This window comes from Cupressus sempervirens, chromosome 11, assembly GCF_028749045.1.
Source record: "Cupressus sempervirens isolate cs-2001-9-10 chromosome 11, ASM2874904v1, whole genome shotgun sequence".
Lineage (NCBI taxonomy): Eukaryota > Viridiplantae > Streptophyta > Pinopsida > Cupressales > Cupressaceae > Cupressus > Cupressus sempervirens.
This window is the reverse complement of record NC_143128.1, coordinates 690,034,505-690,178,683: the sequence shown is the minus strand read 5'-3', so window position 1 is coordinate 690,178,683 and position 144,179 is coordinate 690,034,505.

Here is a 144,179-nt window from a genome sequence, read left to right as displayed (position 1 = left end):
AATGAAGAATGTTGCCTGATTCTATAGCTATAAACAAGATAATAGTGAAATATAGATTTCTTTTTCCTAGGATGGATGATATAATGTATAGTTTGAGTGGAGAAAAGTATTTTACAAAAATAATTTTAAAAGTGGCTATCATTAGATTATAATTAGAGAAGAAGATGAATGGAAAATGACTTTTAAGACTAATGAAGGTTTGTACAAGTGGTTGGTTATGCCTTTTGGTTTAATTACACACTTAGTACTTTTATGAGGTCGTGAACAAAGTTCTAGAAAATTCTTGGGTAAGTTTATAATTATATATCTTGATTAGATGCTAATATTTAGTGAAATTAAAAAAAGATAATCTTGAGCATATTAGATAAGTATTGTAGAAATTGAAAGAAGAGATTTTTTTGATTAACCAAAAGAAATGTTCATTCATGAAGAAAGATATTATATATCTTTTTTTTTTTCATTTCATCTAATGGTTTGAAGATGGATCCTAAAAAGGTGAAATTTATTCTTGATTTGCCTATATCTGAGAATGTTGGAGAGGTAAGTACATTTCATGGATTGGCAAGTTTTTATAGGAAGTTTATTAGAAATTTTAGTTTTATTTGTAATGTTATGACTGAGACTATGAGAGGAAATAAAAAAGAATGCAAATGGACACATGGAGCACAAAAGAGTTTTGAAACATTGAAATAAAAGATTGTAGAATTACCTACTCTTTCTTTATCTAATTTTAGTAAGGTTTTTCAAGTTGAATGTGATGCTAGTGAAAGTGAATTTTAAGTTGTTTTGAGTTAAGAAGAAAGACTAGTAGCTTTCTTTATTGAGAAGTCGAATGATGCTAAGAGAAAATATTAAGTTTATGGTAAAAAATTCTATGCTATTTTTCAAGCCTTGAAGAAATGGAGACAATGTTTGATGCCTAAACATTTTGTGTTGTATACTAACCATAAAGGTTTACAATATTTGTGAAGTCAGAATTGTTGACATTTAGGTTAATTTTTCTATTAGTGACTCAACACTTAGTTAAATGGTTGTATTTCTACCAAGCTCTACAGTTGCTACCAAACTTATCATTCATCCTGTAGTGTTAACCAAGTATTTCAATTGCTCTTGAGCCAAGTAATTAAAATGTAGTGTTTACCGAGCACCTGAGTAAGTTTACATTGTTTTCCAAGCCATACAGTGTTTACCAAGCTTCAAAGACTATGTACAATGCAAACTCAGTGTAGCAGAGGCTACCGAGCTATTTAGTGGAAGTGATGAAGACTCTAGTATTAACTAAGCTCTATAGTGTTAACCAAGCTCTATAGTGTCTACCGAGCTCGCAATGTTAACAATGCGAATCTAGTGTTGACTGAGTCATGTAGTGTCAACTGAGTGATTTGATAGCTATTGAGTTTCTTAGTATTCACCAAGTCACACAATCCTAACCATGTTTGAGCTACTTGGAAGTGATCAATATGGACTGAGCTTCAAGCTCAACCGAGTGCCAAAGTTTTTTGAGCGTTGACAATGCTTGCCATGTATTAGAATATCACCAAGTTTGTCTTTAGAACCCAATTTATAGTAGTTGGGATGACTTTGTGAATTATCATGAAATTGGTATTGTAGCCAACTATAGTATGTTGTTACTTGGAATGGTATATATGTAATGCATTGTATCATATCCAAATATGTAATTGAAGAAGATTATAAAGTGCATGAGTGTGAATTAAAGAAGGCTAAAAGAAGTATAAGGGACAACATAGATTTATCTATCACAATCAAGTGATTTTTATAATACAAGGAATCTCATTCAACAAATTAGAGTTATAGATAAGAGATCAACCACTAATTCATCCTAATAGGTGCATTAGTCAAATCCTTTAACAAGGTAGACTTAACAGTCTCTTACTAAATCTCCTAATCAAGTGCATACTTTTTTGTATGTTTGGACCTCACAGTCTTTATTGCTCCTAATAGGGAAGATAACTAGAAGTGGTTAATTGTAAGTCTTAACATGTTAACTTTGTTTTGCAATACTAAAGCTTGTGGGTATCATCCTCACCCTAGTTTTTCTTTTTATTTGGAAGGTGTCTAGGTCACCATACCTTGTGTCAAAGTGTTATGAATGTTTTTTTGCTTTCATTCTTTCATGCATGCAATTAGATCAGAATATTATATGAAGAACTAATTGGTGAAGTAAGTGTAATGTCCCAGTAGGGTATTGGCATCGATGCACTCCATCATGTTCACAATCTTGTTTGAGGAGGAGGATGAAATTTCTAAACTTTTGGTAGAAGACTTATGTTATGTTTGGACAAAAGAGAGGAATTTGTCACCTATGACATGTACATGGTTAAAGAGCCTGATTGATAGGCCTAAGGATCATACCTTCCCTATGACAGGTAGAAACTTGTATGAGGAGGTTAATAGACATTCAGATTCGAAACAGGGAGACATTAGCACATCTTTAGGTGATGGTTTATCTGCTTCATCTTCATAGGCATAAGGGGTTACAGATGTTGTGTAGGTTGAGCTAGTTGCATTAGAAGGTGATATCACAGGCACACTAGATTGTGTGATTGACACAGACAGTGATTCCAGTATAGTTGGGCTGGATGAAGTTACAATAGTTGAGGATACTGTCATGTTTGAGGATAGGATAGTTGATCAAAAAGTGAGCATTCAGGACTTTGCAAAAAATGAGTATTATGCACAGTTGGATGCTTCTTCACATGAGATAGAGGCTAGTAGCTCTTTGCTTGGTTTGGCAAGCTAGCTGAAGACAAGGGACAAGGATATTGTCATAGCTTTATCTCATCATGATAGGATGCATGGATTGATTGAGAATCACATTTGGATGATTCAACTGTAGGAGAGATAGAAAGGAGTCACAATAGGTTCTTCTTGTGATGACTTACAATAGATCAAGGAAGGCATGGAGGCAATGAAGGTAAGTTACATACACCTACTTTCAGATCGTGATCATCTCCTTAATCTTGTTGGGATCTAATTGGATGCATTGAAGAAGAAGGAAGAGGAGGTTGATGTATTTTCTCATGAGCTGGAGGATACTCAAAATTCCTTGGTGTGTACTCAGTTGGCTCTCCAAGATTTTGAGAGACATGTGGATGAGCTTTGTCTCTAGGTGAGTTCAGTTCAAGAGTTAGCACATATAGCAGGGACTCAGTTTTCTTTTATAGTTGGGTCACATGTTGATGACGATATGAGTATGTTTAGCATTCACACTCCAGATTCAGAGATTGTAGACAGGTGCATGAAGTCAGTTGGTATTGCTCACATTACTCAGATGAGAAGTTTACTTGAATTGCCAGTTGGTTTCTGTTCATGGATTAGATGTTGGGATCCTTATCTTAGTACTTGGGATCATTTTGACCGAAGATATCTATCATTCTTTGGTAGTAGTTTTTGTTGCACCATCATGGACTTGATTAGTAGTTTACCAGGTGTAGTTCTTATCCATGCCAACATCTTGTTTGATGCTAGAATTAGTTTTTACACACTTGTGTTGGGCATTGTTCATGTATCTAGTCGACCATTCTTGTTGGAATGAGTTTCTGATCTCTCAGATATGACAGAGTTTACAGAAGAGTCCTTGGATCTAATAATTATAGATAACACCTAGGGGGATGTTGTGGACGATTTTGAGGACTTAGTCTCCTTAGCAATTTCTTCTGATATGAAGGTTTTTGATGTTGATGCTTTAGTCAATCCGTTTGATGATACAAGTTCAGTAGTTGGTCTGCAAAATTTGGATGGCAGTATTACAGATGATAGCTATCCTGAGGTTACTCCTTTGGATAGTGTACTAGGGGTAGAGTATAGGAGTTCAACTAGTTAGCACAATCATGTGTCTAGTTAGTTGAGAGTTAGTGAGCAAGACATTGCTATCACTTGCGAGCATTTCAATGCTGCTCATCAGTTGTTAGTAGTTTACAGATGGGGTTCTCCTACTAGTGATGAGTAGGGAGGTAGTTATCTTTCCTTGATAGAGATCCACTCTTTATGGGAGGCTATCCGAATTCTGAGATAGAATTATATGCAGTTGGTAGCCGATAGAGATTATCTTATGCAGTGGGGTAGTACAATAGATGATACATTATTGGTCAAGGAAGATAAGGTAAGTGAGCTTACTCAATAGCTCGAGGTAACTTTTGAGTTTCTTGAGAGTACACAGATGGCTTTCGAGGAGTCATAGTTTCATCTAGCTAAGGTGACCATGGAGTTAGAATGACTTTAGTCTTTACCAAATTCTGTACAGTCACAAACTGTGGTGTTTAGTGATCTAAGGATGTCCATGGTCGAGGTTGATAGAGGCAGTGGAGATGAGGATATATTTATCCATGACACTAGTATTGGCATATTTGGTTCGTTTCCATTAGAGGCAGGTTTAGTTGAGTTGGGTACTGCAGCTGAGCATTGTGGTATGTTTGACTTGGAGGGCACAAAGACTAGTGATGTTGTTGTTGATTCTGCACCCTTGGCTATATCATCCTCTGACTTAGCTAATGATCAGTCACAGTTGGTCGTATCATGTCTGCAGGATGAGTCTTTGACTGGGATTAGTTCTTTTGACTAGCATTTTACTGCAGGATATGTTCATCAGTTTGCTTTTGATCCATGTGTTGAGGAGTTGATGGAAGATAGGTTTGGTTTGGGCTCTCATTTTTGCTATCTACCATGTAATGACTATTCACCATCAGCAGTGCATGGGTGTTATGGTTATGAGACAATGGCCGGTGATCTGCACAGTTGTGTTAATTGCAGTAGATGTACAGTGTGTGGATTCTCTATATTTGGTACAGTTTCATGTGGGAGTGGTCACCATTGTAGCAGAGTTGGAGTGTGCATTCCGCATAACATGGTGGGTTTTGTGGATGGTGTTTATTATGTTGATAGTTTGGGTGATCTACTCTATTTGGGGTTTGATATTTTGAGAGTTTGTGCCTTGTGGGTTCCTGACTATGGTGGTAGTGGATTTGGAGTTTAGTTGCATAGTGATTCATGATTCATTCATGGATTTCTCTTGGTTATATTTTAGAGGTTATTGCAGGAGCCTATGTTGATTGACAACAATATAGTTCATGACTACATTTGGGATCTAGGTGGAGCGACTGGTTTGTTGTTTGGCCATTGCTTGGGGACAAGCAATTTTAGAAAGGGCAGACTGTAATGTTCCCATTTTGGTTGACATCATTTTGTGTGCTAGATCAGTCTATCATAGACTCTTGTAGACTGGTGGTTGTGATGAGAGAGTCATTTTGGTGTTTATTTGAGGATTGGATGGCTTATTATGCTCTTGGAGATATTATTTTATCATTACTTTTTATTCGCAGCCTACATGTTATAATTTTAAGTTGAGATTGTACTTTTTATTTTTTTTAAATTGTTTATTATAAAAGTGCATTATAATGGGATTATATAAGGATGCTTCTAGAAGTTCTTAGTAACTTCTTAGGAAAGTGAATAAATAGAGGGTTTGGTCTCTCATTTGGACATCCTTGACTTGATGTTTTTACTCCATTTTCTCTATGAGCATTTGTGGGGCTTGATAGTCTACAAATATTCAACATAATCCTTGAGAATGATACCTCTCAAGAGATAGCATAACTGAGGGGGTGGAAGATCCTCTGAAGGGTTGCACTTTGGAGATAGTATCCAACTATCTCAAGCTGAGCATAATTTGTGGCCAAGGGCCATCATCTGGCGGGTTTCATCTCAAGGAGTTAGTTGCATATTTCAAAGTATTTAATTTGTTTTAGCTAACTAGAGTTTGGTTGTTTGTTATACTCAGGAAATTATTAGTTTTTTGGTGAAGGAAGGGCATCTAAGGAGGGTTGAAATTTGCAAGAGAGGAAAGGTGATTTCATTTTGCATTCCTACATCATTTTAGAGGCATTTACTAGCAGGGTTTATAGCAGCAACTGAAATTCAAATTCATAGGCAAACCCATTTATTTCAGTTGGAAACTCCATCCTAGGGCAATGTTTCCACTTGTTGATGGTTTGGCTGACTCCCTAAACCCTAAGCACTCCTAATTGGGTGATTTTCATCAGCAAATAAGGGCTGGAAAAAAAATAAAAATTAATCGCAGTTAGTTGGGTTTGATCAGATCCAGTCTGGGTTAATTTTTGGCAGTCCTTCATGGAGTTAAAAAGTTAAGCAATACTGGTGTCAAGTAGTGTCAAGTGTCTATAAAATTCTATTAAAAATTGTAAAACAAATTGCAGTCCTGGTACTACATTTTTTAGGCTTCCTAGCAGTCTAAAGAATTCATAAAAAAATTGCATAGGGAAATTGCAATGGTCCCAGGGTTATGGTGACTAAGTCCAGGCTTGTTTCGTCACTTCTAGGCAGTGATAAAAAATAGTGATTGGAGCATCCATGTATAGGCTTGCATGACAGTTAGTACTTTCTCAACATTTGGGCAACATCAATATTTCCCAGTTAGTTGTAGTACATTTGGGCATCATTTTATCAACAAGTTGTTAGATCTATTGCACAATAATTGCCTACATCCAAAAATTTACTTCCAGCAGTAGTATTCAGTTACATGCCCAATTTTTGACAAAATTTCTTAGTTCAGCGTTAGAGGGTTTTAGTGGCCTATTGGTAAGGGTCACTATAGTAAGATAAAATTTTGTTAGGTCTTGATTCACCCCTTCCCTTTTAGTAACCTTTCCTACCTTATATTTCCAATAATTGATATTAGAGCATTTGGTTCTCACATTAGAAGTTTAATAGCTTGAGATAAGATCAAAGGCAATTGAAGTATATAGGCTACATAAGACTATTGAGAATGAAAAGTTAGATCTAGAATTGGCCATTGGACAACTAAAAAAAGAAAAGGAGCAACTCTCTCAATCATTGAAAAGAAGGAAAGATCTCGCAATAAAAATGGATGACAATCTCTACATTGAAAGAACAATTGAAGATTTATGCCCAGAGATAAATTTAGATAAAGCTGATGTAACAATCAAAGACCTATTAGAAAATAATTCCAATCTTCAAGAAGAAGTTAGAAACCTAAAAAGAGAGTAAGAAATCCAATCAGTTAGACTATGTGAAGTCATGGAAGAAAAGGACAAAGCCAAATAAGTAATAGAAGAAAAGGAAAATGAGATTCAACAACTATCCCTTCAGCAAGAATACTTTATTGATCAACTCAATGATGCAAATCAAAAGCTTATCAATCTAAGGAAAAAAAATGAAAGATTTCAGAATAATCTCAACAATGAAAATCAAACCAATGAAAGAATGATGAAATTTCAGGAAAGCATGAATCAATTGAATGAGAAAAATCAGTATAGACACAAAGGAAAGGCTGGATTAGGATATGTAGAAGAAGGTGAATTATCTCAACATGGAGCTCAAAAGACTAAAAGGCCTACTTGAAATCATTGAGGTAAGATAGGTAATACATCAAAAAAAATGTTAAAGTAATGGTAAAGTAAAATTCAATGGAAAGTGTTACAGTTGCAACAAGCATGGTCATAGAGAAAGTGAATGCACAAAGAAACCTACGTTTTAAGGAAAATGTCACAATTGAAAGAACCAAGAACACAAATCTTCAGAGTGCAAAACCAAGAAGTGGAACCCAATAGAACAAATTGTGAAAACAATATTTAGATGGGAATACAACACATGGTGTAGATGTCACTAGTATGGTGAGTTTGGGCACATTGGAGTACACTGTGTGAAACATCACAAGAGGAAAAGAGATACTACAAAGAGATGTTTTATTTGTATAGAACTTGGACATCTTGCCAAGAACTATATGAACATAGGTAGAATTGAAGTTGAAAACAAAGCCAAAAATGACAATATTATTAAACAAATGAAGCAACAATGGGTACCAAAATCTCCATAGAATACAAGCCAAAGTTCTAAAGTTATTGACACCTAAGTCAATAAGTTGGGTGGCTCAATCATTTCAACTCAGTTCCCTATGGAGATAACTGGAACTATGGTACAAAAGAAGTCATCTAACATCAGTTCTAGCCATCAAGAAGAAAGATCCATATTAGAATTCAAGATGTACAAGGATCACTAAGTAATGATGGAAATTCAAGACCTTATCGAGCTAGGTCAGGTCACAAGACCTTACCGAGTGAGGTCAAGATACACTAGAACATTGGATGCAGATACCGAGTGATGGTGAATCTACCCAACTGTGAGTGTGTCCCAAGCATTAAAGACTAAACTGAGTGGAGGGTAGGATGTCACCGAGAAAGTATGAAGTAAAAAGCATTAATGGAAATCAAAATTAAGAAATTCATTAAAAAGAAGAAATTAATTACATCATTTCACTGAAAATTTTTAGAGCACAGAGTGAAGAGTGAATTCAGATCCCTTGAGCAATTTGAATATTTTTTTGTTGAAGATTTCTCCCATTTTTAGAAACCTTATCAAGAATGGTATCATCAAGTAGCAAAATCAAGAAAGGTTTTGAAATGTTGGTACGTGGAGTTGACTGCAAGGCACCTACTTTCAAGTTGAGTCCAATGATTGTAGATTCACTTGACCTAGCTAGTGCACAGTCTCAAATTATGCCCAAGGTATTACTTGTCCATAGTATCTATTTATTTTACCACTATTCTATTTAGGAACTTAGTACTCTAGAAATGAATGAGGTGTTTAATGAATTATGTGTGGATGGTGTATTAAAGCTTGAACATCAACATTTGGAAACTAAAAGTTTGACACATATTTCACATATGCCAAGGAACTTTCAATTCAAATGGATTAGACTTATCCTAAACCATGTTTATAATGGGAAAATATTGTTGGAACAACCCAGTTAGATTACAAAGAAAATGATTCATAGACTCACTAGACTACCAATGCTAAACAAAACAAAGACAACCAAAAAATTAGGTCGACCAAAACTAACCAAGCAGACTCTTTTCATGTGCAATGGAAGAGGCATGAAGCTTAATGACATGATATACATGGAGCTAAAGTTTAACATAAATGTGATTGATCACAAAATTTACAACTCTAGTTAGTTGAACAACATGTCATGTGAAGCTATTGATCTTAAATGCAAGGTAATAAAGAATAATCTATCCTTCAACCTTGTTGAGTTGTTGTTGAACCAATTCAATAAGAACATGGAGAGAATCAAAGTGTCAAAGAAAAAACCATGTAAGTTTGGTTCCCTTTTGACATGTCTATTCTTCTTTTTTCAAATTTTTTTCCCTTCCAAAGGTGTTTTAGTATGGAGGAAGGATGTTCTAATTTTATATCAAATCAATGAATTCATAGCAGAAATGGGTGAGAATTTTGACAGCATCATGGATAATTATTTTGAAACATTCAAAAAAAAGATGAAAAATAGGTTTAGGATACCCAGGAAGCTTGTGGAAGACTATTAGCAAGATATTTATTTCATGGTTGACGATGATAAAGTATACTTTTAGGTAGTCAGACCTAGAGTCACATGGGTTAAGCCTCTAGACTATGAGGTTAACATTGATGACACTAAGGATATTATAGAAGCTATGATGAATGAGTTTGTGGATCCCAAAACCACCTATTTTGAAACATATGATGAAGCAAAGGCAAGAATTGAGCTTGAGATCAAGCTACCTCAAGTAGTGAACAAAGGAAGGAAGAAGATATAAAAATTAATGAAAAACACAAAGCAAGCTAGTTCTACTCTCATGCTAATAGCAGGCAAAGAAGATGATGTAGAAGATGATGATGAAGAGGATGAGGTAGAGGAATCTAAATTTGAGAAGGAAGGGCTTCCCAAGAAGAAGGGGAAGGTCATTGTAACTAGACTTGCCAAATCCTCCCCTATTGTATTTACAAGATGGGTAGCCAAATCCAAAAGAAAGTCGAAGTTAGGTGAAGATGTAGCCGAATAGATTATCTTTCAAAGATCTTCGCCTACACTCGAAGAAAGATTGAAGTGGATGGAAGAAGGAAATGGCATGACATGTTTTAAGTTTCTCAAGTATGAGACAAGGAATGAAGAAGAGAAAAGGCAAATTGAGGATACTCTTGTAACTAAATTGGGTAAATGGAAGTACTCACCAGATGAGTTTTGACAACAAATTCCAAATGAACTTATGAAGATAATAAAACCTAGATGGGAAAATGCAAAGAATGCTATCATGGACATATTTGAATAAACTTTGAAACACTGAGAAGTGAAAGAATCCTTGAAGCAAAATGAGAAGAAGTTCACTCTCAAGTTAAATACATGTATGCTATTTCTCAAGGATATTGAATCTATGGTGAAGACAACTACTACTACATGGAAAAACATCTATCAACTACACAAACATAGTGACTTTGTTGTACATGCTGATGACAAGGATGGTGATGATGAGGATGTAGAAGAAGTAGAAATAAAAGATGATGAGATAGATCATGTCAATCTTGATGATAAGGAAGAAGAATATGAAGTTATTGGAGGAAGCCTTCTAGAGATACAAAGCATTGAGGAAATAGATGCAAACAAAATTGTAGCAATAGTCATGGCTTCATTTCCTCACTCTTTGAGTACAACCTTAGTGTAGTGAGGCTCAGAGAAAGCTTCTACTAAGTTGGTTGTGGATACCATTGCTACACCAAGCACCCAACCAAGCTCTAGATCTATTTTGTCAAGTGTTACATTGACTGAAGTTCCCAACACTTCATCTATCAAGCAAAAAGTTCCTCCATCATTAGGATTGACCAAGTAACAACAAGGTATTCCTATTTTTAGTTCCATTTCTACATTTATTGCTATTCCATCTATTTTTACAATTGTTTCTATTCCAAGTGTATCCATAGCTAGTGCAATAACAGTTGAGAATCAGTCTCAACCAAGCACTAAAGTTCTAGATAAGGGTAAACACATTATTTCTACCATTCTAAAGGCCAAGGGTAAAGAAGAAGTAGAAGACATTGATTTGGATGAGGACATAGTTATTCCAAATTGGCATATCTCTACCCTCACCCCTGATCAAATGGATATCCTAGGGGAACTATTGAAGAAAAGAGCTAAGCAAATGAATCTTAGAGAAGAGAAAAAGAAGAAAAATCAACCCCTTGAGGACATAAAGAGAATATTTGTTGATGCTCTAAGTATTGAGGTTGACAGTACATAACCTATTCTTGATCATGTAACTAAAATTGTCCACAAATTCAATGAAGGTCTAAATAGATAGGACAAATTGCTGCAAAGAGCTAAAAGGAAATTTGAGAATAGAGTGTTGGAGCAAGTTGCAATAGATCAAGTAGAGTTATCTACTACTCTTATTTCAATGGAAACATTTGCAAGTAATGTTGTTTTGTTATTTGTCAAATTGAGTGACACATCTATCTTCACAAAGGAGATCAAGGATAAATTGTCCAAGATAGATGAAGATATGAAGGCAAGTGCACACTAGCTATTACTTGACCCAAGTTATAGTTTTGCACACTTCACAAAGATCAAATATCTAACAAATCTGCAAGCAAAATTTTTGAAGGAAGAAGCTAGAGTTAGGTCCACACTTGTAGAAATTCAAGGCATGATTCTTCCAAATATGGATGAATTTCAAAAACATATTGCACATGCGAAGACACTCATCCATGATAACAACTTCTCCATAGTTAATCACATGGTGGAATTATCAGCAAAAGTTTAGATTGCCTCACATGCAAGTAAGGTATTGCAAGAGATTTGAGACAAGACTATGGTACTAATTTTGAAGGTACATTTTAATTTCTTATCACATTTTGTATTAGCATATAGATATTATACACCTTTGGCATTTATGTCAAAAGGGGGAGGATATATCAGATATTGTCTTATTGTATAAAAGGGGAGAAGATATTGACAAAGGGAGAAAAGATTACTATACTCTAGTTGTATGTGTATAGGAGAGATATAAGTATGGGGGAGTAGTATATTAATATGCAAATGCATGTATAGATAAGCAAAAAATATCTTTACAAAAGTAATTTTGAAAAATCAAAAAAATAGAGTATGTTACTAAGTTACAGTAGTAGGAAGTCAAAATCGAGTTGAAAATTTAGAATGATGATAAAGGAAGTTTGTGACTTATAGTTTTGAATGGTCAAATTTTTGGTTTGATAAGTGTTTTTGTCACTAATGCAAAAGGGGGAGATTGTTGACATTTAGGTCAATTTGTCTATTAGTGACTCAACACTTAGTCAAATGGTTGTGTTGCTACCGAGCTTATCATTCATCTTGCAATGTTAACCAACTATCTCAGTTGCTCCTAATCCAAGTAGTTAGAATGCACTATCTACTAAGCATCTAAGTTAGTTTATAATTTTTTCCAAGCCACACAAAGGTTACCAAGCTTCAAAGACTATGTGCAATACAAAATGAGTGTAGCAGAGGCTACCAAGCTATTTAGTGGAAGTGATGAAGACTCTAGTATTAACTAAGCTCTATAGAGTTAACCAAACTCTATAGTGTCTACCAAGCTTGCAGTGTTAATAATGTGAATCTAGTGTTGACTGAGTCATGTAGTGTCAGCTGAGTGATTCAACAACTACCAAGTTTCTCAGTATTCATCGAGTCACACAATGTTGATCGAGTTTGAGCTACTTGGAAGTGATCAATATGGATTGAGCCTCAATTTTAATTGAGTGCCAAAGTTTTACAAGTGTGATAGTGTTTTCCATGTATCAGAACATCATCAAGTTTGAATTTAGAACCCAAGTTATAATAGTTGGGTCGACTTTGTGAATTATGATGAAATTGGTATTGTAGCTAACTCTAGTAAGTTGTTATTTGGATTGGTATATATTTAATGCATTGTATCATATCTAAATATGTAATTGAAGATTATAAAGTGCATGAGTGTGAATTGAAGAAGGCTACATGAATATAAGGGATAACAATGATTTATCTATCATAGTGAGGTGATCATTGTAATAAAAGGAATCTCATTCAACAAATTAGAGTTGTAGATCAGAGATTAGCCACTGACTCATCCTAACAAGTGGATTAGTAAAATCCTTGAATAGGGTAGACTTAATAGTCTCTTGCTAAATCTCCTAACTAAGTGCGAACTTCATTGTATGTTTGTAAATCCTTTAACAAGGTGGACCTCATAGTACTTATTTCTCCTAACATGGAAGATCACCAGAAGTGGTTAATTGTAAGCCTTAATAGGTTAACTCTATATTGTAGTACTAAAGCTTGTGGGTATCATCCCCACCCTAGTTTTACTTTCTATTTGAAAGGTTTCTGGGTCACCATATCTTGTGTGAAAGTGTTACGAATGTTTTTTTGCTTTCATTCTTTCATGCATACAATTAGATTAGAATATTATATGAAAGATTAATTGGTGAAGTAAGATAAAGTTTTATTGGTTGAGTTTTTGCCGAGCATGACAATGTTTTGCCATGTATCAGAACATCATCGAGTTTGTCTTTAGAACTCAAGTTACAATAGTTGGGTTGATGATGCAGGAGCATCTTGGGTTTTCTTTCAATCCTACATGTGTGGAGGGATTTTGGTTAATTTTTATGGAGCTTGGTAGATACTCATATTTGACATACATTGGGAACTCAGCATGGTCTATGGAGCTCGACATGGTCCTAAAACTCAGCATGGTCTATAGAGCTCAGCATGGTCTTGGAGCTTGGCATGGTCTATGGAGCTCAGCATGGTCTTGGAGCTCAACGTGGTCTATAGAACTTGGCATGGTCTTTGGAGGTCAGCATGGTCTTGGAGCTCAGCATGGTCTTGGTTGCTTGGCATGGTCTTTGGTTATTCGACATGATCTGTGGAGCTGGACATTGCTTAGGAATTTGATTCCTATTGCAGGCCATGTAAATAATTTTCCACAATGAGTTAGAGGATGAAAATTTCAAGGATTGAAGAGGGCCTAGATTTCTACCTATGGTTTGAAGTGCGAGTTTTAACTCCATCAGAGCTAGGAGATATTGTGATTTTACTTAGACATTGATTTTAAGCACTTAATTGTTGTTGTTGGTTGACTTGTGGCATTTAATTTATGTATTTGTATTTAATTTGTGTTCTAGGAAAACTTATGGCTTAGATTGGTATAAGTAGGGGTTATGGGAAATTCTTTAGTCATTATTGATCCATCGTGGAGAAGAGGAGTTTGAAGAGAAAATTTAGAGAAGAGCTAGTAGCTGCGGCTTGGAAAACAAGGAGATTGCTTGGTAGGATTGTGAGCACAAGTTGAGATCTTCCTTGAGGGTTTCTACTAGAGTGTGGATTTGGACTAGCTAAGGTTTGGATTGGATCTTGAGGGATCTTGTAGAACTATTACTTGCTTTGTATTTGGCCATAATTGAGAAAGCCTTACAACCCAACACATTGCATATAATCAGTTATATTTAATGAATATATAATTGTAATTTGGTATGAGATCTTGCATTATTGTTTCTTGTTGTTGTGTTTTCGCTACATGATTGTATAGTTGGGGGCTAGGACATCTCCTTTAGGGATACTCCTACCTTGCACTACATCAGGTGGTATTAGAGTGAAGGTTGTTCCTAAGTGTGTAGACAGATCACCGAAGCTAAGGTAGTTTGGAGCAGGACTTGGGTTGATGAAGGTTGATCTTGTAGTTGATTGATCTTTTGGTTAGTGGATTTGTTGCTTAGGGTTTGCTAAAATTTTGGAAGATGCCTCCAAAAAGATTGGACCCTAGGGCAATTGCTAATCTTACTGATGCTATAGAAGAAAAAAATTTCATAGAAGGTTAAAGTAGATTTTAGATCTAAGATGGAGGATGTTAGAGCAGAGTTCAAATCTCAGACATCATCAATTAAGAGTGACATGATTGCTGAAATTGTGAGTGGTTTAGGTGGTGTACCTAGGCATGTGGGTACTGAAGGTAGTTATGAGGAAGTTGCTGAAGATGTTGAAGTTGCTGGATCTAGAGGTGAGGATAGATCTAATCATGTGGAGGGACCTATTGGAATTAGGACTGGTTAGTTTGCTTGACCTAGATCTCAGTTGAAGCTAAAGCATAAGAAGGAAGTTTCTAATTTTTATGGAACTTTGAATCCTAAAGACCTAATTGATTAGATTGGTGAATTGGAAGAATACTTTGAGCTTGAGGATATTGAGGATCCACTCAGAGTAAGGTTGGCACAAACTAAGCTGTAGGGACATGCTGCTCTTTGGTGGAAAGAATGAAAAAGAGATAGAGAAAAGGAAGGTGAAATGAAGATAACTAGATGGAGGTTGATGGTGACTAAGTTGAAGGATAAGTTCATTTTTTCTAGATTATGAACTTGAGTTGTTTAAGAAGTTGTAGAATCTGAAGCAAAAGGATATGACTATGAAAGATTATACAGAGGAATTCTAGAAGTTGACTATTTGGTCTGGGCATCAAGAATTGTTAAAAGAGAAGGTAGCTCAGTATGTTAATGGTTTGAGATTCAATATTCAAGATGAAGTTGGTATGCTAAATATTTCTTTAGTTGAGGATGCTTATTAGTATGATTTGAGAGCAGAGGAGAAGCTAAAGAGGAAGACTCAAGGTAGTTCCTGTGGGAAGGAAAAATAGGATAGTTATTCATAAGCTAATCCAAAAGTAGAAGGTGAACCAAAACCTATTGAACAGAGAATAAGGATAGGTGGAGGGTGGTTCAGAGGTAATTATTTCTAGTGTGGTCAAGAGGGGCATAGATCTTTTGAATGTCTGATTGGTAGGACAACTACTATTGTGAATGAGGTCGAAGTCCAGAATAGTCATCTTGAGCAAGAATAAAGTTTGTTGGCTCGGTGAGTATTGGTTGGTGAGAAGACATTGGATTCTTTTCAGAGGACTAGTTTGTTCAAAACTCATTGTAAGTTTGGTGGTAAAGTCTACAAAGTGATTGTGGATGGTGGTAGTACTGATAACCTTGTTGTTGAAGAGATGGTTTAGAAACTTGGTTTGAAGAGAATGAGACATCCTTATCCTTATAGGATTGGTTGGTTGCAAGGTGAGCATGCTTTGGAAGTGAGGGAGAAATGCCTTTTGGAAGTGAGGGAGAAATGCCTTGTTGATTTCTAGATTGGGCAATATAAGGATCAAGTGTTGTGTGATATTGTGGATATGAACTATTGACATGTGTTGCTTGGTAGACCTTGGCAGTATGATTGCAAGGCTATGCATGATTGTGTTAGTAATGTGTTTACTATTGAGAAAGGTGGTAGGAAGTTTTCCCTAATACATTTTCAAAATGAAGAGCTCGGTAGGAGGAACTTGAGTATTAGTAGCTAAGTTGAGTTGGTAGATTCTAAGAAGGTTGGAGATTAGTATGGAAATCAGACCTACGGAACACTTGTGGTGGATGTGAAGAAGAAAAAGAAAACCATGGGAAAGAGAGTGCAAGTTGAAGACTTGGAGGACATGTATGTAAAGAACCAATTTTGGAGTTATGTATTGAATCCCAGAAGATGTTCTTCTAGTTACTAGAACATATTTTTGAACTTGGGTTGTCCAACGCAGAAGCATCTTGGGTTCGCTTGCAATCTTGCATGTGTGGAAGGATTTTGGTTAATTGTTGTGAAGCTTGGTAGGTACTAGTGCTCAACATACACTGGGAACTTGGCATGGTCTATGGAGGTCGGCATGGTGTTGGAACTCAATATGGTCTATGGAGCTCAACATGGTCTTGGAGCTTTGCATGGTCTATGAAGCTCGACATGGTCTTGGAGCTTGGAATGGTCTATGGAGCTTGGCATGGTCTTGGAGCTTGGCATGGTCTTTAGGGGTTGACATGGTATTAGAGCTCGACATGGTCTTGGTTGGCCAACATGGTCTTTGGTTGCTCAGCATGATCTATGGAGCTCGACATTGCTTAGGAATTTAGTGCCTGTTGCAAGCTATGTAAGTAATTTTCCACAATGAGTTTGAGGAAAAAAAATTCAGGGATTGAAGAGGGCCTAGATTTCTACCTATGGTTTGAAGTGCGAGTTCTAACTCATTAAAGCTAGGAGATATCATGATTTTACTCAGACATCAATTTTGGGCACTTAATTGTTGTTGTTAGCTAACTTGTGGCATTTAATTTATGTATTTGTCATTATTGATCCATTAGGGAGAAGAGGAGGAGCTTGATGAGTGAATTTGGAGAAGAGCTAGTAGTTGTGGCTTGGAAAACAAGGAGATTGCTTTGGGGGCTTGCGAGCACAAGTTGAGATCTTCCTTGAGGATTTCTACCAGAGTGTGGATCTAGAATAGTTAGGGTTTGAATAGGATCTTGAGGGATCTTGTAGAACTATTACTTGCTTTATATTTGGTCATAACCAAGAAGGCCTTAGAGTTTGACACATTACATGCAATTAGTTATATTTAATGAATATATAATTGTAATTTGGTATCAGATCTTGCAATATTGTTTCTTATTGTTGTGTTTCTATTGAATGATTGTATAGCTGGGGGCTAGGACATCTCCTTTGGGGATACTCCTACCTTGTACTATGTCAGTTGACTTTTTGAATTATGATGAAATTGGTATTATAGCTAACTCTAGTATGTTGTTATTTGGATTGGTATATATGTAATGCATTGTATCATATCCAAACATGTAATTGAAGAAGATTATGAAGTGCATGAGTGTGAATTAAAGAAGGCTACAATTAGTATAAGGGACAATAATGATTTATCTATCATAGTTAGGTGATCATTGTAATACAAGGAATCTCATTCAAAAAATTAGAGTTGTAGATCAGAGATTAGCCACTGATTCATCTTAGCAAGTGCATTAGTCAAATCCTTGAACATGGTAGACTTAATAGTCTCTTGCTAAATCTCCTAACTGAGTGCATACTTCATTGTATGTTTGTGAATCCTTTCACAAGGTGGACCTCATAGTCCTTATTAATCCTAATTGGGAAAATCACCAGAAGTAGTTAATTATAAGCCTTAATAGGTCAACTTTATATTGTAGTACTAAAGCTTGTGGGTATCATCCCCACCCCAATTTTACTTCTATTCAGAAGGTTTTTGGGTCACCATATCTTATGTCAAAGTGTTATGAATTTTTTTTTTCTTTCATTCTTTCATGCATGCAATTAGATCAGAATATTATGTGAAGAACTAATTGGTGAAGTAAGATAAAATTTTATTAGGTCTTGATTCACCCCTTCCCTTTTAGTAACCTTTCCTACCTTATATTTCCAACAAGAATAAGTTTAATCAAAGACACATGAAATGGGTTGAGTTTTTGCATAACTTTTATTTTTCAATAAAACATAAGAGTGGATAGTCAATCAAGGTTGTTGGTGTATTGAGAAGAACAAGGAATTCAGTGATAGAAATGAAAGTTGAGGTTCTTATTTTAATGATTTGAAGTATTTTTATTAAATTGATCTTGATTTTGTAGAACCTTGGAAAGCTTGTAAAGATCAGATGATATGAGATAAGTGGACTGATTATTTCATTTAGTAAAGTATGTTGTTTAAGGGAACTCAATTGTATGTACCTAGAAGACCTATGAGAGATAACATCATAAAGGAAAATCTTAGTGATAGACTTGGAAATTTTACGATCGATAAGAAAGTGAAGTTTATTTTGGATAAGTAATTTTGGCTACAAATTTATAAGGATGCACAAAAGATGGTAAGAAGTTGTAGAATTTGTCAAACAAAAAAAAGAATTAGTCATAATTCGGGATTGTATTCACCATTACTTGTACCTAATAAGTCATGGGAATATATTTTGTTCTTGGTTTTCCTAGAACTCAAAGAGGTAATGACTCTATTTGGGTAGCAATTAATAGATTTTCAAAGATGACTCATTTCATACCTTGTGAGAAGACATTTGATGTGGTACATGTAGATGAATTATTCTTCAAGGAAGTGGTTCGATTGCATGGTTTTACTCATACTATTATTTTAGATAGAGATGCTAAGTTTACTAGTTATTTCTAGAGGACACTTGGGAAGAAGGTGAATACTAAGTTGAAGTTTAGTTTTATATTTTATCCATAAAGAAATGGACAAACTCAGGTTGTGAACAAAAGTTTGGGTAACTTTTTGAGATGTTTGGTTGGTTATAAGATTGCTAATTGTGATTTGATTTTGCCACAAGCAAACTTTGCATATAATAATTCTGTGAATAGAAGCACTAAGAAGACACATTTTGAAATTGTTTGTGGAATGAATCCTAGGGGAACTATTGAGTTTAGGAATATGAACCTTGAGAAAAAAAAGTGTTGAAGCTAAGTATTTTTCATTTTTCATGAAGAATTTGCATGAGGAAACGAAAATAAATTTGGAAGACAATAATCTAGAATACAAATAAAGAGATCATAAAAGGAAGATACATCAATATTTTGAAGTTGGTGATGATGTTATGATTCATTTGAAGAATAATATATTTCCAGTTGGTACCTACAGTAAGCTAAAAATGAAGAAGTTTGGTCCTTGTAAGACTCTAAGGAAGTTTGATAATGGAAATGCTTTTGAAGTTGAATTACTAGAGGGCATGGATATTTCACCTATATTCAACATTGTAGATATTTTTGGATATTTTGAATAATATGATGAACTAAAGAACACCATGGATTATCCTAAGCAGAAGACATCTAACATTGAAAGGGTTTTGAATAGCATAATAGTAAGAGGACTAGAGGAAAAGATTACATGGAATACCTAGTTCAGTGGAAAGACAAGCTAGTTAAAGATAGTTCATGGATACACAAGATGAGTTGGATCTCAATGATTCAAGTCAAAATAAAAGTCATGCCCAATGTGGATATTGGTTCTTTATTAATCACAGGTGTTTGATGCATGAGCATCTTGGTAGTTTGAGCAATCTTGTATCAACCAAAAAATATTTCTCAATTTTTGTACTAGTCTATTATTCATAAAGTAGTTATTTCTACTTTTGGTTTCTTGTTGCATGTAGTTGATGTTGGTATATGTAAGTTTTATTGTCTATTAGTGCCAAACACTTAGTCATATATAAGATAGAGTTAGTCAATCATTGATACAATTGATTTACTCTATATAGGCCGAGTCATGTAAAGACTTATAAATAATCATGTATAAGCTAAGCTTTATAGGAGATGAGAAAGTCCTTGGTCATTGAGTACTTCCATACAAGCTAAGTTCAATGAATGCTGAGAAGACACTGTGCATACATTCTGCATCATACAGAATGAGTTTAGTTAGTTAAGGCTGTGCAATATTAGGCATAATACATTAGAGATAGTATGTGTCGAGTAACACAGAGTGAACATAAATGTCATATATGGTACAAACTTGGAGGTAAACCATTTTGAGCCAACATATAAATCACATTTAATGATTTTAGAGTTTGTTACAAAGGTTGTTACACATTTGACATGGATCACCAATCCTTATGGGGGATGAACAACTAATTAGTTGAAGAGGCAAAAAGGGAAACATCTAGATCATTGATATTATTATAGAAGACTCTACAAATATCTTTAAATAGGCAGATCTAAACCCTATTTTCATATACAGAGTAAGATATCATAGATGATTGTGCAAAGGATGCAAAGGAGTTAAGTTTTGGAGGCTAAAAGATAAATTTGTACAGAAAATAGAGTTAGCAACTCAATGAAGTAGTGAAAGAAAAAATAAAGATATATTAGATAAGAGATCAAATCAGAGATTATAAGGAGGAGATCCATAATCAACAATTTTTAAGTGCAAACCAAAGGATCAAGTATCAAATATGTTTTGATAGATTGAATCAAAAAAAAATCTCTTAATAGAGTGGGTTTAATAGACCTTTGTAAATCTCTTAACCGAGTCCTTACTTCAATGTAAGTGTAAAATATTTTAATCAAGGTAAAACCTAATAGTCTTGTAAATATTTTAATAGAGAAGACCCCTCACAAGGTATATCATCAGAAGTGATCAAGTTTGTAGTCCTAATAGGCTAACTTTGTTACAATAGTGAAAATTTGTGGGTGTCATCCCCACCTCAGTTTTACCTTCACCTTGGAGAGTTTATAGGTTACCAAAATATTTTTTTTAATGTGTTTACATTTCATGGATGTGATACTTAGCTAGATTTATTTCAACATTTGATATTTCAAGTTATGATATGCATAAACTAGATATGAGATGTGGTGAATACAGTCAAATTGTTGAAGGATAAATGTTTTATAGATCCTGATTCACCCCTTCTTAGCATCTTGGTTTCCCAATTAAATTCCAACAATTGGTATCATAGCATAGTTCTCTTGAAAGAAGTCTAACAACTTAAGAGTTCAAATCTTGGAGATGAAGGCTTACAAATTGGGAAAGATTATTGGCAATCAAAATGACTAACATCCAACTCATACTACCTAAACTTGAAGTAGCAAGAGAGGAACTGAGAAAATCCATAAGAAAGAGAAACTATATGGCTCTTCAACAAAATAACACACTTTATAAAGAAGTTTATACTTAAGGACCACTTAATGATGAAATTCTAGTGAAAGTGATACAATCATTATAGATCTATTGGAGAAGAACAATATTTTGAATGAAGAAGTTAGAGGATTGAAAAGAGATCATGAAATCCAGTCAGTAAGGCTATGTGAAGTGACCGAACAAAAGAAGCAAGCTAAAGAAGACAAATTTGTGGCTGAGAAAGACAAAATACAAATGGCTATCATATTTGAAGAAAGGTCAATTTGAGGTACAAAATATTCCAAATACTTAACTAGTCACGATGAATCAACTAATAATTGAAAATTAGGAACTGGATAGAAAAGACATAGAGATAGTAAATATGAGATCAGTGAGTGACCTTATGAGGAATGAGTTAAGATTTGAGAAAGAAAATTGTGGAAAGGATGAACAAGACCAGTGAAACAATAAGATACTTTGAAGAACTGATAAGATCACTTAGGTCATCTAGTAACACCTCTAGACTAGGATATATAAAGCAACACTCATCTATTGAAAAAGGAGAATCATCTAAGAGTGGTGAGCTAAGGAATGAAAAATCAAAAGGAAAACCTATGTGCTATCATTTTGGTAAACTTGAACATACTAAAAACATTTACAAAGGCAAGAATGGTATGCAAAACCCTAAACCTAAGTTTTCTGGTTTAAATTTTTATTGTAAGAAGAAAGGGTGCAAGAAGAAAGAGCACCAAGCACATGCATGTTGATCAAGAAAGAACAATACATCTACTAAATTTAAGGGATATTGTTACAATTGTCAAAAGTTTGGGCATAAAGCATATGAACGTAGATCATAGCCAAAAACTAATTGGACAACCAAGAGGCATGGAAATGCACCTAAGAAAGTTTGTTTTAATTGTCTTAAGGTTGGACATGTGAGAAAGAATTGCAGGATCTGAGCACCAGTACCGAACAATGAAAACATCAAGGATAAAGGAAAAGTAGAAGTTGAACAAATAAAGAAGAAGATGAATCAAACCTGGAAGTTGAAAGTAGTGGAACAATTGAAGTTAATATCACCTAATTCCATGAAGAAGGTGACCACACCACCTCAAAATAACCAAGAAAGGAATGTAAGGAACTGTACATATTTAATGACTTATATTACATCAGTTCCTAACATAAATGTGCAAAAGTTCATATCTACATGAGAACATATTTATGAAAAAGATAGTTCAACATAATCATTTACAATTTGGGTGTTGAGCATCAATAAAACTATCCATAACAAGTATTACAATATGGACCAAGTGCCCCTAATGACCAAACTGATGTATAAGTTGAGTTAGATGGTATTGATTATGCTATACAAAGAAGAACAATTTTAATATTTTACACTCCACCCAATAGAGGACAGAATAGTTATGGAGACCCTAACTTGAATAAATGGAGATATATATCAAGAATTTGAAGACATTTTACACACCTTGCATTTATATTTCAAGATTAGAGAGTGATTTGAGAAACTTGCAAAAAAGTTTTAAGGTGATTGAAAGTAGATCAGAAGTGGAAGTGTGATTGAGTGTTGATTTCTAGTTATGTTGAGTTGTCTAGGAAGAAATTTTTCAAAACCCTAACATGTGAAAATGACATCTTCATCATCATCATTGGCAAAGAATCAAGGAGAGGTAAGAAATGTTCAATTGGTGAAGAGTTACAATTATTCTCCTCCTAAGTATCATGCTATTCCTAAAATTTCTATGAAAGGAGATTTAATGGGTGCATTATCATCAATACCACCTAAGTACATTATGATTCATGATGTACAGAGTTTTTGCAAGAGTAAAATTGGTGAAGTTGGTGACTATGAAATTTGTGTGACATATAAAAATTGTGTGATGAAGGAGTACTTATTAGGATTAACCACATATAGAAATAATAATTACATGTAAATAGAGCCAATATGAGAAAATAATAGATCACACGGAAGAGAACACAAAACACAAAATTTTAACATGGTTCACCCAATCCTTAGGCTACATGCACCAATGAAAAGTCCAATATTATTATTATCTAGTGATTACAATTTAAAATACCTTCTAACTCAATATCATCACAAGAAGCTATAATATCATCATACATTATGAAATGCCTAACCCTAAGCCATTTTATACAATCTTTTTTCACTTACAAAATTAGGGCTAGAATAAGTTGTCCAATAGAAAAATAGTAGCTAACACCCTTTATAATAGTAGGGTCATTTTTGGCTTTGGGGGTGCTACCTCTAAAACCCTTGTGGGGGTGTTACCCCTTGACCCCACCATGTAATTTGATAGGGAGTACACCTAGGGCACTACCCCAAGACCCTGCAAGGAGTGCTACCCTTTGACCCTATCTTAGGGGTGCTACCCTCAAACCTCAATAGTAATAATCTAAGGGGAAACCACATCAAATAAATCTCTAAGTTTGATTAGGCTCCATATAACAATAATCTCCCACTTATAAACTAATCAGACTCCACAACAATAACCTCCCACCTCGAGACCAATCATAGCACTGTTAAACCTATAGCTCCCACTAGAATATCAACCCACCCTGGACTCTATTGTTCTTTTATTCTATCTAGCCTAGAAGACCAACCAAATTTGAAGAGGAGTTCAACTTCTCCCTTGTTACCGCCTTGGTAAACATATTTTTTAGAATATCATTTGTATGTATCTTCTCTATCATTAACTCTCCATCATCCAAAACTAATTGAATGAAGTGGTACCACAACTCTATGTGTTTTTTCTTTGAATGTAGATTAGAATTATTGGAAAGATAAATGACACTTTGGCTATCTATAGACAAATAATTATCCCTCTATGGGTGTCCTAGTTCTTCCACGAAGAACTAGCCATATTGTCTCCTTGGCTACCTCTGTAGCAACAACATACTCTGCCTCTATAGCAGATAAAGCATTAACCTTCTACAACTGAGAAATATAACTCATTGTTGTCCCACCAATACTAAATACATAACCTGTAGTACTCCACCTAGTATCAATATCTCTTGCCAAATATGAGTCAACATAGCCCTATAAATCAATAGTAGAGCCCCCAAAATGTAAACACTTAATGGATGTTCCTCTCAAATATCTATGAATGCATTTGATTGCATTCCAATGCTCAATCCTTGGATGACTCATATACTCACTAACAACTCCCACTGCATGTGCAATATATGGCCTAGTACATACCATAACATACATTAAGCTTCATATAGCTAAAGCATAAGGTACCTTAGAAATCATATCCTCCTCTTCTTGTGACTTTGGACACACCTCCTTAGTCAATTTCAAATGACTAGGTAAAGGTGTGCTGACATCTTTGGAATTCTCCATAGAGAAATGTTGCAACACTTTCTCAATATAAGTAACCTGAGACAATGTTAATTTTTTGTTCTTTCTATCTCTGCAAATCTTCATACCAAGGATTTGTTTTGCTTCTCCCAAATCCTTCATAGAAAATGAATGTGCTAACTATTGTTTTAATGCCTTAATGTGATCCATGTTAAACTTAACTACAAGCATATTGATATCAACATATAAACATAAAATAATGTAGCTATCATCATCCAACCTCTTAAAATAAACACAATGATCTGAATGATACCTACTATATCCATGCTCATGCATAAAACTGTCAAGTTTTAGATACCATTTTCAAGGTCCTTACATCAAGCCATATAAAATTTTCTACAATTTGTACACTAAGCTCTCCTTACCTTTGACAATAAATCCCTTTGATTGTGTCATATATATCTCTTCACCCAAATCACCATGAAGAAATGATGTTTTGACATCAAGTTGCTCCAAATGCAAATCTTTAGTAGCCACACTACTTAAAACAATATGAATAGAAGTCATTTTAACAACATGAGAAAATATCTCATCAAAATCAATGCCCTTTTTTTGTGCAAATCCTTTTACCACTGACCTAACTTTAAATCTTTCCTTACCTCCATCCTCTTCTTTCAACCTATAAAGCCCTTTTTCTTGTAGGCAACTTGCATAAATCTTAAGTCTTATTTTTTAGCAAAGAGTCCATTTCTTCCTTCATTACAGACTCCCACTAAATCTTTGTATCCACCTATATAGCTTAATCATAACATTTGGACTCATTAGCATTAGTACGTAAAATAGAATACAAAGAAGGAGAAAATATTTCTAGAGATCTACTTAGCTTTGTTGACCATCTAACATTCACTGGGGTGTGTGGTATTTGTTTTTGTAGTTGTTCTAGAGCATGAGGAACTTCTAAAACATAATCTTTCGGAGCATCATCCCACAATACATAATCATTTTCTTTCTTCCCATGTTTCTACAATAGATCTTTGTACAACACTTTCTCATTGAATATGACATCCCTACTTCTTACAATTTTATGAATTTCAAAATCCCAAAGCCTATAACCAAATTCATCAATGTCATAGCCAACAAATATATATTTCTTTAACTTAGCTTCTAGCTTGGTTCTATTTTCAAAATCTATATGCGTGAATGCTTCACAACTGAATGTTTTGAGAGGGACCGGTCCATGCGTCCTCTAGAATAACACAACCCAAAGGAGTAGATGGACATCTATTAATAAAATATACATAAGTATTGATAGCCTCTACCCACATGTTTAAAGATAGTCCATCATGCAACCTCATGCTCTTTACTCCATTGTTGTCCTATTCATGCGTTCAACCACATTTTAGCTCTTTACCAATCTCATTCTCATTCACACATTTCTATTTCTTAAAAGTTACAAATATGTTAGATTTCTATATAAGAAAATAAACCTATACTATTCTAGCTGCATTATCAATGAATGTAACATAATAATGAGAGCCACCAAGGGAAGATACCTAAGCTAGTTCCCATACATCTGTATGCACAAGCTCTAATTTCTCATTTTTCTTTTCCTTCTCACTCTTCACAAAACTAACTCTTTTTTTATCTTCCATATACACAACTTTCATAGAAATCCACGTTGACACATTTTAGACCTGGTAAAACTTTCTTTGAATGAATTAATTTCATACCTTTCTCACTCATGTGCCCAAGTTTGTAGTGTCATAGCGTTGTATCAGAATCTACAATAACTATTTCTTCTCCCTATTTAATTGCAACTACTATTCTTGAATATTAATTTTTCTATGAAATAATTAAAGTAGAAGGAATAGTATGACCTATACAAGGATTACAGTGCATACTTTCAAACTTGTTGCTACTACAAGAGAACCTTTTGAAACCTTCTAAATTTTTATCATTAAAAGTAACCACACAACCCTCATCAGTGTGTTTCCCTGCTGAAATTAAATTCCTACTCAGCCTTGGAACATGTCTTATCTCATGTAGTAGCTAATGATTCCCATTCTGCAACTTAATCTTAACTTTTCCCTTTCCAGTAATCTGATAGGGTTCATTATCCCCCAAATAAACAAGCCCAACATCCCCTTGGACATGATTGATAAAATAACCTCTATGAGGTGTAGCATGAAATGAAGCCCCAAAATCTAAAATCCAAGAATCAACAACATTTTCTAAACAAAGAAGCAAAGCATCCTTTTCAAATTCGATACTTACCACATTTTCCTCCTTGATCCTTTCTGGTTTATCTCCTTAATTTTTCTTTTGAGTCCAACAATCTTTCTTATTATGAAGTAGTTTTCCATAGTACCAATAATCTCTTGGTCCTCTAGATTAAGACCTCTTCCTCTTTGATTTTCCTCTTGATTTCTCACAATTTTTAGAATTTTTTCCTCTCTCAATCATTCTACCTTTGATTTGTGCATTCAAATTACTTCTTTATGTAGATCCACCTGAGGTTTTCCTATGAGTTTCCTCACTTAGAATAACACCAATCACATCATCAAATTTTAGGGTGTTAGATTCAAAAATAAAATTACTCACAACCATTACCAAGTCATTCTAGCTTTCCAACAAAGAACACAAAATCAAGAGAGCCTTAATTTCTTCATCAAAATTGACATTCAAAAAAGATAACTAACTAGTAACAGTATTAAACTCATTTAAATGATACGCAAAAGATCCACATTCTGCCATCTTCATATTAAATAAATGCTTCATGGAAAATATTTTATTTGAAGTGGTGGAATTTTCATACAATTTTACTAGGGACTACATCAACTCTTTCATCATCTTTTCTTGTGTAAGTTAAATGTTGTTGATGGTGCTAGGAATAATCAAATTCTTCCAAGTGCCTTTCTATCTAAAATCTTCCATTCCTCTTCTGTCATAGTTCCCTGTTTCTTGGTTTTTTCTTCCAATGGCTTTCATAAATTCTTTTGATAAAGATAGTCCTCCATTTTTATTTTCCATAACTGAAAGTTCTACACATTAAACTTCTCAACCTTCAACTTACCATCTTCTAGCATCATTCCCATTCAACCATGAGACCTTCCTATAGAGGATAGATTAAAAAACAATGACAATCTACCTAAAAAAATATAAGCAAAAAATGATGACAGTATGACTCTAATACCACTTGTTAGGATTAACCACAAACATAAATAACAGTTACATGCAAATATAACCAATATTAGACAATAATAGATTGTATAGAAGAGAACACAAGACACAGATTTACACAGGTCACCTAATCCTTGTGCTACATCCACCAACATCAAGTCCAATATTATTATTATCCATTGATTACAATATGCAATGCCTTACAACTCAATACCACCACAAGAAGCTACAATATCATCATACATTATGAAGCACCTAACCCTAAGCTATTTTATACAAGCTTTTGTCACTTATAAAACTAGGGCTAGAAGAAGTTGTCCAATAAAAAAATAGTAGCCAACACCCTTTGCAGTAGTAGGGTCATTTTTGGCTTCAAGGGCACTACCTCCAAACCCCTTTTCAAAATAATCTAAGGGAAAACCACATTGAATAAATCTCCAAGTGTGATTAGGCTCCACATCACATCGGTACTAAAGGATGAATTCAAGATTATTGAGAGAAAAGGGTTAACTCATGCACTAGATTTTCCAAGAAATTTCAAACTTGAATGGATTAAGGCTATGTTGAGTTGAATTCATGACATGGAGTTATGGCTAGAGAATGGACCAATTTAGATCACAAAGAATATGATGCACGTTGTTACTAGTTACCCAATATTTGACAAGAAGAAGACAATGCATTGCCAAAGAAAATAAGGTGTCAAGGAAAATACCAAATCTAAATGGAGTGTCTATTTCAATAATTAATGATCCATTGGTCAAGTTTGTAGTGAGAGAAATATCTTATAAATTTTATCAGTCAAGCTCACTGAATAGTGTGTTGTGTATAGTAGTTGATCAGGCATAAAAGATTGTGGTGAAAGATCATGAATATGATCTTGTCGAATTACAACAGTTGCAACTAGCGAAGAGCCCAGTATCAATTAGGAAATCAAAGAATTCAATGTGTAAGTTTGGATCATTAATTATGTGTATTTTATTTTACAGTCATAATTATTTTCTAGTTATTAGGAATTTTGTATGGGAAAAACACAAACATGCTACAAGGTAGGTTAGTGAGTATTGAACACATTTGGGAGAAAATTTTGACAATCTTCTAGATGGATATTTTGAAGAATTCTAACGGAAGATGAGAAAAAGACTAAGGATACCAACATCATTAGTTGAGAATATTATAAGGATGCATTTTTTCTAGTTGATACTAATAACACGTTTGTAAAGGCAGTTAAGATGAGGATAGCATGGATTAAACCTTTTGGCCATTAAATTGAGATTTATGATGTGAGTGAAGCAATTACTACGCTACTCAATGAAGTTGTTGAAGAAGGATATTGTTGAAAACATATTGATACAAGTATGATAAATATGTTTTAATCATTATTTTGTCACTAATGTCAAACTTGCTTTTTGCTAGGAAGACAATTGCTTATATGATTTAACTACTATCACTTGTTTGTTTAATGAAGAGAATTTGATCAAAAGATGTAACAAAAGCACCTAGAGGAAAGGTTGAGTTATGATATAAAAAGGAGTACAAAAATCAGCTAAGATAGTGATATCATAGTGCAATGATAATCTACTTAAGGTTGCAAAGGCTGGTTACATTAAGAAAGTTTAGAAGAACAAGTTAAACAAAGTTTGTCTACCAAGCTTGACTGAATGGATAGTAGGTGTTGAGAAAAGTTACTATGAGTTGAGCATAAAATTAGTTGGATCCAAGTAAAAGTTCATTTAAGTGCATGCCGAGCAAAACAATGGATGTTGAGTAAAGTTTAGTTGATGCCAAGAACCAATAAACTTTAGTTCGTGTCGAGTGATTTTTTAGAGGATGTTGAGTAGCATAGTATGTGCTAAGCATAAAAAACAAATTAATGCTAACTGCCAACATTATTAGAAAGATCATGAATTCGATGGATTTGAGTTGATAAGTTTTTTTCCTTGGATTATGTGAACTAGGTGGAAGATAAGGTTGATGAGTTGGTGGCACAAAATTCATGGTAAACCATTTTGAGGTGAATTTAAAGAGGATTAAAGGAGAAGTTTCTAGAAGTGATATAGAAAGAGGGTAGATTCATTGAATCCTACCTAATTTGTCCTAACCCTAACTTAGATGATGGAGAATGAATAAAAAAAGATCTTAATTCTCTATTTATAGGGATGGCTAGTCATAAGCAAGGGTTGTCATGTGTGAGAACCTAAGGAAGACAAGGAGTCGAGGGTATTACTTCATCAACTGAACTAAGTGAAGAGTCTACATTGGAATTTTAAGGAAGAAGGCTTAAGGGTATGAATTCTTGAAGGGTGAACAAGCTATCAAAGTGAAATATGTGAAAGTCAAGTAGAATGGAGGAATGAAACTGAGATCTATAATCTGCAAATGGAGTTGTAAGTTGTTATCATATCAAATCCCTAATGTTACTCTCTAATAATTGTAACATTTTAGGATAAATCTTTTGGATTAAGGTTGACTTAGCAGTCATTTGTAAATCCTTTAACTGGGTGAAATTCCAAGTGAATGGTCTAAAATCCACTAACAAGGGTCACTCCTAATGGGGTGATTGAAATCCTTTAATAGGGTTACATTTAATAGTGTGTATTATAACTTTTAACAGAGTTGGTCTTTCATAGGGCATCACTTTAAAAGAGAAGCATGTTACTGGTGGTCTTTCCCAAATTGGGTTTCCATGTAAATCATTGTATCAAATGTGTTGTTGAATTTGTTATGTTTCATATTTACATTTCTACAAATTGATTTGATAGTAACCTACAAGTTTTAAGTTAATGCATAATCTTATGGATGAATGCATGATGATAAATATTTTATGGGTTCACTAAGTTGTGAAAAGTTTTATTTATACATCTAGACCTTGGATAATTGATTCACCCTACCACCCCCTAGTTATTCTAAAGATTTCTAACAATTGGTATTAAAGCAATCTTCTTAAGAGGACTAGTTTGAAGGTACTAGAAGCAAAAAGATCAATATGTCAAAAAGAGATGACCCAAGCTTAATATAGATAACTTTTTTGCATGGAAAAGTTTGAGGAAGCTACACCTTGTAGTACTTTGAGATCATGCACAAACTACCATTACTACTGGGCATGTTGATCCTACTAGAGCCCTAACTATCGAGGATATGAAAAAGAAGAAAGAACACAATCAGGCAATGTTGGAGATTTCCTTTTTTCTAAGCTATGCTGAATTTGATGATATCAAAGGTCTTGATAGTGTAAAGAAAATGTGGGATGCCTTAAACACCATCTATGGAGGAGACAAGAATGTTCTAAGAGCCAAAGCTAAAAGTATTAGAGGTAAGTTTGATGATATGAGAATGCAAGAATGTGTAAATGTTGCTCAATATTGTTCAAGGATAAAATATTTTCTTAATGAAATAAGAGGAGCTACTAGTAGAATAGATGATGATACTATACTAAGCAAATTTTTAAGAACACTATTACCTATATATGCTATTAGAGTTTCTACAATACAAGAACTAAGATGTATACCAGGGAATACTCTTTCACTTGAAGGTCTAGTAGGTAGACTCACTTCTTTTGAGCTATCTAACTTTGATAATTACAGAACCTAAAATTATTGAATCTACTTTCAAAGAGAAGCTATCATTGAAGGAACCTAATGAGAAGAAGAAGAAGAAAAAGACAAAGTATGTGTCCAGTGATAGTGACACAATGAAGAGGATGTAGAACAACTTGAAGCACTATTGGCAAGGAGATTTCACAGAGGTAAAGGAAATTTTAAAGGTAAAGTACCTATCATTTGTTTCAATTGCAATGAGGTTGGTCATATTGCTACTAGATGCCTAGAGAAGAAGAACTATAGAGGTTGTGATAAGTACAAAAGTAGAAGAGACAAAGATAAGGATTACAAAGACAAAGGCAAGAAGTCTTGCTACATTGCTGAAGAGGAAACAAAAGATGAATATGATGAACATGATGAAAAAGTGGTGTATGTTGCAATGAAGGATGAATCTAATGAAGATGAGGCAACTACACTTGTTTCTTGTGTGAACAAGAGTGGTAGATGCATTGTTGACAGTGGATGTTCACATCATATGACTGGAGATAAAAGTAAGTTCATTACCTTGAATTGTAATGATGGAAATAGTATAAGATTTGGTAATGATGCACCATGTTTGATAAAAGGAAAAGGTTCTATCAAACTTACAAAAATTATTTTATGTGACAATGCTTACTATATTGAAGGAATTAACTATAATTTGTTGAGTGTGTCACAATTGAATAATTCAGGATGTAAGGTTGAGTTTGAAAACAAGATTGCTAAGATATATGATACTAATGGAAAACTAATTGGAAAGGGTGATCAAACTAGGAATAATCTATTCTATCTTGATATAGAGGATGTTTCTTACTTAATTGTAAAATCTGATGATGTGTGGCTATGGAACAAAAGGTTATGTCATGTTAATTTTGATAACTTGGTCAGTATCATTAACATGAGAAAAGTTAGAGGTTTGCCTAAATTGAAGAAGCCTAATAATATAATGTGCAAACAATGTCAGTTAGGCAAACTGACAAAGTTAGGTTTTAAGAGCAATACTCATACCTCTAAAGGAATACTAGAGATTGTTCATACTAACTTGTGTGGACCAATTGAAGTGCAAAGCTACAAAGGAGATAAGTATATTATGCTGCTTGTTAATGATTACTCTAGAATGATGACAGTTATGTTTCTAAAATAGAAATCTGATGCTTTCCAAATGTTTAAGTGGTACTTAGAAAGAGTTGAGAAGGAAACAAGTAAAAGTATAAAATATTTGAGATCTAACAGAGGAGGAGAATTTATATTAAAAGAGTATGAAATGTTCTGTAATGATAGAGGAATCAAAAGACAAACATCTACTCCTAGAACCCCTCCACAAAATAGAATTACTGAAAGCAGGAATAGGTCTATAATGGACTGTGCTAGGACACTCATGATAGAGAAAAATGTTGCCTTGAAATATTAGAGAGAAGCTGTAAGTACAAATGTCTATAACTTGAACTGTGTACAAGTCAAGAAAGGTACTCATTCAACACCTTTTGAACTATGGTATGGATACTCACATAATGTAAAATATTTTAGGTATTTGGAAGCAAATCTTTTATTCTCAAAGATTCTAGGAATGGTAAACTAGATGCAAAAAGTGAAGAAGGTATATTCTTAGGCTATTCCACAAGAAGTAAAGCTTATAAGTGTTTAAATACTAACACTAACAAAGTTGTGGAAAATGTGAAATTTGATGAATATATAGAAGTGCATCAGACTTAACCTATGAAAGAACTAGAAGAATTCAAATCATTTTTATACTTTTATGAAGGTATGCCTACTAAAGAAGATGTTGTAGACCAATCCACAAACCAACAACAAGTTTCAGTGATTGCCAAGTCACATAATATGAATGTTGAGTTGCATTTAGGAACCAAGCCACATTTAGATGCCGAGTTATAGAATGAAGTTGAGGCACATTCTGATTCAAAAATTAGTGTACATGAGAGAGATACTAAAATATCTAATAGAGATGTACATAGTGAATTTGAAGTAGATAGACTAAATGAAGAAACCAGAGATGAACTAAGATTGTCCAAATATGTCAAGAGACATCATCTTGCTACACAAATCATTAGAGATAAAGATGCTAGACCAATAGAAAGAAACAATTTGAGAAATGATACATGCTTGCTAAGCATAAAAGAGCCTAAATTAGTAAAAGATGCCTTAGAAGATATGGAGTGGAGTAAAGCCATGGAAGAAGAGATTGAAGAAATTAACAAAAATAAGACATGGATTCTAATTCCTAGACTAGAAGACAAAAATGTGATTGGTACTAAGTGATTATTTAGAAATAAGCTAGATGAAAATGGCGAAGTCACAAGGAACAAGATAAGATTATTCTGCAAAGGATATGCACAAGAAGAATGAATTGACTATGGAGAAACATTTGCTCCTATTGCTAGATTGGAAGGAGTGAGAACTCTACTTGCTTATTTTGCATACAAAGGTTTCAAAGTTTACCAAATGGATGTTAAATCTGTATTTATAAATGGTACATTAGAGGAAGAAATTTAGATAGAATAGCCAAAATGATTTTTTAATGTTAACAATAAGAACATGGTATGTAGATTACACAAAGCCTTATATGGTTTCAAACAAAAACCAAGAGCATGGTATGAGAGACTTAATAATTATCTTGTGAAGATTGGATTTGAAAGGACTTATGATATCATCAATCTATACATGAAGATAGAAAAAGGTAAAGGTATTTTATTATCTAAAATTTTTGTTGATGATATCATATTTGGAGGTCAAGATGCTTTATGTAAGGCTTTTGTAAATGAAATGAAGCAAGAATTTGAGATGTCTATGTTTGGAGAGATCAAGTTCTTTGTGGGTTTGCAAGTACATTAGATGAAATATAGTATATACATAACTCAGTTAAAGTATGTCAAGGAGATACTAATTTTTTTTAGAATGGATGATTCCAAACCAATAAGTAACCTATGGTGATAGGACATAAATTTTCAAAGAATGATGATTTAGTTGAGGTGAATCAAACATTGTATAGGTCTATGATTAGCAAATTACAATACATAGTACATAGCATACCTAATATTGCATTATCTATAGGGATAGTTGCAAGATTCTCTACTAATCCCAGGGAGAATCATTTGATGGTTGTAAAGAGAATAATGGGATATCTAAAAGGAGCAGAGGAATATGGTCTATACTACAAGAAAAATGAGAAATTTGAATTAAAAAACTATACTGATGATGATTGGGCTAGAAGCATTGATAAAAAAAAGAGTACCAGTGGAGGAGAATTTTTCTGAGGCAAGAGGCTAGTTACATGGACTAGAAAAGTTGCACTTCACAATCTACTACTAAAGTTAAATATGTTGTTGTTGCTATAAATTGTACAAACATAGTATGGATCAAACAACTACTCAAAGGTATGAAGGAAGAGATCACATAAATAGTGACACTTTATTATGATAATACAAGTGCTATAAATATATCAAAGAATCCTATGATGCACACAAAGACTAAGCACATTGCAATCAAGTATCATTACTTCAGAGAATTAGTTCAAGATAAAGAGGTGAAGATGGAATATGTTAACACAAAAGAGAAAATTGTTGATATCTTCACAAAAGCATTTCCTAAGTATTCTCATGAGTATCTAAGAGGTAAACTAGGGGTGATACCCCTATCAAAGGCTATCTAAGTAACAAAAGGAGTGCCCTGCATCAAACAAGTTGATTGCCATATGTTACAACTTGATGCAATGAATCTTACTTTAGGAGTTTCCTAAAGCAATCAAAGAGCCGAAATTACAAATTAGTCACAAGAAAGGTGACTAAAGAGAAACTAATGAAATTAATGTCTACATATTAAGATGACAAGTCTTTGGAATTATTGTCAAAGAGGGAGAAATAAGAGTTAAATTGATCCTGAAGGGAGGAATACTTATCCTGAAGGGAGAAATACAAGAGATTGAACAAAGAGGGAGAAATTCTAATACACAATATAAGGGAGAAAATATTGACTGCTAAGAAAGATAGTGTATTTGTTGAGATCAGCTACGTAGGAAGAGGGAGATACTATAGAAGGGTGATATAAGAAGTAATTCCAAGGGAGTTATAAGGATGACACCAAAGAATTTTGTAACTTATTCAAAAGATGAAAGTTGTTGATAGAGGGAGAGATTTCAATACAAGGAATTATTTTCTTTTTGGTATTTTGTTGGTTTTACTATTTTAACCAAGTTAGTTTGGTTGATAAATTTGGTTTGCCATCAATGCCAAAGAGGGAGATTGTTGAACAAGGAGATTTTTGAAAACAAATTAGTACAAGTATGATAAATATGTTTCAACTATTGTTTTGTCACTAATGTCAAACCTACTTTTTGCTAGTAAGACAACTGCTTATATGATTTAAGTACTATCACTTGTTTGATTGATAAAGAGGATTTGATAAAAAAAAGATGTAACAAAAGTAGCTAGAGGAAATTTTGAGTTATGATATAAAAAGGAGTACAAAAATCAGCTAAGACAATGATATCATAGTGCATTGAGAATCTACTTAAGGTTGCAAAGGTTGGTTACACTAAACAAGTTTAGAAGAACAAGTTAAACAAAGTATGTCTTCCAAGCTTGACTGAATGGATAGTAGGTGTCGAGAAAAGTTAGTGCAAGCCTAGTAGAAAATTAGTTGGAGCCAAGTAAAAATTAATTTTAGTGTATGTCGAGAAAAATAGTGGATGTCGAGTAAAGTTTAGTTGATGCTGAGAACCAGTAAAATTTAGTTCATGCTGAGTATTTTTTAGAGGATGTCAAGAAATGTAGTATGTGTCGAGCATCAGAAACAAATTAATGCCAAGTGTCAACATTATTAGAAAGATCATGAATTTGATGGATCTAAACCAACAAGTTTATATTCTTGGATTATGTGAACTAGGTGGAAGATAAGGTTGATTCTATAGTGGCACAAAATTCATGCCAAACTATTTTGAGGTGAATTTAAGGAGGATTGAAGGAGAAGTTTCTAGAAGTGATATGGAAAGAGGGGTAGATTCATTGAATCCGACCTAATTTTTCCTAACCCTAAATTAGATGATGGAGAACGAACGACAAAAGATCTTAATTATATGTCTATAGGGATGGCTAGTTAGAAGCAAGGGTTTTCATGTGCAAGAACCTATGGAAGACAAGGAGTCAAGGGTGTTGCTTCATCAAGTGACCTAAGTGAAGAGTCTACATTGGCATGTTAAGCAAGATGGCTTAAGGGTATGAATGCTTGAAGGGTGAACAAGACATTAGAGCTAAAATGTGTGAAAGCCAAGTAGAATAGAGGACTAACACTGAGATCTATAATCTACAAATGGAGTTGTAAGTTGTTATTAGATCAAAGCCTTACTGTTACTCTCTAAAAATTGTATCAGTCTAGGGTAAATCCTTTGGATTCAGGTTGACCTAATAGTCATTTGTAAATACTTTAACTAGGTGACATTCCAATTGATGGTCTAAATTCCTCTAAGAAGGCTCTATCCTAATACGGTGATTGAAATCCTTTAACAAGGTCACATTTAATTGTGTGTATCATAACCTTTAATAGGGTTGGCCTTTCATAGGGCATCTTTAGAAGAGTGAAAAAGAGTAGCATGTTATTGGTGGATTTTTCCAAATTGGGTTTCCATGTAAATCATTGTGTCAAATGTGTTGTTAAATCTATTATGTTTCATGTTTACATTTCTTCAAATTGATTTGATAGTAACCTACAAGTTTTAAGTGAATACATAATCTTATGGATGAACACATGATGATAAATGTTTTATGGGTTCACTAAGATGTGAAATTTTTTATTTATACATCTAGACCATGGCTAACTGATTCACCCTCAGTTATTCTAAAGAATTCCAACATAAGTTAATGCAAAAATTGAGCCCTTTGGAAAATATGAAGAAGCAAAAGCCAAAATAACTATTGATATCAAGCTTTCTTCTATTGATAAGAAAAGGAAGAAAATGATTGAAAACCTAGATGGAAAGCTAGGAACACAAACAAAAGGCAAAGAGCCTTTACTATTGATACAAGGTCTTGGAGAGGATAAATAAAATGATAATGATGTAGGGGAAGAGGAAGAGAGTGCAAAAAATTAGGGCAAAGCCCTAAAACTTGTCACTCCAATAGCTACGAAGGTTAAAATAGTTGAGGCTAAGTTGATGAAGGTTACAAAGAAGATAACATGTAAGAACTTCTCTCCTCCTAAATCATATAGACTGAGGACTAGAAAAGAAAAATAACCAGTGCCAAGTTACCATTAAATAAAGGAGTGGTAAAGATTTAAAAACCAAGCAAAGGTTTAAGTGGCACAAGTGCGGTCAAGAGGAAAATTCTAGCCACTAAAGGTCAATAGAAGAGAAGAAGGTTGATTAAGCAAAAACATACCAAAGAGGAAGACGTAGAGAGAACTGAGTCTAATGAACTTGGTCACCACTGAGTCATTATCCCTACAAAGCTTAGAACTATTGATGAGGTATGTACCAACATCAAAAATATTATAGGCCTATTAGGTTTTAGATATGTAAAGTATGAGATATTGAGTAATGCTAATACATCCAAGATAGAGGAGGCCATGTTACTAATGATGTTTAAGAACAAGCAAGCACCTATAGAATTTTTAAATAAGATTCCAAGTGATTAATATACTTGATGTGATGGCAAGTGGCAACATGCAACTAAAATTGAGAAGAAAATAAGAGAAGACACATTAGCCAAAATTATGCCTGAGTTGACAAATAAGAAAAAGACAACATTTTTGGAGAAGTCTAGGAACCAATTTGTTCCTAAATTTAGAATATTCATGATTTTATAGAATAAAATTGAGGCTTTTGTATAGAAAAATGAATTCTTGCAGAAAATCATTTTTGGATTCACAATTAGAGAAGATAAACATGAGAAAGAAGCAAACACAATAACTATTGAAGATGTTCACAATGATGAAGAAGATTTAGGTGTGTCGAGCCTACAAGGCAACATATCTCCTATTCATGGCACCACATATGACACTCCTATACTAAAAAAAATAAAGGGCTATCCTAAGGAAGGAGAAGCGCAAGTCCAAATTGTTGATTTCAATGAAAAATAAAAGTAGATGGAACAACAACAACAAAAAGATTCCCAAACGAAAACATTGATTATAGAAACTAAGGATTCAGTAAAGGAGAATCAAGAACAAAAGGAACTAGAAAAAGAAACAAATGTAGATCCATCTACTATAGGTCAAATAGGACCACACATCTCAAGACTTTAGGATGAGGGAAATAAGGAGATTGTATAGAAAGAAGTAGAAAAAGAAAAAGAGAATGTAATACTAAGTGCTACTATTGTTGTTCCCAACATTAAAATACAAGTGAGATCAAGTGGTGACACCCCCTTACCTACTCTAACTCAAGCTATGTTGAGAAAAAATAATCCAAAGAAAGAAAAAGGAAAGAAGAAAGAGCATAGTTCTCTAGGTAATACTTTTATTCTGGATGAAGTTACTGAAATGCCAAAATGAGATCTAACCTATCTCACATTTGAACAAACTATCATCCTACAAGATATTTGAGCAAGAAAGAAAAGGCAAGAATAGATGAAAAGGAATAACAATAGAAACATGTGTTACATGATATCAAAGATATATTTGTTGATGTCTTTGATATATAGACTGTTGATGAAAAAGCCCCCATTATATCCCAGTTAGTGAAAATGATTGAAAAGCCAAACTTATCTCCATCCTTCCCATGTTGATAGCTCACTTGGAGGTTATGCAACATGAGTTAGATTCAACAAAGGATCTAATTCAAAAAGATCACAATCTTTCTATTGTTGAAAACTTAATTGATTTAGCTGTTAATCTAGAGATAAAGATTCATGTTTTGGAATAAATGAGAACCACATGGGATCATGCTTTCTCCATGATTATTCAAACCCATAAACCATTCAGTGATAAATATTTTTTGATTCCACCTACTCAACCCTAATAGTAGGCATAAGTGTCAAAAATAAGGGGGATAGGTATGGAATGATATGGATAGATGATATGAAGAAAAGTGACCAGGGATAGATAAGAAAGACCTAAAGGGGATAGAATGGACAAAGATTATTAACCAGAGAATTAGAGCTTAGAATGATAGAAGGTAGAGAAGGTGTGAAAAAGATAAAATCAATATATTTTTAGTCATGTAAATTATGTGTTGTAACAAAATGTTTTGATGCATATAAGAACCAAGTGATAGGCATAAGGGGAGTACTATTATTTTTGTAATGTAAAGATGTAATCATGAAAAAGTGTTTTTGCAACTAATTTTAAAGGGGGAGATTGTTGGTATCTCTAAGTTTTGTTATCTATTAGTGTCAAACATTTAGTCACATATAAGGCAAAGTCAATCAATCATCACTATGACCAAGTTACTTTATATAGGTTGAGTCATGTAAAGGCTTGTAAATAATAATGTATAAGTAGAGCTCTATAGGAGCTGAGCAAGTCTTTAGTCACTAAGTGTATATGCAGAATGTGGCCTTACGCTTCACACACACACTTCAACATAGTCTTTATATGAGGATTCATCCCGAAATGAACATTGGATTGTCGATCCAAAAATCATCCAACAAGCCAACCTGTTGCCTTCTATCTAAAGGGATTTTTCCCATTAATATCCTCAGAATCGAGGTGTAAGCAACCAGACCCTCTAAGAATGAAGGATTTGAAAATGAGAAGCAACTAATCTATGTGAATATGAAAATTAGTCTAAAATGAGATATGCAAACTAGTCTAAGAACATATAAAAGAAACTATGCTAAAGATGTATGCATATTAGATCTAGATGAGAATTAGCTAACAATGAAAATCTATGAGAATGTAATAAGCTTTAAATGAGTATGCAATTTGGCATCAATTCAATGCAAATTCTAATTCCTCTTCCCAAAATGAAGAGATGAGGGTCTCTTAAATGGACTTACCTAAAAACCTCCAACGGTTGAGATCGATTTCAATCAATGGTCAGGATTGAAGATGAAGTTCAGTCATAAAGGAAGATTCTCAAATCAAAGGGAGTTAACGAGCTCAGATTTGAGTGTAAGAGTCAGTCAACTCAGATAGACTTTAGTGTTAGAGTAAGTGATTTGAGTCATTTCCAATTTGATCAGTAGTGAACTAGGAATTTCCCTTTTTTGAACTGAAGAGAGATTTTGGAGAGATATTTAATTTAATAAAATGAGATATGCTCTCATAAATATATTTTCTTATTAATTAAATAATTCTATTTAATTAAATAACTTCATTTAATTAATTAGGAATAGCTTCCCATTTAATTAAATAACTTTGCTTAATCAATTAGAACTAGCTTCTCCTATTTAATTAAATAATTTTGTTTAATTAATTAAAATAGGCATATTTATTAAATTAAATAAATTTAATTCTGTAGTACATTAGCCTTAGGAGATAATTTAATTTAATAAAGTATGAATATTTTAGATTAAATTAAATTGAAATCAAATAGGTTTAATGTGGCTAATATGAGTGCATACTATAGGGATTAAATAACAAGTCTGATTAATGCAAATTAGGGTCTCAAGCATTTGACAATTAAGTCAAGTAGCGAGTAGCAAAATAAGAATTTCCTATTAGGATAGGTCTTAGGATTGATCAGAAATAGACCAGAATTGGTATCATGGCAATGAGCCAATTTTGGGGTATTACACTAAGTACTTCCATACAAGCCAAGTTTAGTAAATGTCGAGAAGACACTGCACATAGATGCCAAGTTATATAGAAGGAGCTAAATTAGTTAAAGCCAAGCAACAATAGGCAAAACAATTACAACTGAGCATCAAATATAGTATGTGCTGAGTAACATAGAGTGAACAAAAATTTCTAGAATTGTACAAAATTTATAGTAAACCATTTCTTTCTTTTTTTTTTAAACTGCAGTGCGCCTGGTAAACTTTTTAACGTGACCGGTAGCACTGGCACGACACGCCCACCGGTACCATGAGGACGGAGGAGACTAGAACCTGTGACCAACCCCCTGCAATAGGGAAGATTTAGCCAACTGAGCTAGGGCCCCCGCCCCCTTAGTAAACCATTTCAAGGTAACATGTAAATCAAATTTAATGATTGTTGAGTTCATTACAAAGGTTGTTACACATTTTGACATTGATCACCAATTCCTATGAGGGATGAACAACCAATTAGATGAAGAGGTAGAAAGGGCAATGTTTAGATTTTTTATCTTATTCTAGAAGACTCTATAGATGTCTTTAAATAGGAAGATCTAAACCCTATTTTTATATAATAGAGTAAGATATCATAGATGATTGTGCGAAGGATGTGAAGGAGTTAAGTTTTGGAGGCTGCAAGAAAAATTTGTGAATCAAATAGAGTTAGTGACCTAATGAAGTAGTGAAAGATAGAGAAAAGATAAATTAGATAAGAGATCATATCAGAGATCATAAGGAGGAGATCCATAACCAATAATTGTAAGTTTATATTGAAGGATCAAGTACTGAGTTAGTTTTGACATATTGAATCAAGGTAAATATCTTAATAGATTGGTTTTCACAGACCTTTGTAATTCTCTTAATTGAGTTCTTACTTCATTATAAGTGTAAAATCATTTAATCAAGGAAAGACTTAAAATTCTTGTAAATATTTTAATAGAGTAGACCCCTTATAGGGTAGATCATCAGAAGTGATAAATTGTTTAGGCCTAACAGGCTAAATTTTCTACTGTAGTAGTGAAGATTTTTGGTGCCATCCCCACCCTAGTTTTACCTTTACCTTGGAGGGTTTCTAGGTTACCAAAATCTTGTGTTATGTGTTTACATTTCATGGATGTGATACTTAGCTAGATTTATTTCAGCACTTTATATTTCAAGTTATGATATGCATAAACTAGATATGAGATGATTAATGTGGTGAATATAGTCAAATTGTTGAAGGATACAAGTTTCATAGATCTTGATTCACCCCTCTCTCAGTATCTCAGTTACCCAATTAACTTCCAATAGTTGATATCATGTTGAGGACCTATCCTAGATCCTTTTTCTAAGTGCACAAGTTCTAATGTTTCATATTTCTCGAGTTGTTCTTTGTGGTCCTTGTTTCCTCTTATTATCATCTAGTGAAGCATGTTGTTCCAATTAGCATGGTTTTCTATTCTTACATAACATCTTGCACAATTTGGAGCTGACTCCTAAAACATTTGTGGACCTACCTATAAGTGCTATGATTTTATATTGTCCTTGGCTTTGGTTTCTAGTTTAATCTTCCAAGATTGGGCGTATAATATAATTAAACACTTGACTAGCCAACTTGTAGCTTAGCTAGCTATATAAGAAGCTTGGTTAGATGTAGAAATGTAGCATTTAGAGAGAGTATAATCTAGGAGATTTAATATTGGACTTTGATTTCATAATTTCATTGTATAGGGATGCAACCCAAAAGGCCTCACAACTGGGAATATCATGGTTTCATTATATGTGAAGTTAAATAATTACACCTATGAATATTTTGCATATGGCCTTATGTTCTCTGTGGTTTATTTGATTTATGTATAGATTCCATGTGTAACTCTTTCTAGGGGAGTGTTGGTAGGTTTAAGTTGAGTTTATTCTCCCTTGTTCCTTTGAATACCCAACATGCCCTATGTTAATTAGAAAGCCAATTCAGATCACACCAATTGGGTATAGGTTTGATTCTATGATTTGACACTTCGTCAAGTTTTATGAGCATGAAAGTCATATGTTATTTATTTTTAGCATAATTTTGGGCATAGCTTGTTAGAAGTAGATAATACTAAGATGGGGGGGGGGGGGTGTGAATTAATATTCTACAAAATTTTGCCCACAACTCAATATTGTTAATTACTTTATAACTTACATATAAAAGTAAACCAAAAATGTTGAATAATAGATATAACCATACACATAGAGAACTCATAAAACCATTTTTTTTAACTAGGGAAACCCTACCCAAGGGAAAACCCCAGTGGGGATGATACCCACAAGATGATTCACTAAACAAAAGGATGATGTTAAGAATATTGACCCTATTAGGAGTCTATGAAGTAAATAAAGTGTCTGGAGTCCTTGTTAGAAGCCTCAATCCTATTAGGACTTGATTCAACTATATTAGGAGTTTGTTGATCAAATATAATGTATGCAAGAAGAGCCCACTACCTGATGGGGACACAACCCAAGCACAAAATGGACACAACAGGAAAGGAAAAATTTTATTAACTGTAAAAATATGCTAGTACACTTAGTGCAGAGAAACAGACTCCAAAACATGCCCTATGGGCTTACAATAGCATAAATCTGGAGATAAATTATTCTCCTAGTACCTTCTCTCAAACTCCACTCCTAACTGCCTTTTACAATGCCAGAAATGTTCTTAAATAGACCCCGAAGGGTTAAGGATTAGGAATACATTCTAGAAAGTGCTAGTTGGCATCCATTGACCAAATAGAAGGCTCTAGAAGTTGCATTAGAAGTTGGCACAAAATTAGAAGAATCTAGAAATGGTAACCAAACTTCTGAAAGGCATAACTTTTGAGCCGTAGCTCCGATTGACGAACCATTTACATTTCCAAACAACTCTCGAAGTGCTTTATAGCACTATGGACTAGCTTTGCTCATCCCCCATTTTTTGGCCCTATTTGAGGTCATTTAATGCCCCTAACTTCACTTTGAAGCATTCTTAGGAGGTCTCCAAAAATTGAAAAACTGTGATAACTTTCAAATCATGGGGCCTTTTGACCTGATTCTTTTTTTGGAATGCTCTAAATTACAATTACATTCATCCAGCCAATTTACACCCTCTAATTTACCAAAATTATGGCTCAATTACATACTCCTATTTTTTTGACATTTACACGTATCCCAAGGTGTTCAAATACTCTAACCTAGAATACTGATAGTGGAATTGTGAGAGTTGGAACCTTTATTTGACCTAAATGGGTATCCAAAAATGAAAATACATGAAATAAAAACTAAGTCTAAGTACATTTTTTTGGGTGACACAGGATTGCCCTTATACCTCTGGATGCTCCTGCATCACTACCCTAACATGCATTTATACAATGAAGTTCTTCACAAGAATAGATATACATATAATACTTTTTGTCTACTATAATTGACACTTGCTCTAATCATACATGATATGTAGTTCACATATCATCTCATCTCATTCACATCAATCATAAATATTGCATAGATCACACATATGTCATACACGTACTGGTATTTCAATCATAACTCATGTCATACTGTCCGTACACATCTGTGCACTGGTATATATCATCATGACACTATCATAAAACTTTTGTCAACTATGCATAAGCTAACTCTCAATGAATCATCTGTACACATCGCATATGTTCTCTATGCTTCTATGAATTGTCTAACACTTAGACAATTTTCTATCTCTAAATGCATAAATGAAATGTTGAATACATGTTTCCATAAACAACAACTCTCAAGACATCTATCTAACCATATTTCCAATAATCTCCCCCTCTAGCATTGATAACAACATTTGGGAAAATTGGCTAAGTCCCAAAATGATGTCATACATCATAAAAAACAAATAAAAGTAACTAATCAAAATTACCTTCAAAATATAACAATTTTATTCATGTTTTGATGGATCATTACATTCCTTATCTCTCCTTTTCATTGATACATAAGTACATAAGTGTACTCTCCCTTACATATACAATACACAATTTCCTTAGAACATATATACAATTTTACTTTATATATTACTCCTCCTTTGACATCAATGGAAAAGGTGTCAAAAACTATACCCATAGAAAACTAGGTGGCTTGTTGCTGATCAACTTGTTATCCTAGAAAAACAATCTGCATAAACAAGTTTTATCCTATCCACTTCTTTCTTCTAGTTCTCCTTTACTGTATTAGAATTAATGATTAGTGTGTGTAGTGCATAAGATGCCAATTCAATTGTGCTCAAGGCAATATAGGAAAATTTATCATAAGAAGTCTTTGCTGCAAGACTTTCCTCCAGTTGCTTCTGCAAAATGTTTATCTTCAATGATAGAATTTCTCCAAGAATAGAGAATCTCTTTGTTTCCTTCTCCTTGTCAGATTCCAAGCCTCTAATTACACTATGGATCTTCTCCACTTCTGTTCCATAATCTTCAATGTTGGCTTCTGGAAGTTGTAATTTTGTAGTGAGTGTTTCAAGATCACTCAACTTATCCTTAATTTGAATCTCAAAGTCTATTAGATATTTGAATGACAAGGCATGCTATCCATACAACCTCTTTCCTTCATCAATGTGTTTCCTTAGTTCCTTGATGCTTCCATCAAGTTCTTTCAAGTCATTTCACATTAGTGCATACTCTATCAAACAATGATGCATCATGCTTCATTTATGATTGAGCTAAAGTTTTGAATGCCTCATCAAAGGTCTTCACCAACTCCTTGGCCTTTGATTGCAAGTTTGGATTGGCTATAGTTGTAGTAACTATCTTTTGCATTCTATCTAGAACTTTAGTTAGCATATCCTCCAAAGACTTTACTAATTTATTCTTTTCAAACAACTTGCTCAGTGAGCTCATCAATCCTTTTTTGATCATCTTCATCATCTAATGGAACTAATATTGCTATTGCTATTACTAGAGTTATTATAGTACTAGGTGTAACTACTTTTAGTTCAACACTCTTCTTCTCTTCCTTGACTTTCTTCTTCTCTTTTTCTAATCTCTCAGTTTCTTTCCTTGTATCTTCTTTAGCTTTCTTCTTCCTTTTTGTCTTCTTTCTTCTTCTTTTCTTCCTCTTCTTTCTTTCTCTTTTCTTCTTCTTCTTTCTTTCTCTTTCTTTCTTCTTACTTTTTCTTCTCCTCCTCTTTCTTTCTTTTTTCTTCCTCTAACCTCTTTACCTCTACTATCCTATATGTTTCTTTCTTCTTTTCCTCATCTTGTTTCTTCTTCTCCTCTTCATCATCATCATCTGAATATTTACTCTATAACCTAAAAAAGGGTTCTCCTTTTCATCTACAATTATGTGTGTATTGTCCACTTGGATGGAGTTAATATCCATAACAATGTGTAGTGGTTAGGGTGCCTAATGTATCTCTTCTACTTCTTCCTCATCACTAGAGGTTATGTTTTCTTTTACATAGACTAGGCTCTCAGGTTTGGAATACACACTCACCATTGGCACTGCAATCATGTATTTGATAATTTCCTCCTCTATTACTTTCTTGACATCCTCATAATTGCCTCACATTAGAAGAATTTCTCTTCTTTTTTTCCTCAACAAAGGTTCAACATCCTTCAAAATTCTATCAGAGTCCTCTTTAGAGTTGACTTCACATAGTTTATTTATCATTATTATTCTCAAGTTGAGATCTTCTTCCAATACTCTCTTATTTTTGTTTATTAGCCTATTATATGGGTCTTTGGGTGTCTTATTCTAAATGTTCTCAAACTTCTTATATCTCATAATCATGTTCCTCACAATGGAATTTTCCAATTGCCTTCTATCCATATTATTGTACAGACTATAATACTTATTTAATTTAACAAAATTTTCATCATTAATCATTTACATGTTAAGGTTCTTTATCTTTGGTTTCCAAGCTTTCTTTCTAGCAAATGTTCTATCTTCCTGCTGTATGCACCCTAAAATGGTCGCCTAGACTATGGGCCCCCTTTATTCAATTTATCAATTTATCAAATTTCCTAAATCAATGGTGTGTAATATTTTATTAAATCAATTCAAATCAATTACCTTGATCAAATTCAATTTGTTTTATTTCTAAGGTTGATCATTTTATCCTAAGTCTTATTTAATTAAAAGAACTTGCTCTCTTTTAATTAAATAAAATAAGTCTCCATTTAATTAAAAGAAAACCTCTTTTTTAATTAAATAGTTCATCCACATTTAATTAATTAAGAGAAAAACCTCTCTTTTAATTAAATAAAATAAGTCCCCGTTTAATTTTAAAAAATCCTCTCTTTTAATTAAATAGTTCATCCACATTTAATTAATTAATAGAAAAACCTCTCTTTTAATTTAATTAAATATTTCCTATTTAATTAAAAGAACTTGCTCTCTTTTAATTAAATAAAATATGTCTCCATTTAATTAAAAGAAAACCTCTCTTTTAATTAAATAATTCATCTACATTTAATTAATTAAGAGAAAAAACTCTCTTTTAATTTGATTAAATATTTCTTATTTAATTAAAAGAACTTGCTCCCTTTTAATTAAATAAAATATCCCACTTAAATCTCTTTTTGATGAAAAAGGAGTTAAAACAAATAAAAAAATTAAATAAATCTTTTATCTACACTTAATATGGGACTTATCTTCATCCTTTCTCCACTTTCTTCTCAACCACTCCACTTTTCTCATTGGTGGATCTTTAGTTCACATGGATCATTATTTCTCCACCCTTGATTAAATCTTTTTCCTCTCAATCTAGATCGTCCAATCTTCTTTATAAGGGAGAGTCCTCTCCTCATTTTGGAGACACCTATTATTATGCTATTGTTATGTTGCAGGTTTGGAGAGTGATTTTTGAAAAAGGAGTTTTGAATATTAAAGCTTTTGTGGAGAACTTCTATCTTCTTGTCTCATTCTCTCTTGCATGCATGGCTTCCATCATCATGATTCATACTTTGATTTTCATGTTAGGTTAGATCTTGCATTGATAGATTAGATCTTGCTTTCATAGATTAGATCTGCATTGTTATTTCTTTTCATAGACTAGATTTCATTTCTTGCATTGTTTTGCATTGTTATCATTTAGATTAGTTTTTCATTTCTATTTGCATGCATATTAGATCATTGAATCTCTTGTTTCGTGGTGTACTTGCATGGGCACAAACTAGGTCAGATTGAGGGCCTCCATTACAAACCCCTACACCCCATGAATAGGGAGCTATAAGTCGCCATTCGAGACCTCATTTTTGAGAAATCTTGAATATAATGACTCATAGAAGTGTGCCCATATTTTAGGCATTTTCTTTTCTTCTTTTTGTTTCTTTCCATATCTTCCAAACTTCTATCTTCAATTTGTTTTTTCCCCACTTCTTTTTTTCTAAATCACCTTTGGGGCATAATATTTCATGCTTGATGATCTACCTTGGTTCTATGATTCTTATATCTTTCATCTTACATCAAGAACTTTATCTTTTGTTTGATTTGATCAAATTTAACAATTAGTTGTTTCTCCTCTATCTCATTTCAATTTCGATCACGAGGGGGCAATAATTATCAAATTCAATCTTTGATTCAGTTTTATCAATTTTATCCTTGACTTTTTCAAGTTAAAATTTATTTGTATTCTTTGTCTTGTTGTGTTCTCGATTCGACCACACATCTGGGTTGTTTTGTGATCCTAAATTGACCTCAAACTTCAATTTCTTTCTTTGACTACATGTGTTCCCAAATCGATCACACATTAGTCAAAGAGAGGCAAATGTATGCACCCTAAAATGGTCGCCTAGACTATGGGCCCCCATTATTCAATTTATCAATTTATCAAATTTCCTAAATCAATGGTGTGTAATATTTTATTAAATCAATTCAAATCAATTTTTTTGATCAAATTCAATTTTTTTTATTTCTAAGGTTGATCATTTTATCCCAAGTCTTATTTAATTAAAAGAACTTGCTCTCTTTTAATTAAATAAAATAAATCCCCATTTAATTAAAAGAAAACCTCTCTTTTAATTAAATAGTTCATTCACATTTAATTAATTAAGAGAAAAACCTCTCTTTTAATTTAATTAAATAATTTTTATTTAATTAAAAGAACTTTCTCTCTTTTAATTAAATAAAATAAGTCCCTATTGAATTAAAAGAAAACCTCTTTTTTAATTAAATAGTTCATCCATATTTAATTAATTAAGAGAAAAACCTCTCTTTTAATTTAATTAAATAATTTTTATTTAATTAAAAGAACTTGCTCTCTTTTAATTAAATAAAATAACTCTCCATTTAATTAAAAGAAAACCTCTCTTTTAATTAAATAATTCATCTACATGTAATTAATTAAGAGAAAAACCTCTCTTTTAATTTGATTAAATATTTCCTATTTAATTAAAAGAACTTGCTCCCTTTTAATTAAATAAAATATCCCATTTAAATCTCTTTTTAATGAAAAATGAGTTAAAACAAATAAAAAATTAAATAAATCTTTTATCTACACTTAATATAGGACTTATCTCCATCCTTTCTCCACTTTCTTCTCAACCACTCCACTTTTCTCATTGGTGGATCTTTAGTTCACATGGATCATTATTTTCCCACTTTTGATTAAATATTTTTCCTCTCGATCTAAATCGTCCAATCTTCTTTATAAGGGAGAGCCCTCTCCTCATTTTAGAGACACCCATTATTATGCTATTGTTATGTTGCAAGTTTGGAGAATGATTTTTGAAGGAGGAGTTTTGAATATTAAAGATTTTGTGGAGAACTTCTATCTTCTTGTCTCATTCTCTCTTGCATGCATGGCTTCCATCATCATGATCCATACTTTGATTTTCATGTTAGCTTAGATCTTGCATTGATAGATTAGATCTTGCCTTCATAGATTAGATCTGCATTGTTATTTTTTTTCATAAATTAGATTTCATTTCTTGCATTGTTTTGCATTGTTTTCATTTAGATGAGTTTTTCATTTTCATTTGCATGCATATTAGATCAGTGAATCTCTTGTTTCGTGGTGTACTTGTATGGGCACAAACTAGGTCAGACCGAGGGCCTCCATTACAAACCCCTACACTCCATAAATAGGGAGCTATGAGTCGCCATTCGAGACCTCATTTTTGAGAAATCTTGAATATAATGACTCATAGAAGTGTGCCCACATTTTAGGCATACATTTTTTGGCACCCACCATGGGGCAACCCACCTTTGCTTGCTAGATTTTATGCAGATCTATTTGCAGACTCTAGAGAAAAAAAAAATTTAGATTTGAAAGATTTGATCATATCTTTCAAACGGCTAGGTATTTTAATATTTTTTTTTTTTTTGTATAGTTATAATGTATCAGGGAAGCTTTGGTCCAATTTTAAGATTTTTTTGAGATATTTTCAATTTTTAATGATTTTTTCTTGATTTTTCATAAAAAATCATTTTCGGGAGTAAATTAGCATATTTTTCAAAAATTTTACAGTATTGGAAAGATCTCTAAATTTTAAACAAATTTTTTTCATTGTGTTTCAATTTTAGAGGTCATATTAGGGGTTAATAATTCGAGACTCAAAGAAATCCTAGATTTGAAAGATTTCATTATATCTTTCAAAAGACAAAATATTTTGATTTGAAATTTATTTTGTAAGATTTTGATGCATCAAGGAAGCTTCAGTAAAAATTTTAGATTTTTTTGAAATATTTTCGATATTTTATGATTTTTCATTGATTTTTCATGAAAAATTATTTTTGGGAGTAAATTAACATTTTTTTAAAAAAATTTATATTTTTGGAAAGATCTCATAATTTTAGATAGAGTTTGTTCTTTGTGTTTCAATTTTAGAGGTCATATTAGGGGTCAATAATTTGATTTGTAAAAACTGGTTTGTTTTGACAAAATGACTCCCTAGGGCACAAATTAAAAGATCTTTTCAAATTTTTTGCATTTTTGGAAAGCCCTCTGATTTTTTATTGGGGTTACTTTTCTGTATTTTGAGTTTTGGATCTAAATTCATATCATGTAGATCCAATCTTTATGACTAGGTCAAAAATCAATTGAAAAAAATGGCATTTAATGAATAGCTTGCATTTAATTTTTACGATGAATCAATGCATGATTTGAGCTTTCATTTGGGTTACTTGCTGATTATTATCACTCTTAAAAATTATATTTTTAGATCTAACCGTAGTTTTGCATGAGTTGGACATATATTGCATATCTTGTGTTTGCTTATGTTGTTTGTTGCTTTGTTCGTTGCGATCGAGCGATCAAGGTTAAATGAAAGGTACAAAAAAGAAAAGATGCATTGCAAAGATTATCAGGTATTTTGTTTGATCTCTAAAATATTTAGATTTGAAATTAAAATTAAACCTCTCATGTGTTTTGCTTGAGTGTTTTACATGCTTTCATAAAACACATTTCAATTGATGCTCTTAATGGGAAATGAATGAACATAGATTTGCTTTCATACAAGTTTGTGTAAGTGAATGCGTGTGTTTAAACCTTAAGTAATTCTTGGTTCCAATGTCAAATATCTCATTAAGTGATTGAGGGCATGGATTCATTTTTTGTTTACATAGGGAGTTGAATGCACCACTTTGTGCACTCACTCTATGTTTACTTGGAAAGCTAAATATTCCATTGTTCAACCCTTTTTCATTTGTGAGTAGTATTGACTAGCAGTCTTAGATTACTTGTGATTGATCTAGATTGCTATCTTGGGTTATTGGACTCGCTAATCTGTCGACTCCTCATTTTCTCCCCATGGTTACAAGATCAGCGCCACATTAAGGGGGAGGGGTCTACAGGAAAGAAGCATTAATTGCTCCATTAGGCAACCCTTTTGTGCTTTTTGGAACTCACTTGTTTTCTAAGGTGTGGACTCACATTGAGTTGGTGTGAAGAGTTAAATGTTCCACTTTTGGACTTACTTTGAGTTTGTGTGAAGGGTTAAATGTTTCACTTTTGGACTCGGTTCACATTATCTTGAAGGGTTAAATGTTCCACTTTTGGACTCGCTTCACATTATCTTAAAGGGTTAAATGTTCCACTTTTGGACTCACTTCACATTTACTTGAAGAGTTAAGTGTTCTACCATTAGTGCTCTGAATACTTTTGATAGTGAATTACTTAGTTTTTATTTTTAGGAGGCCTTCTTGGGGATTTCATCACCCCTTGGGATGACCTCAACTCCTGTGTTCCGATAGAGTATAAATATCGAGAGGTGAATCCAAAGACACCTTTCTTCAGAATTGAGTTTGATATCACTCTTGGCTAAGCTTCAAAGAACTTTATACCTTTGAGAAGTGAAGGAGGAGATTTGGGTTACCGTCTCCCCCCGGCTGTGTGATTTTGGATTCTTCTCATCTACGGATTTGGGCCTCACATACCTTGCATATATCAAGGACTCCTTTTAGAAAGCCACGTATATCCTTGTAGACAACTTGATAAGGTGTTGTTGTGTTCTAAGTGCCTGCTAAAACATTGTCAAGAACATACACAAGTAGAACCTTTAAGGAGTAGAAATACTAAGTCACTATACTTGTTCATGTGCAAGGTTGCTTTGCCCCTTGCTCATTGTTTGAAGACTATTTCCTTGAAATCCCTGATTGCTATCTTATGTGCTTGGTTCATGATAGAGAATCTATTGATACATCTAGTTGGATATTTAAAATGAACAGAATCTGAGTTCTTGAGCTGAGACTTTATGATCGAATAACTTTGTTATCCCATTATTTCTAGTCTCCCTAGGTTGATCCTATTTGGATTAGGCTACTTACCCCATTGTTAGAAGCCTTTTTGCACCTTAGGTTTTTGTGCTTTGACCTCTTGAATTAGTAGTCATTGATTTCACAAGAAACCTTGTTTGGAGTTGGTGAGTTAGAAACCATCCTTGTTGAGAAAGATATACACTTGGATCCTTTGATATTACACTTGGAGAGTCTTAGTAATCTCTTCTCCATTCACTTTCATAAAAAAAAATCAATTTTAATTATTTATAATTTGGGTAAATCATCCTCCTGGTCCATATGTGCTAGGGTATTCACCCAAAGTTGTGAGCACCTCTGTGATAGTGTTGGTTTATGCCTATTGCAAAATTCTATCTTATCACATCTCTTTTGGAAAAGTTAGTGCTTTTACTATCCTAGTTTGGTACCAACATTTCTTAGGGTTATCCTATCAATTAGTACCTTTTCTTTCATGCCGGTTACAACAAGATATCAAGTACATCAAGGAAAGCAACCTCAAGTTGTCTTTAAACAATTACCCTTAGTTCAAACTCGTAGAAGATGTAAGGGAAAGGAACCTGTGTCTATACAATCACCTGAGAGTATTCCAGAAGTTTTGTGTGACCCTAGTGGTGATCTTATTGAGTTGACTACACCCTTAGCATCACCTCATTTAGCTATGGATATGAGTTTTACAAGAGCGCCATACAAGAAGAATCAAAGTAGTGAGTATAATGTTGACGTTTTGAGTGGTGATCCCACTCGTGGAAGTAGACCAACTTCACCTCTTATTGAGGATAGGTATTTGGATGCACATCAAAGGGATGAGAAAGGAAGACATTATGCCTATCAAGAAGAGGAAGCCCAACATGATGATCAAATTGGTGAGCCTTCTAGTGCTCACGTGAATGCAACATTTAGTGGTAATCAGTTTAGACAATCAAGACCGTGTACACCGCTCATGACACCTCTAGGTTATGCAAGTGGAAGGCTCAAAGAAATTGATCGTGAAAGAAAAGCCCTTCTAGAAGAAAAAGCTAAGGAAGAAGAACAATTTCAATGCCTAGAGGAAGAAAGGAAAGTTATTATTGAGATGGAAAGAAAATCCCGTCAAGAAGAACAAGACTTTTTCAAGACTTCACAACTTGACAATCAATTCAACAATGTGCACATTGGTGGTGGAAACAACTCTCCTCCATCTACCCCTCCCAAGACTCCACAAAGTGGGAGATATTCAAGAACATCTTCACAATCTCCTGCTCCTAGAGGAAGGCAAGCTTCAAGACATGATTATTATAGGAGACCAACATCTCCTAGAGTTTCAAGAAAACCTTCACAACAAGCTCATCATGGTTCATAATATGGAGGTGGTAGCTCCAAATTTGAATATAATTCTTATGATTTCATGGCTATACCACAAGATCCACATTTTCAGCAACATATGGAAGCATATATGGACCAAAATAGAGATGCATGCTTTCAACGTTTGATCAACAAGGGTGCTAAGGTCCCTTACAACTTTGATGTGGATAAAAAGATTCAAAAGCATGATCCTTCCATGAAAGAAGAAATTTATGAATTGAAGAAACAAATGAAGCAAATAGCGGCACCCAAGAGTTCTTTTTCATTTGATTCAATTTGTCCAAATCCTTTTGATAAGAGTGTTGACATGAAAGATTTTCCTAGAAAAGTTGAGATCCCCCAATATGATAAATATGATGGAAATGGGGATCCAAATGATCATGTGCGTCAGTTCTATACTATGAGTTTTGAGTTTCATCATGAGGACTCATATCTTATGAGATTATTTCCAAGGAGTCTTAAGGCTCAAGCCATGGAATGGTTTACCAATATAACTCATCCTATTAAGACATTCCCTGAGTTAATTTAAAGATTTGTTCAACACTTTTCATACAATCTTTCACGATCTATCTCACTATTGGACTTATGTCACACAAAGCAAAATCAAGGAGAACCCTTTGTTACTTTCTTGCAAAGATGGAGATGACAATGCTCTCATTATTCTAGGACTATTCCTGAGAAAAAAAAAAAAAAATCCTAGTGATGAGCACAAAAATCATATGTTACAGTTGCTCTTTTGCAAGTACACCTTTGCATTTTCATGTAGCTTGCATTATTAGACTTCATGTTAGTTTGCATTTTTAGGCTGCATTATGAGTTTGAGAGGGTTCTCCCTTCATCTTTATTGTGGACTTTTAATCAACTATGGTCATGTTTTGATCTTCATTTCTTTATCTTCTTTCGTGATCTCAATCAAAATTTCTATCTTAAATAGTTGATTGATTTTGGAGCATTTTCTTTTCTTCCTTCTGTTTCTTTCCATGTCTTCCAAACTTCTATCTTCCATTTTCTTTTTCCCCACTTCTTTTCTTCTAAATCACCTTTGGGGCATTATATTTCATGCTTGATGATCTACCTTGGTTCTATGATTCTTATATCTTTCATCTTACATCAAGAACCTTATCTTTTGTTTGGTTTGATCAAAATTAGCAATTTGTTGTTTCTCCTCTATCTCATTTCGATTTCGATCAAATTCAATCTTTGATTTAGTTTTATCAATTTTATCCTTGACTTTTTCAAGTCAAAATTTATTTGCATTCTTTGTCCTGTTGTGTTCCTGATTCGACCACACATCTGGGTTGTTTTGTGATCCCAAATCAATCTCACACTTCAATTTCTTTCTTTGACTACATCTGTTCCCAAATCGATCACACATTAGTCAAAGAGGGGCAAATGTATGCACCCTAAAATGGTCGCCTAGACTATGGGCCCCCTTTATTCAATTTATCAATTTATCAAATTTCCTAAATCAATGGTGTGTAATATTTTATTAAATCAATTCAAATCAATTTCTTTGATCAAATTCAATTTGTTTTATTTCTAAGGTTGATCATTTTATCCTAAGTCTTATTTAATTAAAAGAACTTGCTCTCTTTTAATTAAATAAAATAAGTCCCTGTTTGATTTTTAAAAAAATCTCTTTTAATTAAATAGTTCATCCACATTTAATTAATTAAGAGAAAAACCTCTCTTTTAATTTAATTAAATATTTCCTATTTAATTAAAAGAACTTGCTCTCTTTTAATTAAATAAAATATGTCTCCATTTAATTAAAAGAAAACCTCTCTTTTAATTAAATAATTCATCTACATTTAATTAATTAAGAGAAAAACCCCTCTTTTAATTTGATTAAATATTTCTTATTTAATTAAAAGAACTTGCTCCCTTTTAATTAAATAAAATATCCCACTTAAATCTCTTTTTGATGAAAAATGAGTTAAAACAAATAAAAAAATTAAATAAATCTTTTATCTACACTTAATATGGGACTTATCTTCATCCTTTCTCCACTTTCTTCTCAACCACTCCATTTTTCTCATTGGTGGATCTTTAGTTCACATAGATCATTATTTCTCCACCCTTGATTAAATCTTTTTCCTCTCAATCTAGATCATCCAATCTTCTTTATAAGGGAGAGTCCTCTCCTCATTTTGGGGACACCCATTATTATGCTATTGTTATGTTGCAGGTTTGGAGAGTGATTTTTGAAGGAGTTTTGAATATTAAAGCTTTTGTAGAGAACTTCTATCTTCTTGTATCATTCTCTCTTGCATGCATGGCTTCCATCATTATGATCCATACTTTGATTTTTATGTTAGCTTAGATCTTGCATTGATAGATTAGATCTTGCTTTCATAGATTAGATCTGCATTGTTATTTCTTTTCATAGATTAGATTTCATTTCTTGCATTGTTTTGCATTGTTATCATTTAGATTAGCTTTTCATTTCCATTTTCATGCATATTAGATCATTGAATCTCTTGTTTCGTGGTGTACTTGCATGGGCCTAGGTCAAACTGATGGCCTCCATTACAAACCCCTGCACCCCATGAATAGGGAGCTATGAGTCACCATTCGAGACCTCATTTTTGAGAAATCTTGAATATAATGACTCATAGAAGTGTGCCCACATTTTAGGCATACACCTGCGTATCGTGCACTACTAGTCTATCTTCAACTTCATCCTTAGAACTTTCAGATTCACTGACTTGCATCATTTTCCTTCTTTGGCCTGGTCTACTAGTGGTCTTCTTGATCCTTTTCTTGGATGATGGTGTAGGTTCTTGCTTCACCTTCACCAATCTCTCTGATTTCCTCTATGCAATAGGTTCTTCCACCTCTAGCTGCCTTCTAGGTTGATTACTACTTGTCCTCACTAGTTACACTTATGCAACTACAATATATGGTGCATTAAGGGCCTATGCACATAGTTGTGCTATTGTTACACCTTATGAAGGTCCTACAACAACAATAAGAGTTGTTTCTATCACTTTAGACTACCCACTAGCTTTCATCTCAAGTGCTATCCCTTTAACCTCATTGAATTCATCTCAAGTCATACCTGATTCCTTAAGAATGGAATCAATTACTTTCTCTACTTTCTTCTTTCTCTCCTTGCTATGTAGTTTAGACTAAACTATTCTCCTTTTCTCCTCATTGGTTCCCCATCTAGGGCACTCTGTGTCCTTTGAATGGAGTATGATATGCACATACCCTTCTATGAGATCTGCACTCATCTCATATCCCATGGGCTCTATAAACTTAATCCTTGGTACCACAACTTCCATACAAGTGTTATATATCTCCACCATGAAGCATATTTAATCCTTATATTTCTTTACCATGGATGGAGGTATTTTGTACCTCTATTTCATTTTACACTGGAAACTCTTCATTATTATGTCAATGTCATCATCTCTGACATTCTCTAGCTTAGGTCTGTAGCATTGAAGCACCAATTTTATTGCACACTCATTGCTATCCCAATTGATCACTACTGGGAACTTCCTTGTAGCATAGATAAATAAATGAGTCAATAAGGACTCAAATATGAAGACTCCACTCTTTGTCTTCTTCACTTTTGAAATGTTGTCTAACAACTATTATTTGATAATCTCACACTGATTTACTTTTCTTCCCTAAATTATCATTACATAAGAAACATGTAAAAATCCTACTAGTACTGAGTTAACCCTTGAGCCATCGTTAAACTTGTACCCTAATATCTTACTCAACAATTTTACTCCTTTGTCTTGAATTGTATCTACCTTCATGCTCATTCCATCAAATCTTGCATTGAGGTTTTTCTCAACCATTTTCCTTACATTCTTCTCATTTATAGGATTGCATACCTCATTTCTCAAACCTATGGCTTTGTGAATTAGGTCATTATCAACTGCTATTTGTGCATCATCTAACCATAACATATCATCATGTACCCTACTCAAAATTCTTCGAGTCCACTCGTGGTTGTCAAACTCCATATAAAACATATACTTCACTAGATTCAAGCCATCTAGGCATGCATACTTAGACTTCAAGTATAGATCATTATTACACATAGTCCCTAAGTCCTTGTGTATATCTTGATCATCTATGCTCTCAATATTACAATGTATATAGCTTCTAACATCATTGACATGAAGCACAATCTCCAAAATTTGCAAAAATGCACCCAACAGGTCATCCATAAGGGAAATAAATAGATGTTTCTTGAATACATGCCATGGCCTTTCACTCACATCACTCACATCATAAATGGTTTGACGAGACATTGCAATTCAATTGTATGCACTACAAAATTTAATTTTAGCTTCATAAAATACCTTAAAATCATGTTTTAGGGCTTCTACAACTTTGTGCTTCAAGAACTTCTTTTCACACTTTATTCCATTATCAAATCACTCTTCAATTTTCTCAAGACACTTCACATGAACAAATGGGACACACAATCTTGTTCATAATCCTTAAATCATTTCAAATTGCACTACACATTAAATGCATATCTACCACAAATTTAAATACTATCTCTGTTCACTAGTAAACTTGTTTTCTAAATTCCTACTCATTGCAATCATATCTAGACTTACGCACTTGATTGTAGCTTCTTTTCTATGTAAACTATCTCCTATTAATTATACAACTTCCAACTCACTCATTAACATCAGTTCTAATTAATTGATGCTCTATCTCTTCTAAAATTGCTTAATTTAGGTAGGATGAGTAGCAAATAATCTGTGACTTCAATGTCTCATCAGGTGCATCAAAATATTGTTCCTCCAAAATTGTATAAGAGCTTTCTAGATCCTTTTCTTTCACAAATGCTTCTTTGAATTCAACAACATGTTCCTTGACTACTTCCTCTAACTATTATCACTACCATTTTCATTCCTTCTATCATTTATGTTGATGTTTCTTCTATAGTTGGGATTCCTATTGAATTTTCTTCTATCCATTCTACAATATCTTGTTGTATGTCCAAAGTTATTACATAACTAACATACAAGTGCATTTCTTCTCTAATATGTTCCATTTTGACTTTTAGGTACTTCACAATTCCTTGCAATGCGTCAAGGATTGTTACACTCGTAACACACAAATTGATTCTTTTCTCCATTAGATTTCTCTCCATCATTGGATCTACTCTGTGATCTCCCTCTTTCATTACCTATAGGGTTAGTGTTCCTAAAAATTCTACTATTTTCATTGTTACCACCAAACTTAAGTTTCTCAAAACCTATTGCTTTATGTCCATAACCATAGAAATTATAATAATAGAAATTAAAAATAGGTTGAAAAGACTTACTTGTGCAATATCTTTTCATATGACCAAATTCATTAATATGAATCATCTACCTTTAAACTCACATCTTACTTCCTTGGGCAGTTCATCTTGCTTAACTTTATCAATTCGCTCTATTTTCTTAGGTTCATCATGTTTCGCTGACAAGTCAACTAAGTGAACTTCCTTTATAATTCAGTAGATGTGCTTGATTCTACCTTACTCATATCATATTCTTTAGGGGATTCAATAATTGGATCTTGTTCTCATTTCTCTCCAATAACATACCCAAGTCTTGTCTTATCATAAGAAGGTCTCTGGTGAAATATTTGTTCATCTATCTTCTCACTATTGGAATAAACATTCTCTAACTGTTGTTTAGCTTGTGTCAATTCTCCTTTCATAATAATATTTTACTTTTCTAATTCCACATGCTCAATCTTGATAGTATCTAGTTTAGATGTAACTTGACTTAACTAGGATCTAAGGTTTGCATTCTCATTTATCAGTTTAGGTTCATTCTTGCCACCATTTTTCTTAAGACTCAACTTAAGTTCAACAATTTTCAGTTCATGTTTCAAAATATCATTTTCTTTCTGGAGTTTTCCTACTTCATCATTGTCACTAGTGTATGAAATTGATTCCTTGCTAGATTTTAGATCATCAATCTTGTCTTTTAGTTTACCAATGTAGACTTTTGCATCTTCATATTTATCTTTTAGGTTATCTCTTTCTTCTGTAAGAATATCAATCTACTCAAGAGCTTCTTCAAGGTTTTATATTATTAATTACTTTATAACTTTCATATGAAAGTAAACCAACAATGCTAAATAGTAAATTTATAACCATATACATAGAGAGCTCATAACACCATTATTTGTTAACTAGGGAAACTTTGGCTAAGGTAAAACCTAGGTAGGGATGATACCCACAAGATGATTTAGTAAACAAAAGGATCCTATTAAGGATATTGACCCTATTATGAGTCTATGAAGTACATATAGTGTCTCGAGTCCTTGTTAGAGGACTAGGCCTTGTTAGAAGCCTTAACCCTATTAGGAGTTGGTAGATCAAATACAATGTATGTAAGAAGAGCCCATTGCCCTAACATGCATTTATACAATGAAGTTCTTCACAAGAATAGATATACATACAATACTTTTGTCTAATACAATTCACACTTTCTCTAATCATACATCAAATTTAGTTCACATATCATCTCATTGACTTCACATAAATCATAAATATTGCATAAATCACACATATGTCGCACACTTATCTTCACAAGCTAAGATCTTTACTTATACCTAGTATATTAGTAAATCTTTTCTTAATCAACCTTCATGTCTTCACCCACTTCACATAATCTAAAATAACTTATGGAATAAAATCCACAAAGTTGGACTTAGTAATTATTTTGTTACCAAAGTAATTCCTCAAGTCGTACAATTCAATTCTCTGCTATGCTCTGTTATGCTCTGTCAAATGCCCATACTGGTATTTTAATCATAACTCATGTCATATTTTCTATACACATCTACACACTGGTATACGTCATCATGATATTGTCATAGAACTTTCCTCAACTATGCATAAGCTAACTCTCAATGACTCATTCGTACACATCGCATCTGCTCTTTATGCTACTATGAACTATTTAACACTTAGACAATTTTCTATCTCTAAATGTATAAATGAAATTTTGAATACATGTTTCCATAAATGATAACTCTTAAGACATCTATCTGATCATATTGCCAACATAATATTGGCATATAGAGTTAGATTTTGTACTTTGAATAGTCAACAAAAAAGATCGTAGAGATCTCTACATATTGGTTTAGATTTTTTATAGGTTTGACATGTTTTATTTGGTGATATATTAATCTAAACATTTTGTGATTCATGTTGACTATGGTAACATTGTGAGTTTATGACAAGGTACATATGGAAATATGAAATTTTATGTCACTATATATGTAGTATGTATTTTAGATTGGTCTCATGATGATATGGTTATCAAAGTTTGTTTTGGATATGTATAATGACTTGGCAGGTCTAAAAGTTGTTTAGTGATGTAAGTGATCTATACTTATAGGTTGTATTTATGACTTGTATATGGGGTTTCTTGGTGTAGGAGCAGCCTGGGTGTGAGGGAAATCTTGCATCACCCAAAAATATTTTTATTTTCAATCTTTTCTATTTTCATCAAGACTAGTAGATAGGGGGGTTACTATTTTTGGAGCTTGCTATTTTTAATAAATTTGTCATACAAGCTTTGAATGTTCTAATTGTCTACATGAAGGTTCATTTCAGAATTATAAGCCTACCATAAAAATATCATTGCTCTAGCTTAAGTATCAAAGAAGTTATTGTGGATTTTCAGTGGAAAATTTTGGAGAAAAATCTTTGAACTTAGTTTTGAAGGCCTTAGAGGTCCTAGATGAGATCTAAAAACTCAACAAAAAGGTGCTTATGTAGCTCCGAGCTTGTACATCAAGAGCTGACATTTCTAAAAAGTGGTTATAATAGCCAATTGCAGCAAAGGTTTGAGAGTTATGGCCTTCCAAAGTTAGGCTACCTAAAAGTTCTAAAATAAATGTCAAATATATATTTGGATGACTCTATATGTATTGTTAGGCTTTGTCAGCCCTAGGTATTAAGTTTGAATGTTTAGAACCTTCTTGGGTGACATAAAATTGCCTATTTAAGAAAGGCCTAGACATTGTCTAGAACAACTTTGGGTGATAGTTTGCAGCATTGTCTTGTAGATCACAATAATGAAGGCACCTATGTGGGTTAGCATATTGTAATTGTGAATTCTATAATTTTCATTTGTGGCAATAATAAGAAGCCCCTATTTTGTTCTTGCAATTACTATTGTTTCTTTGTTTCTATTACATGTTTATGATATTAAGGGGAACACCCTTCATCATTTCTTTTCTCATTGATCTTTCATTATTGATGCATATTCATATTTGTGGCTTGGATATGGGTTATCTATGCCCCATTTTATATGATTTGTTGATTTGTCTTCATGTAGAAGGGATGAGATGTTGTTACTAGGTACAATCATGGTGGAGAATTGTGGTTGACTATTTTATGTTGATAGGTTAGACACTTTGAGATTTAGATTATCAATTCATGAATGTGATCATGGTGCCATAGATTTTGGCATGAAATGATTGGATATATAGGTACTTTATTGGTTCTCATCAATTTGGATTCCTAATTTGGTTATGGTGGTATAGATTCTTAGTTAAAAGTCATGGTTATTTGGTTTTTTTTGAGGAGCTCATGCTGTGTACTTTGAGGTATTTGATGGTTTGATGTTTTGGTTGATTCTCATGGTTAAAAGATGGTTTTCCCTTATGATTTCATGGATAGATTGGATACACAATTTATTGGGAGCTTGTGATAGTGATGAGGTGGTAGTACATAATTAGTTCCTACTTTGGTTTGTATCCTCTTGGTTTCACTTGGTACTGACACTTTGGTTGTATGTGTAGACCTAGAGGATCCATGTAGGAGATGAATGTTATGATGACATGGGTGACTCAATATCATGGTTGAGTGAGAGTTTTTCGCATTGATATATTTATTGAGTATTTGTAGATGTTGGAGGATGTATTAAATCCTATTGTTGCAAAAGTGTCTTTGACATTTTCATGGTACACTTTTTTTGGTGGTTATCTTCATGGTGCATGGAGATGGTTCATCATGGTGTGTGGAGATGCTTCTTTATGGTTTATTGAGATGGTTTCATCTTGAGGAGTCATGGAGTTCTTAGGAGAGGTGTGGTTTATGCTTTAATTTTCCATGTTATCCTTGGTACTAGGATGGTTTCAATATTATGTCATGTTATACTCTTGATACACATTTAGAACTTTTGAAATGTTATGGTATGTTCATATGGAGCATGCTCTCTTTTTGGTTGAGATGGTTTAGATCATGTTGTCATGTTTATGTTCCTAATATCATGGTTGGAACTTTGACTTTGATGTTGGTTTGGTTTCTTTTTATTAAGTACATTGATCATTTATTGGATACTTCATGATATTACTATGTTTCATTTGGAGTTGGCATGGATTGATCAGTTACAGGTTTTTATGGGTACTTAGAGATAGGGTGATGCTAATTTCTCTTGGATTAGAGATATATTTTTTGGGATGATTATTTAGATTTAGAGGAAAGTCTCAGAAGCATTCAAATGATATGGACTTGAGAGGAGATTGATCTTAAATTAGTCTTGGTTAGAGACTTGGATATCTTGATGATCATTGTCATTCACCACTCTTAGTCTCCTCAATAGTTTACTACTTCAGAGTTATAGCCTATTGCTTCTCTCTTGTGCATTATATTTATGTTTGTCTTTATTGATATGTATATTGAGTTGTAGTACATGAGTTAGTTCTAAAGGGCTCATTTGAGAGATGGTTTAGCATTGGTTATCTCCATGTGGATATGTTGTTGTTATGTTGGTTGAGTTTGGAAGATATTTTTATATTGGGCACATTCCTTGGTTTTGGAATGGTTTATGAGTTTTATCTTCTTGCGATTGGATTAAATACATTATTTTTTATATGGTATAGTTTGGGTTGTGGATTATTACTTGGGGTTTTATGGAGGAGATCTTACTTGGCACAATTTACAACTAGAGGCATGTGCAAAAAAATATGATACAAGTTATGATTCACATTATTCTCTTTGGTCTTGTTTATCTTCTTAGATGTTTAGTTTCACTTACATTATATTTGACATTGGTTGGAGATTGTGATCATTGGTTTATAATCATGTATGTCATGTGAGGGATGACATGACTATTCCTTTATCTCTTTCCTTTGTTGGTTGTAGAGAACTTGGGAGAGTGTTGGAGACTTATTATGAGAATTTTTCCTTGTAGGTTATTGGTTTATGTATGTTATGGATGTCCTTGATACTACATGGATTCACTTATGTGATATGTTATGAGGTGATTGGTTATAGATTTGATATTATCTTTTGTAGTAGGATCTTCTTAGTGTATATGTGATAGGTATTTCTCTAAAGGCTTGTGAGTGCATGTTACAAATTGGATATGTTGGTGATGTAAGACTCACTTGGTATACCTTTGGAGGTATGGATAGTTGGATGAGTTAGCACTTATTGTGGGTTTTATTTCAACTATGGATTTTGACAAATATGGATACATGTGATTAACTTTGGATAAGGTATTTATACTTGGTATAAAATTTTATGATTCTTATGTGATAGAGTGGGTGGGTTTCTCTTTTGATTACTTCTATGTATGTCTGATGGCAATGTCATAATAGGATGTGGGATCATCCATGTTTGAGATGCCAGATACTTTATTTTTTTGGTACTCAGATGGAGAACACATGGTGTACTTTGATCCATGATGGTGGATGTGCTAGGAGGAATTATTTCCTTGTTCATTTATTTCACTACAGATTGACCCTATTCAATGTATAAAACAAGTGGGAGATTGTTGAGATAATGGGTGTTGCACACATTGCATAATAATGTTATATTATTTTACTTTATTTTAATATGCAATGTTGCACCTAGATAGATGGGTAACATGTAGAGATTCCCAAATTCTTGATGAGTTTTATTGTAACATTATGATAATATTTGATGTAATTATTTAATATCAAGGGAAATAATTAACTATACAATATTAAATGTGTATCAATAGGAGTTTGGTAGCACATGGTTTATGTAATAAAACTTGGTGGTTTTGTGGGAGCTTGGTACTATAAAAGTATTCACAAGGGTATTTGTAGAACCAAGGGCAAAAGGAAAAAAGGAAAGTTGAGCAAGACATGGCATGACATGTTAGCCAAGGGAGCATTTGTGAAGGTTGAAAGCATGACACATGATGTGTTGATTGATGCTTGTTCACATATATTGTTTGGTTGTGGCTATGGATTTGAAGGATTTAATTATTGTATCACAATGGTATTTTTCTAAATAATACATAATGATGAATTATTTTGGAGTCTGGATTTTTTTACCCTCAATGAGGGTTTCCCAAGATACATCTTGTGTCACATTTTTGTGGGTATGTTGTCTATTATATTGCATGTGGATTTTAAGTTTTTTTTATTCAAATATATTATGGGCTATGTACAAATGGTAATATTTTTGGTTTCTACAACTTTTCTTACACTTTATGTGATTATTTAGTTGAGTTATAGATGATATAGTGAAGAATGATTGCAGACTAGTGAGTAGAGATTTATGCTAGAGGTAGTCATAATATTCAGGATAAAGCTTGATGGTGAGCATGAATTACTATTGAAGAGAATAAAGGATGATAGAATACTCTTTGGTACATGTAAGTTTGGATTTATGGATCATTTGGTTAATGTTGGAATGGTTGCCGACATGTTTAGTGCAATATATTTCACTAGCATCTGACTAGACCAATATAACATTTTAATTATTATTGGGAAGAGTTAATTATGTAATGTAGTACATGGAACACTTCATGTAATTATTTTATTAGTTCTTAAAAAATGTATATTCCTTTATCATGGTCTTGTTAGAACAATTCAACACTTAGAAGGGGGTAAATCAGTAATGTAACACTTTCACAATAACTAAATATTTCAACACTTAACCAAATTCATCCATAAATGAATAAACTAATGTCATGCCCATAATTCAACAAGGCAAACACAACTTTTTTTTTTTTTGAAGAAACTAAAGGTAAAGAAAAAGACTTAGTCTATCTTTAACCTTGGGATGATTAAGTATGATAAAGTAATGAAGTTATCCTACTTGAAATCTGGATTCAAGTTTCCTACGAGGAGATGCCTGGCTACTAGCTACTAGATGCAAAACTACCTTGAGATGCTATGGATATGAGCCCTTAATAGGAAGCACTATAATGTGTGAGTATAACCCAAATTGTGTTAGAGTAGTGGTGAAGATCTAGGGATTGCAATGCGAAGGAGTTTTATCACTTAATCATTTTATTTCTATTAATATTGAGTTTACCTTTATTTTAATAATTTCATTCTTATTAATATTCAATTATTATTGTTTTGAAACCACTCATACCTACTATTTTTAATATGCACTCTTTATTTAATAGTTAACATTATTGTTACATAATATGAAACTAAAATTACTACATTTGCTAATAACGTTCAATTAATCATCAAATAAAACTATCATCTAATTGCATACTACCTATGCTACCCTAAAAAATTAATCTAAAACTATTACACTTCCACAATATCTAAAATCAAAATACATTATAATTAAAACATCCTAAAATTAATAAATATCTATTTCCCTTTAAGTTGTCAATTAATCTATATTCTAAGTAAATTCAAAGTAAACAAAAATCTAAATATACAATTCTTATAACCCAATTATATTCAAAATGAATTATAAACAAATTAGACAATTCCCATAATCATGCTATCATATTTCCATAAAATATTCTAAAATAAACTCATCATTCTACCCTACCCCAACTAAATTTCCATCATACTCCTAGACACATAAGCTAGGCATCCTATCTTCCATAAATAACTTGTTGCACACTGTCATTTCACTCACTCCAATGGCCAACCACCCCTTCCTCATTTCCAAGCACTGGTCCTTCTTAGTCGACTTGGGATATGGCAAGATTTTCTTTAACATCAAGCACAACAAACAAATTAAATTTTCACCAAGTTGACTTCTAACCATCGCCTAGGAAGGATGGAGGTAGGTGAGAAGGAGAGGGGAATGGTGCATACTCCCCAAGGCACCTTTTCCCATTAAATGTCTTTCTCCCATGTGGGTATGGCCACCAGGTTGGCCTAGGTAAGAGTTCTTTTTTTTGAAATTGTTTCATGCATGGATTGTAATGGAACTTATTTTTTTAAAAACCAATCTTGTCATAATGATTATTCAAGCCACTACTTTTTGTTGGAAGTTAGTAAGCTCATATTATTATATTTTTTTCTTGTTTTGTTTTCTTTTGTTAATCTAGGGCATTGGTTTATTAGGGATGTGATAGTGTACTTATTTGAAATAGTCTTTTGGATTTAAATATTAATAAGATGGTGACCCCCTTTTTTTTTTCCCTTGATTTGATATTGGTGAAGTTATGTTATTTTATTCTATTAATATTATTTTAATGACTATATTCCAAGGAGAGTTTTTTTTTTTGAAAGACCATACATTTTCCACCAAGATTTTATGCATCTACAAGATTACTTATGAAGTTAGCATTTTCTCTTTTGACTAGTTTTCTTCATATATCCTCTATGATTATTTATATTTGAGTGGATGATATTCTAACATTGTGTATTACATATCAAAAATATTCTACATAACAATTCTAAAGTATCACACATAACAACTATCATATTACTATCATAGTATAATTTCAAGATGCTCTAATATGAAAGATAAAAGAAATCTTCTTGCTTGTGATTCTAAGAATATTGAGTATTCAATTTACATTATTGATATCCAATTCTGGACTATATCTAAATATGAATACATTAACTATTGAATACATATCCTACAATGGTGCATAAATCAAGTTTAATCACATATTGGATCAAGCTATTTCTATGAGAATGGAGTGCAACAAAACAACAAGAGTTAGTTTTATTTCCATCTTACTAATGCCTACAATACATCCATATCTAGGATTATGAAATCACAACATCAATACAATGAAATTTTGCTTCATAATCTTCTCAAATCTTTCTTCTAACACAGTTATCAAGCATCAACACAAGGTGGTGGAGTGACCATATCAAGCTATACAAAATGGAAGGAACATTTGATACATAGATTATTCAAATCTCTCTCTCTCTCTCTCTCTCTCTCTCTCTCTCTCTCTCTCTCTCTCTCTCTCTCTCTCTATGGAAAAATGAATGAGAACATATCAACACTCTTACAATACAAACTGCTTCACATAACAAGTGGAGTTTATTACTCCATTTCCAACACAATAATAAAGAGTCTTCTTCTCCTATGCAAGAATAGACTAGATGAACTTCAATCTTGCAAGCTCATCAAGTGAAAACCTACAAAAAAAAAAAGAGACAAAAAATGGGAACCATGGAGGCTCACCTCCCAACCTAGGCCTCAAGGAGGCAACCCACTGAGCTTGGGGAAATGAGGCACAAAGGGTTGCATACTACACATTCCAATATCAAGCATGATCACCACAATATAAAAACTCTACACAATACATTACAAACAACCCATCCCAAGGCTTGCTCAAAGATTCAACAATTGAATCAAGCTATAGGGTGAAGGTGGGCTATCTCCATGAGGAGGATTTTCAAACTATGATCCACAAAGATGCACATATTCTCATTATCAACATGCCCTTTTGAGGCTTTCAATAACTTTCCTCTTCACACACCTCCTTATACCTCCCAAAATGCAAGTAACAAGAAGTTCCATATTCTATTAAACACATAAAAATCATCTCCACACATGGGAGAGTTACTCAACTACATGAGGGAGCCCAACTAACCCCTTCACCTAAGAATCTCTTCCCTCCCAAGGGTGAGTGATGCTTCACACCCATTACACAACACTCCACATACAACAAAACAAGATTCAAAGAGGAAAATCACATAAACTTATCACATGCAACACTCAAACAAAAGATCCTTTTTTTTTACAACCACATCTACAATACATCAAATTTACCATGAAATGAAGACAACATTTCAATCCTACATGTAAATGAAGAACACCATGGATCATGGATACCAACCTCACTCCAAGCAATGGCAAAAGAAAGGTTGTAGTAGAGCTCCTTATCCTCTTCCTCCAAACCCTAGTTGTCTCTAAAGATAGAGAGTGGCCAAGTGAGTTTCTAATTTGGCCAAGCCTCCATATAACATCCTCATTTTCGGATAAAATAAAAAATGCATTCTTTTTGGGGTCTCCTAGGTCTACTAGGCACCTTGGAGGTCATTATTAGCCCCCTAACTTAAAGTACTAACATGGGTAGAGTTTATTTTTGTCACAAATTGACCTTAGAGTTACTTTATGGCCCTCCCAATGCTAGGTAATTAAAATTTCAAAATTTTCCCATGGTGATAACCTTGTTCTCTTTACTAATTTAGGGCAATAAATCAAATTTCTCAATTAAGTCATTTAACTTGGAATAAGGCCGCCACATGATCCATCATCAAAGAACATGTCATTTCACATAACGAGTACAAGTGTCAAGTGACACACACAAAAAACACTATACGTCACACATGACACGTTTAGAATCTACACATTAAATACATACTACACACATACATCTCACATTTACAAAATAAACATATCACAATGAGGTTTACGAATCTTATAAAGATTCACCTTGGTAGAGTCATTTAAACATGTGTTTATACCTTGTTTCCCCATTAAATTTCTGTTAGAAAGGTTAATCTTTCCTTGGATATATTTTAATTAGGATATTCCAAGGGTCCCTACATGTTATTTGTCCACTTGTACACATGTGGAGGACATGTCATTATTTGTCCATTATTCCACATGTAAGGACAACTCTTGTTTATTTCTTTATTTAGTTTATCCTCCTTAAGAGGATTGTGACACTTTGCACACACCTATTATGAATGTGGCATTCATAGAAATGGGAGTTACAAATGCAACTCCTCTCTCATCTCTATATAAGAGATGCTCCTCCTTCTTTCTTCACAACTACACACCACTCTAAGCACTTGATGTTATTGTATTGAGCTACCTTTGCTCCAACACTCTCTCTCTCTCTCTTCTTTAGGCATTTGCCTTCATTCATAATAACTCACAAGGGGTTTTCTTTGCTTTCCCCTTATAAATCCTTGTCTCCATTGTTGAACCATCTTGGTGTATGCTCTTGGAGTTGCTTATCTTATGGTAACATTGTTTCACACTTAACTTACTTGGATTGTTTCTCGTTCCTTGCTCAACATTATTCATTTCTTACATGGTATCAGAGCTTGGTTATCTAATCCTTGTTTTAAGTTTTGTGGTGAAGGTTGCCATTCATTGGAGCACACCTTACTTGGAGACGTTATTGAGAGAAGAAGATTGTGTTGTGATCTTAGCTCGTTTTAACTAATCTTGTGCATGCAAGTTTTTTTTTACTAACCCTCTTTGGACGGCTTGCCGCCAAAGGGTTTTCTTATAAAGCTTCTTATTCTTCTCTAACCCTCTTTGGACGGCTTGCCGCCAAAGGGTTTTCTTAGTAATTTTTTTTTGGTTTGTTTTGGACGGCATGCCGCCAAAACAAAACATATTACAATAGTGAAGCTTTTTATCTCTTTATTTTTCCTCTTACTTTATTTATCAAAAAAAAAAATTTTTAGGAAAAATAATATATTTTACTATTTTAAAAAAAAACAAAAAAATATAGTACAAAGTTTTTATATATATAAAAACAAATAATAAAAAAAAAAAACTTCTTTTATTTTTTTTAAGGCGGCCGCGCCACCCGCGCGCCACCCCGTGCCTCAGCCACCCGCCGACCACCGAAGGCACTGTTACACATTTTGGCCCAGACACACCGAAGCATTTTCAGCCGCGCAAATCGCGCCGCCGCGCAAACATTCGCGTCGCCGCGCCAACATCCTCACCGCCGCGCAAACATTCGCGCCGCCGCGCCAACATCCTCACCACCGCGCAAACAGCCGCCGGTTACAACTTCCGCCGCCGCCACCTCTGCAACCCTTGCCGCGCACTCTGTGTTTTTAAAACCCCCCACAACCGCTTCCTCCGCTCCCACCACGCGGCGACCACCGACGTTGGCCGCTCCCGCCACGCAGCAACCACCGCCCGCGGCTCGCCGCTCCACACACGCGGCAACCACTGACCACAGCCCTTCTCTTGCCACGCGGCAGCCACCGCTCGCTTCCCTCCATTTTTTGATTTAAACAAACCGTTTCCCCCTCCTTCTTTTCTCATTTTAATTCAACTTTAATTATTTTTTAATTTTCACTATCACTATTAGTTATAATTAAAATAATTTTTTTTAAAAAAAATCAAATATTCTTAAAAAAAATAATAATAACATAAAATATAAAATAACAAAAAAAAACAATTTTGTTCAATTCATAAAAATTTTAATTTTTTTTTCTCCAAATCATTTGATTCTAAAATTAAGGGCATTTTTTTTCAAAAAAAAAAGAAGCGAAGAATTTTTTTTTTCCAATCATGTCAACATTAATTCCAGAAATCAAACTTAATTATTCAAATTATCATTCTTGGAAAACTCATATCTCATTTATTTTTCGTTTTAAACATCTCTTTGAAATAGCCACTGACCCTTCTCTTGAGCCCGGTTCAGCGGCTACTCAAGATGAGAAAGATACCTAGAAAGCTAAAAACGAAGAAGCTTTAGGGTTAATTGGTATTTCTATTATTCCAGATTTATATGTCTTAATTGCTCACTGTTCTAAAGCTCATGATGCGTGGTCCATCTTGAAGACCAAGTATGACAGTAGCGATGAATATCGCAAAATACAATTGCAAGATCAACTCGAAGATCTCAGGTATGCAGATTTTAAAGGTATGGATGAATTCCTCTTAAAATTTGATTCTCTTAAAAGTCAAATTATGGCTTTAGGTGTTCAATTAGAGGATATTTGTTTAATCCATCTTATTCTTAAAAAATGTCTTCCAAGACAGTTTCAACAGTTTATAACCAATATTCATGCACAACTTGCTATTCCTACTTTATCTTCTCAGTTAACTTATGTTATTTTCCAAACTTTATTGAGATAGGAAGAAGCTAAGCTAATCCAGTTTGGTACTCTCAAATCAACTGAATATGCATTTGTCTCTATAAATTCAACTAATAATTCTCGTTCCAATAATCATAATTACAAGCCATCTAATTCAAATAACACTAACAATAAATTTCATCCCAAATATAATAATACCCATCACCCTAATAATACTCGTAATCCTAATCAGAGGAACCATTCCAATTCCAAACCTCATTGTTCTTATTGTGGCAAAGATGGTCACCTTGTCAATAATTGTTTTAAAAAACAAAATGATAGAAAACCTATGAATCATAGTACCAATCATCAAATCTCAAACCATAGAAAAGGTAATTCAACTAGTTCTAATTCTCGTCAAGCTTTTACTTGTAGCTTTAATCTTTGTAAACCTCTAGAGTGGATTGTTGATAGTGGTGCATCCCAACATGTCACCTCTCATAAAGAAATTTTTGATTCCTTACAACCTGATATTGCTAACATTCCTATTCAGTTAGCTAATAATCAGACTTGTAAAGTTGAAGGACTAGGTGATGTTACTATTCCTAATGGTAAATTGCATAATGTTCTATATGTCCCTGACTTGAAAACTAATCTAATTTCTGTTTCACAGCTATGTCAGAACTATAAAGTTGAATTCTACAAAGATACATGTTATATTATAGATCCTTAAACTCTTAAAGTAATTGCTGATGCTAAAATGGATAATGACAATTTGTTTAAATTCCATCAATTTGCTAGTTCACGATATTCTTTACATACTTCTATTGATTTCAATATATGGCATGAAAGACTTGGTCATTTAAATTTTGATTATATTACTTTCATGCAAAAGCATAATATGGTTGATGGCTCGCCTAACATTATTCCTTCCAAGATTACCTGCACAGGTTGTATGAGTGGTAAGATGCATAGGGAGCCCTTTCCAAGTGGAAAATCATGGCGAGCAACTCATAAGTTGCATCTTGTCCATAGTGATCTTTTGGGTCCCATGGAGAATACCTCCATCCAAGGTTCTCGGTATGCACTTACCTTTGTTGATGATTTTTCTAGACGAACTTGGATCTATTTTTTGCATAGCAAGGATCAAGTTCTTGATATATTTATTGAATTTCAGTTATATGTTGAAAGGCAATCTGGGTATAAACTTAAAATTCTTAGAACTGATAATGGGAAAGAATATGTGAATAATGCTTTTCATTCTTATTTGAAATCATGTGGAATTAAGCACGAGCTTACTATTCCTTATACACCACAACAAAATGGTGTAGCGGAAAGAAAGCATCGGACCATTGTTGAAATGGCTCGAAGCATGTTGCATGCTAAGAATTTGCATTATAAATTTTGGGTTGAAGCCATGTTTTGTGCAACTTATATTCTTAATCGGACTCCTACCAAAGCTCTCAAAGCTATCACTCCAAAAGAGGCTTGGTCTGGTAGGAAACCAAATTTACATCATTTACGGATATTTGGTTCTACTGCTTATGTCCATACGCCTAAACAGAAAAGGCATAAATTAGATGCTAAGTCATCTCCTTATATGTTTGTTGGCTATGATGAACACACTAAGGGTTATCGTGTTTATGACTCCACTACTAACAAAGTTCAAGTTGCTAGAGATGTGTGTATTGCAGAAATTGGAGTTCATGATTGCTCTACTACAACGGATGAAGAATTCAGTGGCACTAAAATTGTGCTAGTGGAGGACCAACCTCCCTCTCTTAACCCTACTCTTTCTTTTAATCAAGTACCACAGGTTATTTCTACTCCTACATCTCATGATACTCAAATAGATACTAATGATACCGTTCTTACTCATGATTCTTCCTCTAGTGATAATTCCATTACAACTAAACGTAAACCTAAATGGGCTCAAAATCTCATCAATGAAGCTGATGATTATATTTCTAAATCTGGTGGAATTAAACATAGAAGGATTAATTATTTTAATTATGCTTTGATGACTACTATTATGAATTCTAACGATCCTAAGTCTTTTGATCAAGCTAACTCTCAACCTCATTGGCAGAAAGCCATGCAAGAGGAATATGATTCGTTACTTGCTAATCACACTTGGGACTTAGTCACATTACCTCCTGGAAAAATCTAGTTTCATGTAAATGGTTATATAAAACAAAATTGAATACTAATAATGAAATTAGTAAATTTAAAGCTAGACTAGTTGCTAGAGGCTTTTCCCAAATTGAAGGCTTAGACTATAATGAAACCTTTGCACCTGTTGCTAAAATGCCTACTATCAAATTAGTTCTTGCTTTAGCATCTAAACTGAATTGGCCCATTCATCAAATGGATGTTAAAAGTGCTTTTTTAAATGGTGAGTTACATGAAGAAATCTATATGGCTCAACCTCCTGGATTTGTTAAGAAAGGTAGTGAAAATCTAGTTTGCAAATTGAACAAATCTATTTATGGTCTTAAACAATCACCTAGAGAATGGTATTCTCAAATTAATTCTTTCTTCATTTCTCAAGGTTTTACTAGAAGCAAAAATGATCCTAATTTTTTTATTAAACATACTACCGATGATATTATCATTATTATTGTTTATGTAGATGATTTAATTCTCACTTCTAGTTTAGACATTTTGATTTCTGATATTAAATTCCAACTTAAACAAAAATTTCAAATGATCGACTTAGGTATCTTACATTACTTCTTAGGTATGCAAATTTTTCAAACTCCTCATGGTATATTTGTTTCTCAAAGCAAGTATGCTTATGATCTTTTAGAAAAATTTAAGATGAATGACTCTAACCATGTTTCAATTCCATGTGAATTAGGAACTAAATTAATAAATGATATGAATACTCCTTTTGTTGATGAAACTTTGTATATACAATTAGTAGGAAGTTTAAATTATTTAACTCTTACTAGACCTGATATTGCTTATAGTGTTGGTTTAGTGTCTCGTTTTATGTCTAAACCTCAACAAACTCATTTTAAAGTTGCTAAACGCATCTTAAGGTATATTAAAGGAACTATTAATATAGGCTTATTTTATGATCCAAACTCTGAATTCATTTTACATGGCTATACTGATTTCGATCTAGGTGGAGATCCCAATGATGGGAAATCCACTTGTGGTTATGTTTTCTTTGTTGGTTCAGGTCCAATTTCTTGGAAAAGCAAAAAGGAACACTCTATTTCCCTATGCTCAACGAAAGCTGAATACAAAGGTTGTACCAATGCAGCTAAAGAAGCTTTGTGGATTCGAAGACTTCTTGATGATTTTGGTCTACCTTAACAATCACCTACACCTATATATTGTGACAATCAAAGTGCTATTGCCTTGGCAAAGAATCCAGTATATCATGCTCGCACTAAACATATTTCACTTCAACATCACTTCATTCGAGAACAAGTTGAAGACAATCAAATTATTCTTCTTTATTGTAAAGGAGAAGATCAAGTGGCTGATATCTTAACCAAACCACTTTCTAAAGAGAGATTTCAGTTCCATTGTAAAAATTTGGGTTTGCAACCTGTTGAAGTACACTCCCCAAGTAAAGCTTAAGGTGGGGTGTTAGAAAGGTTAATCTTTCCTTGGATATATTTTAATTAGGATATTCCAAGGGTCCCTACATGTAATTTTTCCACTTGTACACATGTGGAGGACATGTCATTATTTGTCCATTATTCCACATGTAAGGACAACTCTTGTTTATTTCTTTATTTAGTTTATCCTCCTTAAGAGGATTGTGACACTTTGCACACACCTATTGTGAATGTGGCATTCATAGAAATGGGAGTTACAAATGCAACTCCTCTCTCATCTCTATATAAGAGATGCTCCCCCTTCTTTCTTCACAACTACACACCACTCTAAGCACTTGATGTTATTGTATTGAGCTACCTTTGCTCCAACACTCTCTCTCTCTCTCTTCTTTAGGCATTTGCCTTCATTCATAACAACTCACAAGGGGTTTTCTTTGCTTTCCCCTTATAAATCCTTGTCTCCATTGTTGAACCATCTTGGTGTATGCTCTTGGAGTTGCTTATCTTATGGTAACATTGTTTCACACTTAACTTACTTGGATTGTTTCTCGTTCCTTGCTCAACATTATTCATTTCTTACAATTTCCATGGTTCCTTTTCTTGCACATAAAACTTGAGCATCAGTAGTCCAAGGGGGTCAAATAAACATATACAACATAAGTGCATATAATAATAATATCCATATTAACATAATTCGAATTAGATTTCCTTTCCTAGTCTTTTAAATTATTCCATTTGAAATGTTAAGATATCAAAATCTACATGTCATAAGTCATCATTATCAAATTAACATCTATTTGCATATCCTAACATTCATCTACATGTTATAAAGCATCATAATCAAATTAACATTTATCTATAAATCAAAAATCATAAGAATCAAATTAACATTTCACATTGCATCAAAATCTGATAATATCATGTCATAAAGCTACATCCATATATGTTTGAACATTTCTTACACAATAACAGGTTCTTAGTGCATATAACAATGTAAAACACTACTGAAGTATCAAAATCAATAGATAAAGCAATCCACTCTCCATCTAAGTCTCGAATAACTATCAAAATATGAAGGTCTTGAATATCAAAATGTAAATAAAATATGCATGCTATGATTGGTCGGGGTGAGGCCTCACAACTAAAAAATAAGTACACAAGAATAAGAAACTCATGAAACCATGATTTTTTTTTAAGGAAACTCTAGCCAAGGGAAAATTCCATTGGGGATGGTACTCACAACAATGCACTAATCAAAGAGTTCTTTGTTAGGATATTTGACCAAGGTAGAAGTCTTTACATATATATAGTACACGAGTCCTTATGAGAGGACTAGACCTTGTTAGTGGTTTTCAACCTTTCTATTTGTATTACAAAGGAGCTCACTGCTCATACAAAGATATAGATCTTTACAACAAGTATTAAATATAATACCAAAATGATTATACTAATATCTACTATATTTGATTAGTCTTTGGTATATCTCGCATTTGAAATTGACTATAGAACAATTGATTACAAATAACCATAAAAAATTCATCATACTACCATACACAAAGCTTGCATACCATGTGCATGTCAATACCATACTTTACATGCTCAAATTGTCCTCATTATATACCCTTTTAATTATTTTATCCAATCATCCTTGGAGATGAATCATGTAACACTTCTCAGAAACCAAATAATTAAAACTTTCTAACTGAGGGTTAAAATATAGGATGTCATCCCTACATTTTTGAGTAATTGAATTGAAAATGAAATTTAATTTCTTAAGCCAATTCTCAATCTCTATCTCATATCCTAAACTTTGCAATATAAGATTGCGTTCACATTTATCAATTAAAACATATGCTAAGTGATGCATTAAATCTAGTAAACATATTCTTCTCATATACAAACTCTATTATATCAATATCCAAATTGAAGCCAATAATATTAATATGGCTAAGCTTTCTAATAAGAACAATACCATTACTAACATATTTCTTGAATTTTACTTAAGCAATTTTTTCATCAAATCAAAATAAAAACTAAATGTAAATATAAGAGACCTTACTATTTGATAGCGTTTCCATAAATGACAACATTAATACCTTCATAATTGATTACTTTTCAATAATCCCCCCCACCCCCCCGCCTTAGTATTAATGAAAACACTTAGTGAAAATTTTAATAAGTTGTTAGATAACTAAGAGGGGGGTGAATTAGTTATGTCTAGTTATCCTATAAGCCTTTCAAACACTTTAGTACCAATTAAAAATATTCACAATAATAAATCAATAACCTCATTCAACTTCTCAATTCAAACTTATAATCAATCATCACCAAAATGTTATCTCATTATCCATTACTTTACCTAGTATCAAATATTTCACTTAGTTTATACTGAGTTGCAGTAATCAAATATTTGGGATGAAAATAAACATTCAAATACAAGAAATCATATATTTAACACCATAATTTAATGTGGAAACCCTGTAAAGAGAAAAATCACCAAGGAATCGACAACCCAAATAATTTCAATCTTCTAAAGTGAGCTCTACTAAGAGCCAACCTTGTTAAAGGTTACGTGCACATTTGTAGTGTGACCTGTTTAGAGGATTTTAGCCAAAGATCATCTAGATATTATCACTCCTTGATAATTTCTAACAAGTGGCATGCTCTAAAGGACTTAAAAACATCACTAATCAATGTTACCATATAAGATTTCAAAGACTTGTCAGGTCCACTCAATTAAGAGATTTTTTTTTTCTATTATGCTAAGAAATTAATAGTCAAATGATTTTTTAGGTTTAGCACTACCTTGTTTTTTTAGATATTTTCTCTTCTCCATCTCTTCCTTCCAATATCCTTCTGATCTCCTTTTGATATCCTTCTAATATCCTTCTAGATGATTCAAACATTCACACTTTCACTTTGCACTATCCTTTGCTTGATCTTCACAAATTTTATTATGCTTGGTTCATCTTTCTTTTTTAGCTTCTTCAACTTCAATAATAATTCAACATCTTTCAACATTCAACCAAAAATTCTATCAACCACCAAAAACTTTCTTCATCATATGGCTAAATAGTAATTTTTCAAATTCCAGAAGCTTCCATATTTTGTCACTTAATCATGATCATAGATCTCATATTCATTGTATTTAGAAACTTAGAAAATATAATTTTATTGAATTTTGTGCTCATCTTCATCTTTCTTAATTCTCCTTTATTGGATCTTTATTACATTTTTCTAGCCATAGATCTTGTAACAAAATTTTAGTGTAACCTTTAAACTTCTTGAACACTCTTATTTTCATCATAGGTTGGCCTTAGATTCAATATTTTTTAACTTGTTCTTCCACCTCATACTTGGTGAACATTACATTTTACTCGAGAAATACATCACTTGATTAACACTACACTTTATCTTCTCTTTTCTAACTACTTGGCGACAATTGTAGTCACTCGATGAATACTATCTTCCTTTATTTACCTTTTTACTCAGTGTAGCTTGTATAGCTTGATGAATATAAGAACTTCATAATTACATTTAAATATTGTAAAATGATCAAATCAACATTACACTATCATATAAAGGAATAATAGAATATTTAGAGACAGAGAGGAGCCGGCTATAATCCTTGGCAGGAAGGTCTCGAAGAATATAAAGGAAAATCTCCAAGTGCTGAAGGAGGAAGAAGAAGAAGAAGGGGACAGAAAGATAGCTAAAGAAAAAGACATGAACCTCAAAAGGCAGGATGCTAGATGGCTTCTCCCCCCAGATGGTTGGTCAAAAGCCAACTTTGATGGGGCCTCCAAGGGTAACCCAGGCCCTTCAGGCTACGGTGGAATCATAAGAAATAGCTATGGGGAGGGAATAGCTGCCTTTGCTTCCCCGCTGGGAATCCAGACTATTCATCTGGCTGAAGCAAAACTCTGGCTTGAGGGGGACTCCAAAAACATTATTAATACCATTAATGGTATTTCCCCTCCCTCGTGGACGATTGCGAACATAATTGCTGAGACTTGCACCACTCTCACAAAGTTCGATAAGGTCCACGTCACTCATGTTTACAGAGAGGCAAACCCAGTCGCTGATTGGTTTGCTAATAAAGGGGTTAACGCCACCAATAATCTATCCTGGCATGTCGGAAAAGATTTTCCGGTGGAGGCAAAGTTGCTCATCGACCAAGATAATATCTTGGGAAGGACGGCTCAAATCCAATGCAATTATGCATAATAAAGATTGCTTAATAAATGGTAAGTGCCATTATTGGCATCGTGATTTGCACCAGCAAAAGGGGTTTCCTCTGACATTTCGACACGTTCGAAAGGACGATACCATTATTTTCAGAAAGGGGTTTATTCATGGGTATCATAAAAGAAACATCACCATTTTTTCGAATGCAAATAACTTGCACAGATCAGAGTTCATGAGAATTGTGGAAGTTGATCAGGTAAACATGACGGGTGAGAGGAGTAGAAAGGAGCCGGTGGGGGAAGTTCAGAAGTGGAAGAACAAGGCCAAAGTTTGGAGAGAGCTGGAAAAGGGTGGGGTTACTAATTTCTTCGAGAAACTTCATGGCTCGGATCCTGAGATCACTAACAGCATGGTGAATTCGTGGAATAATGGTAAGGTTAAGGTGAATGGGGTCTACTTTCAAATTACTGAGGATGTGGTTGCTGAAGTCACGGGGATTCCGATGGAGGGGCATAAATTTTTCAGAGACAAGAAGATGTCTTCTAATGCTATCAAGGATTTTGTGAAAAACACTGAAGAGCTGAACAAGTTGGGCAAGAAAGAGACATTTTTTGTAACGGATACTATAAAAAAGCTCTGGAGGTATGTTCTCTACGCTGTCATTGAATATATAACCCTAGACCCCAGGTTTGATAGGGTTAGGACTCACCATTTTGTGATTCTGAATCATTTTCGGCATGGTAGTAAGATCTCCTTCCCGTATTATCTTTTTAACTCGATGAACAAGGCCATTTCTAGTTTTAAAAAGAAAGCTACCGTCAACCCGGCACTGCATGAGGGTCTTCTGCTTCTGATTCATGAGCATTTCCATGCTCAAACCATTAGCAAAAACCCTATCCAGGGGGCGGATGTTGACAAGAGCAGCTCCAATTTTTCCTCAGATTCTGACGATGTCGAGAGCATCAGCTCTGATGAGGTTTTTGAGCATTCAGGTAAGAAGACTAAAAGCCATAAGAAGGATTACCCCTCTATCAAATTACCCAGCAGAAAGAGCCCTAGAGGTCATACCCCAGCTAAAATTGGCTCTACTGAGGAGGAGGAGGAAATGGATACTGATGATTCTGACAAGGTTTCGAAGGAGGAGCTGGATGAGGAGAAACTGAGAAAAAGACAAAAGAGGGAAGGAGAGAGCATGGAGCGCTCCAGCAATCAGGGAAAGGATTCTCTGCCCATTCCCCTCTCCCCTATACATCCTCAGCCTCCTTTGGAGGAAAATGACAACACTGGACAGATTGAGGGGGAAGTGCAAGTTAATAACAGAAGGAAGGCTTGGAAGAACTTCAATGTGAGAACGGCCACTATGGGAATTTACAAAGAGGCGATGAACCCCCAACTCCTGGTGGACGACCTCGAGAAGCCTAGACTCAATGAGCTAATTGACCCGGCTATGGTGGCTATTTCTGATAATGCAAGAGAAACGGGTATGAATCTGTTGAACAATGCCCGCAATAGCATGATCGACAACTTCAGATCAATTAAATGGCTTTTCCATGAGCTTGAGGATGTCAGAGATAGGGTTTCCCAAATGGAAAAAATCAAGAGCAAGACAGGTGTTGAAAGCCAAGGCGACCGGAACAGCTAGGAGACTCTGATGGAGAGGAGAGTAAAAAATATTGAGAACTACAATCACAACCTGGCTAGTCAAATGATCTCCCTCCTCGCTTCGATCAATGACAACATCCTCTCTCTCTTGGATAATCTCAAAGACAGGAACCAGATGGAGGAAGATGATAAACAGAACAGAGACAAAGATAGGCTGGATGTGGATAAAGCTAAGGACAGCACTATGGAGCAGGATTTGATGAACGCCCAGGATCATAAGGTAGAAGAGCAACAAGAGTGCGCCGAAGCTGCCCAGACCATGCTCGAGATGGAGAAGTAGTCTGCTAGGTTTGGTCTCTGTCCTTTGGTTTTTGTTTCTCCTAGCTTTGGCTTTTTGTCTGGTCTCCATTTTTTCTGGTTGGTTCTCTGGCCTTTTTAGTGGGCAGCTATTTCGGGCTGGGCCTTTGGGCTTATTTTCAGCCGTAAGGATTATGATTTGGCTGGGCAATTTTTTGCTTATTTTCAGCCTTTCTTGTTGTTAAACTTATGGGTTTCAGGACCCCTTAAAACCTGTTTACCTTATCAAAAACGTTACACTATCATAATCAAACTCATTCAAGTTCTCATTGAATATGGTACTTGTCAACATTCTCACTCAAAATAATTTCTTCAAATCCTTCTCATCAATGAAATCCTCTTCATCAATCAAATGATATGACACTCTACTAAATTAGCATAATGTTTTTTGGAAATAAAATAGGGAAGTAAACCCTAGGGGAGTGGGGGTGAATCAACACTTAAAACTTTCAACCTCAAAATCATTCACCACACATCCATCTCAGAATCTATGCATATAAATGGAAATACCAAATTAAGCATATGCATCCATAGCATGAAAGTAAAAAAATTCAACACACGTATGACACAAGATATTTGGTTACCCAGAAACCCTCCAAGGAGAGGGTAAAACTAGGGTGGGGATGACACCCACAAATCTTCACTAGTACAATAATAAAGTGTATCCAATGAAGGTTACAATGCTTTGATCATAAAACATGATCTACCCTGTAAAAGGTTTTCCCTATTAAAGGCTTACAAGATTATTAATCTTACCCTGTTAAAGTATTTCAACACCCTATTTGAAGTTTTCCTGGCAAAAGGACTTCAACTTGAAATGAAGTAAGCACCCTATTAAAGGATTTACAACAACTTGTCAAGACTACTCTATTAAGAGATTTAACTAATTCACCTATTAAAATGTCTCAACAATGATCCTTGAGTTAGCACTCTGTTGCTTGATATTAGATCACCTCTTTCCTAATGTGTACTTGATCTTTTTTGATTAGATGTATCTCTATTGTCTTCTAATTCCTTTTCTCTATTCTCCTCTAATTGATTCTCTAATGTAACTCAAATTATAACTCCTTTAGTCACCATGAATGCTCTATTTGTAATAGTGATTCACCCATATTGCCACTTAATCCTTCCCTTTTTTTGATTGGATGCATGTAGTGCACAAGGATTAATTAAGATTCATCCTTATCATTTAAGATCATAAAACAATCCTTAAGTCAGCCCAAAAATGGCTTGTATACAAGTTTGTGCCATTACAAACAACTATGTCAAAGCTATATAACTCAACACTTGAAGTCCCTAATGCTCATCATCAACTACAACTTCAATGTTGTAACTCAACCTCTAAATGACTCATCATCCATGATCACTCAACATTAGAATAGATTAGCACATACCATCTACTTGACACTTGAGTAACTTGTCACTTACTAGTTACTAGACACATACTAAATATCTATCACTCGACATATACTATCTAAGAACTTATGCTCAACATGTATTACTTGTTCAACATGAACTAAGTAAATGCCTAAAGTATATTATCACTCATATGTCAAAACCAATCTAAGATTAACAATCTCCCCCTTTGACATGAGTGGCAAAAATACTTGGCCATGCATGAATAACTCTAGCCTTTCAAGCATAACTCAGATAATATCCATTTACATACAAAATCTCAAAACTTCAAAATTTTGCAAAAAACTCATTACTCATCAGTCATACCTCAAAATTCAATAAATCTCTACAAGTTGATTGTGTTGTTTTGTATCTGAGTCAAAATCATTTCTCCTTCTGAGTAGATTTGCATAAGCTGATTTGTGTACTCTATTTCTATCATTAACTCCTTGTTTCCTAAATATTAGATCTACCAAAAATATTATCTCCTCCAATATCTCTCCCCCATAATTATTTCTCCCCCTTTTTAACACTCATGTCAAAGGATTAGACACTAATAGTGTGGTTATTCAAAAATGTTTTGTAAACCTCAAGCATAATTTTCAAAGCAACATCCCAATCGTCACAAGCTACCTCCAATGATTTGATTTTGATGGCCAACTCAGTAGCATGGTGAATTAAGCCTTCATGAGTAGAAAGATGTGGATCTTTCTTCATGAGTGTTTTAGCAAAGACTAGTTCCTTGTGCAATATCTCCATATATGGAGTCAAGATAAACTGGATGCTGATTAGTTTAGCCTTAATGTTTGCTTTATCTATATGTAGCACTGCTAACTGACTCTGGGAGTTTAGGAGATTCCTGAAATGTTTTTCACTTTGGGTTGGACAATTGGAAGAGTTATACTAGATGACTATATATGACTCTTCAAACTCAATATATGGATCCTAATTTCTTATATGAAGAGTGTTGGATTGCATAATTTGGTGTATAAAAGGAAAATATTCTCTAGTGAATTCTTCACATTGTCAATTTTGGTTGCTAACTCAACTTGTGATAGTGCAATAACACTTGATATCTTTTCATTGACCTTATTTTGAAACTTTTTCTTAGACCATGAAAGTAATTTCTCATTGGAATCTAGGTTGGTGTCATTGACCTTCTCAACTAAGCTAGTTAGCCGCTCTATGATAGGCTTGGTTTTCTTAGGTGTTGGTAGGTTAAATGCATCAAAAAAAAATCCTTGATATCTAAAAAAGCTTGCTTCTACCTATGCTTCCTTCTAAGTAGTTCTTTTTTCTTTTTTTCCTTGCAAGATCATCCTGTAGTATGCCCATCTATTCAATAGTGATTGTTTTAAGATTAAACTTTTATAACTCAATCACTTTGTATAATTTCACATCACCAAATGATGCAACTTCAGCTATCTTGGTTGTACTTGGATTTAGCCTAGATGATTGTAGGCGTATAGCTTCTATACTTGGCCTATGAAGAGCTTGACTAGGAGGAGTAGCAATTTTTGGTAAGTCACTAGTATGTGTATTGCTAATTGCTCCTCAGGTTTTGTAGTCATACCTAGCTCTTCAATCTTATCCTTTACTTTCTCTTCATTCATAGATGCACCTTGATCTCATGCTATAGGTGTAGGAGTAGCATCCTACATGTTTTATCTTGAGTTCCTTCATTCTATTATGTGTCATGTTTCTTCTCTCCATGTGTCTCACCTTTGTCATTGTCTTTGACCTTTTCATGTCCACAGACTAGAGCATTTTGTACCAATGTACTGATAGTGGAAGTAGTTGACTCCTTCCTTTTATATACCCCAATAGGTAATGTAGTAGGTATCAAGGGAAATTGAGGAGAGGTTAGAGATGCTTATTTTGTTTGAACTTTCTCCCATATAGATGTCTTGTTTTTCTTCTCAATCTCATCAACATTGACCAGTATAGGATTTTCACAAAGTTTAGCCTGGGTAGTGGATTCTATCAGTATCTTATTCAAATCTTCCTTTGCAAGGGTATTGATGTTCTGAGTGATAGAATTAGAAATATCATTAATCTTTTTCATTGTTTGTATTCAACTCATGTGGAGGACTAACACTCAACACTAGTGTATCTAGTACACTCTATTCTACCTATTGCTCATCCTCATCTAGTTCATGTGTGTCTCCATGTGTTTCAGTGCCTTCCTCGTGTGCAACTATCTCAGTTTCAACTGTGATAACCTCAGTTACTTGTTATTGTTCATCTTTTTTGTTGCCTAACTCAATAGGTGTTTGCACAATTGCCTTGGGTGCTATCAAACCATATCGTGATTTCCAAATCTGAGTGGTCTTCTATACAACATCCTCAATATCATTTTATAGTATGCTAAATACTCTATATTTAGGTACAAATTTTGCTGCATTTCTCTTTATTGCCTTAGCCATTTTTTCCCTATCTAATTCTAGTATCACTTGGGAAAGAGTAGTGTCTCTGATTTGTCTTTCTATATTGAGACTATATTGCCACTTTTGCTCAACTCTATCAGATAATTCCTTTGGTAGAGAGTTGGAAATTTCAATTGGAGTTTGTTTGAATGTTTCCATCATGGCATATATTGACTTCTCTACTTGGTTCATCTCAACATTTCCAAGTTTGTCAAATTCAATATGTGCAAGACCAAATAAATCAACATTATTCCTTATGTTCTCACATATATTGTCTAAATCTGAGGAAGAATGGTGACTTACCACTTTGAATTGGTTGTCATCAAATTTGTTCCTCTCTTCATCATATTTAGCTAGAGCTACATACTTTATCTTTGGTCGTTTCTCAGGCTCCTCTTCTTTGCTAGTTGATCTAGCTCCCTTGTCTTTTGGCTTTGTTGCCTCTTGAGCCTTTCTGGCAGTAGCTCTTGTGCTGGTTCAAGTTACTTGAATTGTAGGCTTAGTTTTTACAACCTTTCTTGGTTTGCTAACTGTTGGGGCTTTATCTTTCCTCTTCTTTGTCTTAGGGGCTTCACTAGCTTCTTCTTCCTTGGCACCTTATTCAATTTCTACTTCTTCTACTTGGTCTTCTTCTCCTTGACCTTGAGTTAAACCTAGTAGTAATTGAGAAGGTATATCATCATCATCATCATCATCTTCTTCTTCTTCTTCATTTTCCTCTGCTCCTCCACCAAATTTTTGCTTAAGCTTCTTGAAAATCTTGTTCTTCTTTCTTATGACTAAGGCAATCTTCAAATCCATCATTATCTAGATTTTTCCACATCATAATTCCCAAAGGCAATAGCCTTAGCATCTACATCTTCTACAAGTAATGTTGTGATTGTTGCAGAGGCTCCATCTACATTGATCTCATAGCCTAGTGGCCTTAGCCACCTTACCCTTGGAACAACAACTTGAACATATGTAAAATCAATGTCAACTAGAAAGAAAACATCATTGAAATGTTTCTCAACTAGTGAAATTAGTATCCTCAATATTTTCTTCATTGATTACTTAAAATCTTCAAAGTAGCTTGTCATAATAGAGTCAAAATTATTTCCAAGTTACTTAATAAATTCACCTATCATCACTGTAATAGATCTATTTGTTTCCCATGCAACTTTACCAAAAGTAGGAAATGTGTTCTGTACATAAAAGAATATAAATACAAGAATTGAACCAAATTTACATTGTGAACTCTTGGTCTTCTTTATTACTCCCAAATTTTCTGATAATTGTTGCATTTGCAACTCAGCAAGGTCATAAGTATGATCCTTATCAACTATTTTATAGCCCATGTCAACATAAATACATGGTACATTGTTGAGCCTACTATATTGATAGAATTTATGTGCTATTATCCTCACTACAAAAGCAATTAGGGGATCTGAGATTGTGTCAATTGTTATTCCTTATTTGTTCCATACTACCCCTATATTCTTCTCAATAACTTCCATAGATTTACTTCTCATGGTTTTAGGTCAGTCAAGGGTTGGATACCCTATTACTCTATGTATAAGTTTTTGATCTTTACTAATCCATTATCTAACCATATAGAATTATCATGAATTTTGATTAGAACTATCTTTATCCACTCAGTCTTGAAAACATTGGGGAAATCTAGGGCATGATTAACCCTTTCCTCTCTATAATTTTGAATTCTTCTTTCAACACTCCATTTTCACATAATTTCCCATAGATTTCCTTAATATTCATGTCATCTATAATACCCACCTTGCATGTGTAGCAACATCTCACATCTTGAATCATCAAAACTTGAGGTGGTATCATCAATAACACATTAGTTGGATCTTGCTTATAAGAAATATCAGGAATGGCTCTAAAATTTAGTTGTCTGATCTCATTGCTTATCAATTTTAAATTCAAAACTTCTTTACCCTCTTTAACCTTAGGAACTAAAGAACTAGACGTCATTATGAAAAAATAGGGTTTGCAAAAATTCAAACTACATAGCTCAGCACATGATAAATACCTTTGTAAATTTTCTAAGATGATGTCAAGAAACTATTGAATCCTATTTGCAAACACTTGGAATGATTTCTTTCAACTCACCTTTTTCTCTTTGTTCTCCACTTCAAATTCAAATGATGTCAAATGAGTAGAAGTCAATCAAATAGACCTCAAAAGCTCACATTTAATGCTTAGTGCTTACACATTTTTAGGCTCAACTTCAATAAATATTTCAACTCACTTGACTTCCATGAAGTTTCCTTTTCACTTGGTAACCAATACAAGCTCAGTCAACACTATCACCTTTGATAGCTTGACATCAACTAACATTTCACTGAACAACCATAGTGAAACTTTTCATGCTCAGTAGTAGCATGAAAAATAACAAAACTTAAAGATTTCTTCCAAGTTATAATCAACACCTTGCATCTTTCTTCATGCATATGTAATCTTTTCAGAACTAAATCCTTGGAATTGATGTATAGTATGTCTTTTAAATATCAGCCCCATACATACCTCTTGATTTCTTAATTGGAGGTGGTGTGATCACCTGACCCATTGGGTGAAGTCATCCCATCTACACTTGATATGCTACAATTTTCCTTTCTTTTCCATGTCTTGTTCATCTCATCTTTGACATTTTCAACATCTAGCTTTCCTTTGCCTTTGTTGAAGTCACTACTTACTACCTTTGACCTTGTTGGATGGTTCCTTCTTATGTGACCAATCTTCAAATAGCTAAAAAAATTAGTTTGACTCAACCATCTTTTGTAGTCACTTATGAAGTGTGTTCTTATACAATTTTCAGCAATATGTCCATACTCTTGACAATAGTGACAACTATACCTTGTATTATCATCCCAATTATAAGAGTTTCCATTGTGTGTTACCTTCATATGCTTGTTTGATGACCATTTAGGGTTGGATCTACACTCATATGTTCTATGTCCATACTTTAGAGAGTTATAGTAGTATCCTTCAAATCTTTGTGTGCTTATGGTCTTGGTTTTGCATTCATGTGTCTAATGTCTTTGTTTGTTGCATTTGTGGAAATAAACCATGAAATTCTACTTAGGATTTTGATTTACAATCTTGCTCTTGCAAACATTAGTAGTATGTCCTATCTTACCACAATTGTGACAAGTAGGTTTAGAGTCCTTACCTTTGTTACTTCTTTCTTCAACACGTTTAGATGACTCTCCTTCTTTAGTACTAGTGTAACCCAATCTAGAAGTATCACTATTGGATCTAGGGGATCTCATTAATTGTTCAAAGTACTTCAAGGCTTCACTAGGTTTGTTGAAACTTTTAGCAAACTATTTTTCTCCTTTTAGATCATTTTTTAGTTGTACATTCTGTAACTTTAGTGTGGTGATCTCAATATCCTTTGCATTTAGTTCATGACTTGCAATTATCATTGGACTCAATGTTTCCAATTGTATGTTAGCAATCTTATTTACCTCTGATGTTTTCTCTTCTAGTATATAGGTCAAAATCCTTTTGTCATCTTCAATCATGACTTTGTCTTCTTCAACTTTCTTTTTCTACTTGGTCACCTTACATAGTAATACTGATTGGATTTCTTATTCTCTCTTGATATTTCTCACCTCTTTAGTTAGGGTTCCATTCTTTTCCATCAGATCTGTAACTACTATATCAAATTTATTGGTGTTTCCATCTATAAACATCTTAGTAGTGTTAATCTCTTAGTAGTATGTGTCATTCTCTTCAATAGCTATTTCCTTCCTTCTTTTCAATGATCACTTTAACTCATTTCTTGCTTCATTTAGCTGATGTAGGGCAAGTTGTAATTCAATCTTTTGGTTCTTTATAGTCTTTCCCAACTTGTAGACTTCCATTTCCAAGATCTTTCCTCAAAACTGCAAAGCTTTACTTTCTAGAGAACTAACTCTAATAGAAATTATTTGAAATACAATAGGGAAGTAAACTATAGGGAGGGTGAGCGAGGGAGGGGGGCAGGTGGGTGAATCAACACTTAAAACTTTCAACCTCAAAATCATTCACCATACATCCATATCACAATCTATGCATATAAACTAAAATACCAAATTAACCATATACATCCATAGTATGAAGGTAAAAACATTCGACACATGTATGACACAAGATATTTGGTTACCCAAAAACCCTCCAAGGAGAAGGTAAAACTGGGGTGGGAATGACACCCACAAATCTTCACTACTATAATAATAAAGTGTATCCAATGAAGGTTGCAATTTTTTAATCATAAAACATGATCTACCCTATGAAATGTCTACCTTGTTAAAGGCTTAGAAGATTGTTAGATCTTACCCTATTAAAGGATTTCAACACCCTATTAGAAGTGTGCCTGGTAAAAGGACTTAACTTACAATGAAGTAAGCACGTTGCTAAAGGATTTACAACAACCTGTCAAGACTACTCTATTAAGAGATTTAACTAATTCACCTGTTAAAATGTCTCAACAATGATCCTTTGATTATCACTCTATTACTTGATGTCATATCACCTCATTTTTGATGTGTACTTGATCCTTTATAACAAGATATATCTCTGCTATATTTTGATTCCTTTACTCTATTCTCCTCAAATTGATTCTGTAGTGTAACTCAAATTATAACTCCTTTAGTCACCATGAATGCTCTTTTTGTGCATACAAAGTTCTCTCCTTTCTCCTTTACACATTCACTTTAAAAGTTTAGGGTTTGTCCTCGTTAAGAAGATCTAGGTGACTTAGGATTAGGTATGAATCAACTATAGTGATTCACCCATATTGCTTCTTAATCCTTCCTTTTTTCTGATTGGATACATGTAATGCATAGGGATTAACAATTAAGATTCATTCTTATTATCTAAGATTGTAAAACAATCCTTAAGTCAGCCCAAAAATGGCTTACATAGAAGATTGTACCATTACAAACAACTATGTCAAAACTATATAGCTCAACACTTGGAGTCCTTGATGCTCGGCATCAATTGTAACTTCAATGTTGTAACTCAGCCTCTGAATGACTTGGCATCCACTAACCACTCGACATCTAAATAGCTTGACACATACCATCTTCTTGACACTTGAGTGACTTGGCACTTACTAGTTACTCGACACATACTAAATATCTATTGCTCGACATATGCTATCTAAGAACTTATGCTTGACATTTATTACTTGTTCAACATGAACTAAGTAAATGACTTAAGTATATTGTCAATAATATGTCAAAACCAATCTAAGATTAACAAAAATCTAACCAACTAAGACTTGAAATCAATGACAATATAACAACTAATATGACTCTTTCACATACATTAACATTATTATTAGTTGGGGCTAATAATCTACCCCTTTGGCATTGATGGTAGTACATGAACATTAGATTTTACATTACAAAACATTACACATAAGATAATCAAATGTATGTATTAACAATAATATAAATTTTAGCTCTCTTAACTTTGTTCAGGTTATTTACAATAGATTTGACATTAGGTGTACTCGATCTATATCTTCATCAGCTTCATATTTACCATTTCCCCCCCTTTGGGTATGCTTCACTTTTTTAATTTCCTCCTTTTTCTTACTTATATTCTCTTCTCCTTTATTCATTCTCCCTATTTTCATAGCATTATTCTTACTGATTATTTCCTACTTTGACAATAATCAACAATTTTTCTTAGTCACTCACTCCCCCTTTCATAGCAATTCCAAAGGTAACTTTAAGTTCTAATGTAAAACTTATAAAACCTTGTAGTCATACCTTGTACCTTGCATGTACTATTTACATCAGTTTCATTACAATCACTTTCACAACTTTAGGGAATAATCCCTAAAGAGTGAACTCTTGCATCAACTCTATAAAGATAGAATAATTCATCCATGAATCGATGCAACACACATGTGCTTAGTGAATCTTGGATAGGGGAAGGACCCCCAACTTACCTCTTAGATACTCAAAAGCATCCTTAGGAAATGGCTTGGTAAACATGTCTGCAATTTTCTCTTTAGACTTAACATATTCAAGCCTTACTTATTTCTCTTTTACTTTCTCCCTCAAGTAACAATTCTTGTTTAATATATGCTTAGTTTTTCCATGCATTACCAGATTCTTTGATATATTTATTGCACTAGTTCCATCACAATTAATACCAATAGGTTTGGTTGTATCCTCTTACATTCCTTCCAACATTTTCTTAATCTAAACAATGTTAGAACATTTAATTATAGAAACAACATACTCATCTTCAATAGTAGATTGTAAAATACAACTCTATTTCTTGCTCAACCATGTAATAAGTCTTTCTCTTAAGAAGAAAGCTTCACTACTTGTACTTTTTTTGTCATCCACATTACTATCCCAATCTACATCAGTGTAGAATTTAAGAGTAAATTCATCATCTTGTTTAGACCACAATCCAAAAAATTTAATAGCTTTAAGATACTTAAATATCCTCTTAACAGATGTCATGTGTGTTTCCTTAGGATTAGATGAAAATATTGCAACTATTCCAACTACATGTGTTATATCTAGATGAATATCCTTTGATAATTTCCATCCAATCACCATAGGTGTATCGACTATCCTTGACTTGTCTATCCTAATTTTTTCATGATTTCCTTAACATATTTAGATCGAGTCACATATACACCATCCTAAGTTTGATGAACTTGTAAGCCAACAAAATTTTTGATCTCACCAAACATAGACATCTCAAACTCTTTTCTCATTTGATCAACAAATAATTTGTAAAGAAAGTCATTCCCATCAAATATGATATCATCCAAAAAAATTCAACAATCAACACCACATGTTCAACTTTACTCTTTAAATACAATTATTGCTTTCACTTGTTCTAGAAAATTCAATCTTAATCAAATAAGAATGCAACCTTTCATACCATGCTCTTGGTGCTTTCTTCAATCCATATAGTACTTTTTCCAATTTTCAAACCACATTCTTCTAATCAGGTTCAACAAATCCTTCTAGCCATTGTATGTAGACTTCTTCTTCAAGTATTCCATCCAGAAAAGTTGACTTAGCATTCATTTGATATAACTTGAATTTCTTGTAAGTAGCATAAGTCAAAGATGTTCTTAATTTTTCAAGTCTTTCTATAAGTGCAAAAGTCTCACCATAGTTAATTCCTTCTTCTTGGGCATAACCTATGCAAACTAGTCTTTCTTTATTTATTAACACTTCACCATTTTCATTTAGATTGTTTCTAAAAATCAACTTTTTTCCTATTAAATTCTTATCAGAAGGTCTCAATACTAGAGTCCATGTGTTATTCTTCTCTATCTAATCAATCTCTTGATTCATAGTATTTATTTGATCTTCATTGTCTAGTGTTGCTTTAATAGTTCCAGGTTCAAGTTCATCAATTACATAGGTATTATCTTTTAACTTCTTTTCATCATTCCAACACTTCTATCTATAATGATTTATTCAAGTGAATGGTTCTTCCTTAAATACTTTGCTAGTATAAGTTTAGATCTTTGATTCTCATAATATCTTCACTCGATTAGGTCTCAACTTCTTTCTTGAGTTGTACTATCTATGGATTAGGTAAAATAATCTGCTACTCAGTAGCTCTTTTTTGTAACTTGGGTAGTGTACTAGGTTTTTCTTCATACACATATACCATCTTGTTGTATCTTTAGGCTCCTTCCTACTTTCCCCATTGTTCTTTTTTAAAAATTCATCAATTCTCACATTTTCACTTTTAATCATTGTGTTAGCAGCATTATTCAAACATTTGTATGCTTTTCTCTTTGAAGAATAACCAAGGAAAATGCCTTCATCTCCTTTTGAATAAAGTTTTCTATTCCTTATATCTTTATGTATGTAGCATCTACTTCTAAATATCTAGCAGTAACTCACATTAGGTCTATGACCATACCAAAGTTCATAGGGTGTCTTATTTTTTCCTTTCTTTGGTTGAACTTTGTTAAGAGTATAGACTATAGTGCAAAAAACTTCTCTCGAGAATATCTAAGAAACTTCTCTTTCAATCAGCAAGATCCTTGCATAGTCCAAATTTTATCTATTCCTTCTCTTAGAAATTCTATTTTTTTGTGGTGTTCTTGGTGTAGAAAATTATCTCTTAATACTATGCTCGATATATGATAGTCATCATCCTCATATAATCATCAGAAAATAGTATGAAATATTTATCACCATAATAAATTTCCACTCTTATTGGTCCACACAAATAAATATGCACTAATTCTAAAATATCACTATAAGTGTGGGGTCTTACTTGAAAATTTTGACTTTGTTATCTTATCAAGCTAATATTCTTTGCACATAGTATTATCAAGTTTATGCAAATTTGATAAGCCTCTAACTCTTTTCTTTCTGCTGACTTTCACCATATTCTCAAAATTTACATGCCACAACCTCTTATGCAAAAACCACACATCCTCAACTTTAGAAAAAAAACATGTATCAACTGTAAGATCAAGATAAAATAGATTACCATTTGTTTGCACCTTAGTTCCAATCAGATTTCCTCCATCATCATAGATCTTGACTTCCCTATTCAGAAACTCCTGCTTGTGACCTATATTGCTCAACTAGGAAACACTCAACATAATATATTTTAGTCCTTGCAACTAGTATGCATCATCACATCTAATTTTTTCATTGAACATCAATGATCCTCTATCTTTGATTGGACATAGAATGCTAGTACCTAAGTTAATAGTTCCACCATCATCAATTTCTTCAAGTTTGTCAAACTTACTAATATCACCTATTATGTGATGTGAACATCCACTATCTATGATCCATATGTAATTTTTAATAACATGTGAAATAAGAGCTTTTTTAGCTTCATACCTTTCCTCATTGGGATCTTCCTTCATTGCAACATACACCATTATAACTACTTTCTCATCTTCAATATTGGACTTGGTATGCTCTTCTTTAGCAATGTAAAATTATTTTTGTCCTTCTTATCATTTAAGTCACTCTTGCTTCTAATACGACACTTAGTTATAAAATGACCAACTTTATTGCACTTAAAATAGTTTAGGGGCAATTTACCTTTGAGTTTATCTTTGCCTCTTGATAATATCCTTGAAAGAAATACTTCAATTTCATCCATATCATGTTCAAATTCAGATTCACATTTGTCTTTGTTTCTCTTCTATTTCTTGGAACTACCAATGGTTAGTGAATACTTGAAAGAATTTATAATTGTAACCACACTATTATCAAAAATAATCAACTCAAATGCATTCAACCTACCAACTAAACTATCAAGTGTAAGACCATTACTAGACATAGCTCTAACTTCCTAAATTTTAGAAAATTTTATAGCATATGTGGGTAAGAGTGTTCTAATAAATTTACTTAAAATTTCACTATCATGGATAACTCCTCTAGCTTCCTAATTGCACTCACAACTTCCTTGATTCAGTTCACATACTTTGCAACATTCTCACCTTCCTTCATCCTCATGACATCATATTTTTCCTCTAAGGATTTTTTCTTTAGATCATAATACATTTTGATCTCTAACATGTATAAGTGCAAGTTTATTCCACATCTCTTTAACATTAGCCCAACTCTTGAAATCATCAAATTCAACATCTTTAAGGGAAGAGGTAATCTCAACCATCAAACTATTATGTTCTCTCTTCTCAACCATTTTTTCCAAATTCATAGGAGGGGTAAGAGCAATGTATACATTGTCCAACCAATATGTAGCATTGTCTCCAACTCCAAGTTGATGTAGTCTCATTCTATTTTTTCATGAAGAGAAATTCTCCTTGTTAAGCTTTGGTACCTCTCTCTTGTACATCTTTAGATCTTTTTCTCAAGTTCTTTTAAAATTCTTCCTCCAAGAACTTAGCCTTGATACCAATTATTAGATAACTAGGGGAGGGGGGAGTGAATCACTTATGTCTAGCTATCCTACAATCATTTCAAACACTTCAGTACCAATTCAAACTTTATAAACATCCACAGCAATAACTTGGTAACATCATTCACCTTCTCAATTCAAACTTATAATAAATACTCACCAAAGTATCATCTTAGTGTTCATTACTTTAGTGAGTATCAAAGATTTCACTTAGTTTAAACCAAGTTGCAATAATCAAATAATTAGCATGAAAATAAAATTGCAACACATAAGTAATCACATATTTGACACCATGATTTAATGTGTAAACCCTTTAAAGGGAAAAAATAAATGGGAGCCGACAACCCAAATAATTTCACTCTTTTGAAGTGAGCTCTTCTAGGAACCAACCTTTTTAAAGGTTACATGCACATTTTTAGTGTGACCTCGTTAGAGTATTTTAACCAAATATTATCTAGACCTTATCACTCCTTGATCCTATCTAAGAAGTGGCCTACTCTAAAGGAATTACAAATGTCACTAATTGACGTTACCATATAGGGTTTCAAAGACTTGTTAGGTCTACTTGGTTAAGAAATTTCTAAGATACAATGGTAGGAAAGTAATAGTCAAATGATCTATTAGTTTTATCACTACCTTACTTGTTCATATCTCTGCTCTACTCAGTCTCTTCTAGCACAAGGAGGGATAAACAACTAGGGCCAAAGGCACACCCAACTATCTAACCACATCATTGAGTACACAAAATGAAAGAAAAACACATAAAATAACATCAAGGAGAGAGAGAAAAAATACTTTTATTGATTCATCAAATATTCTGCATACATGCCTAGGTGTAAGGCCTTCTGAGTTATGATCAAATACAAAATATAACCCTAAGTTCTATATTTAGCTTCAAACTCCCAACATTTTCTCTGAGTTTTCAGTCCTAGTTTTACCTAAAACTAAACCAAATACCTATACTTATACTTTCCAAAATGGCTTATTGAAGATTCTAGAATATTACATCAAAGAAAGGTCGACCTCAAAATGGTCAAAACTCATCCCTAGACATAATCCTATCATTAAATTCATGATCTAAATTAAATACAAGAGTTAGCTCCAACTAAGAACTAAACACAGATAATCTATGTCAAAGAAGGACCCAAGCATCAGCAACAACAGGTTCACCCAGTGCATGAAGGATCACTCGATCATCATAGAACAACTTGGCTAACACTATATAATTTGGTCAACATTGAAAAGCTCAATTAGTAAAGAAGAAACTCGGTTGACACAACAAGCTCTATTAACATAGAAATGACTCATCTAACACTAAAGAGCTCGATTAACATAGTGGAAACTAAGTTAGATTGCCAAAATGAACAAAAGTGTAGGATTGCAAGGAAACCTAAGATGCTTCTACATTAGACAACTAGGGTTTAAAGAAATGATTCTCTTGAATCATGAAAGTGTTGCAACCTAAGATGAATCCAATGTAGATTAAGAAATCCATGTAGCATCTTCAACTGGTCTTTTCTTCCATTTCACCAAATGCTCATAGTAATATTTTCCTCTTGTGCTCTTACCAACTCTCTAATCCAATACCTATTCAACCTCTTCCACTTGTTTCTTAGGATAATATTTTGATATAATAACTTCATCATCTGACTCATGATACTTATGTAAATCAATAATATTGAATATAGGAGATATATCCATGTCATTAGGTTACTCAACTTCATAATCATTGCCATTGTCAAAATTCGTCAACATCTTACAAGGTCCAAACTTCATCATCTTCAACTTACTGTATGTTTTAATGGGAAATATACCTTTCTTCAAATGAACCATCACCTCATCGCTAATTTCAAAAACATGATGTCCTCTAGACTTATCAACATTCTCCTTATACTTATGATTACTTTGTTCCAACCTCAACTTCACTTCCTTATGAAAAGACTCCACAAAACCAACAAACTCTTCTCCTTGAACACTTCTCTTCTCTTCATCAACAACATTCCTCAAATTTGATATTCCTTTGGGCTGCATTCTAGTAACAATCTCAAAAGGCATTTCCCCTATACTCCTATTCAAAGAATTATTATATGAAAATTCAATGTGTGACAATACTAGCCCCCAATTACTTGTTTTATCTCCAAGTAAACATCTTAGCAAATTACTCAAGCTTCTATTCACAACCTCTGTCTCTCCATCTATTTGTGGATGGAATGTAGAACTAAATCTCAACTTAGTACCCATCTTCTTCCACAAATTCCTCCAAAAATAACTAACAAACTTACTATATTTGTCATAAATAATACTTCTTGGTAATCCATGCAATCTAACAATCTCTTTGAAGAAAATTTCAGCAACATGCTCAACATTTGATGTCTTCTTACATGGTATGAAATGAGCCATATTATAAAATCTATCCATAGCAACAAATATGGAATCATACCTCTTTAGTGTCTTAGGTAATCTAAGAACAAAATCCATACTAAGGTCACTCCAAGGTTCCTTAGGAATGAAAATGGTTGTATACAAACCAGTATTTTGACTCACTCCTTTTTCAACTTGACAAACTCCATAACTCCTTACAAAATTTTGAACATCCTTATACATATGTGGCCAATAGTATTTATTCTTCAACAAACTCAATGTCTTATCAATTCCAAAATGTCCAACCAATCCACCACAATGCTTTTCTTTAATCAAATTAACTCGCATAGCACTTTTTGCTATACATAACTAAATTCATTTGAATAATATACCTTCTTGAATGAAATACTCATCATACTTACTCATGTGATCTAATAGATATGGTGCTCTACACTCTCTCCATGCCTCAAAAAATTACGGTTGGTATCAAACAACTCTTTCATTTCATCAAAACCAAGAACTCCAACCTTCATCTTAGTCAACAAAGAACATCTTATGCTCAATGCATCAACAAATAAGTTAGTAACTCCACTTTTATGCTTAATCACAAATGTAAAACTCTAAAAGTACTCAACCCACTTCATATGTCTTTGATTCAATTTATGTTGACTTCCCAAGTACTCTAAAGCTTTATAATTAGTATACAACAGAAACTCCTTAGGAATCAAATCATGTGTCCACTTTTTCAAGGCTTAAAAAATAACATAAAACTCTTGATCATATATGTATAATACTTCCTTTTATCATCATTCAACTTCTCACTAAAGAAAGCAATAGGTTTACCTTCTTGGCTCAACATAATTCCTATTGCACTACCACTTGCATCACATTCATGAAATGCCTTCTTAAAAATTAGGCAAAGCCAATATAGGTAACCCAACAACCTTTTGTTTCAAAGTTTCAAAACTCTTATTAGCTCCATGTGTCTACTTGAAATTATTTTTATCTCCTCTCATTGTCTTAATCATAACATTGTAAGCAGAACTGAAATTCTTTATAAACTTCTTGTAGAAACTAGGCAAACCATGAAATGTTCTTACCTCACCCACATTCTCAGGTGTAGGCCATTCCAAAATTGCTTTAACCTTCTCAAGATCCATTCTCAAACCAATAGTTGAAATCAAAAATCCTAAATACACAATCTCCTCTTGCATAAAGGAACACTTTTTCAAGTTAATCATCAACTTCTCCTACTTCAATCTCTGCAATACTTGTCTAGCATACTCAAGATGGTCTTCCTTAGTCTTACTAAATATTAGAATATCATCCAAATAAACAACCACAAACTTACCCAATAATCTCTTGAGAACTTCATTCATCAACCTCATGAAAGCACTAGGTGCATTAGTAAAACCAAAAGGCATTACCAACCATTCATACAAACCATCCTTTGTCTTTAAAGAAGTCTTCCTCTCATCACCTTCTCTAATTTTGATATGATGATAACCACTCTTTAAATCAATCTTGGTAAAGTACTTTTCTCCACTCAAACAATCCATTATGTCATCCATCCTTGGAATAGGAAACCTTTATTTCACCATGAACTTGTTAAAAACTCTAGAATCAATACACATTCTCCATTCTCTATTCTTCTTAGGTGCTAATACATCAGGTACATACATGGACTCAAACTTTATCTAATCAAACCTTTCTGCAACAACCAATGCACTTATCTATTAAGGTCTTCATTCTTTGAAGGTGTTAATCTATATGGTACTTTATTTGGTGAATTAGCTCTAGGAATTAGGTCTATACAATAACTTCTACTCTTTACTAGAAGTAAAACATCAGGTATATCTTCTAGAATAATAACTTCATACCCATTCAACAAAATGGTAATTTCTTTTGGTACTCTATCCATACTACCAACTTCTACCATTGCTTAGTTTTCACTAGCTGTTACTTGACTACCACTAGGGTCTTCCACTCATTTTCCACAATCTATCACTTGGTTATGACTATCATAAATTAGTCTCCTCAGAATTATGAAAAAATAGAATCGATTCTTCTTCACTTCTTTTTCAAATTTCTTTCCATTAACCATGCAAATTCTCATAGTAGTACAATTAACCTCTTTTGGAGTTTCAATCAAAGGAAACAATGTTTTTCTTCTCCTATTTACCCAAAGAGTATATTGATTCAATCTTCCATCATGTATAACACATCTATCATATTTATAGGGTCTACCTAACAAAATATGACAATAGTCCATAAGCATGATATCACATAGAACTTCATCAAAATGATGTCCAATCTTGAACTTCACAATACATTGTTCACTTACCAATATCTTATGCTCATCTTTGATCCATGAAACATGATAGGGTTTAGGATGCTTCAACCTCTACAACTACAAATTTGTAACCAACTCTTTTGATGCCAAATTTGTAGAACTATCATTGTCAATGATCACCTTGTAGCATTTTCCAAACATCTTACATCTGGTCTTGACAATACTTCTCCTTGGAATAGGTTCCTCATCACTTCCCTTATTACATAAAGTTCTTCTCACCATTAGATTTTCTCCATCTTGAGGTCCACTCAAAATACCATCAATGTCTCCTTGGATCACAACATCTTTGTTTCCATGTTCATTATAGAGGATCTACAGTCAAAGGATATATGCCCTTCTTTTCCACATCTAAAAAATTACCATGGAAACCACCTCTAGAATAAGAATTACCTCTTCCTCAGTAATAATTACCATCTTTCCAATCACTCTTTCCTTTTTTATCATTCTTCCATTTAGATTTTCCTTATCTTGAATAAGATTTGAATCTGCCACCTTCTCCATAAGATCCACCTCTACCTCTCTGGAATCTTCCACCTCTATCTCTTTGTCTTTGTTCCTACTTCTTTGTCAAGATCTTAAATTTCAAGGCATATTGATATGCTTCCTCCACACTTTCCACTTTCACAAAAATCATTTCATCTTCACTTCCAGATCTCAATCCATTTAGGTACCTTGTAACTTTCTCAACATCATCATCCACATGTCCAGATCTAATGTCCAATCTATAGAATTCCTTAGTATACTCCTTCAAACTCATGTCCCTTTGTCTCAAATTTTGTATTTTCCTCAACAATATAACTTGATAATTAGCAATGAGGAATTTTCTCTTTACCTTGTTCGCCATTTTCAACCAAGTCATGATCTTCTCCTCTCCTCTCCTTTGTCTACCAATTTGCAAATGCTCCCACCATAACAGAGGCATGACCTTTCAACCCATTAACTGCAATTCTTACCTTCCTTTTATCAAGAGTGTTTTAAAACTCAAAGAACTTCTCCAAATTAGAGATCTAATCCAACACAAAATTGGTGTCCAATTTTCCATCATAAGGAAAAACTTCTCCAATAGGGTTTCAATGTTCCCTAGAAAATACTCTCAACAATCTTTCCTCATCTTGATCTTCTTTAGGTTATGGATTACGGTTTGGTTCTATAGCTTCATCATCACTTACATCATCAAGATGTGCTTCTCTCCTCCGGGTTGTATCTGCAACATCTAATCTAGTTGTAATTTGTCTCAATGTGTCTAATATGGCATTTCCATCATTTCCTTTGCCTTGAACCATCTTTGTAATTTGTTTCCTACAAGATCATAACCCTCTACAAGTTATAGATCAAATCCTCAGATCTACCACCCTACAACCAAATTTACTTAGGGTACTACATGATCCAATATTCACAAGGATGAACCTCAATCTTTGGTACCACTTGGTGTAAGGAGGAATGACAAGGCACACTTGAATGTCTAAACACCTTGTCGAGTACACACAATAGAAGAAAAACACAAAAAACATCAAGGAGAGAGAGAGAGAGAGAGAGAGAAACAATTTTATTGATTCATCAAATGTTTAGCATACATGATCAACTATAAGGCATTTTAGGTTATGGCCAAATACAAATACAAATTATAACCCTAAGTTCTATATTTAGCTTCAAACTCCCAACATTTTCTCTAAGTTTATAGTTCTCCTAGTTCTACCTAAAACTAAACCAAATACCTCTACTTATACTTGCTAAAACAACTTACAGAATATTCTAGAACATTACATCAAAGAAAGGTCAACCTCAAAATGGTCAACACTTATCCCTAGATAGAATCCTATTGTTAAATTCATGATCTAAATTAAATACAAGACTTGGCTCCAACTGACAACTAAACATAGACAAACTTGGTCAAAGAAGGACTTGGGCATCAGTAACAATAGGTTCACTCGGTGCATCAAGGATCACTCGATCATCACAAAATAACTTGGCTAACACTGTAGGACTCGGTCAACACTAAAAAGTTTAGTTAGTAAAGAAGAAACTTGATTGGCACAACAAGCTTGGTTAATATAGAAATAACTGAGCTAATACTAAAGATCTCGATAAACAGAGTAAGAAATCAGTTAGATTGCCAAAATGAATAGAAGTGCACGATTCCAAGGAAACCCAAGATGCTCTTGCATCATCATCCTTCTAATATAATTCTAGTTGATTCACACACTCATGCTTCCACTCTACACTATCCTGTGCTTGATCTTCACAACTCTTTTCTACTCGGTTCACCTCACTTCTTCAACTTCTTTAACTTTAATAGTAATTTGACACCTTTCAACATTTAACCAAAAATTCTATCAGACACCAAAAAATTGCTTGATCATCTCCTTAAATAATAATCTCTTAGATTCCAAAAGCCTCCAAATTTTGCCACTTAATCACAATCATAAATCTCAGATTCATTGTATTTAGACACTCAGAAAATAGAACTTCATTTAACTTTGTGCTCATCTTCATCTTACTTAATTCTCCTTCATTAGATCTTTATTATATTTTTTCCAATCATAGATATTATAACAAACTTTGATTGTAGCATTTGATCTTCTCAAATATTCTTTATTTTCATCATAAGTCAGCCTTAGATACAATATTTTTTATCTTGTTCTTATTGTTCATACTCAGTGAATAGTACATTTTAGTCAAACAATACATTACTCAGTTAACACTAGAATTACCTAGTTAACACTAAACTTTATCTTCTCTTTGCTAATTTCTCACTGACAACTGTAGTCACTCAGTGAATATTACCTTCATTCACCTACCGTATTACTTAGTGTAGCATGTATATCTCAATGAATATATGAATTTATCATTACATTACAATATTGTGAAATAATCACATCAACATTACACTATCACAATACAACTTATTCAAGTGCCCATTGAATACCATACTTGTCAACATTCTCACTCAACATACTTTCTTCAAATCCTCTTCATCAATCAAATGATATGGAACTCTAATAAATAAAAATAATGTCTATCCAACTAAGACTTGACATGAATGACAACATAAAAATGATATGACTCTTTCACATAAATTAACAACATTATCTATTGGAGCTAACATAAATGTCAAAATTTCAAATCACAAAAACTGTCCTTGTCAAAACCTTAACCAAAACTTGTTAAAAAAGTTGCTTATATGTCTTTATTATGTTGTACTCCCCCTTTCTTAATACTTCTATTGTAGTGTTAATTTTCACTAGCATAGACTCCCCCTTTGACATCAATGGCAAAGACAAGATTTCCCTATGCTATGCACAATTAAAAAATGTGTTCCCTCCAAAAAAAAAATACAAACCTTAGGATGTCTACAAAATTTCTCCTCAAAGTAGAAAAATCATTATCCTAACTTTTATGCCACTTGGATTACACCACAAATTGTATACATTGCAATTTATGCTCCATGCAAGTTAATAAGTCAAAAATCTCATTTCTTTTATTGGAAGACTCTAGTAATTTCAATTTCTTTTGTATTAACTCTAACTTTGGAGACAATAGGGTTAAAAATATGAAAAACCCACTCAAAACCTTTGTCCCTTTCATTTTTTAGAACATTGATTATATAGAAAACCTTACAACTTTGTTCATATTAATAACATGTTTCTCTATCTTAGCAAATTCATCTGCTAAGTTCTCTAGCTCTTCTTCCTCATATTTCATGCATTTGCTAACATCTTCAACATACTTTATAAAATTAACACAAGAAAAATATACTTTTTTTACATCATTAACACATTCCCTTATTTACTTTATGAATTCATTAATTACTTTAGCATCATTGACAATGTTAGTACATACCTTGTGAAACTGGTGTCTTTCAAATTCATATTCTTCCTTTACCTTCATAGATTATATAAAAGAAGTATAATGCACATCAAAGTCTTCAATTACACTTATCATATTCTCAATAATTTTATTACCTTCAAGGGTCTTCTGTGTGGGCAAGGTCTTCTGCCATCTATCTAAAGCTTGTTTTAATATCCTTACATGCCTTTCAAACTTCTTCTCTAATCTTTCCTTTTCTTTCACAAATTCCATTAGATATTTTCATTAGAGCATCTCCATATAGATATTATTTGTCAATACTTGAGATTTCATGACTTATTTTACATTCCAAAAATGATTTCAATGATGAAGGAGTGATTGGTGTTGCTTTATTTATCTTCTCCTTTAACTCATATGAACTTGTGATATTGTCGTGTGTTGTTGTGACTTGCTTATGATGTGTGACTAATTAAATCACCCCATGTATCAACATCTATCATGATAAATGAAGGTTTACCTTCAATGATCATAGATCTAACCTCTACTTCTTTGATAATATCATATTTTTCTTTTTATTTCTTTACTTGTCTTTTTGACCAATCTATTCAGCCTCATTTCTGGCTTATGTCATTATATCTTGTATTTCTTCATTTCTTACTAAATTATCAAAAAATGTATCTTGGTCTTGATATTTTTTCTTAGGTGTCATGTCAAGTGTGACTAGAATGCCCATCATAGAGGAATTTGGCTACCTAACAGTGCTATAGAATTTATTAACACCATCAATTTCCCCTTGAGGTTTGACTATTTACTCTTTGCTAGAAATTTTGAGTAACCTATGAGTTGGTTCAAATATGTTTCTTTTCCTCATATTTAGTTCATCTAAAATCTCTTGTAAATCCTTCCCTTTTTCAAATATGTTTCTTGTCCTCATATAATCTAGCCTTGATTTTTAGAATTCTCATCTCAGTTCTCATTTATTGTCTAGCTTTGTCCAAAGTCATCTTTATTATCTACTACAATTAATGTACAAAGTTGACATTGCTTTGTTTCTCTAATATTTTGATCTTCTTCCAATAAAAGTTATCTCCTCATGTCAATCTTGCCATCGATGTAATTAGGAAAGATACCTTGTATTTATAATAAGTTCCTCTTGAAGTCCAATATATATTTAACAAGTAAATTTTCTATTATGGCTTAGTCATTATCTTCAACCTCAAATAGTAGTTCTCAATCCAATCTAGCTTCCCTTTATTCTCAATCCTAGTAGTGCTCTTCTTTAGATCTAGATTCTATTTCTTCCTTTTCTCTTCAATGTTTTTTTTTTGGCATTCAGTGTTTCTTCCTCTATTATCTAGGTTTCATCTATAGACTTATCACTTTTATTACCTTTAGCAGTCTTCTTTTATTGTTTAACCTTACCTTTATTTGGGATAGGGCCTTGTACCTTTCTCTTATGCCAAGTTACTTGTTCATCTAGTTTTTGTATCTTAATAGTGGGAGGATTCCTTATAGATCTCCTTGTATCCTTGTGAGGTTGTAACATAATCTCAAATTGTGTTACTTCAATAATAGTTGTATCTAACACCTTTACATTCTCTTTAATGTTGTCATTTACTAGTTTTCTACTATAACTACCTAATCAAACCTTTGAGGGACCTTTGCTCCCCTTTTTCATCAACATTCATTCTTCCTTTCTTATGCCTTTTTTTGTACAATTTTCTTTACAAAATTTTCTCCCTTCCCTTTTCTAGATCCTTTGTATAATTCTCCACGTACTTCATTGAAATTTTCTTTGTATGTTCTCCATATCTTTGTACTCTTACCTTTAGATGAGTCCAACATAATCTCAACATTTTGTTCAAGTACTTCTTGACTAACTTCAAATCCAAGATGGTGGATGAATATATCTTTTGGCTCAACAACCTCCATACAAGTGACATTAGTTTTAACCATAAAGAGAACTCCATAAACAGACTTCTCCACTACTTCCTAGGTATCATATACCTATGTCTCATTTCCCTTTGAAATCCCTTGAAAATTCCAAATAGATTACTTGTGATATTTCCTCTTTATTGCATGCCATAGTGTTTAGTGATTAAGGCTATGGTAGGAATATCATCAGTCCAAGCATGTGGATGCATTTTTGGGAACTTGTGTATGATATGAAAGTCTATTTCATGCTTAAAGCTTCTTAAATTCTCAAATAACTATTGTCTTAGGATCTCATAGATGTCAAAATTTTCTTTCTCACAACCATCTTGTATGTAGTTTGAATAACTCTTGTAGAAACTAAGTTATGTCTAGTATTGTAATGCATGTGTAACCCAAAATTTTAGCAATCACTATAACATCTTGTTGTTTGATATTTGATAGTGTCATAGATTATCCAATTTTTTTCTTGTATTTGTCTTTGCTTCCTTCTTTACCATTTTCCTTGCAATGGATATTATACTAACATTATTCAATCTAGTGACTAGGTGAATTAATTCATTGGTTGTCATTACTAGTTGGTCTCCTATCCAAAAGAATTTATCATGAATTCTTCTTGAGACTATCTTGATCCACTCTAGCTCATCAAATTGCTAATAATCTATATATTGGAGGATGTTTAGTCTTTGCAAATGTTGGAATTTAGTCTTATAATTTTTATCATTATTATAAATTTTACTTAGTTCCTTCTAGATATATCTATTTCTTGTTATCTCAAACTTGCAATGGATGTAGGCCCTAATATTCTCTACATGAAGTAACCCTCTAGAGTTTACGAGAAGGCACCCTCAAGGTCATCTTCCATTGATTTAAATGGATACTTTTTAAAATGGTAACAAGACATATTCTCAACATCATATATCTAGGAATTTCACAAATAGCTTTGAAAACTTTTCAATCTCCTTCACAATCCCTTGCTCTAGCTTTCTGGTCTCTCTGATAGATCAAATAGTTGCAATTACCTATGTTTTACCTTGTAACTCTTTACTAGTCTCTTTTTCTCATTAATTTATTAGGTTATAGTATAAAAAGTTGGTATCCCTCAACAATGTGTGCTCCCACTTATGATGATCATCTAGAACTTTACATAAACTTCTAGTGAACATGGATATAGGATCAATAATGCCTTGGATACCTTTTACCAAGTTTTCATACCTTAGTTCATCAATTTTGAGGTCCGATAATTTAATGATGAAGTGCTCTCCCTATGGAATTGATAACCACTTAGGTTGAGATGAGGGTTTAGCACTTGACACTATATCCCCTTTGTTCTCTATAATTGTATGCTCTTTTTCCTTCTAAACTTTTTTGTTATCAATATTACCTTCTATCACAAAATTCTTATCAAGATTATCATACTATGTTATATTGACATTATCATTCCTTATTACAACATAATTATTCCTTCTAATATTAGGTGTTCTCATATTGTTAACAAATCTATTAAATATGTAGTATCTAGTTTTGTGTCCGAAATCATTACAATTGAAACAAGTAACAACAAAGTTCCCATGCCTTGGTCCATTCTAACTAACTTCCAATTTACAATCTCTAGCTATGTGTCCAAAGTTATTATATTTGTATCATGTAATACCATTATTTATGGAATTTTTAACTCCTAAAGATCTTCTTGTAGTCATGTTAGGTATTTCATTCACTCTTCCATTTGATCTTTGATTAGGTATTTTGCATTCATGTAATTTGTGTCCATAAAGCCTATAATTGAAATAGTGTCTTGTAAATAGTTTAATATCAATATTACCTTTGCAATATTTCTTCATGTGACTATATTTGTTGTAAGCGTAACATCTTCCCTATATTTTTTTCTTGTTCTCTCTAGGTTTTTTAATCTATCATGTAGCCTTAATGGAATCTTGCATAGGATCGTGTTCAACTATGATTTCTAGTTCCTTAGAATACTAATTGTCCACATATCCTATTTATGTCTCGTCTCCCTTAGGATTTTTCTACGTTAGTTTCTCATCAAGTCTATTAGTACTTGAATATAACTTATCAGGATTTAACTTAGTCTCAACAAGATCTCATTTGACAATATTAGTGTATTTTTCAAGTATCTTATATTTACACTTTGGACCATCAAGTTTAGATTTTACCTTTCCAAGTTGAGTAGTTAACTATTTGCATTCACTAGCTTTACCTTTTAAATTTTCTTCAATTTTCTCCTTTTTTGATTTACCTCCTTCAAATGGATTAGCTAATTGAAGTGATGTGACTTCAAGTTCGTTCTTGAGTTCTTAATATAGTCTTGTTCATCCTTGAACTTCATTTATAATATTTTTTTCTTCATTTGCTTGATCAAATTCATCAAGTTTACCTCCATAGTTGTTATACAAATTATTTCTATTCATTAGTACTTTCCTCAAGTTATTAAACTTCTTCTAAGTAACTAAGTTGAGATATCGATTGTTAGAAATAGACAATATTGAGAGGGCTGAATCAATATTGCAATACTTTCACACAAACTAAATATTTCAAAACTTAACCATATGCATCCATAAATTAATAAAATAAAAGTTAGAGAAGAAAAAATAAGAAACTCATAACACCATGAGTTTTTTTAAATGAAGTCCTGGCCAATGCAAAACCTCGATGGGGATAGTACCAACAATTATGCACTAATTTTAAAGTTATGTGTTAGTAGATTTGACCATATTAGGAGTCTATACATACATTTAGTGCATTTATTCTTGTGAGAGGAATGCATCTTGTTAGAGGTCTCCAACTCTGTTAGGAGTTGTATTATAAAGGAGCTCAATGCTATTACAAAGATATAGATCTATACAACAAGTAATAGATGCAATATTAAAATTCATGTATTAATATCTATTTATTATATCTGACTAGTCCTTTATATCTCATATTTGATTCTTTCCATGCAACAATTAATTGTATTGAACCATTAAAACATCATCATAGTACCATACATTAAGCTCACATGTCATGTGCATGTCAATATCATACTTCACATACTCAAATTGTCCTCATTATATACCATTTTAATTATTCTATCTAATAGACCTTGGAGATGACACATAACTTTGTTAGCCCCAACTGATATTTTAATTGATAGTGGGAGATTTTTAGGTGATGATGCAACTAATGTATGTAAAAGATTCATATCAGTTGTTATATTGTATTTGATGTCGAAGTCTTTATTGGCTAGACATTATACTAACTCAGTAAAGTACCATATCATTTGACTGATGAAGAGGATTTGAAGAAAGGATGATGAAGTCAGAGTTGATATGTATGGTATTCATTGGATACTTGAATGAGATGGATAATGATTATGTAATATTGGTTTGATTTTTTTACAATCATGTATTGTTAAGAAGCTTTAAAGATCGCAAGCTTAATTGAGTCACAAGATTAATGAAGGGAAATTATATTCACCAAGTGTCTTCATTATTTCCTGAGTGATTGTAAAGATGAAGGAAGAAGTGTTACCCGAGCAAGTTAGTATTAATTGAGTTATATGTTACCTAAGTAAATGTAGTGTTTACCAAGTGACTATTGTAAATATATATGATAGGCTAAGTTACTAAGAGGGGAGGGGTCAATCAGTAACCAATAAAACTTAATCCTTAATTACCAATTAATTCTTCATGTGTATTTTGATCTAATTTCATGCATAAAAAACTAAAAGCATTAAAACATTCATAACACTTTTGACACACAATATGGTGACCCAGAAACCTTCCAAATAGAAAGTAAAACTGGGGTGGGGATGATACCCACAAGCTTTAGTACTACAATATAAAGTTGGCCTATTAAGGCTTACCATGATCACTTCTAATGATTTGTCCTGCTAGGAGCAATAAGGACTGTTAGATCCACCTTGCAAAAGGATTTAAAAACATACAATGAAGTATGCACTCAATAAAGACATTTACAAAAGATTCTTAAGTCTACCTTGTGAAAGAATTTAACTAATCCACCTGTTAGGATCAAATAGTGGCCGGTCTCTGATTTAACACTTGGTTTACTGAATGAAATTCTTTTGAGAGTAATGATCACCTTCCTATGATAGATAAATATTTTTTGCTCCTCATACTTTTGTAGCCTTTGTACTTCACACTTCTATTCTTCTCTGCTTGTTACATTAATTTTATTCTTCATTTCATACCTTTGGATGTGATACAATACACTACATATATACCAATCTAAATTACAATTCAAAAAAGTCAAATATAATACAAATTTACACAAAATACACAAAGTCAACCCAACTGCAAGAATTTTGGTTCTAAAGTCTAACTTGGTAAGGTTTGCATACTCAACATCCACTATCAATGCTCAACATCATCATGCACTTGGTAGATGTAGAAGCTTGGTCCATACTAATCACTTCCAAGTAGTCTGAACTCAACTTGCACTAGCAGCTCAATGAATACTACGAAACTCGGTATATAAACTAAATCACTTGATTCACACTACATAGCTTGATCAATGCTATCATTACGAGCTTGGTATAAACTAAATCACTTGGTTAACATTGAGTGGCTCAGTCAACATTGGATTCACATCATTGTAACTACAAACTTAGAAAGCACTATACAACTTGGTTTGCACTGAGAAACTTGGTAAACACTACGAAGCTTGGTTTACATCGATGATCGCCATCCTAGTAGAAATTTCTCAGTGCAAACTAAATGTTGTTCCTTGAACTTAGTAGCAACTGTAGAACTTGGTAGAGCCTAAAATATTTGGTTAATACTATTAACTATACAACAAGCTTAGTAGATAATGAATAAGTGTGTGTCACTAGTAACAAACTTGACTGTAATGTCAACAGTCTCTCCCTTTGGCATTAAAGAAAAAAACACTTATTAGTCAAAACTAAATTCTCAAAAAGTTCAAAACACTTTTTATTCTTAATCTTGTGTCTTCAACTTGGTAGCATACTCTATTTTTGAGATTTTTCAAAATTTCTTTTGTAAGAGATGTTTCTTTGAATATCTGTACATGTATATAATATGATGTTTCTCCCCCATACATATATATTTGATACTATATACATCTTCTCATCTTTTCCCCTTTATACATCACATCTCTTCCCCCTTTACATATGCTTTACATGTTATATACATTTACATCTCCCCTTTTACAATATGATTTATATACATCATTTCCCCCTTTTTGACATAAATGCCAAAGGTGTAATCTATACAATAATACCAAAATGTGACAAGAAATCAGAATGTACCTTTAGAATCAGTGCCATTGTCTTGTCCCAACTTTCTTGCAACACCTTTCTTGTGTGCAATGCAACTTGAACTTTTGCTGATAGTTCTATCATGTGGTTTGCAATAGAGAAGTTGTTATCATAGATGAGGATTTTAGCATGTGCAATATGTTTCTATAATGCATCCATGTTTGGGAGAATCATTTCCTGTATGTCTACCAATGTAGCTCTTATCCTGGCTTCTTCTCTTGGCAATTTTGCCTATATATCAATTAAAAATCTAATCTTTGTATAGTGGGCAGAGCTATAACTTAGGTTAAGTTGCAACTATTGTGCAGTTACGTTTAAATCTTCATCAATCTTTGAAATTTTATCTTTAATTTCCTTGGTGAAATTTGAAGTGTCATAGAGTTTACCAAATAAAGAAGTCACATTGTTGCAAGAGGTTTCCAATGAGACTAGAATAGTATAAAAATCTACTTGATGAATTACAATATTTTGTACTACTAGCTCCAAAACTTTATTCTCAAATTTCTTCTCTACTCTATAAAAATTTCTCTTGTCCATTCAAATATTTGTTGAGTTTCTAGACTACTTGTGCTAGCTAAGCCAAAATTGGTTGAGAAGTGTCAACCTCAGTGGTAAATGCTTCTACAAGAATGTTCTTAGCATCTTCAAGCACTTGAAATTATTTATTCCTTTCTTCTCTAAGCCTCTATTGCTTAGTTTTCTTCTAAAAAAGTTCTCCTATTATGTGCATTTGATTAGGATTAAGATTTGAGAAATCCCAATTCGGGATAACTATCTGCCCATCAAGATCAATTTCTTCTTCCTTTATTTGCTTTTACTCAAAACTTTTGTACTCAGTTGAGGCCTAGTCTCAACTATCCTTGTACTTATTATTTGCATGCTAGGAATGGAAACAATAGTAGAAATATTAGGACTAGAAAAAAATTAGATACTGCACTTATCAAATAAATACCTTTTGTGACCAAAATTGATGGAGGAGGAAGTGTTGATTCCTCAGTAGATGAAGTTCTTGCCACTTCTTTCAATGAAGTACTAAGCTAAACAAGTGAAAATATTGATTGAGTGCTTGTATTTTCAATGTTTGACACAACCAATTCTACAGAAGCTTTCTCTGAGCTTGATGTGTTAAATGAGAAAGTGGGGCTATGATTGTTGTAGTAATCTTCTATGGGTCAGTCTCCTCAATATTCTAAATCTCAAGTAGATTATCCTCATTAGCTTCTGATTCCTATTCCTCATCATCTATATTGTCATAATGTGTTTCTTCTCCATCATTATATCATTCTTCTTCCTTGTCATCTTCATCATCATCATCCTTATCACTAACATGAACCACAAAATTACTTTGCTATTCTTTTTTTCCTTTGTTGAATGCTTGAGGGAGTTTTATCTCTAGTCTATTCTTGCTTTTGCTTCCTCATAAGTACCAAAGTATGTAGCTTTTAGATCAACAAACTCATTTAATAATACTTTAATGATTACCTTGGTTTCATCAATGTTAACCTCATAACCTAGAGGCTTTACCCATACAATTCTTGGTCTTACTACTTGTATGTACACTTTATCACAATCAACCATGAAACAAATATCATCTTTGTAGTCTTCAACAAGTTTCTTAGGGATTTTGAATCTATTATTCATCTTGTCCTTAAATTCTTCAAAATAGTTATCCATAATACCAACATGGTTTTCTCCCATTTCTGCTATATAATCATTAATTCGGTAGAGAATGAGTACATCTTTTCTCCACAGAACTATGCCCTTTGATGGGAATAATTTTTGCACAAAGAAAAATAGACAAGTTAAGAGTGAACTAAACTTACAAGGGTTGTTCTTTAAAGTTCTTATCATCTCCATATTCTTGTTGAACTAATTCAACATCAACTTGGCAAGGTTAACTGATATATTGTTCTTGATCGCTTTGAATGTGAGATCCACTGCTTCACATGATAAATTGTTGGGTTGAATCGATCTGTATATCTTATGTGCAATGACATGTTTCTTAAACTTCAATTTCATATCCATAACACAACTCATCTGCATTCCCCTTCCATCCCATTCAGCAAGGATTTTCTTTTCTAGCTCCAACCAACTTAGGGTTTTAGTGATTTTTGCCTTGGTTAGCATTGGAAGACCTATGATCCTATGAATCATTTTCTTTTTTATCACAATAGGTTTCTCCAACTACAATTTCCCATTATGCACATGGCTGAGAATAAATCTTATCCATTTAATTTGAAAGTCTTGTAGCATGTGAGGAATGTGAATCAAACCCTTCACTTCAAGGTGTTGATGTTCTGGTTTTAATACACCATTCACACACAATCTTTCCAATGACTCATCCATTCTAGAGTTCCTATATCTTGAATCAAATATTGAAAATGTGAATAAATATCATTAATCAATAGTACCTTGGATGAAATATGAGATTGTGCTCCACTTGAATCTAGGGTTTTCGCGACAGCCAGACTAAGCTTAAAGTCTGGTGCCTTCCATTCCACACCTTGAACTAACATTTCATATCCATTCTTCTTCTTTCTACTAGTGGATGCCATTTTCTCGGTAGGGTTTTTAGAAAATACATAAATCTTCAATAGTAATTTGCATAGATCTCTTGGATGCACAAAAATTGCTCTACACAAATAGCTCTTGAAAATTTGTAGTGACAAATGAATTTGATTTTTCCTTTTTATCAAATTTTTTATTTCAATCGTCATAGATGCCTAGTATGATCATTTGGTTAGTGACAAACTATCTTCTACTTTGCTTGCATTGAATGCTTGGCAGAGTCATCCATGACTTAGTGTCTACACAACAATTTTAGTAACTCCCAACCTTGCTTGGTAGGGTCTGGCAACCCAACCTTGCTTAGTAGTGACTAGCATTTTTTTGAATGCTCGATGATCCCTTTGCATCTTGAATGCTGATATGGATCTTTCCATTTTGTTGACTAGAACTAATGTAAGATGTCTACTTTAAAATCCTAGTTCTAGTTCTCCTTGTTGTAGATCAAGTGGAAATGCTTGAGTCACCGAATTCTTAAGTGACATTTTCTTCATTTCTCAGACTAGCATTCTCAAAAGATTTTGTAATCCATTGTTGTCTCATCTTCTTTCTAATGTTGTTAGTGTTTGCCTTCTTTTCATCTTCAATTCTTCTAGTATTCATATAGTTCTTGGCAAGATGACAAATTTTTATACAAATGAAACATCTTCTAGTGGTGTCTCTTTTCCTCATGTGATGTTTTACACAATTAATTCCAATGTGTCCAAATTCTCCACAATAATGACATCTACACCAAGTGTTATAGTCCCAACCAAATATAGCTTTTACAATCTATTCTGGCAGGTTCAATGTCTTAGTTTTGCATTCAAAAGATTTGCACCCATACTTCTTGCATTTGTGACATTTGCCTTCAAATTTAGGTTTCTCTTTGCATTCATTCAGTCTATGACCATGCTGATTACAATTGTAGCATTTTCCATTGAATTTTACTTTTCCATTTCTCTAACATTTGTTTGATGTATGACCTAACTTACCACAGTGGTTGCAAGTAGGTCTTTGATTCTTTTGAGCTCCTTGCTTGGATGATTCACCTTCTTCTATATACCCAATTCTTTCTTTTCCTTTCTATCTGTATTGGATTTTCTCATTTAGTTGATCCATGTCTACTTGAGATTTCATCATCCTCTCATTGATTTTCCTTTTAGTGTTTAGATCATTCTACAATCTTTCATTCTCTAATCTTAGATTCATGTTTTCTTCATTTACATTAGTGAGCTGATTAATGAACTATGCCTACTGAAGGGATAGGTGTTGAATTTCATTGTTCTTTTCTTCTATCTCTTCTTTTATCTTATTTTACTCTTCCATGACTTCACACAATCTTACTAACTAGATTTTGTGCTCTCTTCTTAGCTTTTTTTTACTTCTTCTTGAAGTGTACCATTATTTTCTAATAGTTATTTGATTGCCTCATTTGTTTCATCTAAATTGCTTTCTGAATGGATGTCTTCAATTCTTTCTTCAATGTAGAGTTGGTCATTCATCTGTACTACAAGATCTTTTCTTCTTTTGAAGGAATGAGAGAGTTTCTCCTTTTCTTTCTTGAGTTTCCTAATAGCTAATTCTAAATCCAACTTTTCATTATCAATAGCCTTGTCAAGTCTAAATACCTCTATAGCCTTTGATCTTTGCTCAAACTGTTAAACTTTTTCTCTGAGAACCACAAAGATCTGACCCCAATTGTTGGAAATATATATGATAGGCTAAGTTACTAAGAGGGGAGGGGTGAATCAATAACCAATAAAACTTAATCCTTAATTACTAATTAATTCTTCATGTGTATTTTGATCTAATTGCATGCATGAAAAATTGAAAGCATTAAAACATTCATAACACTTTTGACACACAATATGGTAACCTAGAAACCTTCCAAATAGAAAGTAAAACTGGGGCGTGGTTGATACCCACAAGCTTTAGTACTAAAATATAAAGTTAGCCTATTAAAGCTTACCATGTTCACTTCTGATGGTTTCCCTTGTTAGGAGCAATAAGGACTACTAGGTCCACCTTGCAAAAGGATTTACAAACATCCAATGAATTATGCACTTGATAAAGAGATTTACAAAAGACTATTAAGTCCACCTTGTCAAAGGATTTAACTAATCCACATGTTAGGATGAAATAGTGGCTGATCTATGATCTACAAATTAGTTTGCCAAATGAGATTCCTTTGAGTGTAATGATCACCTTGCTATGATAGATGAATCCTTGTTGCTCCTTATACTATTGTAACCTTTGTACTTCACACTTCTATTCTTCTCTACTTGTTACATTAATTTTATTCTTCATTTCATACCTTTGGATGTGATACAATAAATTACATATATACCAATCCAAATTACAATTCAACAAAGTCATATACAATACAAGTTTACACAAAATACACAAAGTTGTCCCAACTACAGGAAATCTAGTTCTAAAGTCTAACTTGGTAAGGTTCTCATACTCAACATCCACTATCAATGCTTAACATCGTCATGCACTTGGTAGATGTAGAAGCTTAGTCCATACTGATCACTTCCAAGTAGTTTAAACTCAGTTTGCACTAGTGACTCAATGAATACTATGAAACTAGGTATATAAACTAAATCTTTTGATTCACACTACATAGTTTAGTCAATGCTATCACTATGAGCTCAGTATAAACTGCATCACTTGTTTAACACTAAGTGGCTCAGTCAACACTAGATTCACATCATTGTAACTATGAACTTAGTGAGCATTACACAACTTGGTTTGCATTGATAAATTTGGTTTACACTGATGATCACCATCTTGGTAGAAATTGCTCGACGTAAACTGAATATTTTTCCTTGAATTCGGTAGCAATTGTAGAACTTGGTAGAGTTTGAAATACTTGGTTAATACTATTAACTATACAATAAGCTTGGTAGATATTGAATAAGTGTGTTTCACTAATAAAAAACTTGACTATAATGTCAATAGTGACAACCAGATGAAAAAGTTTGAGAAATTGGAATCTAAGGTTGACTTTTGATGGAAATTTGGAAAGTTTGAGGAGGTCTAATGTGAGAGTCAAATTTTGTTGTAAGATCTATAATGAAGAGAATTCAAGAAGGATCTAACAAAGGAAAATAAAGAAGGCTAAGGATGGACACAAATTTCAATGTACAATTATATTTTCTATATGTCTAAATTCATTGTATGAATGAACTCAATTATAAACCCAAGATCAATGATTCTGATTAAGTGGCAAAAGATGGTTGGATCTGGTAGCATTGAGAAATCTATTTAAGGAGGAGAAAATGATAGTTTAGGCTACAGATCCACTAAGCTAATTTGGAAATTTTGTGGAGATAATCTCATGTTTCTTTCCAGAAGGTGATTATGGTAAAGTGTTAAAGTTGTAGTGAGTGTGAACTATTGAAGAAAGTGGAAGAAGAAAGAAGTGTTGAGCCAAGTGAACTAAGTAGAATAGAGAGAAGAGAAGAATAAGATTTTTTGGTAGATAAAATCAACCAAGTGAGTAAAAGAAAGAGAAGGAGAAAGAATAAGGATCTGAACAAGAAAAGATAGTTGCTATTCTTAATAGATCACTTTACACCATTATTGTTTAAACATTTTAGCTTAAAATATCAAAAGCACCAAGTGGATCTAATAATTTTGTGAAATCCTATATGGTAACATCAATTAGTGATGTTTGTAAGTAGTAATTTTTTTGGTGGAAAATCTTCGCCAATTGGCTATTTTGTCTCTTCAGGCAATCATAATTTGGCAAATAAAACCTACATATGGAGTCAACCACATCATTAATATATTAAAATTTTTGGGTCCAAATCCCAAGCTAATCTCCCATTAGTTGACATATAATTGGTCCCAAATCCTAGTCCAATTGCCAATGTAATATGCATATAGAAAACAATTATTTTAAATTTTTCACTAGCCTTTACATAATGTTTTCTTTGTGGAAAATGTTATTTTTCCCTATAATAAAATAATATATTCTCTAGGGTCGAGTGTCACCTACCATTTTACTAATGTGTATCTCCAACTACCCTTGTTTAGCCAACTATTTTGTATTTTGGGCTTTGGGACACGTATCCTAATTTTAGGAAAAATTAGACTTTATGTTATAACATTTAAAATTAGGCCCAAAATAGAGATGAGGTCACTCATCTATCTTACATTGATGGTCCATATCAATTCTTCACCATAATATTGATAACATGCAAAGTGATGACAACAAAGTTGGCAACAAAAAAGGATACATTATTGACTGAATCTTAATGGATTAACAAACTACAAGTACATTATACAATGTACACTTGGCATATGGGTCATGGTCCACCTATGACTCTGTAGATTCACTAAAAAATAAAATAATCTCTCTATACTAACTAATAACTTATCCAACTATATTAATATTTTGTGCTATATGAAATGATTAATTCACCTCTTACACTACAAAAATATTTATGACCAACAAAAAATATTGTCTACATTTATTTGCATGCCAAAAGAAAAATTGCTACAATTATTATTAAATTTTGATATAGAAAGGAAAATTTCATTGATAGAAAATAATTTTCTCCCTTGTCTCGAACAAAAAAATCACCCTTGATTAGAAATTTTTCTAGCACATTAAATGTTGAATTCACTAGCATTTTAAATATTTTTCTTAGGAGAGGTTTCTTAAAGTTGTCCCTATTTGTAAGTCCTGTAAATTAGGCCACTCTTTTTATCCCTAGGTAGGGAGTGATAAGGTCTAGATGATCTTTTGGTGAAATCTTCTAAAAAGGTCTCTTTAACAAAGTGTTTGTAATGTTTAACAAGGTAATCTCTTAACAGAGATCACTTCAAAAGAGTGAAATCTTTGGGTTGTTGGTCCTACATGATTTTTCCCTTAACATGGTTTCCATGTTAAAATATTGGTGTTAATTGTGTGAATTTTATTTGTATTGCAAGTTGATTTACATGTTTTTATAATTTACAAAAACTCAATAATAACTAAGATATCACTAGGCAATTACTCAAAATTTACTAAAAGTCGGTAATGAAAGGAAAAATTTGATAATATTTTAGAAAGAAGTTGATGTATGAGTTAAGTTTTAACTTGGATGTGTCTACCAAGTGATTGGATGTGTTTAAGTTAATGTTGTTAACATTTATGTTGCTTTGATGGTGATGAAAAGTTTGAAGGGACTGTGAGATAATTGGACATAACTGATTCAACCCCCCTCTCAATAATATCAAAATTTGGCACTAGAGCTCTGAGTGCTTGAAGAAATAAGTTTCAAGGAACTTAAGTAAAATATCAAGATGTATAAGAGAAAGACACTAAAGATGAACAAGGAGAAATTTTCCTCGTGGCAAGATCAAATGAGGTTACATCTTTTAGGTATTGGAGATAATGTTACACATTGGTTGGATAATGAATATGTCACACCTATTGGTCCCTTGATTATAGAACAAATGAATGAGAAGAGAAATAATAATAGTATGATGAAAGATATTTCATCTTCTCTTAATGATGTCAAGACTATGCCAATGAAAAGAAAATGTGGGATAAATTAAAGCTTTTCTATGGAGGAGATGACAATGTAAGAAGAGATAAAGCTGAAATTATTAGAGGTAAGTACAATGACATGAGAATGAAAGAATGTGAGAATGATGCACAATATGTGAACCCAATAAAGGATGGTGTAACTATAATCAGAGATAACGGAGGTACCATTCAGGACTCTCAAATTGTAAGTAAAATCTTGAGAACTCTTTTGCCTATTTATGCTATCAAATTGTTGATATTCAAGAAGTAAGAGCTATGCCTAGAAATGATTTGACACTTGATGGTCTAGTTGGTTAGTTGATTGCATTTGAGCTAAATAATAATGATAATAGTATGGTTACTATTGAAAATTCTTTTAAGTCTTCACTAACCATCAAAAATCCAAAGAAAGAGAAGAAAAACAAAGAAGAAATTGAATTTAAAATTGAAAATGATCTAGATAGGATTAAAGTATTTCTTGCAAGAAGGTTAACCAAAGGTAAGGTAAGATACCCTTGATCTGTTTCATATATGATGAAGTTGGTCACTTTGTTGCTAAATATCATAACTAAGAAAAATCTAATAAGAATGATAGAAATTACAAGAAAGATTACAAGTACAAGAAGAACAAAGATTATAAAGACAAAGGCAAAACATCATGCTACATTACTAGAGAAGAGCATACTGAGACAAGTTTTGATGATGACAAAGAAGTAGTTGAAATGGTCTATGTTGCAACTAAGGAAGATCCAAATGGTGAAAGGTATGAGAATGAAATTGCCCTTATTTGACATGTTACAAAGAATAATTCATGGATTATTGATAGTGGTTGTACATCATATGACTAGTGATATAAGTAAATTTGAAAAAAATTGAAAAAATTGATGATAGTGTAACTATTAAGTTTGGTAGTGATGTTCCATACTCAATAAAAGGTAAAATATTTCTAATGTTGAATGAAAAGATTAGATGTGATGATGCATATTGGGTTCAATGACTTAAATGTAATCTCTTGAGTATTGCTTAGTTGAATAACTCAGGTCATAAGCTAGAATTTGAGAAAAGAAAGGTCAAGATCTTTGATGATGAAGGTAATCTAATTGGAAGAGTGTGAATGAAAGGTAACTTATTCTACCTTGATCCTACAATTAAGACATGTTTATTTTTAGAATTGAGGATGTGTGGTTATGGAATAAAAGGTTGTGTCATGTTAACTTTAAAAATATGGTGAAGATCAGTAGAAATAAAAGAGTAAGATTCTTACTAAATCTTCAAAACCTGATAATGCATATGTAAAGAATGTTAGTTTAGTAAAATGACAAAGTCTAGTTTTTCTAGCAATACACACACTTCCAATGATATTCTAGAATTAGTGTATACTAATTTATGTGATCCAATTGGAGGTAATAGTTACTATAGATAGTTTATATTATTTGTGGATGATTATTAAAGGATGATTATTGTAATATTCATGAAAGTGAAATCACATGCTTTTGATATGTTTAAGTGGTGCAAAGAAAGAGTTGAAAATGAAAGTAGTAAATCTTTGAAATGTTTAAGATATGATAGAGGTGGGGAATTTATGTCTACTAAATTTACTAAATTTTGTGTTGAGAATGGTATCAAAAAACAATTATGTGCATTGAGGACACCATAAAAGAATGGTATTGCTAAAAGGAGAAATATAACTCTCATGGATTGTGCAAGGATAGTGATGATTGAGAAGGTCTCTCAGATATCCTAAAGAGAAGCAATCAGTATTGTTGTTTACACACTCAACCAAGTTCAATTGAAGAAAGGAACAAATAAGACACCCTATGGGCTATGATATGGTCATACACCAAAAGTAATTTATTTCAAAATCTTTGGAAATAGATGGTATATTCATAAGGATGCTAGAAATGGTAAAATTGATGTTAAAGGAGATGAAGGTATATTCCTAGGATATTCATCTAAGAGAAAAGATTACAAATGTTTAAACAAGGCCACTAACAAGATGATTAAAAGTGCAAATGTAATATTTAATGAGTTTGAAAAGAAGAATGATTTGAAAAGAAAGAGAGAACTTGAAGATTACAACAAGTTTTTTATGTCTATGAAGATGCACCAGGCACTCTACCCAAGTTACAACATATGCCTATCAAGCATCAAATAGTGGTTATCGATTCTAAAATAGTTATACCCAAGTATCAAATGGTATAAGAAGTTAAACCCCTATCGAGTGTAGAAAATGTTGAGAATCAGAGATCTAAACCTATACTAGCCAAATATGTGAGGAAGAACCATCCACCTAAAAAATAATTGGAGATATAAGTGCAAGAGTAAAAACAAGATGAAAAATAAGAAAAGGTACATATTTAATAGTTGATTTTGAGCCTAGACTAGTTAAAGTTGCATTGAATGATGAATTTTTGATTAATTCCATGAATGAGGAGATTGATCAAATTGAGAAGAGAACACATTAACACTTATACTGAGACCTGTTGATAAGAATGTGATTGGAACAAACTAGATTTTCATAAATAAATTGAATGAGAATAGTGAAGTGGTAAGAAACAAGGCTAGATTGGTCTACAAAGGTTATGCCTAAGAAGAAGGAATTGACTATGGTGAGAATTTTTCACCTTTTGCAAGATTGGAAGGAGTGAGGTCTCTATTGGCTTATGCTACATATAAAAAATTCAAGGTATATCAAATGGATGTTAAATATCCATTTCTAAATAGAATACTTGAAGAGGAAGTCTACATTGAACAACCTAAAGGATTTGTTGAACCTAGAAAGGACATGGTTTGAAAGTTGAATAAAGCACCATATGGATTGAAACAAGCCCTAAGAGCATGGTATGAAAGGTTACACTCTTATCTAATTAAGACAAAAATTTCTAGAACAAGTAAAAATAGTAATCTGTATTTGAAGAATGAAGCATAAGATATGATTTTAATTGATGAAATATTTGTTGATGATATAATATTTAGAGGAAATGATATGTTGAGTACATAATTTTTTGATCAAATGAGTACTAAATTTTAAATGTCAATGTTTGGAGAGATAAAATTTTTGATTGGATTACAAGTCTGTCAAACACCAAAAGGCATATATATTGCTCAATCCAAGTATGTGAAGGAAATCTTGAAAACATTTGGGATGGATGAGTCTAAACCAGTCAGTACACCTATGGTGATTGGAGTGAAATTGTCAAAAGAAGACACTATGGATAAGGTTGATCAAACACATTACAAATATATGATTGGAAAACTATAGTATGTTGTACATAGCAAATCAGATATTTCCCTAGCTATTGGAATTGTTTCTAGGTTTTCATCTGATCCAAGGGAAACACATTTGTCTATTGTAAAAAGGATATTAAGAGGATGACTTTAATATTAAAGTCTACATAGATGTTGATTGGGCTAGAAATATTGATGACAAAAAAAGAACAAGTGGAGGAGCATTTTTCTTAGGAGAAAAGTTGATCACATGAACAAGCAAGCAACAAATTTTTATTTCCCAATCTACCATTGAAGCTGAATATGTTGCTACTATAATCAATTGTTCAAATATTGTATGGATCAAAACATTATTGGAAGGAATGCAAGAAGAAGTAACTAAGACTATCACTATTTAGTGTGATAACACAAGTGATATAAGTATATTAAAAAACTAGGTGATTTGTGCAAAGACAAAGCATATTTTAATCAAGTATCATTATTTGAGGGAGAAAGTACAAGAAAAGCAAGTAAGGATTGAGTATGCAAAGTCTAAGGAGAACATTATTGATATATTTACCAAGCCATTTTCTAATGATGATTTTGAGTATCTAAGAGGTAAACTAGGGGTGTTTTCCCTATCCAATATTCACTAGGAGAATTTGGATGTTGCATCAATTCATGAATGAATTGAAATATATTTTGGAGTTGATGTAGAACTGTTCACACTTTAGGAGTATTTTTGAAGTTGTAAAGTTAAATATAATAAAACTAATGTAATCTATACATGCAAGGTACAAGGGTAACTACAAGGTTTTATAATTTTCATGATTAAATATATAATGATCTTTGGAATTGTTGTTAAAGAGGGAAAATATACTAAAAGGTGGAGAGACAAAATGGAGAGAAACAATGATGAGAATAATAAGAAAGGGGTAGAATAACCTAACAAAGAAGAATCATGTCAAAGGAGAGAATAATGTTACAGAGATGAAGATGAAAAAAGACTAAATCAAAAATAGAGATCATAATCAAAGTGGGAGTAATGTTGAAGAAGTTGAGGTTTTTTGTTTCTAAAGATATAGATTGAGTAATAGTTTGATGAACTAGAATGCAAATTTGTATTATTGTCAATGCATACATTTGATTATCTTATGTATTGTTTTGTAATGTAAACACTTATGTTATGTATTTCCATCAATACCAAAGGGGGAGATTGTTAGCCCTAGCTAATATTGTAATTGATATTGGGATATTGTTAGGTGATGATGCTACTAATGTATGTAAAAGATTCATATTAGTTGGTATGTTGTCATTGATGCTAAAATCTTAATTATCTAGACATTACTATAACTCACAAAAGTACCATATCATTTGATTGATGATAGGATTTAAAGAAAGTATCATGAAGTCCCAGTTGATATGTAACAGATTCAATGGGTACTTGAATAAGTTGGACAATGATTATGTAATATTGGTTTGATTGTTTTAAAATCATGTATAGTTGAGAAATATTGAAGATCACAAGCTTAACCAAGTCACAAGGTTAATAAAGATAGATTGGATTCACCGAGTGATCATAGTATTTATTGAGTGATTGTAAAGAAGAAGGACATAGTGTTTATCAAGCAAGACAATATTAACTGAGTTATATGTTACCTGAGTAAAAGTAATGTTTACCAAGTGACAACTTGATGAATAAGTTTGAGAAATTTGAATTTGAAGGTGAATTTAGATGGAAATTTGGAAAGTTTGAGAAGGTCTAATGCGAGAGTCAAAGTTTGTTGCAAGATCTATGGTGGAGAAAATTCAAGAAGGATCTAACAAAGGAAATTGAATAAGGATAAGGATGGACACAAAGTTCAATTTAAAGTTATTTTTTCTATGTGTCTAAATTCATTATATGGAGGGATTTAATTTTAAACCAAAGATCTATGATTCTGATTAAGTGAGAAAAGATGGAAGGATTTGGAAGTATTAAAAAGTATATTTAAGGAGAAGAAATTGATAGTTTAGGCTATTGATCTATTGAGATAATTTTGAAAGGTTATGAAGCTAATCTAATGTTATTGGCTAGAAGGTGATTATGTTGAAGTTGTAGTGAGTGCAAATTACTAAAGAAAGTAAGAGAAGAAAGAAGCGTTGAGCAAGGTGAAATGAGAAGAGTAGAGAGAAGAGAAGAAGAGTTTGTCGTAGACAGAATTAGTTGAGTAAGTAAAAAATAGAGAAGGAGCTAGAACATAGATCTAAACAAGAAAAGGTAGTTGTTATTCTTAATAGATTACTTTACACTATTACTATTTAACCATTGTAGTAGAAAATCTTGGAAGCACTGAGTGGACCTAACAATTCTATGAAATCCTATATGGTAACATTGATTAGTGGTATTTGTAAGTCCTTTAAATAGGACCACTCATTTTAGTCCTAGATATGGAGTACTTGAATGAGTTGGAAAAGGATTATGTAATATTAGTTTGATTATTTTACAATCATGTATTATTGAGAAGTATTGAAGATCACAAGATTAACTAAGTCACAAGGTTAATGAAGGGAGATTGTATTCACTAAGTAACTACAATATTTCTCGAGTGATTCTAAAGAAGAAGGAAGAAAATAGTATTTCCTGAGCAAGTTAGTAGTAACTGAGTTATATGTTACCCGAGTAAATGTAATGTTTATCGAGTGACAACCGGATGAATAAGTTTGAGAAATTGGAATCTGATGAAGGGAGCTCCCCCTTAATACCATAAACCATAATAGAAACAAAGAAACAACAACAAATGTGAGAACAAAATATGGACTTCTTATTTATGCCACAAATGCAAAATTATAGAATTCATAAGTACAATATGCTAACCCACATGGGCACCTTCATTACAATAACCTACAAGACAAGCTGCTAAGTATCACCTAGAGTTGTCCTAGACAACGTTTAGGCCTTTCTTAAATAGGCAATTTCATGCCACCTAGGAAGGTTCTAGATGCTCAAACTTAATACCTAGGGCCAACAGACCGTAATAATACATATAGAGTCAACTAAATACATCTTTGACAATTATTTTACATATTTTAGGTAGCCTAACTTTGGAAGGCTATAACTCTTGAATTATTGCTCTGATTGGCTTTTGTAACCACTTTTTAGAAATGCCAACTCATGATCTACAGGCTTGTAATTGCACAAGCACCCTTCCATTGAGTTTTTTGACCTCATCCAAGCACTCTAAGGCTTCTAATGGTGAGCCTAAAGATTTTTCTACAATTTTTTCCACCAAAAATCTACAATAACTTTTCTTATACTTAAGCTGGAGTAATGAGATTTTTATGATATGCTTATAATTCTAAAATGAACCTTCCTATGAGAACATTCCAAGCTCATATAAAAAACTTACTAAAAATAGCAAGTTCCCATAAATAGTAACCACCCTATCTAGTAGTCCTTATTAAAATAAAAAAGACTGAAAAGAATTTTATTTTTTTTAGGTGATGGAAGATTGCTCTTACACCTAGGATGCTCCTACATCAGACATCTGGGGTAATTTGTGAAGTGACCCCATCATGTCTAAGGTGTTCAGAGGAAAACCAAGATAGTTAACTTCCTTCCTTGCTAGCCATGATGAATCCTCTACTGGCCTCCCTTTCCATTTGATTAGATATTCTTCAAGTTTTTTTCCTTGTACTTTTTCCAACATGACTGTTCAGTATCTCCTTAATCTCCTTTGTAGCCAAACTAGCTATTGGAATACTCCACTATGCTTCTGCAACTTCATCTCCATCACCTCCTTCATAATACTTAATCAAATTTGAAATGTTAAATACTGGTGAAATATTCAATTTAGTAGGCAACTCCACTTCATAAGCATTTCTAGAATCATGCCTTTTCAATATCTTGCATGGTCTAAACTTCTTCATCTTCAGCTTATTATATATACCCATTGGAAAATGCTCCTTTCTCAAATGAACCATGACTTCATATCCAATCTAAAATTCTTTATACCTCCTTGTCAAATCTACCTTAGCTTTATACTATGTATTTATCTTTATGATGTGATTCCTCACCTCCTCATGGATGTTCTTCAAATGTTCAACAAACTCTTCTACTTTAGCACTATTTATCTCTCCTTTATCCAACTGCCTCAATTTAGAAGCATTTTAGGACTACTCCCACATACAATTTCGAATGGTGATTTATGAGTACTCCTATTGATAAAATTATTATATGAAAATTCCACTTGTAGTAAAATCATATCCCATCTTTTAATTTATCTCCAACCAAGCATCTTAGCAAGTTTTCCAAACTTTGATTCATAACTTCTGTTTGTCCATCAGTTTGTGGATGATGTGATGAATTAAACTTCAAATATATATTCAAATTCTTCCATAATGTATGCCAGAAACACCCAACAAATTTGGTATCTTGATCTAAAACTATACCCTTTGGCAGACCATGTAGTCTCACCACTTCTGTAAAAAACAACTTTGCCACATGAACAACATCACCAATCTTCTTGCAAGGAATAAAATGTGCCATCTTTGAAAACCTGTCAACCACCAGAAAAAAAAAATCATGTCCACAATGAGTCCTTAGTAATCCAAGAACAAAATCCATGTTGATATCCTCCCATAGCTTCTCTGGTATGGGTAATGTCTGATAAGATCCTATATTCTACTTCACTCCTTTTTCCATCTGACATACTCTACAACTCTATACAAACTTCTTAACATCTTGCTGCAAATATGGCTAGTAATAATTCTTAGCAACCAAAGTTATGGTTTTATCTCTGCCAAAATGTCCAACTAAACCCTCCACTATCTTCTCTTTGATGAGATTCTCTCTCATTGAACTTTTGGGAATGCATAACTAGTTTCCTTTAAAAAACATACTATCCTGGATCATGAAATCCAACCACTTTGTCTTGTCAAGTGTAACAAGTTTTTTACAAGCCTTCCATGCTTCACCAAAATTAGGATCATCTGGATACAAAGTACTAAATTCCTTGAACCCAACTACCTCTATCTACATTTTTGTTAGAAAAAAATTGTCCTCTACTAAGAGCATCTACAACTCTATTAGACTTCCCACTCCTGTGTTTCAAAAAAAAAGTATAGCTCTACAAAAACTCAACCCACTTCAAATGCCTTTGGTTCAATTTTCCTTGATTATTCAACTATTGAAAAGCTTAATGATTAGTTTCCAAAAAAAACTCCTTAGGAAGAAGATAGTGTCTCCACTTCTTTAATGTTTGAACTATATCATAAAATTCCTAATCATAAACATAATATTTTTTTTCTTGCATCATTCAACTTCCCACTGAAATAAGCAACAGGTCTAGGTTCTTGGCTCAAAAGCTCCTATAGTAGTACCACTAGCATCATAGTCTACTTGAAATACCTTGTTAAAATATGGAAGTGATAAAATAGGCTTCTCAGTAACTTTCTATTTCAACAAATTAAAACTCTTATCTACTCCTACAATCCACTTAAATTCTTTCCTATCCCTTCTCATTTTTTCAATAAGAGGTCCACAAATACTGCTAAAACCTCTTATGGACATTCTGTAAAAACTAGCTAGTTCATGAAAATATCTTACCTCTATCACACTCCTTGGAGTAGGCCATTCAAGGATAACCTTCTCTTTCTCTAGGTCCATTTTTAGACCTTCTATTGAGACTACAAATCCCAATTACACCAACTCTTTCTTTAAAAAACTGCACTTCTTCAAGTTTATCAACAACTTTTCTTCCCTCAACTTATCAAACACCTTAAAAATATGGATCAAGTCCTCCTCCAATATCTTACTAAAGATCAAAATATCATCTAGGTAAACAATGAGAAACTTACCCATAAATTCCTTTAGTGCCTCATTCATGAGCCTCATGAAAGTGCTTAATGCATTGGTTAGCCCAAAAGACATTACTAACCACTTGTATAAGCCTTCTTTTGTCTTGAAAGCTATCTTCCATTCATCACCTTCTATGATACAAATCTAACCATATCCATTCTTTAGATCTATCTTTGTGAAATACTCAACTCCACTCAAACAGTCCATAATATCATCCATCCTTGGTAATAGAAATGTGTACATAATCGTGATCTTGTTGATAGTGCAAGAATCTATGCACATCCTCCATTCTCCATTATTCTTTGGTGCCAATATGGCTAGTAAAATACATGGACTCAAACTCTCTTGAATAAACCCCTTCTACAACAACTCATGAACTTGTTTATTCAACTCTTCACTTTCTACTTGTGTCATTCTATGTGCTACCTTGTTTGATAAACTGGCTCCTAGAACTAAATCCATCTAGTGACTAATCTTCTCATTAGGGGCAATCCATTAGGTACATTATCTAATACAATATCAGAAAACTCCCCCAAAATATCTCCAACTTCTCCAGGTACCTCCCCTTCTTCTTCTTTACTATCTTTTGGAATTATAGAAAAACACATATGCTCGCACTTCATACCTTTGAGAAACTCTTTTCCATCAATAAAACATATTCTGGCAGCACTACATACCTTTCTTCTTTCTCCTTAAATGACTTCAACTTATGTTTCACTCCATCCTTGGTCAGAGTGTAGGTATTTGCTCACCCATCACGTATAACATTCCTATCAAACTATTACGGCCTACCCAACAAAATATGACATATGTCCATAGGTATGATATCACATAATACTTCATCTTAGTAGCTTCCAATCTTGAACTTCATTGAGCACTGCTCATTGACCATGACCTTGTGATCATCTTGCACCCAGGCAATATAGTATGGATGTGGGTGTTTTTGTCTCCTCAGCTTCAACTTTGAGACCATCATTTCTTACACCAGATTGTCAGTACTACCACCATTAATGATCACATCACAACACTTATATTCACATTTGCACCTTGTGTGAAACAAGTTCCTTCTTTGACTAGGTTCATTCTCACCACTCAGAAGGACTCTTTTGTTAACTAGGACTTCTCCTCTTTCGACATTTTTAGAATGTGATGATTTGGCATCTTTATCAACATGTGCAGCTCTGGCCTAGCCTTTTTTTCTTTGATCTATCCTTCCTTCACACTTGGTACATTCAAATTCTCTATGCTCTTCTTCTCTATAGTGAAAAAATTTCCCATAGAAGCCTCCTCTTCTAGATCCTTTTCCTCTACCTCTTCCTCTCTAATCTCTATTGTTCTAATCATGGAAATTATTGGAATTGTTTCATCTTTGGTTCTAACTACTACTTATAGCCTCATCCTTGTTCTTCTAATCATTATTACAGCCACCATAAGATCATCTACCAGATCTTCCACCCTGACCTCTTCCACTATTCTTGTCAAATTTCTTTCTTAGTTTCTTCTCAACTCTTAGGGAAAACTGGTATGCCTTCTCAATACTGTTCATTTGAACTAGACATAATTCATCTTAAATTCTTGGCCTTAACCCATTAATATAGTAGGCAATTTTCTCCTTATCAGCTTCTGCATGGCCAATTCTAATGAGAACTTAGTAGAACTCTTCAGTATACTCTTGAATAGATTTTCTTGTTTGCTTCACCCCTTGCATTTTCTTCAACAAATCAATCTCATAATCCATAGGAATAAATTGTTACTTTAGTTTTGCTATCATCTAATCCCATCTGCTGATTTTGTCCTTTCCCTTTCTATTTCTCTCCAACTAAACCTCCTGCTACTAGATCTTTGCATGTCCCTTCAGTTTTTCCTTCGCAAACTTGACCCTATCCAAATCCTCAATATCTTCATACTCAAAGTACTCCTCCAATTCATTGATCCATTCGATCAACTCCTCTAGGTCAAGATTTCCTAGAAATGTGGCAACCTTGAACTTATGTCTTTTTCTAATCTTGGAGATGGACCTAAAAAGCCTCTCTTCCTCTGGGTTTAGAACTGCCTCTGCTTTGGCATTTTATTCTACTTTTTCCTCATCCTTGCTTTCATCTCTTATAGGAAGATTTAGTCCTCTATACATCTATTCTTCCAATGGTTTCATTTGTCTTTAGAGGGCTTGAAAACCCTTAGGTGTAACACCTATACCTCTTCTACCATGCTCTCTTTGAGGAGGCATTTTTGGCACTTCTACTGAAAACCTAGTACAAATTGCCTCACAATCAGTGATCTGTCTAGATGCTCATCCCAAACCATGGTCTTGGTGTGAACTACCTCATAATCAGTGATTTATCCGCACACTCAAGAACTCTAGCTCTGATACCACTTAACAAAGGGTACTCCCCCTTAATACCATAAACCATAATAGAAACAAAGAAACAATAATAAATGTGAGAACAAAATATGGACTTTTTATTTGTGCCACAAATTTAGAATTACAGAATTCACAATTACAATATGCTAACCCACATGGGTGCCTTCATTAAAGTAATCTGCAAGAAAAGTTGCGAACTATCACCTAGAGTTGTCCTAGACAATGTTCAAAGCTTTCTTAAATAGGCAATTTTATGCCACCCAGGAAGGTTCTAGATGCTCAAACTTAATACCTAGGGCCAATAGACCATAATAATACATATAGAGTCAACTAAATCCATCTTTGACAATTATTTTAGATATTTTGGGTACCCCAACTTTGGAAGGCCATAACTCTCAAATCATTGCTCTGATTGGCTATTATAACCACTTTAAGGAACTGCTAGCTCCTAATGGAATTGTGCAAGCACCCTTTTGTTGAGTTTTCATACTTCATCTAGCCACTCTATGGCCTCCAAAAGTGAGCCTGAAGATATTTCCACAAATTTTTCCACTGAAAATCTACAATAACTTCTTTGATACTTAAGTTGGAGCAATAAGATTTTTATGGTAGGCTTATAACTCTAAATTGAACCTTCCTATAGAAAATGAGAACTTTCTAAGCTTGTATGAAAAACTTACTAAAAATAGCAAGTTTCCATAAATAGTAACCACCCTATCTACTAGTCCTTATTAAAATAGAAAAGACTAAAAAGAAAAGATTTTTTTTGGGTGATGCTGATTGCTCTTACACCGAGGATGCTCCTTCATCAAAATCGTAGGCCAACTTTTGATGGAAATTTGGAAAGTTTGAGAAGGTCTAATGTGAGAGTCAGAGTTTGTTGCAAGATCTACAATGGAGAAAATTCAAGAAGGATCCAACAAAGGAAATTGAAGAAGGATAAGGATGGACACAAATTTCAATGCAAAGTTATATTTTCTATGTGTCTAAATTCATTGTATGAATTAATTTAGTTTTAAACCAAAGATCGATGATTTTAATTAAGCAAAAAAAGATGGAAGGATCTAGAAGCATTGAGAAATCTATTTAAGGAGGAGTAAATGAAAATTTATGTTGCTGATCTATTGAGCTAATTTTGAAAGGTTGTGGAGCTAATCTCATGTTGTTGGCTAGGAGGCGATTATGTTGAAGAGTTGAAGTTGTAGTGAGTGTGAACTGTTAAAGAAAGTAAGAGAAGAAAGAAGTGTTGAGCCAAGTGAACTAAGCAAAGTAGAGAGAAGAGAAGAAGAAGAGTTTGTGGTAGACAGAATTAGCCAAGTGAGTGAAAGAAAAAGGAGGAGCAAGAATAGAGATCTGAACAAGAAAATGTAGTTGTTGTTCTTAATGGACCACTTTATACTATTATTGTATAACCATTGTAGTAGAAAATTTTGGAAGCACTGAGTGGACCTAATGATTATGTGAAATCCTATATGGTAACATCAATTAGTGGTGTTTGTATGTCCTTTAAGTTAGGCTACTCTTTTTAGTCCTAGACATGGAGTGGTAAGATTACATGATCTTTCAGTGAAATCCTCTAACAAGGTCACTTTAACAAAGTGTTTGTAATGTTAACAAGGTGGTCTACTAACAAAAATCACTTTAGAAGAGTAGAATTTTTGTGGTGATCTTAGGTGGTTTTTTCGTTAACAATGTTTCCACATTAAAATCTTGGAGTTAATTGTGTGAATTTTATTTGTGTTGCAAGTTGATTTACATGGTTTTACAATTTATAGAAACTCGATAATAACTAAGATATCATTAGGCAATTACTAGAAATTTACTGATAGTTGGTTATACAAGGAAAATTTTGAGAACATTTTGGAAATAAGTTGATGTATGAGTTAATTTTTAAGTTGGATATATCTATCGAGTGATTAGATGTATTGAAGTGAGTGTTGTTAATCTTTATGTTGATTTGATGGCAATGAAAAGTTTAAAAGGATTGTGAGATAACTAGACATAGCTACTCTACCCCCCCCCCCCCCCCCCCCTATCTTAGTTATCTTACAAACACTTTTCCCAAAACAAATAATCAAAACTTTCTAAGGGTTGACATCTTGGATATCATCCATATATTTCCAAGTAATTTAATTGACACAGAAATTCAATTTGTTAGGCCAAATGTTTGATCTTTTTCTCATATCTTGAAGTCTTCAATATAAGAATGCCTTCAGATTTATCAACCAAAATATTTGCTAATTGATATATCAACTCCACAAAAAAAAATTGCATAATATATAGACTCCATTATATCAATATCCAAGATTGCAACTAATAATATCGATCTTTCTAGCTCATTGATCAAAACAATGCCTCTATTGACAAATTTCTTGAACTGTACCCATGAAAATTTATCATTAAATCAAAATCAAAATCAAATGTAAATATAGGAAACCTTAACATGGGATAATGTTTCCATAAATGACAACATTCATTCCTTTATAATTGATTACTTGCTAATGGATCTTATATATCTAATTGTACACTTGGGAAGTCCTAATAGGATGACCTAATTGATTATTTCTAATGGGTACAAAGGAAAGTTATTTTACTCATTTTTATAGGTATGGAATGCATGTATGAGATGTAGAGGTGTGATCCTTGATGCTAGAATATCAAATTAGAGAAAAGATATTTCTAGATGCTTTTAGAAGATATATGAGTGGAATCTATCATTCCTAGTGGACTTCAAAGGAATTATTTTGGAAAGTAAGTTGGAGATCACTCTATTTACATTTCTTGGATTTGTTATCTTCAACTAAATGTGGCTTAACTTTTCATCTTTTAATAGTGTTCTTGAGTAGTGAGCCTTGTGTTCTCATCAACTTCTAACATGTTAGAATCTTCTAACATGTTAGAATCTTCTAACATGTTAGAATCTTCTAACATGTTAGAATCTTCTAACATGTTAGAATCTTCTAACATGTTAGAATCTTCTAACAATGCTTCAAGGTCTCCTAACATGGATATGTCCTTTAACATTGATAATTGTACTAGATGCCTTATATTTGACTCCTATTAGGGTCATATCCTTTAACATGGAATTTGTGTATTAGTATAATATCTAGTGGGTATCATCCCCACTAGGGCTTTTTCCCATGATCAAGGGTTTTCCTCCAGAACAAAAATTATTGTGTTACGGTGCTTGGTTTCTTGTTATTTTGCATTTCTATTTTGGTTATTGGTCATGACGTAGGAGCATCCTAGGTGTAAGAGCAATATTGCATCACCCAAAAATATTTCATTTTTGTTTCTTGAACAAGGGTTGTCATGGTGCATAATTGTTGTTTGTGAAGGCTTGCTACTTAGTAAGGCAATCATACAAGTTCTAAGTGTCCTAATTTCAAAGGTGGATGTTCATCTTGGATATATTAGCTTACCAATTGAGGTTCAATGCCATATCATGAGTATTCATGGATTTATTATGGACTTTTAGTTAGAAATTTTGGTATAAAAAATCTAGGATCACCGTTGAAGACCTTAGAGGCCCTAGATGGGCTTCGAAATGGGTCCAAAATTTCCAAAATAAGTGTCAAAGGTGTATTGGGTCAATCCTATATATACTTTTAGAGTTAGTTGGTCTCAAGGGTTAGGGTTTGATGTCTATAAACTTCTTGAGCGGTGTAAAAATTGCCTATTTAAGGAATGCCTATACATTGTCTAGGACAACTCTAGGTGATAGTTCACAACTATGTGTTGCAAATTATTATAAAGAAGGCACCCATGTGGGTTTGCATATTATATTTCAAAATTTTGTAATTTTGCATTTGCGACGATAATAAGAAGCATATATTTTGTTCTTGCCAATTGTTGATTTTTATTTATCTATGTGTTTGTGGTATTAAAGGGAGCACCCTTCATCAAGTGGTAGCATAGAAGGTGTTCTAAGTGTGTGGACAAATTGTCGACTATGAGGTAGTTGCACTAGGGTCATGGTTTGGACTAAGCTTGTAGAAGGATCATCGATTGTGATGAAGGACCACACCACCCTTACCAACTCATAGCCAAGAATGCAATAATATGGAGAAAAAGGGATGACAAAATGCTTCAAAGCATGCTTTATTAATACTTGAAATTAATTACTATATTCTCCAAATGAGAGAACTCCAAATTCTTACAATATGAGAGAGCTTCCAAACCAAGAGCTTCTACAAGAAGAGCTTACAACCAAAGAGCTTAAACCCAAAGGGATTCACCAAGAAGAACTTCCACCTAAGATCTTACACATTAAGATCCTTCTCTTCCAAAGCTTCTATACAAGAAGAGCTCACAACTTGAGAGATTGATTACAAATGCTTATAAGCCTTGCTTAAATAGGCACTTAACAAAAAATATGTTACAAACACAACCAATGTAGGATAAATGATAAATACAACTACCTTAAAAGAAATATTAAATTCATACCCAGATATAACTAAGCACTACCATGTGACCCTATTAGAAAATTAAATTTCCTTTATGGATCACAACAAATATTAAATGAATGACTTAAGGAACTTTCCACAAATTTGTAAAATGCCACCTACACACCTCGATAAATGAAGTGACAACTATTTTTTTATTTTCTAGTTACGCCACCTATGCACCTTGAAAATAGAAATTCCTCTTTTCTCCTTTTTTTCTATTTTTTATTTTTAAATTATTTTTCCTCTAATTTTTGTCACTTTCTCTCTCATCCACATTTTTAAATAATTATAATTTTGATCACACCCATTTTTTGTGATGCAAGATACTCTTGCATTAGACACCTATGGTAGGAAATTTTTTGAAGTAGCCACTGTCGATATGTTTTTTTTCCTCTTCTTCCAACATATAGTTGGAACAAGTATTTGTTGCTGATACATTTCCTTCTTTCCTCTTTTCCAACACCTAGCTAGAACAAGTGTTTGTTGCTGAAAATTCTCCTTTGAAATGAACTCTGTCCAAGTATAACTCTCATCCTCCTCCAATCTTATAGGATTTAATACACCTATAAAAAACTCAACAACATTGTACCAATCTTCCTTTCCATACCACACATCACTAACCAGATCCTCATATAAACCATCATCATTATCTTTCAAATTCATCTCAAATTTAGCATTCCATAATTCATAGAAATTTACCTCTTTCACATCTTCATCTTTGATTTCTTCTTCCATCTCTTCAACGAGGAAAGTAACCACTTCACTTCTCTGACTTCCAACCAAGGCATTATATTCATCCTCTACTACTATAATCTTCAAATCATGTTCATTTTCTTCTAGCTCACAAATCTTGTCATCTTCATCAAAATGTGTAACTCTAGCCTGGCCTTCTGTTCTTTGATCTATCCTTACTTCTAAAATGCCACCAACACACCTTAATGAATGAAATGACAACTATTTTCTTACTTTTCTAGTTATGCCACCTATGCACCTTGAAAATAGAAATTCCTCTTTTTTCCTTCTTCTTTTTTTCCTATTTTTAAATTATTTTCCTCTAATTTTCATCACTTTCTCTCTCCTCCAATTATTTTTTTTATAATTATAATTTTGATCACACCCCCATTTTGTGATGCAAGATGCTCCTACATCATATTGTGAGGCTGCTTGCACTAGGGTTTTAGCAAAAGTACAAAAAATGCCTCCATGAAGAAAGAATGGTGGAAGAGTCATTGGTGTTAAAGCTAAGGGTTTTAGATCCCTCCAAAAATAGATGCAAGCATTGGAAGAAAAAATACACAGTAGAGTAAATCTTGTCATAAGAGATGAAAGTGAGGTTGAAGGTGAAGAAAAAGAAGAAAATGTTGAAGTAGAAGCACTTCTCAATCCAGAAGAAGAAAGACTTTTCAAGACCATCTCCAAGATTGAAAAAAGACCTAACTTTGAGGTTCCCACATTTTTAGGAAATCTTAACCTAGAGGAGTTGATTGATTGGATCAATGAATTGGAGTAATACTTTTAGTATGAAGATATTGAGGATCCTAATAGGGTCTAGTTTGTGAAGAAAAAATTGAAAGGACGTGCAAGGATTTGGTGGTAGGAAATTTATTGGAGTGAAATAGAAGAGGAAATGAGAAAGTCACTAGATGGGACAAGATGATAGCTAAATTGAAATGACACTTCATTCTCATGGATTATGAGCTTGATCTGCTAAATAAAATGCAAAGGTTGAAGCAAGAAAGAAGATCTATTCAAGAGTATACTGAAGAGTTCTACCACATTCTCATTAGAATTGGTCATGTAAAAGATAATAAGGAGAAAGTTTCCCATTATCTTAATGGGTTAAGGCCAAGCATTTAGGAGGAGTTGAGTCTAGTTTGAATGACTAGTATTGAAGAGGCATACTAGTTTTCCCTAAGAGTTGAGGAGAAGTTGAGCAAAAAGTTTGATAATAAAAATAGTGGAAGAGGTCATGGTGGATGATCTAGCACATGGTCTTATAGAGGCCAAAATGATTATGAAAGATGAAGGATGAGGTGAGTATTAGTATTCAAAACTAGAGGATACACAATTCCAATCGCTTCCATAATTAGAACAACATAGATCAAAGATGAAGATGAAGAGGGTAAAGAGTTGGAAGAGGAGATTTTCATGGAAAATGTTTTCACTATAGAGAAGAAGGGCATAGATCATTTGAATGTTCTTAGCACCAACGAAGGATAGATAAAATAATAGAAGTCCAAGATAGAGTTGTGCATGTTGGTGAAGATGCCAAATCATCACATTCTGAAGATGCTGAAACATGAGAAGTCCTAGTTAATAGGAGAGTCTTTCTGAGTGGTGAGAATGAATGTGATCAAAGGAGGAATGTGTTTCTCACAAGGTGAAAATGTGAGGATAAGTATTGTGATGTGATCATTGATGGAGGAAGTATTGACAATCTGGTGTCAAAAATTATGGTCATGAATTTAGATCTCAAGAGGCTACGTCCATACCATATTGCTTGGGTGGAGCATGACCACATGGTCATGGTAAATGAGAAATACTCAATGAAGTTCAAGATTGGAAGCTATTGTTGTCAGAAAAGCTTGCACCCTTGCCTAAAGTTTTTACCTAAAGGAAACCTTGTGAAACATGGAAACAATCTCCAAGTTGTGGGACTTGAACTATGAGATTGAATCTCTAGAGAAGGCCAACTTCCTTACTATCAAGGTGCACCTAACTAATATTTAAGAGGAAAAGGGAGAAGGAATGCATAAAAGAAAGCTACCTAACCTAATCTAAAGGGGGTGATACACCAAACTAGTTTTTTCAGTCATATCTTTATTGGAATGTCTCAATGGGAAGAGTGCTTCTGAGAGGGGGGGTGAATCAGAAGTACTAACCTTTGTATGAATTTTAACTCCTTAATAACATATAACTAAAATTAACATGCATGCATATAAACATTAAACAATCATAAGAAGCAAACATGCATCACCACATAACACTTGAGATTTTGGTGACCCAGAAACCCTCTAGGAATAAGAAGGTAAAACTGGGGTGGGGATGATACCCACAAAATTACTGTAGCAATTGATTTCAACCACTTCTGATGGTTTTCCCTGTTAAAGGCCTACCCTATTAAAGGCTACAACACACTATTAAATGTGACCCTATTAAAGGATTTCTACACCTTGTTAGGACTGTGCCCTATTAGAGGACTTAAGAACATTCAACTTAGAATGCCACCCTGTTAAAGGATTTACATAAGGCTGTTAAACTCACCTAACTCAATAGGATTTCCAAATTCCTAATACAATTATGAGAGAGTATTAGAATAATACACCTAATCTAATGCAATCTCTGATGTTGATCTTAGGTACTTGATCTACTTTTCTATTACTGATCTCTGCTAGATCTTATTTTTTTGATTGTGTTCCTTTTTCTATTTTGATCAACTAGATGTGTAAATGTCATCCTTTCCACTAAATCTTTGACACCAATATTCTGCAATGATCTTAATAATAGGCTCTACTTTTCCTTCTTCTCATGACTCCTCTCACTATTTATCAATGGTTTCAAGACTCCCTTATAAAGGTTAGTGGTTTGTTATGCATCCTTGATTCAAATGTTCCTGCTCAAACCCTTGAAATTCACCTATTGGCTGCATGCAGTCTCCAATTTTCTGATTGGTTGCATGAGGATTGTATAGGTGGTTGTGAGGATTTGATCTTATCATTTTATCCTGTCATAAGTCATGCATAACCATTTTACATCTTGGCTTGCAATTGCACAAACTTTTATGCTGATCCTGCATTGCTCGGCACATAAAGTAATACTGATGCTTGGCACCATCTATTCTGGATTGCTCGACATTCACTGTGTTTCTTGGTTACTCAACTCCTATAAAATTCCTTTGTTACTCAGCACCTAATGAATTCTTGGGTTACTTAGTACCTAATGAATTCTTGTGCTACTCGGCACCTGATGAATTCCTGTGTTACTCGGCACCTAATGAATTCTTGTGTTACTCGGCACCTAATGAATTTTTGTGTTACTCGACACTTATTAACTTTTTCTTTGCTCGACACATATTGTCTTCTAATCTACTCAGCACTATCTATAACTTGGCATGTATTAGAGTTCTGGCTTAGCTTCCATTGTATACTCAACATGTATAGTGAAGATGGTTAAGTGTGTTGACACTCATTTGTCAATTTTACTTATTTGATCAACAATCTTTGCCTAACAATGCTCTACTTATCAATATAACCTCAAAATACACTAATTCAACCTTTATCTTAATCCAACAATCACATATAGATCAAAAACCAAATAAAATGCCACAAGGAAGGAACTTCACTCTATAGCATTCAAGGGGTAAGAGTAGATATTGTTATGTAGATTGAAGAATGAAAACAAAACACCAATATATGCAAGAACATTTTGCACTAATATTTATGGGGGCATGATGTAAAGTAGGAGATTATATTCACTTATAGAAAAAAGTAAATTACCATAATAGAGTAGAAAACTACTGCTATAGGATCAGAGAAAAAATAACCGACCCTAAGAAAGGTTATAAAATCTTCTTTTATAGTTTTAGCATAACTCAGATAGATTCTACCCTAAGGAAAAACTCAACAACTTCATTTAAGGTTGCAGAGAACAATCACTGCAAAATTGAGAGAAAATTTGATCTTGGTACATGTTTGGATGCAGGAAAATCATATCTCATTCACCAAACAAAACCTTGAGAAGATAGAAATGGAAACTATTATCATTCTGACTAGGTAGATGGATAATCAGGTAGTAATGGAGTGTCCCTTTACATTTATCAGGCATGGCGAACAATGAAGAGTGGTTGTGGACAATAAAGAAGATCAAATTTATCATTTATGAGGTATTTCTTTCTTGCTATCAGCACAACAAACTAGCCATGTCATTGGTCAAATAGAGTCAATCCTCAGGCTTTTCCATTTTGACCTATCATATTTTCTCATTCTGCCACCTAGCCACTCTTTTATCTTCCAAGTTTGACCTCTAACTACAATTGATCATGGCTTTGCAACTCTTTACCTTCATTAATTGTTTATACCTATAAAACTATGATCAAACCATATTGTTGCTTTGTAGCTTGTCCTTAGCACTTTCCACTAATTGCTTTGACCTAGTGATGGTATAATACTAACCCTTCACATCATTACCATGGTTTATCCCTAACAACCTTCTAACTATGCGATGATGTGAGATCACTGAAATGCCTTGGTTGTGCATTCACAGCTTAAAGTCGATGTAACATGACATACCTATGACCTCAAAAAACTATGAACCTAACCACCACTGCTTACTCACCACCCAACCCTATTGAGACATGTGTTACATCATTGTTATCTTGATATATATTTTTATTGTATATTTTTCCATATCAACATAATGACATGCATTGATTTTGGAAGATCAAACAACCAAAGGAGAACCATAGTTTATCACCCATGTTAGTACTTCTGACCAAACTAGTGCTGCCACATCATCAAAGTTCATCCATATGGAACCATCCCACAACTCCACAATCTTAACCTAGGATTATCTTTAGCTCATTGCAACCATGCGAATAGGAAGAGACGCATGATTGTAGTACTAATTTTGGTTCAAGCCATAACTCTAGCAAAGCTACGATGCACAATGCTTTGACACTTTGCAACTCTAATTTGGGATTAGCCTAAAACTCATATGAAAATGCAATGAAGACAAATCAAATCATGATTGCTCAATCACAACTCATTATTAACCTAAGTGCCTTAACCCTATAAACGAGCAATAAGAGGAATCGATGCGTTGTTGCCTAGACCATGAGTTAAGACCAACCGCAATGACCTTGTGATTCACATGAGATCTATCTATTGAGGTAGACCTCACACCATCACAACCAAGAATCACTAATTGTAGACTTAGCTATTTCACCCCTTCATGGTCTACTTGAGTGTTAAGTGCTAATAGCCTATGACTGGGTGATGAAATAGAAATCGCATGGTCACAACTTAAATGGCTTATAAGATATAACATGAAAATCATGAAAGGATAAGGTTAGACTTAGGAAAATAAGGGTTAAAGTATAACGCATTTGAGCACATGTGGAAATTTCAAATTTGAAATAATCAATTGTCCATTAGACATGTTTGCCATTTAAGATTTAGATTTTGGTAGGAGGGAAAATATGGCTAATAGCTACTAGGATAAGATTCTATATGATAGAATACCCATGGACATATATCATATATTTTTGGGTAGGTCATGGTAGCTTGATAGGCATGTTGTATATGATAGGTGTGCAAATACCTGCACTCTGACAAAGGATAGAGTAAAACATAAGTTGAAGTCATTGAAGTAGAAAGAAGAAAAGGTATGTAGTGCTACTAGAATATATTTTGTTAATGAAAAGGAGTTTCTCCAAGGTATGAATCATGAGAATATGTATTTTGTTGTAATCCCAAAAGATGGTAAAGAAGAAGTAGAGGAGGTACCTCTAGAAGTTGCAAGTTTGTTGGGAAAGTTTTTGATATTGTATCAGATAATGTACCTAATGTATTACCCCCCATGAGGAAGATTAGTCACCAGATGGATTTGACTAGTTTTCCAAACAAGGTAGTGTACAGAATGACACTAGAAAAAATTGAAGAGTTGAATAGACAAGTTCATGAGTTGGATTGTTTTGAGTGGAACTATGTATTTCACAAAGATGGATCTAAAGAGTGCATACCATTAGATTCACATCAAAGAATGAGATGAGTGAAGACTACCTTCAAGACAAGGGAAGGATTGTACATGTGGTTAGTCATGCATTTTGGGCTAATCATTGCACCGAGAACTTTCATGAGGCTCATGAATGAGGTACTGAAGGAGTTTTTGGGTAAGTTTTCCATTGTTTACTGAGATGATATTTTGATCTTTAGAAAGACATTAGAGGAAATTTTGATGCATATTTGTAAGGTGTTTGATAAGTTGAGTTAAGATAAGTTGATGATAAATCTAAAAAAGTGTAGTTTTGTGAATAAGGAGTTGGTGTACTTGGGATTTTTAGCATCAATAGAAGGTCTAAAAATGGACCCTGAGAAAGTGAAGACTATCCTTGAATGACCTACTCCAAGAAGTGCAACTAAGGTAAAATCTTTTCATGCACTAGCTAGTTTTTACAGAAAGTTTATCAAAGGTTTTAGCAGTATTTGTGGGCCATTAATTGAAATAATGAGAGGGGATAGGAAAGAATTTAAGTGGACTTTAGGAGTAGATAACAGTTTTAATCTATTGAAATAGAAAGTTATAGATTATCCTATTTAGCACTTCCACATTTTAACTAGGTGTTTGAAGTAGACTTTGATGCTAATAGTACTGCAATAGGAGCTATTTTGAGCTAAGAAGGTAGACCTATTGATTATTTCAACGATAAGTTAAATGATGCCAAAAGAAAATATTTTGCTTGTGCTCGTGAATTTTATGCTATAGTTTAGGAATTGAAGACGTGGAGGCACTCTCTTCTTCCTAAGGAGTTTGTTTTGTATACTAATTATCAAGCTTTGAAATATTTGAATAGTCAAGGAAAATTGAACCAAAGACATTTGAAGTGAGTTGAGTTTTTGTAGATTTATACATTTTTTTGAACATAGGAGTAGGAAGTCTAACAAAGTTGTAGATGCTCTTATTAGAAGACAAATTTTATTGATGGAGATGCAGATTGAGGTGGTTGGGTTCAAGGAGCTCAAGAATTTGTATCTAGAGGATCCTAATTTTGGCAAAGCTTGGAAGGCTTGTATAGAATCTGCTGCACTTGATAGGACAAAGTGGTTGGGTATCATAATCCAAATGGTGTGATGTTCAAAGGAAGTCATTTGTGTATTCCTAGAAGTCCTATGAGAGGAAATATCATCAAGGAGAACCATACTAGAGGATTGGCTCAACATTTTGGGAGAGATAAGACAATTTCTTTGATTGTTGAGAATTATTACTGGTCACAATTGCAACAAAATGTGAAGAAGTTTGTGCAAAGCATGTAAGATGGAAAAGGAGTGAAGCAAAATATTGGGTTGTATTAACCATTACCTATACCAAAGAAGTCAAGGGAGGATGTCAACATGGATTTTACACTTTGTTTACCAAAGAGTATAGTTTCAAAATGAGATACCAAATTTTTTGGGTATTTTTGGCATACATTTTGGAAGAATTTGAAGATAGATTTGAAGTTTAGTTCATCACATCATCCACACACTAATGGACAAACAAAAGCTATGAACCATAATTTGGGTAATTTGCTAAGATTCTTGGTTGGAGATAAATCAAAGGGCTGGGATTTGATTTTACTATAGGCAAAATTTGCATACAACAATTTTTAATTAAATTCCTACTTCTGGGTGAGATTGTGTGTGAGCTTTTGCATCAACATTTTGGATCATACTCAATGATCCATCATCAAGGTGAGTGCTAAGAATGTGACAAAATATGTTGCAGACCCAGACCAAATAAAGAGAGGAGGAAAGGGGGGCAGGGAGAAGCACACAAATCCAAGGAGAAAAATAATCTAAAAAATAAAAATAAGACAAAATAAAAATAAAATAGAAAAGAAAAACCAAGAGGGATGATTAAAGAAGACAAGACAAGGGGAGACGAAACATACAAGTTAAAAGATAAAGAAACAAGACCCTGAAATATATATACATATAAATATTTATGTATACATATAAATAAGTTTAAAATATTAAAAAAACAAAAAAAAAAAAAAAAAAAAAATTATCAATAGGAGTACTAGTAAATCACCATTCTAGATTGTACATGAGAGTAGTCCTAGAAATGCTTTTGAATTGAGGCAATTGGATAAAGGAGAAACAAGTAGTGCTAAAGTAGAAGAATTTGTTGAACATTTAAAGAACATCCATGAGGAAGTGAGTAAGCACATTATTAAAATAAATACACCATATAAAGCTAAGGAAGATGTGA